The following is a 139405-nucleotide window of genomic DNA, read 5'->3' on the forward strand; positions in this document are numbered from 1 at the left end:
GGAAATACACAACTTTCGATAGCGTACGTCTTTCGAATCAAACATCATCTCAAGATCTATAAACGAATCGAAGTTTGGCACCATGGTGGTGTTTGGGAACGGTGCGTTCTCATTCATATTTAAGTGCTTACTTATCGCAGTCATTTTAACGTATCGAGCCTATAATACCTCCAACCGTAGCGCAACTGTCGCCTTTCGACAGTTTGCTTTCCATCCGGCCGCCGTATACGGAAGCGATCTGATAGGGCCTGGCTCCATCGCCAACAGCAGGAGCCTCTGGTCTCACAATTCGGCTACGAAGAACGTGGTTTGCTCTTCGAAAGAAACTTGAAAGCAACATCAGCGATGAGGTCAACGAAGGTGACAAATAAATGTTTCGAATCGAGATAATCGCGGCGTTGCAGTAGTTGTTATACTGAATGCACAGGACATTTTTCATTTGCATTAGACAACGCTACACGACGATTCGGTGCTTATTTCTGCAGTAAGTAAGTGGGCCGACTACTTTCCTCCGATCGGATACCAACGTGGACGGATGCCATCATTAAATGATTCACGAGTGGGAGCTTGGTCAGCTGCACTGCAGCAGGGCGTTACAGCGTGTACACCAGCCACAGTACGATGCGATTTCGAATCGACAAACGACTTCTTTCCGTAAGGACTAGCGAGGGACGCAGTTTCCGATGCATCAGACGAGGTGGCCGAGTGGTTAAGGCGTTGGACTGCTAATCCAATGTGCTCTGCACGCGTGGGTTCGAATCCCATCCTCGTCGAAGAATTTTACGTAAAGCACCCATTTCGGATCACGCCTTCTACATGCGAAACGCCACTCAGTAGTAGCAATGGAACGTGTAGGTGAAAGTTAACATCCGTAAGAAATACGAAACTAAACCGCCTACCAATTGGAAATACACAACATTCGATAGCGTACTTCTTTCGAATCAAACATCATCTCAAGATCTATAAACGAATCGAAGTTTGGCACCATGGTGGTGTTTGGGAACGGTGCGTTCTCATTCATATTTAAGTGCTTACTTATCGCAGTCATTTTAACGTATCGAGCCTATAATACCTCCAACCGTAGCGCAACTGTCGCCTTTCGACAGTTTGCTTTCCATCCGGCCGCCGTATACGGAAGCGATCTGATAGGGCCTGGCTCCATCGCCAACAGCAGGAGCCTCTGGTCTCACAATTCGGCTACGAAGAACGTGGTTTGCTCTTCGAAAGAAACTTGAAAGCAACATCAGCGATGAGGTCAACGAAGGTGACAAATAAATGTTTCGAATCGAGATAATCGCGGCGTTGCAGTAGTTGTTATACTGAATGCACAGGACATTTTTCATTTGCATTAGACAACGCTACACGACGATTCGGTGCTTATTTCTGCAGTAAGTAAGTGGGCCGACTACTTTCTCCGATCGGATACCAACGTGGACGGATGCCATCATTAAATGATTCACGAGTGGGAGCTTGGTCAGCTGCACTGCAGCAGGGCGTTACAGCGTGTACACCAGCCACAGTACGATGCGATTTCGAATCGACAAACGACTTCTTTCCGTAAGGACTAGCGAGGGACGCAGTTTCCGATGCATCAGACGAGGTGGCGAGTGGTTAAGGCGTTGGACTGCTAATCCAATGTGCTCTGCACGCGTGGGTTCGAATCCCATCCTCGTCGAAGAATTTTACGTAAAGCACCCATTTCGGATCACGCCTTCTACATGCGAAACGCCACTCAGTAGTAGCAATGGAACGTGTAGGTGAAAGTTAACATCCGTAAGAAATACGAAACTAAACCGCCTACCAATTGGAAATACACAACATTCGATAGCGTACTTCTTTCGAATCAAACATCATCTCAAGATCTATAAACGAATCGAAGTTTGGCACCATGGTGGTGTTTGGGAACGGTGCGTTCTCATTCATATTTAAGTGCTTACTTATCGCAGTCATTTTAACGTATCGAGCCTATAATACCTCCAACCGTAGCGCAACTGTCGCCTTTCGACAGTTTGCTTTCCATCCGGCCGCCGTATACGGAAGCGATCTGATAGGGCCTGGCTCCATCGCCAACAGCAGGAGCCTCTGGTCTCACAATTCGGCTACGAAGAACGTGGTTTGCTCTTCGAAAGAAACTTGAAAGCAACATCAGCGATGAGGTCAACGAAGGTGACAAATAAATGTTTCGAATCGAGATAATCGCGGCGTTTGCAGTAGTTGTTATACTGAATGCACAGGACATTTTTCATTTGCATTAGACAACGCTACACGACGATTCGGTGCTTATTTCTGCAGTAAGTAAGTGGGCCGACTACTTTCCTCCGATCGGATACCAACGTGGACGGATGCCATCATTAAATGATTCACGAGTGGGAGCTTGGTCAGCTGCACTGCAGCAGGGCGTTACAGCGTGTACACCAGCCACAGTACGATGCGATTTCGAATCGACAAACGACTTCTTTCCGTAAGGACTAGCGAGGGACGCAGTTTCCGATGCATCAGACGAGGTGGCCGAGTGGTTAAGGCGTTGGACTGCTAATCCAATGTGCTCTGCACGCGTGGGTTCGAATCCCATCCTCGTCGAAGAATTTTACGTAAAGCACCCATTTCGGATCACGCCTTCTACATGCGAAACGCCACTCAGTAGTAGCAATGGAACGTGTAGGTGAAAGTTAACATCCGTAAGAAATACGAAACTAAACCGCCTACCAATTGGAAATACACAACATTCGATAGCGTACTTCTTTCGAATCAAACATCATCTCAAGATCTATAAACGAATCGAAGTTTGGCACCATGGTGGTGTTTGGGAACGGTGCGTTCTCATTCATATTTAAGTGCTTACTTATCGCAGTCATTTTAACGTATCGAGCCTATAATACCTCCAACCGTAGCGCAACTGTCGCCTTTCGACAGTTTGCTTTCCATCCGGCCGCCGTATACGGAAGCGATCTGATAGGGCCTGGCTCCATCGCCAACAGCAGGAGCCTCTGGTCTCACAATTCGGCTACGAAGAACGTGGTTTGCTCTTCGAAAGAAACTTGAAAGCAACATCAGCGATGAGGTCAACGAAGGTGACAAATAAATGTTTCGAATCGAGATAATCGCGGCGTTGCAGTAGTTGTTATACTGAATGCACAGGACATTTTTCATTTGCATTAGACAACGCTACACGACGATTCGGTGCTTATTTCTGCAGTAAGTAAGTGGGCCGACTACTTTCCTCCGATCGGATACCAACGTGGACGGATGCCATCATTAAATGATTCACGAGTGGGAGCTTGGTCAGCTGCACTGCAGCAGGGCGTTACAGCGTGTACACCAGCCACAGTACGATGCGATTTCGAATCGACAAACGACTTCTTTCCGTAAGGACTAGCGAGGGACGCAGTTTCCGATGCATCAGACGAGGTGGCCGAGTGGTTAAGGCGTTGGACTGCTAATCCAATGTGCTCTGCACGCGTGGGTTCGAATCCCATCCTCGTCGAAGAATTTTACGTAAAGCACCCATTTCGGATCACGCCTTCTACATGCGAAACGCCACTCAGTAGTAGCAATGGAACGTGTAGGTGAAAGTTAACATCCGTAAGAAATACGAAACTAAACCGCCTACCAATTGGAAATACACAACATTCGATAGCGTACTTCTTTCGAATCAAACATCATCTCAAGATCTATAAACGAATCGAAGTTTGGCACCATGGTGGTGTTTGGGAACGGTGCGTTCTCATTCATATTTAAGTGCTTACTTATCGCAGTCATTTTAACGTATCGAGCCTATAATACCTCCAACCGTAGCGCAACTGTCGCCTTTCGACAGTTTGCTTTCCATCCGGCCGCCGTATACGGAAGCGATCTGATAGGGCCTGGCTCCATCGCCAACAGCAGGAGCCTCTGGTCTCACAATTCGGCTACGAAGAACGTGGTTTGCTCTTCGAAAGAAACTTGAAAGCAACATCAGCGATGAGGTCAACGAAGGTGACAAATAAATGTTTCGAATCGAGATAATCGCGGCGTTGCAGTAGTTGTTATACTGAATGCACAGGACATTTTTCATTTGCATTAGACAACGCTACACGACGATTCGGTGCTTATTTCTGCAGTAAGTAAGTGGGCCGACTACTTTCCTCCGATCGGATACCGACGTGGACGGATGCCATCATTAAATGATTCACGAGTGGGAGCTTGGTCAGCTGCACTGCAGCAGGGCGATACAGCGTGTACACCAGCCACAGTACGATGCGATTTCGAATCGACAAACGACTTCTTTCCGTAAGGACTAGCGAGGGACGCAGTTTCCGATGCATCAGACGAGGTGGCCGAGTGGTTAAGGCGTTGGACTGCTAATCCAATGTGCTCTGCACGCGTGGGTTCGAATCCCATCCTCGTCGAAGAATTTTACGTAAAGCACCCATTTCGGATCTCGCCTTCTACATGCGAAACGCCACTCAGTGGTAGCAATGGAACGTGTAGGTGAAAGTTAACATCCGTAAGAAATACGAAACTAAACCGCCTACCAATTGGAAATACACAACTTTCGATAGCGTACGTCTTTCGAATCAAACATCATCTCAAGATCTATAAACGAATCGAAGTTTGGCACCATGGTGGTGTTTGGGAACGGTGCGTTCTCATTCATATTTAAGTGCTTACTTATCGCAGTCATTTTAACGTATCGAGCCTATAATACCTCCAACCGTAGCGCAACTGTCGCCTTTCGACAGTTTGCTTTCCATCCGGCCGCCGTATACGGAAGCGATCTGATAGGGCCTGGCTCCATCGCCAACAGCAGGAGCCTCTGGTCTCACAATTCGGCTACGAAGAACGTGGTTTGCTCTTCGAAAGAAACTTGAAAGCAACATCAGCGATGAGGTCAACGAAGGTGACAAATAAATGTTTCGAATCGAGATAATCGCGGCGTTGCAGTAGTTGTTATACTGAATGCACAGGACATTTTTCATTTGCATTAGACAACGCTACACGACGATTCGGTGCTTATTTCTGCAGTAAGTAAGTGGGCCGACTACTTTCCTCCGATCGGATACCAACGTGGACGGATGCCATCATTAAATGATTCACGAGTGGGAGCTTGGTCAGCTGCACTGCAGCAGGGCGATACAGCGTGTACACCAGCCACAGTACGATGCGATTTCGAATCGACAAACGACTTCTTTCCGTAAGGACTAGCGAGGGACGCAGTTTCCGATGCATCAGACGAGGTGGCCGAGTGGTTAAGGCGTTGGACTGCTAATCCAATGTGCTCTGCACGCGTGGGTTCGAATCCCATCCTCGTCGAAGAATTTTACGTAAAGCACCCATTTCGGATCTCGCCTTCTACATGCGAAACGCCACTCAGTGGTAGCAATGGAACGTGTAGGTGAAAGTTAACATCCGTAAGAAATACGAAACTAAACCGCCTACCAATTGGAAATACACAACTTTCGATAGCGTACGTCTTTCGAATCAAACATCATCTCAAGATCTATAAACGAATCGAAGTTTGGCACCATGGTGGTGTTTGGGAACGGTGCGTTCTCATTCATATTTAAGTGCTTACTTATCGCAGTCATTTTAACGTATCGAGCCTATAATACCTCCAACCGTAGCGCAACTGTCGCCTTTCGACAGTTTGCTTTCCATCCGGCCGCCGTATACGGAAGCGATCTGATAGGGCCTGGCTCCATCGCCAACAGCAGGAGCCTCTGGTCTCACAATTCGGCTACGAAGAACGTGGTTTGCTCTTCGAAAGAAACTTGAAAGCAACATCAGCGATGAGGTCAACGAAGGTGACAAATAAATGTTTCGAATCGAGATAATCGCGGCGTTGCAGTAGTTGTTATACTGAATGCACAGGACATTTTTCATTTGCATTAGACAACGCTACACGACGATTCGGTGCTTATTTCTGCAGTAAGTAAGTGGGCCGACTACTTTCCTCCGATCGGATACCAACGTGGACGGATGCCATCATTAAATGATTCACGAGTGGGAGCTTGGTCAGCTGCACTGCAGCAGGGCGATACAGCGTGTACACCAGCCACAGTACGATGCGATTTCGAATCGACAAACGACTTCTTTCCGTAAGGACTAGCGAGGGACGCAGTTTCCGATGCATCAGACGAGGTGGCCGAGTGGTTAAGGCGTTGGACTGCTAATCCAATGTGCTCTGCACGCGTGGGTTCGAATCCCATCCTCGTCGAAGAATTTTACGTAAAGCACCCATTTCGGATCTCGCCTTCTACATGCGAAACGCCACTCAGTGGTAGCAATGGAACGTGTAGGTGAAAGTTAACATCCGTAAGAAATACGAAACTAAACCGCCTACCAATTGGAAATACACAACTTTCGATAGCGTACGTCTTTCGAATCAAACATCATCTCAAGATCTATAAACGAATCGAAGTTTGGCACCATGGTGGTGTTTGGGAACGGTGCGTTCTCATTCATATTTAAGTGCTTACTTATCGCAGTCATTTTAACGTATCGAGCCTATAATACCTCCAACCGTAGCGCAACTGTCGCCTTTCGACAGTTTGCTTTCCATCCGGCCGCCGTATACGGAAGCGATCTGATAGGGCCTGGCTCCATCGCCAACAGCAGGAGCCTCTGGTCTCACAATTCGGCTACGAAGAACGTGGTTTGCTCTTCGAAAGAAACTTGAAAGCAACATCAGCGATGAGGTCAACGAAGGTGACAAATAAATGTTTCGAATCGAGATAATCGCGGCGTTGCAGTAGTTGTTATACTGAATGCACAGGACATTTTTCATTTGCATTAGACAACGCTACACGACGATTCGGTGCTTATTTCTGCAGTAAGTAAGTGGGCCGACTACTTTCCTCCGATCGGATACCAACGTGGACGGATGCCATCATTAAATGATTCACGAGTGGGAGCTTGGTCAGCTGCACTGCAGCAGGGCGATACAGCGTGTACACCAGCCACAGTACGATGCGATTTCGAATCGACAAACGACTTCTTTCCGTAAGGACTAGCGAGGGACGCAGTTTCCGATGCATCAGACGAGGTGGCCGAGTGGTTAAGGCGTTGGACTGCTAATCCAATGTGCTCTGCACGCGTGGGTTCGAATCCCATCCTCGTCGAAGAATTTTACGTAAAGCACCCATTTCGGATCTCGCCTTCTACATGCGAAACGCCACTCAGTGGTAGCAATGGAACGTGTAGGTGAAAGTTAACATCCGTAAGAAATACGAAACTAAACCGCCTACCAATTGGAAATACACAACTTTCGATAGCGTACGTCTTTCGAATCAAACATCATCTCAAGATCTATAAACGAATCGAAGTTTGGCACCATGGTGGTGTTTGGGAACGGTGCGTTCTCATTCATATTTAAGTGCTTACTTATCGCAGTCATTTTAACGTATCGAGCCTATAATACCTCCAACCGTAGCGCAACTGTCGCCTTTCGACAGTTTGCTTTCCATCCGGCCGCCGTATACGGAAGCGATCTGATAGGGCCTGGCTCCATCGCCAACAGCAGGAGCCTCTGGTCTCACAATTCGGCTACGAAGAACGTGGTTTGCTCTTCGAAAGAAACTTGAAAGCAACATCAGCGATGAGGTCAACGAAGGTGACAAATAAATGTTTCGAATCGAGATAATCGCGGCGTTGCAGTAGTTGTTATACTGAATGCACAGGACATTTTTCATTTGCATTAGACAACGCTACACGACGATTCGGTGCTTATTTCTGCAGTAAGTAAGTGGGCCGACTACTTTCCTCCGATCGGATACCAACGTGGACGGATGCCATCATTAAATGATTCACGAGTGGGAGCTTGGTCAGCTGCACTGCAGCAGGGCGTTACAGCGTGTACACCAGCCACAGTACGATGCGATTTCGAATCGACAAACGACTTCTTTCCGTAAGGACTAGCGAGGGACGCAGTTTCCGATGCATCAGACGAGGTGGCCGAGTGGTTAAGGCGTTGGACTGCTAATCCAATGTGCTCTGCACGCGTGGGTTCGAATCCCATCCTCGTCGAAGAATTTTACGTAAAGCACCCATTTCGGATCACGCCTTCTACATGCGAAACGCCACTCAGTAGTAGCAATGGAACGTGTAGGTGAAAGTTAACATCCGTAAGAAATACGAAACTAAACCGCCTACCAATTGGAAATACACAACATTCGATAGCGTACTTCTTTCGAATCAAACATCATCTCAAGATCTATAAACGAATCGAAGTTTGGCACCATGGTGGTGTTTGGGAACGGTGCGTTCTCATTCATATTTAAGTGCTTACTTATCGCAGTCATTTTAACGTATCGAGCCTATAATACCTCCAACCGTAGCGCAACTGTCGCCTTTCGACAGTTTGCTTTCCATCCGGCCGCCGTATACGGAAGCGATCTGATAGGGCCTGGCTCCATCGCCAACAGCAGGAGCCTCTGGTCTCACAATTCGGCTACGAAGAACGTGGTTTGCTCTTCGAAAGAAACTTGAAAGCAACATCAGCGATGAGGTCAACGAAGGTGACAAATAAATGTTTCGAATCGAGATAATCGCGGCGTTGCAGTAGTTGTTATACTGAATGCACAGGACATTTTTCATTTGCATTAGACAACGCTACACGACGATTCGGTGCTTATTTCTGCAGTAAGTAAGTGGGCCGACTACTTTCCTCCGATCGGATACCAACGTGGACGGATGCCATCATTAAATGATTCACGAGTGGGAGCTTGGTCAGCTGCACTGCAGCAGGGCGTTACAGCGTGTACACCAGCCACAGTACGATGCGATTTCGAATCGACAAACGACTTCTTTCCGTAAGGACTAGCGAGGGACGCAGTTTCCGATGCATCAGACGAGGTGGCCGAGTGGTTAAGGCGTTGGACTGCTAATCCAATGTGCTCTGCACGCGTGGGTTCGAATCCCATCCTCGTCGAAGAATTTTACGTAAAGCACCCATTTCGGATCACGCCTTCTACATGCGAAACGCCACTCAGTAGTAGCAATGGAACGTGTAGGTGAAAGTTAACATCCGTAAGAAATACGAAACTAAACCGCCTACCAATTGGAAATACACAACATTCGATAGCGTACTTCTTTCGAATCAAACATCATCTCAAGATCTATAAACGAATCGAAGTTTGGCACCATGGTGGTGTTTGGGAACGGTGCGTTCTCATTCATATTTAAGTGCTTACTTATCGCAGTCATTTTAACGTATCGAGCCTATAATACCTCCAACCGTAGCGCAACTGTCGCCTTTCGACAGTTTGCTTTCCATCCGGCCGCCGTATACGGAAGCGATCTGATAGGGCCTGGCTCCATCGCCAACAGCAGGAGCCTCTGGTCTCACAATTCGGCTACGAAGAACGTGGTTTGCTCTTCGAAAGAAACTTGAAAGCAACATCAGCGATGAGGTCAACGAAGGTGACAAATAAATGTTTCGAATCGAGATAATCGCGGCGTTGCAGTAGTTGTTATACTGAATGCACAGGACATTTTTCATTTGCATTAGACAACGCTACACGACGATTCGGTGCTTATTTCTGCAGTAAGTAAGTGGGCCGACTACTTTCCTCCGATCGGATACCAACGTGGACGGATGCCATCATTAAATGATTCACGAGTGGGAGCTTGGTCAGCTGCACTGCAGCAGGGCGTTACAGCGTGTACACCAGCCACAGTACGATGCGATTTCGAATCGACAAACGACTTCTTTCCGTAAGGACTAGCGAGGGACGCAGTTTCCGATGCATCAGACGAGGTGGCCGAGTGGTTAAGGCGTTGGACTGCTAATCCAATGTGCTCTGCACGCGTGGGTTCGAATCCCATCCTCGTCGAAGAATTTTACGTAAAGCACCCATTTCGGATCACGCCTTCTACATGCGAAACGCCACTCAGTAGTAGCAATGGAACGTGTAGGTGAAAGTTAACATCCGTAAGAAATACGAAACTAAACCGCCTACCAATTGGAAATACACAACATTCGATAGCGTACTTCTTTCGAATCAAACATCATCTCAAGATCTATAAACGAATCGAAGTTTGGCACCATGGTGGTGTTTGGGAACGGTGCGTTCTCATTCATATTTAAGTGCTTACTTATCGCAGTCATTTTAACGTATCGAGCCTATAATACCTCCAACCGTAGCGCAACTGTCGCCTTTCGACAGTTTGCTTTCCATCCGGCCGCCGTATACGGAAGCGATCTGATAGGGCCTGGCTCCATCGCCAACAGCAGGAGCCTCTGGTCTCACAATTCGGCTACGAAGAACGTGGTTTGCTCTTCGAAAGAAACTTGAAAGCAACATCAGCGATGAGGTCAACGAAGGTGACAAATAAATGTTTCGAATCGAGATAATCGCGGCGTTGCAGTAGTTGTTATACTGAATGCACAGGACATTTTTCATTTGCATTAGACAACGCTACACGACGATTCGGTGCTTATTTCTGCAGTAAGTAAGTGGGCCGACTACTTTCCTCCGATCGGATACCAACGTGGACGGATGCCATCATTAAATGATTCACGAGTGGGAGCTTGGTCAGCTGCACTGCAGCAGGGCGTTACAGCGTGTACACCAGCCACAGTACGATGCGATTTCGAATCGACAAACGACTTCTTTCCGTAAGGACTAGCGAGGGACGCAGTTTCCGATGCATCAGACGAGGTGGCCGAGTGGTTAAGGCGTTGGACTGCTAATCCAATGTGCTCTGCACGCGTGGGTTCGAATCCCATCCTCGTCGAAGAATTTTACGTAAAGCACCCATTTCGGATCACGCCTTCTACATGCGAAACGCCACTCAGTAGTAGCAATGGAACGTGTAGGTGAAAGTTAACATCCGTAAGAAATACGAAACTAAACCGCCTACCAATTGGAAATACACAACATTCGATAGCGTACTTCTTTCGAATCAAACATCATCTCAAGATCTATAAACGAATCGAAGTTTGGCACCATGGTGGTGTTTGGGAACGGTGCGTTCTCATTCATATTTAAGTGCTTACTTATCGCAGTCATTTTAACGTATCGAGCCTATAATACCTCCAACCGTAGCGCAACTGTCGCCTTTCGACAGTTTGCTTTCCATCCGGCCGCCGTATACGGAAGCGATCTGATAGGGCCTGGCTCCATCGCCAACAGCAGGAGCCTCTGGTCTCACAATTCGGCTACGAAGAACGTGGTTTGCTCTTCGAAAGAAACTTGAAAGCAACATCAGCGATGAGGTCAACGAAGGTGACAAATAAATGTTTCGAATCGAGATAATCGCGGCGTTGCAGTAGTTGTTATACTGAATGCACAGGACATTTTTCATTTGCATTAGACAACGCTACACGACGATTCGGTGCTTATTTCTGCAGTAAGTAAGTGGGCCGACTACTTTCCTCCGATCGGATACCAACGTGGACGGATGCCATCATTAAATGATTCACGAGTGGGAGCTTGGTCAGCTGCACTGCAGCAGGGCGTTACAGCGTGTACACCAGCCACAGTACGATGCGATTTCGAATCGACAAACGACTTCTTTCCGTAAGGACTAGCGAGGGACGCAGTTTCCGATGCATCAGACGAGGTGGCCGAGTGGTTAAGGCGTTGGACTGCTAATCCAATGTGCTCTGCACGCGTGGGTTCGAATCCCATCCTCGTCGAAGAATTTTACGTAAAGCACCCATTTCGGATCACGCCTTCTACATGCGAAACGCCACTCAGTAGTAGCAATGGAACGTGTAGGTGAAAGTTAACATCCGTAAGAAATACGAAACTAAACCGCCTACCAATTGGAAATACACAACATTCGATAGCGTACTTCTTTCGAATCAAACATCATCTCAAGATCTATAAACGAATCGAAGTTTGGCACCATGGTGGTGTTTGGGAACGGTGCGTTCTCATTCATATTTAAGTGCTTACTTATCGCAGTCATTTTAACGTATCGAGCCTATAATACCTCCAACCGTAGCGCAACTGTCGCCTTTCGACAGTTTGCTTTCCATCCGGCCGCCGTATACGGAAGCGATCTGATAGGGCCTGGCTCCATCGCCAACAGCAGGAGCCTCTGGTCTCACAATTCGGCTACGAAGAACGTGGTTTGCTCTTCGAAAGAAACTTGAAAGCAACATCAGCGATGAGGTCAACGAAGGTGACAAATAAATGTTTCGAATCGAGATAATCGCGGCGTTGCAGTAGTTGTTATACTGAATGCACAGGACATTTTTCATTTGCATTAGACAACGCTACACGACGATTCGGTGCTTATTTCTGCAGTAAGTAAGTGGGCCGACTACTTTCCTCCGATCGGATACCAACGTGGACGGATGCCATCATTAAATGATTCACGAGTGGGAGCTTGGTCAGCTGCACTGCAGCAGGGCGTTACAGCGTGTACACCAGCCACAGTACGATGCGATTTCGAATCGACAAACGACTTCTTTCCGTAAGGACTAGCGAGGGACGCAGTTTCCGATGCATCAGACGAGGTGGCCGAGTGGTTAAGGCGTTGGACTGCTAATCCAATGTGCTCTGCACGCGTGGGTTCGAATCCCATCCTCGTCGAAGAATTTTACGTAAAGCACCCATTTCGGATCACGCCTTCTACATGCGAAACGCCACTCAGTAGTAGCAATGGAACGTGTAGGTGAAAGTTAACATCCGTAAGAAATACGAAACTAAACCGCCTACCAATTGGAAATACACAACATTCGATAGCGTACTTCTTTCGAATCAAACATCATCTCAAGATCTATAAACGAATCGAAGTTTGGCACCATGGTGGTGTTTGGGAACGGTGCGTTCTCATTCATATTTAAGTGCTTACTTATCGCAGTCATTTTAACGTATCGAGCCTATAATACCTCCAACCGTAGCGCAACTGTCGCCTTTCGACAGTTTGCTTTCCATCCGGCCGCCGTATACGGAAGCGATCTGATAGGGCCTGGCTCCATCGCCAACAGCAGGAGCCTCTGGTCTCACAATTCGGCTACGAAGAACGTGGTTTGCTCTTCGAAAGAAACTTGAAAGCAACATCAGCGATGAGGTCAACGAAGGTGACAAATAAATGTTTCGAATCGAGATAATCGCGGCGTTGCAGTAGTTGTTATACTGAATGCACAGGACATTTTTCATTTGCATTAGACAACGCTACACGACGATTCGGTGCTTATTTCTGCAGTAAGTAAGTGGGCCGACTACTTTCCTCCGATCGGATACCAACGTGGACGGATGCCATCATTAAATGATTCACGAGTGGGAGCTTGGTCAGCTGCACTGCAGCAGGGCGTTACAGCGTGTACACCAGCCACAGTACGATGCGATTTCGAATCGACAAACGACTTCTTTCCGTAAGGACTAGCGAGGGACGCAGTTTCCGATGCATCAGACGAGGTGGCCGAGTGGTTAAGGCGTTGGACTGCTAATCCAATGTGCTCTGCACGCGTGGGTTCGAATCCCATCCTCGTCGAAGAATTTTACGTAAAGCACCCATTTCGGATCACGCCTTCTACATGCGAAACGCCACTCAGTAGTAGCAATGGAACGTGTAGGTGAAAGTTAACATCCGTAAGAAATACGAAACTAAACCGCCTACCAATTGGAAATACACAACATTCGATAGCGTACTTCTTTCGAATCAAACATCATCTCAAGATCTATAAACGAATCGAAGTTTGGCACCATGGTGGTGTTTGGGAACGGTGCGTTCTCATTCATATTTAAGTGCTTACTTATCGCAGTCATTTTAACGTATCGAGCCTATAATACCTCCAACCGTAGCGCAACTGTCGCCTTTCGACAGTTTGCTTTCCATCCGGCCGCCGTATACGGAAGCGATCTGATAGGGCCTGGCTCCATCGCCAACAGCAGGAGCCTCTGGTCTCACAATTCGGCTACGAAGAACGTGGTTTGCTCTTCGAAAGAAACTTGAAAGCAACATCAGCGATGAGGTCAACGAAGGTGACAAATAAATGTTTCGAATCGAGATAATCGCGGCGTTGCAGTAGTTGTTATACTGAATGCACAGGACATTTTTCATTTGCATTAGACAACGCTACACGACGATTCGGTGCTTATTTCTGCAGTAAGTAAGTGGGCCGACTACTTTCCTCCGATCGGATACCAACGTGGACGGATGCCATCATTAAATGATTCACGAGTGGGAGCTTGGTCAGCTGCACTGCAGCAGGGCGTTACAGCGTGTACACCAGCCACAGTACGATGCGATTTCGAATCGACAAACGACTTCTTTCCGTAAGGACTAGCGAGGGACGCAGTTTCCGATGCATCAGACGAGGTGGCCGAGTGGTTAAGGCGTTGGACTGCTAATCCAATGTGCTCTGCACGCGTGGGTTCGAATCCCATCCTCGTCGAAGAATTTTACGTAAAGCACCCATTTCGGATCACGCCTTCTACATGCGAAACGCCACTCAGTAGTAGCAATGGAACGTGTAGGTGAAAGTTAACATCCGTAAGAAATACGAAACTAAACCGCCTACCAATTGGAAATACACAACATTCGATAGCGTACTTCTTTCGAATCAAACATCATCTCAAGATCTATAAACGAATCGAAGTTTGGCACCATGGTGGTGTTTGGGAACGGTGCGTTCTCATTCATATTTAAGTGCTTACTTATCGCAGTCATTTTAACGTATCGAGCCTATAATACCTCCAACCGTAGCGCAACTGTCGCCTTTCGACAGTTTGCTTTCCATCCGGCCGCCGTATACGGAAGCGATCTGATAGGGCCTGGCTCCATCGCCAACAGCAGGAGCCTCTGGTCTCACAATTCGGCTACGAAGAACGTGGTTTGCTCTTCGAAAGAAACTTGAAAGCAACATCAGCGATGAGGTCAACGAAGGTGACAAATAAATGTTTCGAATCGAGATAATCGCGGCGTTGCAGTAGTTGTTATACTGAATGCACAGGACATTTTTCATTTGCATTAGACAACGCTACACGACGATTCGGTGCTTATTTCTGCAGTAAGTAAGTGGGCCGACTACTTTCCTCCGATCGGATACCAACGTGGACGGATGCCATCATTAAATGATTCACGAGTGGGAGCTTGGTCAGCTGCACTGCAGCAGGGCGTTACAGCGTGTACACCAGCCACAGTACGATGCGATTTCGAATCGACAAACGACTTCTTTCCGTAAGGACTAGCGAGGGACGCAGTTTCCGATGCATCAGACGAGGTGGCCGAGTGGTTAAGGCGTTGGACTGCTAATCCAATGTGCTCTGCACGCGTGGGTTCGAATCCCATCCTCGTCGAAGAATTTTACGTAAAGCACCCATTTCGGATCACGCCTTCTACATGCGAAACGCCACTCAGTAGTAGCAATGGAACGTGTAGGTGAAAGTTAACATCCGTAAGAAATACGAAACTAAACCGCCTACCAATTGGAAATACACAACATTCGATAGCGTACTTCTTTCGAATCAAACATCATCTCAAGATCTATAAACGAATCGAAGTTTGGCACCATGGTGGTGTTTGGGAACGGTGCGTTCTCATTCATATTTAAGTGCTTACTTATCGCAGTCATTTTAACGTATCGAGCCTATAATACCTCCAACCGTAGCGCAACTGTCGCCTTTCGACAGTTTGCTTTCCATCCGGCCGCCGTATACGGAAGCGATCTGATAGGGCCTGGCTCCATCGCCAACAGCAGGAGCCTCTGGTCTCACAATTCGGCTACGAAGAACGTGGTTTGCTCTTCGAAAGAAACTTGAAAGCAACATCAGCGATGAGGTCAACGAAGGTGACAAATAAATGTTTCGAATCGAGATAATCGCGGCGTTGCAGTAGTTGTTATACTGAATGCACAGGACATTTTTCATTTGCATTAGACAACGCTACACGACGATTCGGTGCTTATTTCTGCAGTAAGTAAGTGGGCCGACTACTTTCCTCCGATCGGATACCAACGTGGACGGATGCCATCATTAAATGATTCACGAGTGGGAGCTTGGTCAGCTGCACTGCAGCAGGGCGTTACAGCGTGTACACCAGCCACAGTACGATGCGATTTCGAATCGACAAACGACTTCTTTCCGTAAGGACTAGCGAGGGACGCAGTTTCCGATGCATCAGACGAGGTGGCCGAGTGGTTAAGGCGTTGGACTGCTAATCCAATGTGCTCTGCACGCGTGGGTTCGAATCCCATCCTCGTCGAAGAATTTTACGTAAAGCACCCATTTCGGATCACGCCTTCTACATGCGAAACGCCACTCAGTAGTAGCAATGGAACGTGTAGGTGAAAGTTAACATCCGTAAGAAATACGAAACTAAACCGCCTACCAATTGGAAATACACAACATTCGATAGCGTACTTCTTTCGAATCAAACATCATCTCAAGATCTATAAACGAATCGAAGTTTGGCACCATGGTGGTGTTTGGGAACGGTGCGTTCTCATTCATATTTAAGTGCTTACTTATCGCAGTCATTTTAACGTATCGAGCCTATAATACCTCCAACCGTAGCGCAACTGTCGCCTTTCGACAGTTTGCTTTCCATCCGGCCGCCGTATACGGAAGCGATCTGATAGGGCCTGGCTCCATCGCCAACAGCAGGAGCCTCTGGTCTCACAATTCGGCTACGAAGAACGTGGTTTGCTCTTCGAAAGAAACTTGAAAGCAACATCAGCGATGAGGTCAACGAAGGTGACAAATAAATGTTTCGAATCGAGATAATCGCGGCGTTGCAGTAGTTGTTATACTGAATGCACAGGACATTTTTCATTTGCATTAGACAACGCTACACGACGATTCGGTGCTTATTTCTGCAGTAAGTAAGTGGGCCGACTACTTTCCTCCGATCGGATACCAACGTGGACGGATGCCATCATTAAATGATTCACGAGTGGGAGCTTGGTCAGCTGCACTGCAGCAGGGCGTTACAGCGTGTACACCAGCCACAGTACGATGCGATTTCGAATCGACAAACGACTTCTTTCCGTAAGGACTAGCGAGGGACGCAGTTTCCGATGCATCAGACGAGGTGGCCGAGTGGTTAAGGCGTTGGACTGCTAATCCAATGTGCTCTGCACGCGTGGGTTCGAATCCCATCCTCGTCGAAGAATTTTACGTAAAGCACCCATTTCGGATCACGCCTTCTACATGCGAAACGCCACTCAGTAGTAGCAATGGAACGTGTAGGTGAAAGTTAACATCCGTAAGAAATACGAAACTAAACCGCCTACCAATTGGAAATACACAACATTCGATAGCGTACTTCTTTCGAATCAAACATCATCTCAAGATCTATAAACGAATCGAAGTTTGGCACCATGGTGGTGTTTGGGAACGGTGCGTTCTCATTCATATTTAAGTGCTTACTTATCGCAGTCATTTTAACGTATCGAGCCTATAATACCTCCAACCGTAGCGCAACTGTCGCCTTTCGACAGTTTGCTTTCCATCCGGCCGCCGTATACGGAAGCGATCTGATAGGGCCTGGCTCCATCGCCAACAGCAGGAGCCTCTGGTCTCACAATTCGGCTACGAAGAACGTGGTTTGCTCTTCGAAAGAAACTTGAAAGCAACATCAGCGATGAGGTCAACGAAGGTGACAAATAAATGTTTCGAATCGAGATAATCGCGGCGTTGCAGTAGTTGTTATACTGAATGCACAGGACATTTTTCATTTGCATTAGACAACGCTACACGACGATTCGGTGCTTATTTCTGCAGTAAGTAAGTGGGCCGACTACTTTCCTCCGATCGGATACCAACGTGGACGGATGCCATCATTAAATGATTCACGAGTGGGAGCTTGGTCAGCTGCACTGCAGCAGGGCGTTACAGCGTGTACACCAGCCACAGTACGATGCGATTTCGAATCGACAAACGACTTCTTTCCGTAAGGACTAGCGAGGGACGCAGTTTCCGATGCATCAGACGAGGTGGCCGAGTGGTTAAGGCGTTGGACTGCTAATCCAATGTGCTCTGCACGCGTGGGTTCGAATCCCATCCTCGTCGAAGAATTTTACGTAAAGCACCCATTTCGGATCACGCCTTCTACATGCGAAACGCCACTCAGTAGTAGCAATGGAACGTGTAGGTGAAAGTTAACATCCGTAAGAAATACGAAACTAAACCGCCTACCAATTGGAAATACACAACATTCGATAGCGTACTTCTTTCGAATCAAACATCATCTCAAGATCTATAAACGAATCGAAGTTTGGCACCATGGTGGTGTTTGGGAACGGTGCGTTCTCATTCATATTTAAGTGCTTACTTATCGCAGTCATTTTAACGTATCGAGCCTATAATACCTCCAACCGTAGCGCAACTGTCGCCTTTCGACAGTTTGCTTTCCATCCGGCCGCCGTATACGGAAGCGATCTGATAGGGCCTGGCTCCATCGCCAACAGCAGGAGCCTCTGGTCTCACAATTCGGCTACGAAGAACGTGGTTTGCTCTTCGAAAGAAACTTGAAAGCAACATCAGCGATGAGGTCAACGAAGGTGACAAATAAATGTTTCGAATCGAGATAATCGCGGCGTTGCAGTAGTTGTTATACTGAATGCACAGGACATTTTTCATTTGCATTAGACAACGCTACACGACGATTCGGTGCTTATTTCTGCAGTAAGTAAGTGGGCCGACTACTTTCCTCCGATCGGATACCGACGTGGACGGATGCCATCATTAAATGATTCACGAGTGGGAGCTTGGTCAGCTGCACTGCAGCAGGGCGATACAGCGTGTACACCAGCCACAGTACGATGCGATTTCGAATCGACAAACGACTTCTTTCCGTAAGGACTAGCGAGGGACGCAGTTTCCGATGCATCAGACGAGGTGGCCGAGTGGTTAAGGCGTTGGACTGCTAATCCAATGTGCTCTGCACGCGTGGGTTCGAATCCCATCCTCGTCGAAGAATTTTACGTAAAGCACCCATTTCGGATCTCGCCTTCTACATGCGAAACGCCACTCAGTGGTAGCAATGGAACGTGTAGGTGAAAGTTAACATCCGTAAGAAATACGAAACTAAACCGCCTACCAATTGGAAATACACAACTTTCGATAGCGTACGTCTTTCGAATCAAACATCATCTCAAGATCTATAAACGAATCGAAGTTTGGCACCATGGTGGTGTTTGGGAACGGTGCGTTCTCATTCATATTTAAGTGCTTACTTATCGCAGTCATTTTAACGTATCGAGCCTATAATACCTCCAACCGTAGCGCAACTGTCGCCTTTCGACAGTTTGCTTTCCATCCGGCCGCCGTATACGGAAGCGATCTGATAGGGCCTGGCTCCATCGCCAACAGCAGGAGCCTCTGGTCTCACAATTCGGCTACGAAGAACGTGGTTTGCTCTTCGAAAGAAACTTGAAAGCAACATCAGCGATGAGGTCAACGAAGGTGACAAATAAATGTTTCGAATCGAGATAATCGCGGCGTTGCAGTAGTTGTTATACTGAATGCACAGGACATTTTTCATTTGCATTAGACAACGCTACACGACGATTCGGTGCTTATTTCTGCAGTAAGTAAGTGGGCCGACTACTTTCCTCCGATCGGATACCAACGTGGACGGATGCCATCATTAAATGATTCACGAGTGGGTGCTTGGTCAGCTGCACTGCAGCAGGGCGTTACAGCGTGTACACCAGCCACAGTACGATGCGATTTCGAATCGACAAACGTCTTCTTTCCGTAAGGACTAGCGAGGGACGCAGTTTCCGATGCATCAGACGAGGTGGCCGAGTGGTTAAGGCGTTGGACTGCTAATCCAATGTGCTCTGCACGCGTGGGTTCGAATCCCATCCTCGTCAAAGAATTTTACGTAAAGCACCCATTTCGGATCTCGCCTTCTACATGCGAAACGCCACTCAGTGGTAGCAATGGAACGTGTAGGTGAAAGTTAACATCCGTAAGAAATACGAAACTAAACCGCCTACCAATTGGAAATACACAACATTCGATAGCGTACGTCTTTCGAATCAAACATCATCTCAAGATCTATAAACGAATCGAAGTTTGGCACCATGGTGGTGTTTGGGAACGGTGCGTTCTCATTCATATTTAAGTGCTTACTTATCGCAGTCATTTTAACGTATCGAGCCTATAATACCTAGAACCGTAGCGCAACTGTCGCCTTTCGACAGTTTGCTTTCCATCCGGCCGCCGTATACGGAAGCGATCTGATAGGGCCTGGCTCCATCGCCAACAGCAGGAGCCTCTGGTCTCACAATTCGGCTACGAAGAACGTGGTTTGCTCTTCGAAAGAAACTTGAAAGCAACATCAGCGATGAGGTCAACGAAGGTGACAAATAAATGTTTCGAATCGAGATAATCGCGGCGTTGCAGTAGTTGTTATACTGAATGCACAGGACATTTTTCATTTGCATTAGACAACGCTACACGACGATTCGGTGCTTATTTCTGCAGTAAGTAAGTGGGCCGACTACTTTCCTCCGATCGGATACCGACGTGGACGGATGCCATCATTAAATGATTCACGAGTGGGAGCTTGGTCAGCTGCACTGCAGCAGGGCGATACAGCGTGTACACCAGCCACAGTACGATGCGATTTCGAATCGACAAACGACTTCTTTCCGTAAGGACTAGCGAGGGACGCAGTTTCCGATGCATCAGACGAGGTGGCCGAGTGGTTAAGGCGTTGGACTGCTAATCCAATGTGCTCTGCACGCGTGGGTTCGAATCCCATCCTCGTCGAAGAATTTTACGTAAAGCACCCATTTCGGATCTCGCCTTCTACATGCGAAACGCCACTCAGTGGTAGCAATGGAACGTGTAGGTGAAAGTTAACATCCGTAAGAAATACGAAACTAAACCGCCTACCAATTGGAAATACACAACTTTCGATAGCGTACGTCTTTCGAATCAAACATCATCTCAAGATCTATAAACGAATCGAAGTTTGGCACCATGGTGGTGTTTGGGAACGGTGCGTTCTCATTCATATTTAAGTGCTTACTTATCGCAGTCATTTTAACGTATCGAGCCTATAATACCTCCAACCGTAGCGCAACTGTCGCCTTTCGACAGTTTGCTTTCCATCCGGCCGCCGTATACGGAAGCGATCTGATAGGGCCTGGCTCCATCGCCAACAGCAGGAGCCTCTGGTCTCACAATTCGGCTACGAAGAACGTGGTTTGCTCTTCGAAAGAAACTTGAAAGCAACATCAGCGATGAGGTCAACGAAGGTGACAAATAAATGTTTCGAATCGAGATAATCGCGGCGTTGCAGTAGTTGTTATACTGAATGCACAGGACATTTTTCATTTGCATTAGACAACGCTACACGACGATTCGGTGCTTATTTCTGCAGTAAGTAAGTGGGCCGACTACTTTCCTCCGATCGGATACCAACGTGGACGGATGCCATCATTAAATGATTCACGAGTGGGAGCTTGGTCAGCTGCACTGCAGCAGGGCGATACAGCGTGTACACCAGCCACAGTACGATGCGATTTCGAATCGACAAACGACTTCTTTCCGTAAGGACTAGCGAGGGACGCAGTTTCCGATGCATCAGACGAGGTGGCCGAGTGGTTAAGGCGTTGGACTGCTAATCCAATGTGCTCTGCACGCGTGGGTTCGAATCCCATCCTCGTCGAAGAATTTTACGTAAAGCACCCATTTCGGATCTCGCCTTCTACATGCGAAACGCCACTCAGTGGTAGCAATGGAACGTGTAGGTGAAAGTTAACATCCGTAAGAAATACGAAACTAAACCGCCTACCAATTGGAAATACACAACTTTCGATAGCGTACGTCTTTCGAATCAAACATCATCTCAAGATCTATAAACGAATCGAAGTTTGGCACCATGGTGGTGTTTGGGAACGGTGCGTTCTCATTCATATTTAAGTGCTTACTTATCGCAGTCATTTTAACGTATCGAGCCTATAATACCTCCAACCGTAGCGCAACTGTCGCCTTTCGACAGTTTGCTTTCCATCCGGCCGCCGTATACGGAAGCGATCTGATAGGGCCTGGCTCCATCGCCAACAGCAGGAGCCTCTGGTCTCACAATTCGACTACGAGGAACGTGGTTTGCTCTTCGAAAGAAACTTGAAAGCAACAATAGCGATGAGGTCAACGAAGGTGACAAATAAATGTTTCGAATCGAGATAATCGCGTCGTTGCAGTAGTTGTTATACTGAATGCACAGAACATTTTTCATTTGCATTAGACAACGCTACACGACGATTCGGTGCTTATTTCTGCAGTAAGTAAGTGGGCCGACTACTTTCCTCCGATCGGATACCGACGTGGACGGATGCCATCATTAAATGATTCACGAGTGGGAGCTTGGTCAGCTGCACTGCAGCAGGGCGTTACAGTGTGTACACCAGCCACAGTACGATGCGATTTCGAATCGACAAACGACTTCTTTCCGTAAGGACTAGCGAGGGACGCAGTTTCCGATGCATCAGACGAGGTGGCCGAGTGGTTAAGGCGTTGGACTGCTAATCCAATGTGCTCTGCACGCGTGCGTTCGAATCCCATCCTCGTCGAAGAATTTTACGTAAAGCACCCATTTCGGATCTCGCCTTCTACATGCGAAACGCCACTCAGTGGTAGCAATGGAACGTGTAGGTGAAAGTTAACATCCGTAAGAAATACGAAACTAAACCGCCTACCAATTGGAAATACACAACTTTCGATAGCGTACGTCTTTCGAATCAAACATCATCTCAAGATCTATAAACGAATCGAAGTTTGGCACCATGGTGGTGTTTGGGAACGGTGCGTTCTCATTCATATTTAAGTGCTTACTTATCGCAGTCATTTTAACGTATCGAGCCTATAATACCTCCAACCGTAGCGCAACTGTCGCCTTTCGACAGTTTGCTTTCCATCCGGCCGCCGTATACGGAAGCGATCTGATAGGGCCTGGCTCCATCGCCAACAGCAGGAGCCTCTGGTCTCACAATTCGGCTACGAAGAACGTGGTTTGCTCTTCGAAAGAAACTTGAAAGCAACATCAGCGATGAGGTCAACGAAGGTGACAAATAAATGTTTCGAATCGAGATAATCGCGGCGTTGCAGTAGTTGTTATACTGAATGCACAGGACATTTTTCATTTGCATTAGACAACGCTACACGACGATTCGGTGCTTATTTCTGCAGTAAGTAAGTGGGCCGACTACTTTCCTCCGATCGGATACCAACGTGGACGGATGCCATCATTAAATGATTCACGAGTGGGAGCTTGGCCAGCTGCACTGCAGCAGGGCGATACAGCGTGTACACCAGCCACAGTACGATGCGATTTCGAATCGACAAACGACTTCTTTCCGTAAGGACTAGCGAGGGACGCAGTTTCCGATGCATCAGACGAGGTGGCCGAGTGGTTAAGGCGTTGGACTGCTAATCCAATGTGCTCTGCACGCGTGGGTTCGAATCCCATCCTCGTCGAAGAATTTTACGTAAAGCACCCATTTCGGATCTCGCCTTCTACATGCGAAACGCCACTCAGTGGTAGCAATGGAACGTGTAGGTGAAAGTTAACATCCGTAAGAAATACGAAACTAAACCGCCTACCAATTGGAAATACACAACTTTCGATAGCGTACGTCTTTCGAATCAAACATCATCTCAAGATCTATAAACGAATCGAAGTTTGGCACCATGGTGGTGTTTGGGAACGGTGCGTTCTCATTCATATTTAAGTGCTTACTTATCGCAGTCATTTTAACGTATCGAGCCTATAATACCTCCAACCGTAGCGCAACTGTCGCCTTTCGACAGTTTGCTTTCCATCCGGCCGCCGTATACGGAAGCGATCTGATAGGGCCTGGCTCCATCGCCAACAGCAGGAGCCTCTGGTCTCACAATTCGGCTACGAAGAACGTGGTTTGCTCTTCGAAAGAAACTTGAAAGCAACATCAGCGATGAGGTCAACGAAGGTGACAAATAAATGTTTCGAATCGAGATAATCGCGGCGTTGCAGTAGTTGTTATACTGAATGCACAGGACATTTTTCATTTGCATTAGACAACGCTACACGACGATTCGGTGCTTATTTCTGCAGTAAGTAAGTGGGCCGACTACTTTCCTCCGATCGGATACCAACGTGGACGGATGCCATCATTAAATGATTCACGAGTGGGAGCTTGGTCAGCTGCACTGCAGCAGGGCGTTACAGCGTGTACACCAGCCACAGTACGATGCGATTTCGAATCGACAAACGACTTCTTTCCGTAAGGACTAGCGAGGGACGCAGTTTCCGATGCATCAGACGAGGTGGCCGAGTGGTTAAGGCGTTGGACTGCTAATCCAATGTGCTCTGCATGCGTGGGTTCGAATCCCATCCTCGTCGAAGAATTTTACGTAAAGCACCCATTTCGGATCACGCCTTCTACATGCGAAACGCCACTCAGTAGTAGCAATGGAACGTGTAGGTGAAAGTTAACATCCGTAAGAAATACGAAACTAAACCGCCTACCAATTGGAAATACACAACATTCGATAGCGTACGTCTTTCGAATCAAACATCATCTCAAGATCTATAAACGAATCGAAGTTTGGCACCATGGTGGTGTTTGGGAACGGTGCGTTCTCATTCATATTTAAGTGCTTACTTATCGCAGTCATTTTAACGTATCGAGCCTATAATACCTCCAACCGTAGCGCAACTGTCGCCTTTCGACAGTTTGCTTTCCATCCGGCCGCCGTATACGGAAGCGATCTGATAGGGCCTGGCTCCATCGCCAACAGCAGGAGCCTCTGGTCTCACAATTCGGCTACGAAGAACGTGGTTTGCTCTTCGAAAGAAACTTGAAAGCAACATCAGCGATGAGGTCAACGAAGGTGACAAATAAATGTTTCGAATCGAGATAATCGCGGCGTTGCAGTAGTTGTTATACTGAATGCACAGGACATTTTTCATTTGCATTAGACAACGCTACACGACGATTCGGTGCTTATTTCTGCAGTAAGTAAGTGGGCCGACTACTTTCCTCCGATCGGATACCGACGTGGACGGATGCCATCATTAAATGGTTCACGAGTGGGAGCTTGGTCAGCTGCACTGCAGCAGGGCGATACAGCGTGTACACCAGCCACAGTACGATGCGATTTCGAATCGACAAACGACTTCTTTCCGTAAGGACTAGCGAGGGACGCAGTTTCCGATGCATCAGACGAGGTGGCCGAGTGGTTAAGGCGTTGGACTGCTAATCCAATGTGCTCTGCACGCGTGGGTTCGAATCCCATCCTCGTCGAAGAATTTTACGTAAAGCACCCATTTCGGATCTCGCCTTCTACATGCGAAACGCCACTCAGTGGTAGCAATGGAACGTGTAGGTGAAAGTTAACATCCGTAAGAAATACGAAACTAAACCGCCTACCAATTGGAAATACACAACTTTCGATAGCGTACGTCTTTCGAATCAAACATCATCTCAAGATCTATAAACGAATCGAAGTTTGGCACCATGGTGGTGTTTGGGAACGGTGCGTTCTCATTCATATTTAAGTGCTTACTTATCGCAGTCATTTTAACGTATCGAGCCTATAATACCTAGAACCGTTTGCTTTCCATCCGGCCGCCGTATACGGAAGCGATCTGATAGGGCCTGGCTCCATCGCCAACAGCAGGAGCCTCTGGTCTCACAATTCGGCTACGAAGAACGTGGTTTGCTCTTCGAAAGAAACTTGAAAGCAACATCAGCGATGAGGTCAACGAAGGTGACAAATAAATGTTTCGAATCGAGATAATCGCGGCGTTGCAGTAGTTGTTATACTGAATGCACAGGACATTTTTCATTTGCATTAGACAACGCTACACGACGATTCGGTGCTTATTTCTGCAGTAAGTAAGTGGGCCGACTACTTTCCTCCGATCGGATACCGACGTGGACGGATGCCATCATTAAATGATTCACGAGTGGGAGCTTGGTCAGCTGCACTGCAGCAGGGCGATACAGCGTGTACACCAGCCACAGTACGATGCGATTTCGAATCGACAAACGACTTCTTTCCGTAAGGACTAGCGAGGGACGCAGTTTCCGATGCATCAGACGAGGTGGCCGAGTGGCAGTTCCGCTTTAGACGCCGTGCAGTGTGGACGTGCCTAGTCTTCCGCTCCGCCGTAGCGTTACGTATAGTGGACTATCGTTTTTGTTTACGTGTTGTGTTGCAACTTCTGTGAGTGTTTCTCCGTCGTTGTTTCGTACCTTGTGTTAGTTTTCTGTCCTTATTTCAGTGTTTTTTGTGTTGCGGTTTCGACCGCATATTTTGAAAATGTCGTCCCAGGTTATTCCTCGTCAGGCTACAGTTAGTTTTGCTTTTGACAAGTCAACCCGCCATGTGCAACCTAGTTCTCTTGAGATTCATGATTGGTTGGTAGATACCTTTGGTGTTCATTCGGATCAGGTGCACACTGCTTATTTTGATACCGAACTGTATGTTTTCTTTGTTAAGTTTATGGACCCACTTCAGGTTGATAAAATTCTTTCTAAATATGGTCATCAAGTTCTCTTTCGGCATCGGGATGATTCTGTAAGTACCGTGCTGCTTTCCAATGCTTCCATCACATATACCAATGTTCGTGTTTACAACCTTCCACCGGAGGTGGATAATGTCCATCTTAAGGAGGGTCTACAGAAGTATGGTGATGTAAAGAGCATTCGCCTTGAACGCTGGTCAAGCCAACATCGCCTGCAATGTTACAGTGGTATTCGTTCAGTCGAAATGCACGTTAAGCAGAATATTCCATCTCACCTGCAGATCGGTGGATATCGTGTCCATGTAACATATAGTGGTCAGGTGGGCACCTGTTTTTTGTGCAATGAAAGTGGTCACGTGCGTACCGACTGTCCGCGGAGAGTTTTTGTTTTAAAAAATTCTCTCGAACAGCGTCGCAAGTTAACGGTCGCTGACCTCGTTGCAGGTGGTTCTGCTCTTGGTGTAGCACAGTCCAGTGGTAGTAGCGCCCCTCCACAGGTTTTGCGCACCCCTGATACAGAATTTCCTCCTTTGCGTGCTAAATCTGATGTTGTTCCGTCTGTCCCTCAGGTGGGTGTGCCACTTTTGAATAATAAGAGGCGTCGCCCACACGATGGAAATAGTACGGATGAGGATCTCCCTGAGATGCCCCAGTCCGAGCGACCGGCATCCTCCGAGCCACTGTGTACTGTAGCTGCTCCCTGCCCTCCTGAGGTAGCGGTTCCGGTGGCGGCTGCTGGCGCCCCTCCGGCCTCCGACGCAGCTTCTCTCGAGTCGGGTCGTCGGTCGGGCCTGTTGGCGCCGTCTTCCGAACCGACTTCGATGTCACAACAAGTGGAGCCGCGACAACTTCCTGCTTCGCTGCCCCATACCTCTGCCAGCGGAGCTGCTCCGCTTCCTTCCAACTCTGCGGCCTCGGACCTTCCTGCTCACGTTTCGCCTCCGTGCAGTCCATGTTTGCCGGAAGCTAGTGCAGGTGTTGACCATTCCGTTTTGTCGGATGTTTCCCCCGCGACCCCGGATCCCGCATGTGGACCGGCGCGGGTGGTGTCGGATACAGAACTTGACCCTCCTACGTCACCGGCGGCTGAAGTTTCCTTGCCCGTCAGCCGACGCAAGTTACGCGTTCAGCCGAACGTTAATGCTGTTCGTAAAAAACCGAAACGTAAGGGATCCGCGGAACGGGGTAGCAGTCCCCCTCCCTCGGATGCCTCTGTCACCCCTGCTATGGACTGTGACGCTGGTGCGTCGGTGTAGGTGATTTGTTTTCTCGCTTTTCTCTCTATGGTTCAAGCATACACCTTTCTTACCTTAAATGTTAACCGTATTGAGTCCGACGTTTGCATTGCCTCTTTGCGGCAGTTTATTTACGACGCCTGTGCGGACGTAGTGTTTTTGCAGGAAGTGTTGTTTTCTGATCTCTCTCTACCTGGATTTCAAACTGTTTTTAATGTCGCGCCGGAATATTCAACAGGAACTGCTCTTTTCTTTCGAGAGGGCATTCCTATTACTGACATTGAATTCCTTGACTCTGGCCGTGGGATTGGTTGTCGTCTTTTTGATCTCCGCCTCGTTGTTTTGTATGCCCCCTCTGGTTCGGGTCACACTGTGGCTCGATCGCGCTTTTATAAAGAAGAGCTTATTTATCTTTTGCGCCAGAGTCCTCGGAGTCTCCTGCTCGGAGGCGATTTTAATTGTGTTTTACGCCCTGCAGACCAGTCCCCCAATTTTAATTATTGCCGTGATTTACATGACTTAGTTCGTACGATGCATCTGCGTGATGTTTGGGAACACAAATATCCAACCCTGGTGAAATATACGTTTTTTACCGCGTCCTCATGCAGTAGACTCGACAGATTCTATTTATCTGATTTTTTATGTGATAAAATTCTTTCTGTCGATGTTATTCCTACTAGTTTTTCTGACCATTGTGCTTTTACTGCAACTGTAAATCTTAGTCGCCAACCTGCAAAACTTTATCGTTCCCAGTGGATGTTAAATGTTTCCCACCTTGCCGACAGTGCTATGGATGATGTTATAAGTGGCGTGTGGGAGCGATGTCTTCGCTCTGTCCCGCGATACCCCTCCTTGCTGGTTTGGTGGACTGCGTTTGCCAAGCCCAAGATTCGTCAGACTTTGATTTTCTACTGTGCTGCTAGGACGCGTGATTTTAAGAACACGTATGAATATTACTACTCTGTCCTGCGTGAACTATATGACGCGGCGGGTACCTCTCCACTGCGGATCCATGATGTTCGTCGTATTAAAGCCAAGCTCTTGAGCCTTAAACGACGACAGATGGATGGTCTGCGAGTTAAGTCGAAACCTCACTCTCTTGTTGAAGGTGAACTGACATCCTTGTACCACCTGCTACGGCATCAGACTCGTCGTCGTCGCTCCTTCATCTCTTCTCTTACGGTGGATGATGGGCTACAGCTTATTGCACAGGAGGAAATGGTTCGTGCTCTTCATCAGTATTACACTAGTCTATATTCTGCCGATGATTCTGGTGAGTCTCTTTCGGATGATGTCTTTGGGGATCTAACTGCGACGATCGCGCCTGACGCGAACGGCGAATTTCTCCGGGAGTTCCAGGTAGATGATGTTTTCGATTTTATTGCTCGCTCTCCATCCAGTAAATCGCCGGGTCCAGACGGCCTGCCTAAAGAATTTTATCTCCGTTTTTGGCCTCTTTTGGGTGGCATTTTTTACGCAGATTTTAAATGAGATTGTCAGGGGGATGGATGTGCCTGCCGATTTTAAAGTAGGGAAAATTGTTTTAATCCCGAAGTCCTCTGGTCGTTTATCTGCTGCCAATCTTCGTCCGCTCACATTGCTGAATTTTGACTATAAGACAGCTGCTAGAGCGCTCAATAGCCGGTTGTCTTCTCTGCTTCGGGGTGTGATTGGTGCACATCAATGTTGTTTTCATGATAGATCTATTCTGACACCAGTAGCCGAATATCGGGATGTTGTCTCGGTTGCGGCGGTTACAAACGTACATTGTGCCTAAAAAAAAAAAAAAAAAAAAAAAAAGTGGTTAAGGCGTTGGACTGCTAATCCAATGTGCTCTGCACGCGTGGGTTCGAATCCCATCCTCGTCGAAGAATTTTACGTAAAGCACCCATTTCGGATCTCGCCTTCTACATGCGAAACGCCACTCAGTGGTAGCAATGGAACGTGTAGGTGAAAGTTAACATCCGTAAGAAATACGAAACTAAACCGCCTACCAATTGGAAATACACAACATTCGATAGCGTACGTCTTTCGAATCAAACATCATCTCAAGATCTATAAACGAATCGAAGTTTGGCACCATGGTGGTGTTTGGGAACGGTGCGTTCTCATTCATATTTAAGTGCTTACTTATCGCAGTCATTTTAACGTATCGAGCCTATAATACCTCCAACCGTAGCGCAACTGTCGCCTTTCGACAGTTTGCTTTCCATCCGGCCGCCGTATACGGAAGCGATCTGATAGGGCCTGGCTCCATCGCCAACAGCAGGAGCCTCTGGTCTCACAATTCGGCTACGAAGAACGTGGTTTGCTCTTCGAAAGAAACTTGAAAGCAACATCAGCGATGAGGTCAACGAAGGTGACAAATAAATGTTTCGAATCGAGATAATCGCGGCGTTGCAGTAGTTGTTATACTGAATGCACAGGACATTTTTCATTTGCATTAGACAACGCTACACGACGATTCGGTGCTTATTTCTGCAGTAAGTAAGTGGGCCGACTACTTTCCTCCGATCGGATACCAACGTGGACGGATGCCATCATTAAATGATTCACGAGTGGGAGCTTGGTCAGCTGCACTGCAGCAGGGCGTTACAGCGTGTACACCAGCCACAGTACGATGCGATTTCGAATCGACAAACGACTTCTTTCCGTAAGGACTAGCGAGGGACGCAGTTTCCGATGCATCAGACGAGGTGGCCGAGTGGTTAATCCAATGTGCTCTGCACGCGTGGGTTCGAATCCCATCCTCGTCGAAGAATTTTACGTAAAGCACCCATTTCGGATCACGCCTTCTACATGCGAAACGCCACTCAGTAGTAGCAATGGAACGTGTAGGTGAAAGTTAACATCCGTAAGAAATACGAAACTAAACCGCCTACCAATTGGAAATACACAACATTCGATAGCGTACGTCTTTCGAATCAAACATCATCTCAAGATCTATAAACGAATCGAAGTTTGGCACCATGGTGGTGTTTGGGAACGGTGCGTTCTCATTCATATTTAAGTGCTTACTTATCGCAGTCATTTTAACGTATCGAGCCTATAATACCTCCAACCGTAGCGCAACTGTCGCCTTTCGACAGTTTGCTTTCCATCCGGCCGCCGTATACGGAAGCGATCTGATAGGGCCTGGCTCCATCGCCAACAGCAGGAGCCTCTGGTCTCACAATTCGGCTACGAAGAACGTGGTTTGCTCTTCGAAAGAAACTTGAAAGCAACATCAGCGATGAGGTCAACGAAGGTGACAAATAAATGTTTCGAATCGAGATAATCGCGGCGTTGCAGTAGTTGTTATACTGAATGCACAGGACATTTTTCATTTGCATTAGACAACGCTACACGACGATTCGGTGCTTATTTCTGCAGTAAGTAAGTGGGCCGACTACTTTCCTCCGATCGGATACCAACGTGGACGGATGCCATCATTAAATGATTCACGAGTGGGAGCTTGGTCAGCTGCACTGCAGCAGGGCGTTACAGCGTGTACACCAGCCACAGTACGATGCGATTTCGAATCGACAAACGACTTCTTTCCGTAAGGACTAGCGAGGGACGCAGTTTCCGATGCATCAGACGAGGTGGCCGAGTGGTTAAGGCGTTGGACTGCTAATCCAATGTGCTCTGCATGCGTGGGTTCGAATCCCATCCTCGTCGAAGAATTTTACGTAAAGCACCCATTTCGGATCACGCCTTCTACATGCGAAACGCCACTCAGTAGTAGCAATGGAACGTGTAGGTGAAAGTTAACATCCGTAAGAAATACGAAACTAAACCGCCTACCAATTGGAAATACACAACATTCGATAGCGTACGTCTTTCGAATCAAACATCATCTCAAGATCTATAAACGAATCGAAGTTTGGCACCATGGTGGTGTTTGGGAACGGTGCGTTCTCATTCATATTTAAGTGCTTACTTATCGCAGTCATTTTAACGTATCGAGCCTATAATACCTCCAACCGTAGCGCAACTGTCGCCTTTCGACAGTTTGCTTTCCATCCGGCCGCCGTATACGGAAGCGATCTGATAGGGCCTGGCTCCATCGCCAACAGCAGGAGCCTCTGGTCTCACAATTCGGCTACGAAGAACGTGGTTTGCTCTTCGAAAGAAACTTGAAAGCAACATCAGCGATGAGGTCAACGAAGGTGACAAATAAATGTTTCGAATCGAGATAATCGCGGCGTTGCAGTAGTTGTTATACTGAATGCACAGGACATTTTTCATTTGCATTAGACAACGCTACACGACGATTCGGTGCTTATTTCTGCAGTAAGTAAGTGGGCCGACTACTTTCCTCCGATCGGATACCGACGTGGACGGATGCCATCATTAAATGGTTCACGAGTGGGAGCTTGGTCAGCTGCACTGCAGCAGGGCGATACAGCGTGTACACCAGCCACAGTACGATGCGATTTCGAATCGACAAACGACTTCTTTCCGTAAGGACTAGCGAGGGACGCAGTTTCCGATGCATCAGACGAGGTGGCCGAGTGGTTAAGGCGTTGGACTGCTAATCCAATGTGCTCTGCACGCGTGGGTTCGAATCCCATCCTCGTCGAAGAATTTTACGTAAAGCACCCATTTCGGATCTCGCCTTCTACATGCGAAACGCCACTCAGTGGTAGCAATGGAACGTGTAGGTGAAAGTTAACATCCGTAAGAAATACGAAACTAAACCGCCTACCAATTGGAAATACACAACTTTCGATAGCGTACGTCTTTCGAATCAAACATCATCTCAAGATCTATAAACGAATCGAAGTTTGGCACCATGGTGGTGTTTGGGAACGGTGCGTTCTCATTCATATTTAAGTGCTTACTTATCGCAGTCATTTTAACGTATCGAGCCTATAATACCTCCAACCGTAGCGCAACTGTCGCCTTTCGACAGTTTGCTTTCCATCCGGCCGCCGTATACGGAAGCGATCTGATAGGGCCTGGCTCCATCGCCAACAGCAGGAGCCTCTGGTCTCACAATTCGGCTACGAAGAACGTGGTTTGCTCTTCGAAAGAAACTTGAAAGCAACATCAGCGATGAGGTCAACGAAGGTGACAAATAAATGTTTCGAATCGAGATAATCGCGGCGTTGCAGTAGTTGTTATACTGAATGCACAGGACATTTTTCATTTGCATTAGACAACGCTACACGACGATTCGGTGCTTATTTCTGCAGTAAGTAAGTGGGCCGACTACTTTCCTCCGATCGGATACCGACGTGGACGGATGCCATCATTAAATGATTCACGAGTGGGAGCTTGGTCAGCTGCACTGCAGCAGGGCGATACAGCGTGTACACCAGCCACAGTACGATGCGATTTCGAATCGACAAACGACTTCTTTCCGTAAGGACTAGCGAGGGACGCAGTTTCCGATGCATCAGACGAGGTGGCCGAGTGGTTAAGGCGTTGGACTGCTAATCCAATGTGCTCTGCACGCGTGGGTTCGAATCCCATCCTCGTCGAAGAATTTTACGTAAAGCACCCATTTCGGATCTCGCCTTCTACATGCGAAACGCCACTCAGTGGTAGCAATGGAACGTGTAGGTGAAAGTTAACATCCGTAAGAAATACGAAACTAAACCGCCTACCAATTGGAAATACACAACTTTCGATAGCGTACGTCTTTCGAATCAAACATCATCTCAAGATCTATAAACGAATCGAAGTTTGGCACCATGGTGGTGTTTGGGAACGGTGCGTTCTCATTCATATTTAAGTGCTTACTTATCGCAGTCATTTTAACGTATCGAGCCTATAATACCTCCAACCGTAGCGCAACTGTCGCCTTTCGACAGTTTGCTTTCCATCCGGCCGCCGTATACGGAAGCGATCTGATAGGGCCTGGCTCCATCGCCAACAGCAGGAGCCTCTGGTCTCACAATTCGGCTACGAAGAACGTGGTTTGCTCTTCGAAAGAAACTTGAAAGCAACATCAGCGATGAGGTCAACGAAGGTGACAAATAAATGTTTCGAATCGAGATAATCGCGGCGTTGCAGTAGTTGTTATACTGAATGCACAGGACATTTTTCATTTGCATTAGACAACGCTACACGACGATTCGGTGCTTATTTCTGCAGTAAGTAAGTGGGCCGACTACTTTCCTCCGATCGGATACCAACGTGGACGGATGCCATCATTAAATGATTCACGAGTGGGAGCTTGGTCAGCTGCACTGCAGCAGGGCGTTACAGCGTGTACACCAGCCACAGTACGATGCGATTTCGAATCGACAAACGACTTCTTTCCGTAAGGACTAGCGAGGGACGCAGTTTCCGATGCATCAGACGAGGTGGCCGAGTGGTTAAGGCGTTGGACTGCTAATCCAATGTGCTCTGCACGCGTGGGTTCGAATCCCATCCTCGTCGAAGAATTTTACGTAAAGCACCCATTTCGGATCACGCCTTCTACATGCGAAACGCCACTCAGTAGTAGCAATGGAACGTGTAGGTGAAAGTTAACATCCGTAAGAAATACGAAACTAAACCGCCTACCAATTGGAAATACACAACATTCGATAGCGTACTTCTTTCGAATCAAACATCATCTCAAGATCTATAAACGAATCGAAGTTTGGCACCATGGTGGTGTTTGGGAACGGTGCGTTCTCATTCATATTTAAGTGCTTACTTATCGCAGTCATTTTAACGTATCGAGCCTATAATACCTCCAACCGTAGCGCAACTGTCGCCTTTCGACAGTTTGCTTTCCATCCGGCCGCCGTATACGGAAGCGATCTGATAGGGCCTGGCTCCATCGCCAACAGCAGGAGCCTCTGGTCTCACAATTCGGCTACGAAGAACGTGGTTTGCTCTTCGAAAGAAACTTGAAAGCAACATCAGCGATGAGGTCAACGAAGGTGACAAATAAATGTTTCGAATCGAGATAATCGCGGCGTTGCAGTAGTTGTTATACTGAATGCACAGGACATTTTTCATTTGCATTAGACAACGCTACACGACGATTCGGTGCTTATTTCTGCAGTAAGTAAGTGGGCCGACTACTTTCCTCCGATCGGATACCAACGTGGACGGATGCCATCATTAAATGATTCACGAGTGGGAGCTTGGTCAGCTGCACTGCAGCAGGGCGTTACAGCGTGTACACCAGCCACAGTACGATGCGATTTCGAATCGACAAACGACTTCTTTCCGTAAGGACTAGCGAGGGACGCAGTTTCCGATGCATCAGACGAGGTGGCCGAGTGGTTAAGGCGTTGGACTGCTAATCCAATGTGCTCTGCATGCGTGGGTTCGAATCCCATCCTCGTCGAAGAATTTTACGTAAAGCACCCATTTCGGATCACGCCTTCTACATGCGAAACGCCACTCAGTAGTAGCAATGGAACGTGTAGGTGAAAGTTAACATCCGTAAGAAATACGAAACTAAACCGCCTACCAATTGGAAATACACAACATTCGATAGCGTACGTCTTTCGAATCAAACATCATCTCAAGATCTATAAACGAATCGAAGTTTGGCACCATGGTGGTGTTTGGGAACGGTGCGTTCTCATTCATATTTAAGTGCTTACTTATCGCAGTCATTTTAACGTATCGAGCCTATAATACCTCCAACCGTAGCGCAACTGTCGCCTTTCGACAGTTTGCTTTCCATCCGGCCGCCGTATACGGAAGCGATCTGATAGGGCCTGGCTCCATCGCCAACAGCAGGAGCCTCTGGTCTCACAATTCGGCTACGAAGAACGTGGTTTGCTCTTCGAAAGAAACTTGAAAGCAACATCAGCGATGAGGTCAACGAAGGTGACAAATAAATGTTTCGAATCGAGATAATCGCGGCGTTGCAGTAGTTGTTATACTGAATGCACAGGACATTTTTCATTTGCATTAGACAACGCTACACGACGATTCGGTGCTTATTTCTGCAGTAAGTAAGTGGGCCGACTACTTTCCTCCGATCGGATACCGACGTGGACGGATGCCATCATTAAATGGTTCACGAGTGGGAGCTTGGTCAGCTGCACTGCAGCAGGGCGATACAGCGTGTACACCAGCCACAGTACGATGCGATTTCGAATCGACAAACGACTTCTTTCCGTAAGGACTAGCGAGGGACGCAGTTTCCGATGCATCAGACGAGGTGGCCGAGTGGTTAAGGCGTTGGACTGCTAATCCAATGTGCTCTGCACGCGTGGGTTCGAATCCCATCCTCGTCGAAGAATTTTACGTAAAGCACCCATTTCGGATCTCGCCTTCTACATGCGAAACGCCACTCAGTGGTAGCAATGGAACGTGTAGGTGAAAGTTAACATCCGTAAGAAATACGAAACTAAACCGCCTACCAATTGGAAATACACAACTTTCGATAGCGTACGTCTTTCGAATCAAACATCATCTCAAGATCTATAAACGAATCGAAGTTTGGCACCATGGTGGTGTTTGGGAACGGTGCGTTCTCATTCATATTTAAGTGCTTACTTATCGCAGTCATTTTAACGTATCGAGCCTATAATACCTCCAACCGTAGCGCAACTGTCGCCTTTCGACAGTTTGCTTTCCATCCGGCCGCCGTATACGGAAGCGATCTGATAGGGCCTGGCTCCATCGCCAACAGCAGGAGCCTCTGGTCTCACAATTCGGCTACGAAGAACGTGGTTTGCTCTTCGAAAGAAACTTGAAAGCAACATCAGCGATGAGGTCAACGAAGGTGACAAATAAATGTTTCGAATCGAGATAATCGCGGCGTTGCAGTAGTTGTTATACTGAATGCACAGGACATTTTTCATTTGCATTAGACAACGCTACACGACGATTCGGTGCTTATTTCTGCAGTAAGTAAGTGGGCCGACTACTTTCCTCCGATCGGATACCGACGTGGACGGATGCCATCATTAAATGATTCACGAGTGGGAGCTTGGTCAGCTGCACTGCAGCAGGGCGATACAGCGTGTACACCAGCCACAGTACGATGCGATTTCGAATCGACAAACGACTTCTTTCCGTAAGGACTAGCGAGGGACGCAGTTTCCGATGCATCAGACGAGGTGGCCGAGTGGTTAAGGCGTTGGACTGCTAATCCAATGTGCTCTGCACGCGTGGGTTCGAATCCCATCCTCGTCGAAGAATTTTACGTAAAGCACCCATTTCGGATCTCGCCTTCTACATGCGAAACGCCACTCAGTGGTAGCAATGGAACGTGTAGGTGAAAGTTAACATCCGTAAGAAATACGAAACTAAACCGCCTACCAATTGGAAATACACAACTTTCGATAGCGTACGTCTTTCGAATCAAACATCATCTCAAGATCTATAAACGAATCGAAGTTTGGCACCATGGTGGTGTTTGGGAACGGTGCGTTCTCATTCATATTTAAGTGCTTACTTATCGCAGTCATTTTAACGTATCGAGCCTATAATACCTCCAACCGTAGCGCAACTGTCGCCTTTCGACAGTTTGCTTTCCATCCGGCCGCCGTATACGGAAGCGATCTGATAGGGCCTGGCTCCATCGCCAACAGCAGGAGCCTCTGGTCTCACAATTCGGCTACGAAGAACGTGGTTTGCTCTTCGAAAGAAACTTGAAAGCAACATCAGCGATGAGGTCAACGAAGGTGACAAATAAATGTTTCGAATCGAGATAATCGCGGCGTTGCAGTAGTTGTTATACTGAATGCACAGGACATTTTTCATTTGCATTAGACAACGCTACACGACGATTCGGTGCTTATTTCTGCAGTAAGTAAGTGGGCCGACTACTTTCCTCCGATCGGATACCAACGTGGACGGATGCCATCATTAAATGATTCACGAGTGGGAGCTTGGTCAGCTGCACTGCAGCAGGGCGTTACAGCGTGTACACCAGCCACAGTACGATGCGATTTCGAATCGACAAACGACTTCTTTCCGTAAGGACTAGCGAGGGACGCAGTTTCCGATGCATCAGACGAGGTGGCCGAGTGGTTAAGGCGTTGGACTGCTAATCCAATGTGCTCTGCACGCGTGGGTTCGAATCCCATCCTCGTCGAAGAATTTTACGTAAAGCACCCATTTCGGATCACGCCTTCTACATGCGAAACGCCACTCAGTAGTAGCAATGGAACGTGTAGGTGAAAGTTAACATCCGTAAGAAATACGAAACTAAACCGCCTACCAATTGGAAATACACAACATTCGATAGCGTACTTCTTTCGAATCAAACATCATCTCAAGATCTATAAACGAATCGAAGTTTGGCACCATGGTGGTGTTTGGGAACGGTGCGTTCTCATTCATATTTAAGTGCTTACTTATCGCAGTCATTTTAACGTATCGAGCCTATAATACCTCCAACCGTAGCGCAACTGTCGCCTTTCGACAGTTTGCTTTCCATCCGGCCGCCGTATACGGAAGCGATCTGATAGGGCCTGGCTCCATCGCCAACAGCAGGAGCCTCTGGTCTCACAATTCGGCTACGAAGAACGTGGTTTGCTCTTCGAAAGAAACTTGAAAGCAACATCAGCGATGAGGTCAACGAAGGTGACAAATAAATGTTTCGAATCGAGATAATCGCGGCGTTGCAGTAGTTGTTATACTGAATGCACAGGACATTTTTCATTTGCATTAGACAACGCTACACGACGATTCGGTGCTTATTTCTGCAGTAAGTAAGTGGGCCGACTACTTTCCTCCGATCGGATACCAACGTGGACGGATGCCATCATTAAATGATTCACGAGTGGGAGCTTGGTCAGCTGCACTGCAGCAGGGCGTTACAGCGTGTACACCAGCCACAGTACGATGCGATTTCGAATCGACAAACGACTTCTTTCCGTAAGGACTAGCGAGGGACGCAGTTTCCGATGCATCAGACGAGGTGGCCGAGTGGTTAAGGCGTTGGACTGCTAATCCAATGTGCTCTGCACGCGTGGGTTCGAATCCCATCCTCGTCGAAGAATTTTACGTAAAGCACCCATTTCGGATCACGCCTTCTACATGCGAAACGCCACTCAGTAGTAGCAATGGAACGTGTAGGTGAAAGTTAACATCCGTAAGAAATACGAAACTAAACCGCCTACCAATTGGAAATACACAACATTCGATAGCGTACTTCTTTCGAATCAAACATCATCTCAAGATCTATAAACGAATCGAAGTTTGGCACCATGGTGGTGTTTGGGAACGGTGCGTTCTCATTCATATTTAAGTGCTTACTTATCGCAGTCATTTTAACGTATCGAGCCTATAATACCTCCAACCGTAGCGCAACTGTCGCCTTTCGACAGTTTGCTTTCCATCCGGCCGCCGTATACGGAAGCGATCTGATAGGGCCTGGCTCCATCGCCAACAGCAGGAGCCTCTGGTCTCACAATTCGGCTACGAAGAACGTGGTTTGCTCTTCGAAAGAAACTTGAAAGCAACATCAGCGATGAGGTCAACGAAGGTGACAAATAAATGTTTCGAATCGAGATAATCGCGGCGTTGCAGTAGTTGTTATACTGAATGCACAGGACATTTTTCATTTGCATTAGACAACGCTACACGACGATTCGGTGCTTATTTCTGCAGTAAGTAAGTGGGCCGACTACTTTCCTCCGATCGGATACCAACGTGGACGGATGCCATCATTAAATGATTCACGAGTGGGAGCTTGGTCAGCTGCACTGCAGCAGGGCGTTACAGCGTGTACACCAGCCACAGTACGATGCGATTTCGAATCGACAAACGACTTCTTTCCGTAAGGACTAGCGAGGGACGCAGTTTCCGATGCATCAGACGAGGTGGCCGAGTGGTTAAGGCGTTGGACTGCTAATCCAATGTGCTCTGCACGCGTGGGTTCGAATCCCATCCTCGTCGAAGAATTTTACGTAAAGCACCCATTTCGGATCACGCCTTCTACATGCGAAACGCCACTCAGTAGTAGCAATGGAACGTGTAGGTGAAAGTTAACATCCGTAAGAAATACGAAACTAAACCGCCTACCAATTGGAAATACACAACATTCGATAGCGTACTTCTTTCGAATCAAACATCATCTCAAGATCTATAAACGAATCGAAGTTTGGCACCATGGTGGTGTTTGGGAACGGTGCGTTCTCATTCATATTTAAGTGCTTACTTATCGCAGTCATTTTAACGTATCGAGCCTATAATACCTCCAACCGTAGCGCAACTGTCGCCTTTCGACAGTTTGCTTTCCATCCGGCCGCCGTATACGGAAGCGATCTGATAGGGCCTGGCTCCATCGCCAACAGCAGGAGCCTCTGGTCTCACAATTCGGCTACGAAGAACGTGGTTTGCTCTTCGAAAGAAACTTGAAAGCAACATCAGCGATGAGGTCAACGAAGGTGACAAATAAATGTTTCGAATCGAGATAATCGCGGCGTTGCAGTAGTTGTTATACTGAATGCACAGGACATTTTTCATTTGCATTAGACAACGCTACACGACGATTCGGTGCTTATTTCTGCAGTAAGTAAGTGGGCCGACTACTTTCCTCCGATCGGATACCAACGTGGACGGATGCCATCATTAAATGATTCACGAGTGGGAGCTTGGTCAGCTGCACTGCAGCAGGGCGTTACAGCGTGTACACCAGCCACAGTACGATGCGATTTCGAATCGACAAACGACTTCTTTCCGTAAGGACTAGCGAGGGACGCAGTTTCCGATGCATCAGACGAGGTGGCCGAGTGGTTAAGGCGTTGGACTGCTAATCCAATGTGCTCTGCACGCGTGGGTTCGAATCCCATCCTCGTCGAAGAATTTTACGTAAAGCACCCATTTCGGATCACGCCTTCTACATGCGAAACGCCACTCAGTAGTAGCAATGGAACGTGTAGGTGAAAGTTAACATCCGTAAGAAATACGAAACTAAACCGCCTACCAATTGGAAATACACAACATTCGATAGCGTACTTCTTTCGAATCAAACATCATCTCAAGATCTATAAACGAATCGAAGTTTGGCACCATGGTGGTGTTTGGGAACGGTGCGTTCTCATTCATATTTAAGTGCTTACTTATCGCAGTCATTTTAACGTATCGAGCCTATAATACCTCCAACCGTAGCGCAACTGTCGCCTTTCGACAGTTTGCTTTCCATCCGGCCGCCGTATACGGAAGCGATCTGATAGGGCCTGGCTCCATCGCCAACAGCAGGAGCCTCTGGTCTCACAATTCGGCTACGAAGAACGTGGTTTGCTCTTCGAAAGAAACTTGAAAGCAACATCAGCGATGAGGTCAACGAAGGTGACAAATAAATGTTTCGAATCGAGATAATCGCGGCGTTGCAGTAGTTGTTATACTGAATGCACAGGACATTTTTCATTTGCATTAGACAACGCTACACGACGATTCGGTGCTTATTTCTGCAGTAAGTAAGTGGGCCGACTACTTTCCTCCGATCGGATACCGACGTGGACGGATGCCATCATTAAATGATTCACGAGTGGGAGCTTGGTCAGCTGCACTGCAGCAGGGCGATACAGCGTGTACACCAGCCACAGTACGATGCGATTTCGAATCGACAAACGACTTCTTTCCGTAAGGACTAGCGAGGGACGCAGTTTCCGATGCATCAGACGAGGTGGCCGAGTGGTTAAGGCGTTGGACTGCTAATCCAATGTGCTCTGCACGCGTGGGTTCGAATCCCATCCTCGTCGAAGAATTTTACGTAAAGCACCCATTTCGGATCTCGCCTTCTACATGCGAAACGCCACTCAGTGGTAGCAATGGAACGTGTAGGTGAAAGTTAACATCCGTAAGAAATACGAAACTAAACCGCCTACCAATTGGAAATACACAACTTTCGATAGCGTACGTCTTTCGAATCAAACATCATCTCAAGATCTATAAACGAATCGAAGTTTGGCACCATGGTGGTGTTTGGGAACGGTGCGTTCTCATTCATATTTAAGTGCTTACTTATCGCAGTCATTTTAACGTATCGAGCCTATAATACCTCCAACCGTAGCGCAACTGTCGCCTTTCGACAGTTTGCTTTCCATCCGGCCGCCGTATACGGAAGCGATCTGATAGGGCCTGGCTCCATCGCCAACAGCAGGAGCCTCTGGTCTCACAATTCGGCTACGAAGAACGTGGTTTGCTCTTCGAAAGAAACTTGAAAGCAACATCAGCGATGAGGTCAACGAAGGTGACAAATAAATGTTTCGAATCGAGATAATCGCGGCGTTGCAGTAGTTGTTATACTGAATGCACAGGACATTTTTCATTTGCATTAGACAACGCTACACGACGATTCGGTGCTTATTTCTGCAGTAAGTAAGTGGGCCGACTACTTTCCTCCGATCGGATACCAACGTGGACGGATGCCATCATTAAATGATTCACGAGTGGGAGCTTGGTCAGCTGCACTGCAGCAGGGCGTTACAGCGTGTACACCAGCCACAGTACGATGCGATTTCGAATCGACAAACGACTTCTTTCCGTAAGGACTAGCGAGGGACGCAGTTTCCGATGCATCAGACGAGGTGGCCGAGTGGTTAAGGCGTTGGACTGCTAATCCAATGTGCTCTGCACGCGTGGGTTCGAATCCCATCCTCGTCGAAGAATTTTACGTAAAGCACCCATTTCGGATCACGCCTTCTACATGCGAAACGCCACTCAGTAGTAGCAATGGAACGTGTAGGTGAAAGTTAACATCCGTAAGAAATACGAAACTAAACCGCCTACCAATTGGAAATACACAACATTCGATAGCGTACTTCTTTCGAATCAAACATCATCTCAAGATCTATAAACGAATCGAAGTTTGGCACCATGGTGGTGTTTGGGAACGGTGCGTTCTCATTCATATTTAAGTGCTTACTTATCGCAGTCATTTTAACGTATCGAGCCTATAATACCTCCAACCGTAGCGCAACTGTCGCCTTTCGACAGTTTGCTTTCCATCCGGCCGCCGTATACGGAAGCGATCTGATAGGGCCTGGCTCCATCGCCAACAGCAGGAGCCTCTGGTCTCACAATTCGGCTACGAAGAACGTGGTTTGCTCTTCGAAAGAAACTTGAAAGCAACATCAGCGATGAGGTCAACGAAGGTGACAAATAAATGTTTCGAATCGAGATAATCGCGGCGTTGCAGTAGTTGTTATACTGAATGCACAGGACATTTTTCATTTGCATTAGACAACGCTACACGACGATTCGGTGCTTATTTCTGCAGTAAGTAAGTGGGCCGACTACTTTCCTCCGATCGGATACCAACGTGGACGGATGCCATCATTAAATGATTCACGAGTGGGAGCTTGGTCAGCTGCACTGCAGCAGGGCGTTACAGCGTGTACACCAGCCACAGTACGATGCGATTTCGAATCGACAAACGACTTCTTTCCGTAAGGACTAGCGAGGGACGCAGTTTCCGATGCATCAGACGAGGTGGCCGAGTGGTTAAGGCGTTGGACTGCTAATCCAATGTGCTCTGCACGCGTGGGTTCGAATCCCATCCTCGTCGAAGAATTTTACGTAAAGCACCCATTTCGGATCACGCCTTCTACATGCGAAACGCCACTCAGTAGTAGCAATGGAACGTGTAGGTGAAAGTTAACATCCGTAAGAAATACGAAACTAAACCGCCTACCAATTGGAAATACACAACATTCGATAGCGTACTTCTTTCGAATCAAACATCATCTCAAGATCTATAAACGAATCGAAGTTTGGCACCATGGTGGTGTTTGGGAACGGTGCGTTCTCATTCATATTTAAGTGCTTACTTATCGCAGTCATTTTAACGTATCGAGCCTATAATACCTCCAACCGTAGCGCAACTGTCGCCTTTCGACAGTTTGCTTTCCATCCGGCCGCCGTATACGGAAGCGATCTGATAGGGCCTGGCTCCATCGCCAACAGCAGGAGCCTCTGGTCTCACAATTCGGCTACGAAGAACGTGGTTTGCTCTTCGAAAGAAACTTGAAAGCAACATCAGCGATGAGGTCAACGAAGGTGACAAATAAATGTTTCGAATCGAGATAATCGCGGCGTTGCAGTAGTTGTTATACTGAATGCACAGGACATTTTTCATTTGCATTAGACAACGCTACACGACGATTCGGTGCTTATTTCTGCAGTAAGTAAGTGGGCCGACTACTTTCCTCCGATCGGATACCGACGTGGACGGATGCCATCATTAAATGATTCACGAGTGGGAGCTTGGTCAGCTGCACTGCAGCAGGGCGATACAGCGTGTACACCAGCCACAGTACGATGCGATTTCGAATCGACAAACGACTTCTTTCCGTAAGGACTAGCGAGGGACGCAGTTTCCGATGCATCAGACGAGGTGGCCGAGTGGTTAAGGCGTTGGACTGCTAATCCAATGTGCTCTGCACGCGTGGGTTCGAATCCCATCCTCGTCGAAGAATTTTACGTAAAGCACCCATTTCGGATCTCGCCTTCTACATGCGAAACGCCACTCAGTGGTAGCAATGGAACGTGTAGGTGAAAGTTAACATCCGTAAGAAATACGAAACTAAACCGCCTACCAATTGGAAATACACAACTTTCGATAGCGTACGTCTTTCGAATCAAACATCATCTCAAGATCTATAAACGAATCGAAGTTTGGCACCATGGTGGTGTTTGGGAACGGTGCGTTCTCATTCATATTTAAGTGCTTACTTATCGCAGTCATTTTAACGTATCGAGCCTATAATACCTCCAACCGTAGCGCAACTGTCGCCTTTCGACAGTTTGCTTTCCATCCGGCCGCCGTATACGGAAGCGATCTGATAGGGCCTGGCTCCATCGCCAACAGCAGGAGCCTCTGGTCTCACAATTCGGCTACGAAGAACGTGGTTTGCTCTTCGAAAGAAACTTGAAAGCAACATCAGCGATGAGGTCAACGAAGGTGACAAATAAATGTTTCGAATCGAGATAATCGCGGCGTTGCAGTAGTTGTTATACTGAATGCACAGGACATTTTTCATTTGCATTAGACAACGCTACACGACGATTCGGTGCTTATTTCTGCAGTAAGTAAGTGGGCCGACTACTTTCCTCCGATCGGATACCAACGTGGACGGATGCCATCATTAAATGATTCACGAGTGGGAGCTTGGTCAGCTGCACTGCAGCAGGGCGATACAGCGTGTACACCAGCCACAGTACGATGCGATTTCGAATCGACAAACGACTTCTTTCCGTAAGGACTAGCGAGGGACGCAGTTTCCGATGCATCAGACGAGGTGGCCGAGTGGTTAAGGCGTTGGACTGCTAATCCAATGTGCTCTGCACGCGTGGGTTCGAATCCCATCCTCGTCGAAGAATTTTACGTAAAGCACCCATTTCGGATCTCGCCTTCTACATGCGAAACGCCACTCAGTGGTAGCAATGGAACGTGTAGGTGAAAGTTAACATCCGTAAGAAATACGAAACTAAACCGCCTACCAATTGGAAATACACAACTTTCGATAGCGTACGTCTTTCGAATCAAACATCATCTCAAGATCTATAAACGAATCGAAGTTTGGCACCATGGTGGTGTTTGGGAACGGTGCGTTCTCATTCATATTTAAGTGCTTACTTATCGCAGTCATTTTAACGTATCGAGCCTATAATACCTCCAACCGTAGCGCAACTGTCGCCTTTCGACAGTTTGCTTTCCATCCGGCCGCCGTATACGGAAGCGATCTGATAGGGCCTGGCTCCATCGCCAACAGCAGGAGCCTCTGGTCTCACAATTCGGCTACGAAGAACGTGGTTTGCTCTTCGAAAGAAACTTGAAAGCAACATCAGCGATGAGGTCAACGAAGGTGACAAATAAATGTTTCGAATCGAGATAATCGCGGCGTTGCAGTAGTTGTTATACTGAATGCACAGGACATTTTTCATTTGCATTAGACAACGCTACACGACGATTCGGTGCTTATTTCTGCAGTAAGTAAGTGGGCCGACTACTTTCCTCCGATCGGATACCAACGTGGACGGATGCCATCATTAAATGATTCACGAGTGGGAGCTTGGTCAGCTGCACTGCAGCAGGGCGATACAGCGTGTACACCAGCCACAGTACGATGCGATTTCGAATCGACAAACGACTTCTTTCCGTAAGGACTAGCGAGGGACGCAGTTTCCGATGCATCAGACGAGGTGGCCGAGTGGTTAAGGCGTTGGACTGCTAATCCAATGTGCTCTGCACGCGTGGGTTCGAATCCCATCCTCGTCGAAGAATTTTACGTAAAGCACCCATTTCGGATCTCGCCTTCTACATGCGAAACGCCACTCAGTGGTAGCAATGGAACGTGTAGGTGAAAGTTAACATCCGTAAGAAATACGAAACTAAACCGCCTACCAATTGGAAATACACAACTTTCGATAGCGTACGTCTTTCGAATCAAACATCATCTCAAGATCTATAAACGAATCGAAGTTTGGCACCATGGTGGTGTTTGGGAACGGTGCGTTCTCATTCATATTTAAGTGCTTACTTATCGCAGTCATTTTAACGTATCGAGCCTATAATACCTCCAACCGTAGCGCAACTGTCGCCTTTCGACAGTTTGCTTTCCATCCGGCCGCCGTATACGGAAGCGATCTGATAGGGCCTGGCTCCATCGCCAACAGCAGGAGCCTCTGGTCTCACAATTCGGCTACGAAGAACGTGGTTTGCTCTTCGAAAGAAACTTGAAAGCAACATCAGCGATGAGGTCAACGAAGGTGACAAATAAATGTTTCGAATCGAGATAATCGCGGCGTTGCAGTAGTTGTTATACTGAATGCACAGGACATTTTTCATTTGCATTAGACAACGCTACACGACGATTCGGTGCTTATTTCTGCAGTAAGTAAGTGGGCCGACTACTTTCCTCCGATCGGATACCAACGTGGACGGATGCCATCATTAAATGATTCACGAGTGGGAGCTTGGTCAGCTGCACTGCAGCAGGGCGTTACAGCGTGTACACCAGCCACAGTACGATGCGATTTCGAATCGACAAACGACTTCTTTCCGTAAGGACTAGCGAGGGACGCAGTTTCCGATGCATCAGACGAGGTGGCCGAGTGGTTAAGGCGTTGGACTGCTAATCCAATGTGCTCTGCACGCGTGGGTTCGAATCCCATCCTCGTCGAAGAATTTTACGTAAAGCACCCATTTCGGATCACGCCTTCTACATGCGAAACGCCACTCAGTAGTAGCAATGGAACGTGTAGGTGAAAGTTAACATCCGTAAGAAATACGAAACTAAACCGCCTACCAATTGGAAATACACAACATTCGATAGCGTACTTCTTTCGAATCAAACATCATCTCAAGATCTATAAACGAATCGAAGTTTGGCACCATGGTGGTGTTTGGGAACGGTGCGTTCTCATTCATATTTAAGTGCTTACTTATCGCAGTCATTTTAACGTATCGAGCCTATAATACCTCCAACCGTAGCGCAACTGTCGCCTTTCGACAGTTTGCTTTCCATCCGGCCGCCGTATACGGAAGCGATCTGATAGGGCCTGGCTCCATCGCCAACAGCAGGAGCCTCTGGTCTCACAATTCGGCTACGAAGAACGTGGTTTGCTCTTCGAAAGAAACTTGAAAGCAACATCAGCGATGAGGTCAACGAAGGTGACAAATAAATGTTTCGAATCGAGATAATCGCGGCGTTGCAGTAGTTGTTATACTGAATGCACAGGACATTTTTCATTTGCATTAGACAACGCTACACGACGATTCGGTGCTTATTTCTGCAGTAAGTAAGTGGGCCGACTACTTTCCTCCGATCGGATACCAACGTGGACGGATGCCATCATTAAATGATTCACGAGTGGGAGCTTGGTCAGCTGCACTGCAGCAGGGCGTTACAGCGTGTACACCAGCCACAGTACGATGCGATTTCGAATCGACAAACGACTTCTTTCCGTAAGGACTAGCGAGGGACGCAGTTTCCGATGCATCAGACGAGGTGGCCGAGTGGTTAAGGCGTTGGACTGCTAATCCAATGTGCTCTGCACGCGTGGGTTCGAATCCCATCCTCGTCGAAGAATTTTACGTAAAGCACCCATTTCGGATCACGCCTTCTACATGCGAAACGCCACTCAGTAGTAGCAATGGAACGTGTAGGTGAAAGTTAACATCCGTAAGAAATACGAAACTAAACCGCCTACCAATTGGAAATACACAACATTCGATAGCGTACTTCTTTCGAATCAAACATCATCTCAAGATCTATAAACGAATCGAAGTTTGGCACCATGGTGGTGTTTGGGAACGGTGCGTTCTCATTCATATTTAAGTGCTTACTTATCGCAGTCATTTTAACGTATCGAGCCTATAATACCTCCAACCGTAGCGCAACTGTCGCCTTTCGACAGTTTGCTTTCCATCCGGCCGCCGTATACGGAAGCGATCTGATAGGGCCTGGCTCCATCGCCAACAGCAGGAGCCTCTGGTCTCACAATTCGGCTACGAAGAACGTGGTTTGCTCTTCGAAAGAAACTTGAAAGCAACATCAGCGATGAGGTCAACGAAGGTGACAAATAAATGTTTCGAATCGAGATAATCGCGGCGTTGCAGTAGTTGTTATACTGAATGCACAGGACATTTTTCATTTGCATTAGACAACGCTACACGACGATTCGGTGCTTATTTCTGCAGTAAGTAAGTGGGCCGACTACTTTCCTCCGATCGGATACCAACGTGGACGGATGCCATCATTAAATGATTCACGAGTGGGAGCTTGGTCAGCTGCACTGCAGCAGGGCGTTACAGCGTGTACACCAGCCACAGTACGATGCGATTTCGAATCGACAAACGACTTCTTTCCGTAAGGACTAGCGAGGGACGCAGTTTCCGATGCATCAGACGAGGTGGCCGAGTGGTTAAGGCGTTGGACTGCTAATCCAATGTGCTCTGCACGCGTGGGTTCGAATCCCATCCTCGTCGAAGAATTTTACGTAAAGCACCCATTTCGGATCACGCCTTCTACATGCGAAACGCCACTCAGTAGTAGCAATGGAACGTGTAGGTGAAAGTTAACATCCGTAAGAAATACGAAACTAAACCGCCTACCAATTGGAAATACACAACATTCGATAGCGTACTTCTTTCGAATCAAACATCATCTCAAGATCTATAAACGAATCGAAGTTTGGCACCATGGTGGTGTTTGGGAACGGTGCGTTCTCATTCATATTTAAGTGCTTACTTATCGCAGTCATTTTAACGTATCGAGCCTATAATACCTCCAACCGTAGCGCAACTGTCGCCTTTCGACAGTTTGCTTTCCATCCGGCCGCCGTATACGGAAGCGATCTGATAGGGCCTGGCTCCATCGCCAACAGCAGGAGCCTCTGGTCTCACAATTCGGCTACGAAGAACGTGGTTTGCTCTTCGAAAGAAACTTGAAAGCAACATCAGCGATGAGGTCAACGAAGGTGACAAATAAATGTTTCGAATCGAGATAATCGCGGCGTTGCAGTAGTTGTTATACTGAATGCACAGGACATTTTTCATTTGCATTAGACAACGCTACACGACGATTCGGTGCTTATTTCTGCAGTAAGTAAGTGGGCCGACTACTTTCCTCCGATCGGATACCAACGTGGACGGATGCCATCATTAAATGATTCACGAGTGGGAGCTTGGTCAGCTGCACTGCAGCAGGGCGTTACAGCGTGTACACCAGCCACAGTACGATGCGATTTCGAATCGACAAACGACTTCTTTCCGTAAGGACTAGCGAGGGACGCAGTTTCCGATGCATCAGACGAGGTGGCCGAGTGGTTAAGGCGTTGGACTGCTAATCCAATGTGCTCTGCACGCGTGGGTTCGAATCCCATCCTCGTCGAAGAATTTTACGTAAAGCACCCATTTCGGATCACGCCTTCTACATGCGAAACGCCACTCAGTAGTAGCAATGGAACGTGTAGGTGAAAGTTAACATCCGTAAGAAATACGAAACTAAACCGCCTACCAATTGGAAATACACAACATTCGATAGCGTACTTCTTTCGAATCAAACATCATCTCAAGATCTATAAACGAATCGAAGTTTGGCACCATGGTGGTGTTTGGGAACGGTGCGTTCTCATTCATATTTAAGTGCTTACTTATCGCAGTCATTTTAACGTATCGAGCCTATAATACCTCCAACCGTAGCGCAACTGTCGCCTTTCGACAGTTTGCTTTCCATCCGGCCGCCGTATACGGAAGCGATCTGATAGGGCCTGGCTCCATCGCCAACAGCAGGAGCCTCTGGTCTCACAATTCGGCTACGAAGAACGTGGTTTGCTCTTCGAAAGAAACTTGAAAGCAACATCAGCGATGAGGTCAACGAAGGTGACAAATAAATGTTTCGAATCGAGATAATCGCGGCGTTGCAGTAGTTGTTATACTGAATGCACAGGACATTTTTCATTTGCATTAGACAACGCTACACGACGATTCGGTGCTTATTTCTGCAGTAAGTAAGTGGGCCGACTACTTTCCTCCGATCGGATACCAACGTGGACGGATGCCATCATTAAATGATTCACGAGTGGGAGCTTGGTCAGCTGCACTGCAGCAGGGCGTTACAGCGTGTACACCAGCCACAGTACGATGCGATTTCGAATCGACAAACGACTTCTTTCCGTAAGGACTAGCGAGGGACGCAGTTTCCGATGCATCAGACGAGGTGGCCGAGTGGTTAAGGCGTTGGACTGCTAATCCAATGTGCTCTGCACGCGTGGGTTCGAATCCCATCCTCGTCGAAGAATTTTACGTAAAGCACCCATTTCGGATCACGCCTTCTACATGCGAAACGCCACTCAGTAGTAGCAATGGAACGTGTAGGTGAAAGTTAACATCCGTAAGAAATACGAAACTAAACCGCCTACCAATTGGAAATACACAACATTCGATAGCGTACTTCTTTCGAATCAAACATCATCTCAAGATCTATAAACGAATCGAAGTTTGGCACCATGGTGGTGTTTGGGAACGGTGCGTTCTCATTCATATTTAAGTGCTTACTTATCGCAGTCATTTTAACGTATCGAGCCTATAATACCTCCAACCGTAGCGCAACTGTCGCCTTTCGACAGTTTGCTTTCCATCCGGCCGCCGTATACGGAAGCGATCTGATAGGGCCTGGCTCCATCGCCAACAGCAGGAGCCTCTGGTCTCACAATTCGGCTACGAAGAACGTGGTTTGCTCTTCGAAAGAAACTTGAAAGCAACATCAGCGATGAGGTCAACGAAGGTGACAAATAAATGTTTCGAATCGAGATAATCGCGGCGTTGCAGTAGTTGTTATACTGAATGCACAGGACATTTTTCATTTGCATTAGACAACGCTACACGACGATTCGGTGCTTATTTCTGCAGTAAGTAAGTGGGCCGACTACTTTCCTCCGATCGGATACCAACGTGGACGGATGCCATCATTAAATGATTCACGAGTGGGAGCTTGGTCAGCTGCACTGCAGCAGGGCGTTACAGCGTGTACACCAGCCACAGTACGATGCGATTTCGAATCGACAAACGACTTCTTTCCGTAAGGACTAGCGAGGGACGCAGTTTCCGATGCATCAGACGAGGTGGCCGAGTGGTTAAGGCGTTGGACTGCTAATCCAATGTGCTCTGCACGCGTGGGTTCGAATCCCATCCTCGTCGAAGAATTTTACGTAAAGCACCCATTTCGGATCACGCCTTCTACATGCGAAACGCCACTCAGTAGTAGCAATGGAACGTGTAGGTGAAAGTTAACATCCGTAAGAAATACGAAACTAAACCGCCTACCAATTGGAAATACACAACATTCGATAGCGTACTTCTTTCGAATCAAACATCATCTCAAGATCTATAAACGAATCGAAGTTTGGCACCATGGTGGTGTTTGGGAACGGTGCGTTCTCATTCATATTTAAGTGCTTACTTATCGCAGTCATTTTAACGTATCGAGCCTATAATACCTCCAACCGTAGCGCAACTGTCGCCTTTCGACAGTTTGCTTTCCATCCGGCCGCCGTATACGGAAGCGATCTGATAGGGCCTGGCTCCATCGCCAACAGCAGGAGCCTCTGGTCTCACAATTCGGCTACGAAGAACGTGGTTTGCTCTTCGAAAGAAACTTGAAAGCAACATCAGCGATGAGGTCAACGAAGGTGACAAATAAATGTTTCGAATCGAGATAATCGCGGCGTTGCAGTAGTTGTTATACTGAATGCACAGGACATTTTTCATTTGCATTAGACAACGCTACACGACGATTCGGTGCTTATTTCTGCAGTAAGTAAGTGGGCCGACTACTTTCCTCCGATCGGATACCAACGTGGACGGATGCCATCATTAAATGATTCACGAGTGGGAGCTTGGTCAGCTGCACTGCAGCAGGGCGTTACAGCGTGTACACCAGCCACAGTACGATGCGATTTCGAATCGACAAACGACTTCTTTCCGTAAGGACTAGCGAGGGACGCAGTTTCCGATGCATCAGACGAGGTGGCCGAGTGGTTAAGGCGTTGGACTGCTAATCCAATGTGCTCTGCACGCGTGGGTTCGAATCCCATCCTCGTCGAAGAATTTTACGTAAAGCACCCATTTCGGATCACGCCTTCTACATGCGAAACGCCACTCAGTAGTAGCAATGGAACGTGTAGGTGAAAGTTAACATCCGTAAGAAATACGAAACTAAACCGCCTACCAATTGGAAATACACAACATTCGATAGCGTACTTCTTTCGAATCAAACATCATCTCAAGATCTATAAACGAATCGAAGTTTGGCACCATGGTGGTGTTTGGGAACGGTGCGTTCTCATTCATATTTAAGTGCTTACTTATCGCAGTCATTTTAACGTATCGAGCCTATAATACCTCCAACCGTAGCGCAACTGTCGCCTTTCGACAGTTTGCTTTCCATCCGGCCGCCGTATACGGAAGCGATCTGATAGGGCCTGGCTCCATCGCCAACAGCAGGAGCCTCTGGTCTCACAATTCGGCTACGAAGAACGTGGTTTGCTCTTCGAAAGAAACTTGAAAGCAACATCAGCGATGAGGTCAACGAAGGTGACAAATAAATGTTTCGAATCGAGATAATCGCGGCGTTGCAGTAGTTGTTATACTGAATGCACAGGACATTTTTCATTTGCATTAGACAACGCTACACGACGATTCGGTGCTTATTTCTGCAGTAAGTAAGTGGGCCGACTACTTTCCTCCGATCGGATACCAACGTGGACGGATGCCATCATTAAATGATTCACGAGTGGGAGCTTGGTCAGCTGCACTGCAGCAGGGCGTTACAGCGTGTACACCAGCCACAGTACGATGCGATTTCGAATCGACAAACGACTTCTTTCCGTAAGGACTAGCGAGGGACGCAGTTTCCGATGCATCAGACGAGGTGGCCGAGTGGTTAAGGCGTTGGACTGCTAATCCAATGTGCTCTGCACGCGTGGGTTCGAATCCCATCCTCGTCGAAGAATTTTACGTAAAGCACCCATTTCGGATCACGCCTTCTACATGCGAAACGCCACTCAGTAGTAGCAATGGAACGTGTAGGTGAAAGTTAACATCCGTAAGAAATACGAAACTAAACCGCCTACCAATTGGAAATACACAACATTCGATAGCGTACTTCTTTCGAATCAAACATCATCTCAAGATCTATAAACGAATCGAAGTTTGGCACCATGGTGGTGTTTGGGAACGGTGCGTTCTCATTCATATTTAAGTGCTTACTTATCGCAGTCATTTTAACGTATCGAGCCTATAATACCTCCAACCGTAGCGCAACTGTCGCCTTTCGACAGTTTGCTTTCCATCCGGCCGCCGTATACGGAAGCGATCTGATAGGGCCTGGCTCCATCGCCAACAGCAGGAGCCTCTGGTCTCACAATTCGGCTACGAAGAACGTGGTTTGCTCTTCGAAAGAAACTTGAAAGCAACATCAGCGATGAGGTCAACGAAGGTGACAAATAAATGTTTCGAATCGAGATAATCGCGGCGTTGCAGTAGTTGTTATACTGAATGCACAGGACATTTTTCATTTGCATTAGACAACGCTACACGACGATTCGGTGCTTATTTCTGCAGTAAGTAAGTGGGCCGACTACTTTCCTCCGATCGGATACCAACGTGGACGGATGCCATCATTAAATGATTCACGAGTGGGAGCTTGGTCAGCTGCACTGCAGCAGGGCGTTACAGCGTGTACACCAGCCACAGTACGATGCGATTTCGAATCGACAAACGACTTCTTTCCGTAAGGACTAGCGAGGGACGCAGTTTCCGATGCATCAGACGAGGTGGCCGAGTGGTTAAGGCGTTGGACTGCTAATCCAATGTGCTCTGCACGCGTGGGTTCGAATCCCATCCTCGTCGAAGAATTTTACGTAAAGCACCCATTTCGGATCACGCCTTCTACATGCGAAACGCCACTCAGTAGTAGCAATGGAACGTGTAGGTGAAAGTTAACATCCGTAAGAAATACGAAACTAAACCGCCTACCAATTGGAAATACACAACATTCGATAGCGTACTTCTTTCGAATCAAACATCATCTCAAGATCTATAAACGAATCGAAGTTTGGCACCATGGTGGTGTTTGGGAACGGTGCGTTCTCATTCATATTTAAGTGCTTACTTATCGCAGTCATTTTAACGTATCGAGCCTATAATACCTCCAACCGTAGCGCAACTGTCGCCTTTCGACAGTTTGCTTTCCATCCGGCCGCCGTATACGGAAGCGATCTGATAGGGCCTGGCTCCATCGCCAACAGCAGGAGCCTCTGGTCTCACAATTCGGCTACGAAGAACGTGGTTTGCTCTTCGAAAGAAACTTGAAAGCAACATCAGCGATGAGGTCAACGAAGGTGACAAATAAATGTTTCGAATCGAGATAATCGCGGCGTTGCAGTAGTTGTTATACTGAATGCACAGGACATTTTTCATTTGCATTAGACAACGCTACACGACGATTCGGTGCTTATTTCTGCAGTAAGTAAGTGGGCCGACTACTTTCCTCCGATCGGATACCAACGTGGACGGATGCCATCATTAAATGATTCACGAGTGGGAGCTTGGTCAGCTGCACTGCAGCAGGGCGTTACAGCGTGTACACCAGCCACAGTACGATGCGATTTCGAATCGACAAACGACTTCTTTCCGTAAGGACTAGCGAGGGACGCAGTTTCCGATGCATCAGACGAGGTGGCCGAGTGGTTAAGGCGTTGGACTGCTAATCCAATGTGCTCTGCACGCGTGGGTTCGAATCCCATCCTCGTCGAAGAATTTTACGTAAAGCACCCATTTCGGATCACGCCTTCTACATGCGAAACGCCACTCAGTAGTAGCAATGGAACGTGTAGGTGAAAGTTAACATCCGTAAGAAATACGAAACTAAACCGCCTACCAATTGGAAATACACAACATTCGATAGCGTACTTCTTTCGAATCAAACATCATCTCAAGATCTATAAACGAATCGAAGTTTGGCACCATGGTGGTGTTTGGGAACGGTGCGTTCTCATTCATATTTAAGTGCTTACTTATCGCAGTCATTTTAACGTATCGAGCCTATAATACCTCCAACCGTAGCGCAACTGTCGCCTTTCGACAGTTTGCTTTCCATCCGGCCGCCGTATACGGAAGCGATCTGATAGGGCCTGGCTCCATCGCCAACAGCAGGAGCCTCTGGTCTCACAATTCGGCTACGAAGAACGTGGTTTGCTCTTCGAAAGAAACTTGAAAGCAACATCAGCGATGAGGTCAACGAAGGTGACAAATAAATGTTTCGAATCGAGATAATCGCGGCGTTGCAGTAGTTGTTATACTGAATGCACAGGACATTTTTCATTTGCATTAGACAACGCTACACGACGATTCGGTGCTTATTTCTGCAGTAAGTAAGTGGGCCGACTACTTTCCTCCGATCGGATACCGACGTGGACGGATGCCATCATTAAATGATTCACGAGTGGGAGCTTGGTCAGCTGCACTGCAGCAGGGCGATACAGCGTGTACACCAGCCACAGTACGATGCGATTTCGAATCGACAAACGACTTCTTTCCGTAAGGACTAGCGAGGGACGCAGTTTCCGATGCATCAGACGAGGTGGCCGAGTGGTTAAGGCGTTGGACTGCTAATCCAATGTGCTCTGCACGCGTGGGTTCGAATCCCATCCTCGTCGAAGAATTTTACGTAAAGCACCCATTTCGGATCTCGCCTTCTACATGCGAAACGCCACTCAGTGGTAGCAATGGAACGTGTAGGTGAAAGTTAACATCCGTAAGAAATACGAAACTAAACCGCCTACCAATTGGAAATACACAACTTTCGATAGCGTACGTCTTTCGAATCAAACATCATCTCAAGATCTATAAACGAATCGAAGTTTGGCACCATGGTGGTGTTTGGGAACGGTGCGTTCTCATTCATATTTAAGTGCTTACTTATCGCAGTCATTTTAACGTATCGAGCCTATAATACCTCCAACCGTAGCGCAACTGTCGCCTTTCGACAGTTTGCTTTCCATCCGGCCGCCGTATACGGAAGCGATCTGATAGGGCCTGGCTCCATCGCCAACAGCAGGAGCCTCTGGTCTCACAATTCGGCTACGAAGAACGTGGTTTGCTCTTCGAAAGAAACTTGAAAGCAACATCAGCGATGAGGTCAACGAAGGTGACAAATAAATGTTTCGAATCGAGATAATCGCGGCGTTGCAGTAGTTGTTATACTGAATGCACAGGACATTTTTCATTTGCATTAGACAACGCTACACGACGATTCGGTGCTTATTTCTGCAGTAAGTAAGTGGGCCGACTACTTTCCTCCGATCGGATACCAACGTGGACGGATGCCATCATTAAATGATTCACGAGTGGGAGCTTGGTCAGCTGCACTGCAGCAGGGCGTTACAGCGTGTACACCAGCCACAGTACGATGCGATTTCGAATCGACAAACGACTTCTTTCCGTAAGGACTAGCGAGGGACGCAGTTTCCGATGCATCAGACGAGGTGGCCGAGTGGTTAAGGCGTTGGACTGCTAATCCAATGTGCTCTGCACGCGTGGGTTCGAATCCCATCCTCGTCGAAGAATTTTACGTAAAGCACCCATTTCGGATCACGCCTTCTACATGCGAAACGCCACTCAGTAGTAGCAATGGAACGTGTAGGTGAAAGTTAACATCCGTAAGAAATACGAAACTAAACCGCCTACCAATTGGAAATACACAACATTCGATAGCGTACTTCTTTCGAATCAAACATCATCTCAAGATCTATAAACGAATCGAAGTTTGGCACCATGGTGGTGTTTGGGAACGGTGCGTTCTCATTCATATTTAAGTGCTTACTTATCGCAGTCATTTTAACGTATCGAGCCTATAATACCTCCAACCGTAGCGCAACTGTCGCCTTTCGACAGTTTGCTTTCCATCCGGCCGCCGTATACGGAAGCGATCTGATAGGGCCTGGCTCCATCGCCAACAGCAGGAGCCTCTGGTCTCACAATTCGGCTACGAAGAACGTGGTTTGCTCTTCGAAAGAAACTTGAAAGCAACATCAGCGATGAGGTCAACGAAGGTGACAAATAAATGTTTCGAATCGAGATAATCGCGGCGTTGCAGTAGTTGTTATACTGAATGCACAGGACATTTTTCATTTGCATTAGACAACGCTACACGACGATTCGGTGCTTATTTCTGCAGTAAGTAAGTGGGCCGACTACTTTCCTCCGATCGGATACCAACGTGGACGGATGCCATCATTAAATGATTCACGAGTGGGAGCTTGGTCAGCTGCACTGCAGCAGGGCGTTACAGCGTGTACACCAGCCACAGTACGATGCGATTTCGAATCGACAAACGACTTCTTTCCGTAAGGACTAGCGAGGGACGCAGTTTCCGATGCATCAGACGAGGTGGCCGAGTGGTTAAGGCGTTGGACTGCTAATCCAATGTGCTCTGCACGCGTGGGTTCGAATCCCATCCTCGTCGAAGAATTTTACGTAAAGCACCCATTTCGGATCACGCCTTCTACATGCGAAACGCCACTCAGTAGTAGCAATGGAACGTGTAGGTGAAAGTTAACATCCGTAAGAAATACGAAACTAAACCGCCTACCAATTGGAAATACACAACATTCGATAGCGTACTTCTTTCGAATCAAACATCATCTCAAGATCTATAAACGAATCGAAGTTTGGCACCATGGTGGTGTTTGGGAACGGTGCGTTCTCATTCATATTTAAGTGCTTACTTATCGCAGTCATTTTAACGTATCGAGCCTATAATACCTCCAACCGTAGCGCAACTGTCGCCTTTCGACAGTTTGCTTTCCATCCGGCCGCCGTATACGGAAGCGATCTGATAGGGCCTGGCTCCATCGCCAACAGCAGGAGCCTCTGGTCTCACAATTCGGCTACGAAGAACGTGGTTTGCTCTTCGAAAGAAACTTGAAAGCAACATCAGCGATGAGGTCAACGAAGGTGACAAATAAATGTTTCGAATCGAGATAATCGCGGCGTTGCAGTAGTTGTTATACTGAATGCACAGGACATTTTTCATTTGCATTAGACAACGCTACACGACGATTCGGTGCTTATTTCTGCAGTAAGTAAGTGGGCCGACTACTTTCCTCCGATCGGATACCGACGTGGACGGATGCCATCATTAAATGATTCACGAGTGGGAGCTTGGTCAGCTGCACTGCAGCAGGGCGATACAGCGTGTACACCAGCCACAGTACGATGCGATTTCGAATCGACAAACGACTTCTTTCCGTAAGGACTAGCGAGGGACGCAGTTTCCGATGCATCAGACGAGGTGGCCGAGTGGTTAAGGCGTTGGACTGCTAATCCAATGTGCTCTGCACGCGTGGGTTCGAATCCCATCCTCGTCGAAGAATTTTACGTAAAGCACCCATTTCGGATCTCGCCTTCTACATGCGAAACGCCACTCAGTGGTAGCAATGGAACGTGTAGGTGAAAGTTAACATCCGTAAGAAATACGAAACTAAACCGCCTACCAATTGGAAATACACAACTTTCGATAGCGTACGTCTTTCGAATCAAACATCATCTCAAGATCTATAAACGAATCGAAGTTTGGCACCATGGTGGTGTTTGGGAACGGTGCGTTCTCATTCATATTTAAGTGCTTACTTATCGCAGTCATTTTAACGTATCGAGCCTATAATACCTCCAACCGTAGCGCAACTGTCGCCTTTCGACAGTTTGCTTTCCATCCGGCCGCCGTATACGGAAGCGATCTGATAGGGCCTGGCTCCATCGCCAACAGCAGGAGCCTCTGGTCTCACAATTCGGCTACGAAGAACGTGGTTTGCTCTTCGAAAGAAACTTGAAAGCAACATCAGCGATGAGGTCAACGAAGGTGACAAATAAATGTTTCGAATCGAGATAATCGCGGCGTTGCAGTAGTTGTTATACTGAATGCACAGGACATTTTTCATTTGCATTAGACAACGCTACACGACGATTCGGTGCTTATTTCTGCAGTAAGTAAGTGGGCCGACTACTTTCCTCCGATCGGATACCAACGTGGACGGATGCCATCATTAAATGATTCACGAGTGGGAGCTTGGTCAGCTGCACTGCAGCAGGGCGATACAGCGTGTACACCAGCCACAGTACGATGCGATTTCGAATCGACAAACGACTTCTTTCCGTAAGGACTAGCGAGGGACGCAGTTTCCGATGCATCAGACGAGGTGGCCGAGTGGTTAAGGCGTTGGACTGCTAATCCAATGTGCTCTGCACGCGTGGGTTCGAATCCCATCCTCGTCGAAGAATTTTACGTAAAGCACCCATTTCGGATCTCGCCTTCTACATGCGAAACGCCACTCAGTGGTAGCAATGGAACGTGTAGGTGAAAGTTAACATCCGTAAGAAATACGAAACTAAACCGCCTACCAATTGGAAATACACAACTTTCGATAGCGTACGTCTTTCGAATCAAACATCATCTCAAGATCTATAAACGAATCGAAGTTTGGCACCATGGTGGTGTTTGGGAACGGTGCGTTCTCATTCATATTTAAGTGCTTACTTATCGCAGTCATTTTAACGTATCGAGCCTATAATACCTCCAACCGTAGCGCAACTGTCGCCTTTCGACAGTTTGCTTTCCATCCGGCCGCCGTATACGGAAGCGATCTGATAGGGCCTGGCTCCATCGCCAACAGCAGGAGCCTCTGGTCTCACAATTCGGCTACGAAGAACGTGGTTTGCTCTTCGAAAGAAACTTGAAAGCAACATCAGCGATGAGGTCAACGAAGGTGACAAATAAATGTTTCGAATCGAGATAATCGCGGCGTTGCAGTAGTTGTTATACTGAATGCACAGGACATTTTTCATTTGCATTAGACAACGCTACACGACGATTCGGTGCTTATTTCTGCAGTAAGTAAGTGGGCCGACTACTTTCCTCCGATCGGATACCAACGTGGACGGATGCCATCATTAAATGATTCACGAGTGGGTGCTTGGTCAGCTGCACTGCAGCAGGGCGTTACAGCGTGTACACCAGCCACAGTACGATGCGATTTCGAATCGACAAACGTCTTCTTTCCGTAAGGACTAGCGAGGGACGCAGTTTCCGATGCATCAGACGAGGTGGCCGAGTGGTTAAGGCGTTGGACTGCTAATCCAATGTGCTCTGCACGCGTGGGTTCGAATCCCATCCTCGTCAAAGAATTTTACGTAAAGCACCCATTTCGGATCTCGCCTTCTACATGCGAAACGCCACTCAGTGGTAGCAATGGAACGTGTAGGTGAAAGTTAACATCCGTAAGAAATACGAAACTAAACCGCCTACCAATTGGAAATACACAACATTCGATAGCGTACGTCTTTCGAATCAAACATCATCTCAAGATCTATAAACGAATCGAAGTTTGGCACCATGGTGGTGTTTGGGAACGGTGCGTTCTCATTCATATTTAAGTGCTTACTTATCGCAGTCATTTTAACGTATCGAGCCTATAATACCTAGAACCGTAGCGCAACTGTCGCCTTTCGACAGTTTGCTTTCCATCCGGCCGCCGTATACGGAAGCGATCTGATAGGGCCTGGCTCCATCGCCAACAGCAGGAGCCTCTGGTCTCACAATTCGGCTACGAAGAACGTGGTTTGCTCTTCGAAAGAAACTTGAAAGCAACATCAGCGATGAGGTCAACGAAGGTGACAAATAAATGTTTCGAATCGAGATAATCGCGGCGTTGCAGTAGTTGTTATACTGAATGCACAGGACATTTTTCATTTGCATTAGACAACGCTACACGACGATTCGGTGCTTATTTCTGCAGTAAGTAAGTGGGCCGACTACTTTCCTCCGATCGGATACCGACGTGGACGGATGCCATCATTAAATGATTCACGAGTGGGAGCTTGGTCAGCTGCACTGCAGCAGGGCGATACAGCGTGTACACCAGCCACAGTACGATGCGATTTCGAATCGACAAACGACTTCTTTCCGTAAGGACTAGCGAGGGACGCAGTTTCCGATGCATCAGACGAGGTGGCCGAGTGGTTAAGGCGTTGGACTGCTAATCCAATGTGCTCTGCACGCGTGGGTTCGAATCCCATCCTCGTCGAAGAATTTTACGTAAAGCACCCATTTCGGATCTCGCCTTCTACATGCGAAACGCCACTCAGTGGTAGCAATGGAACGTGTAGGTGAAAGTTAACATCCGTAAGAAATACGAAACTAAACCGCCTACCAATTGGAAATACACAACTTTCGATAGCGTACGTCTTTCGAATCAAACATCATCTCAAGATCTATAAACGAATCGAAGTTTGGCACCATGGTGGTGTTTGGGAACGGTGCGTTCTCATTCATATTTAAGTGCTTACTTATCGCAGTCATTTTAACGTATCGAGCCTATAATACCTCCAACCGTAGCGCAACTGTCGCCTTTCGACAGTTTGCTTTCCATCCGGCCGCCGTATACGGAAGCGATCTGATAGGGCCTGGCTCCATCGCCAACAGCAGGAGCCTCTGGTCTCACAATTCGGCTACGAAGAACGTGGTTTGCTCTTCGAAAGAAACTTGAAAGCAACATCAGCGATGAGGTCAACGAAGGTGACAAATAAATGTTTCGAATCGAGATAATCGCGGCGTTGCAGTAGTTGTTATACTGAATGCACAGGACATTTTTCATTTGCATTAGACAACGCTACACGACGATTCGGTGCTTATTTCTGCAGTAAGTAAGTGGGCCGACTACTTTCCTCCGATCGGATACCAACGTGGACGGATGCCATCATTAAATGATTCACGAGTGGGAGCTTGGTCAGCTGCACTGCAGCAGGGCGATACAGCGTGTACACCAGCCACAGTACGATGCGATTTCGAATCGACAAACGACTTCTTTCCGTAAGGACTAGCGAGGGACGCAGTTTCCGATGCATCAGACGAGGTGGCCGAGTGGTTAAGGCGTTGGACTGCTAATCCAATGTGCTCTGCACGCGTGGGTTCGAATCCCATCCTCGTCGAAGAATTTTACGTAAAGCACCCATTTCGGATCTCGCCTTCTACATGCGAAACGCCACTCAGTGGTAGCAATGGAACGTGTAGGTGAAAGTTAACATCCGTAAGAAATACGAAACTAAACCGCCTACCAATTGGAAATACACAACTTTCGATAGCGTACGTCTTTCGAATCAAACATCATCTCAAGATCTATAAACGAATCGAAGTTTGGCACCATGGTGGTGTTTGGGAACGGTGCGTTCTCATTCATATTTAAGTGCTTACTTATCGCAGTCATTTTAACGTATCGAGCCTATAATACCTCCAACCGTAGCGCAACTGTCGCCTTTCGACAGTTTGCTTTCCATCCGGCCGCCGTATACGGAAGCGATCTGATAGGGCCTGGCTCCATCGCCAACAGCAGGAGCCTCTGGTCTCACAATTCGACTACGAGGAACGTGGTTTGCTCTTCGAAAGAAACTTGAAAGCAACAATAGCGATGAGGTCAACGAAGGTGACAAATAAATGTTTCGAATCGAGATAATCGCGTCGTTGCAGTAGTTGTTATACTGAATGCACAGAACATTTTTCATTTGCATTAGACAACGCTACACGACGATTCGGTGCTTATTTCTGCAGTAAGTAAGTGGGCCGACTACTTTCCTCCGATCGGATACCGACGTGGACGGATGCCATCATTAAATGATTCACGAGTGGGAGCTTGGTCAGCTGCACTGCAGCAGGGCGTTACAGTGTGTACACCAGCCACAGTACGATGCGATTTCGAATCGACAAACGACTTCTTTCCGTAAGGACTAGCGAGGGACGCAGTTTCCGATGCATCAGACGAGGTGGCCGAGTGGTTAAGGCGTTGGACTGCTAATCCAATGTGCTCTGCACGCGTGCGTTCGAATCCCATCCTCGTCGAAGAATTTTACGTAAAGCACCCATTTCGGATCTCGCCTTCTACATGCGAAACGCCACTCAGTGGTAGCAATGGAACGTGTAGGTGAAAGTTAACATCCGTAAGAAATACGAAACTAAACCGCCTACCAATTGGAAATACACAACTTTCGATAGCGTACGTCTTTCGAATCAAACATCATCTCAAGATCTATAAACGAATCGAAGTTTGGCACCATGGTGGTGTTTGGGAACGGTGCGTTCTCATTCATATTTAAGTGCTTACTTATCGCAGTCATTTTAACGTATCGAGCCTATAATACCTCCAACCGTAGCGCAACTGTCGCCTTTCGACAGTTTGCTTTCCATCCGGCCGCCGTATACGGAAGCGATCTGATAGGGCCTGGCTCCATCGCCAACAGCAGGAGCCTCTGGTCTCACAATTCGGCTACGAAGAACGTGGTTTGCTCTTCGAAAGAAACTTGAAAGCAACATCAGCGATGAGGTCAACGAAGGTGACAAATAAATGTTTCGAATCGAGATAATCGCGGCGTTGCAGTAGTTGTTATACTGAATGCACAGGACATTTTTCATTTGCATTAGACAACGCTACACGACGATTCGGTGCTTATTTCTGCAGTAAGTAAGTGGGCCGACTACTTTCCTCCGATCGGATACCAACGTGGACGGATGCCATCATTAAATGATTCACGAGTGGGAGCTTGGCCAGCTGCACTGCAGCAGGGCGATACAGCGTGTACACCAGCCACAGTACGATGCGATTTCGAATCGACAAACGACTTCTTTCCGTAAGGACTAGCGAGGGACGCAGTTTCCGATGCATCAGACGAGGTGGCCGAGTGGTTAAGGCGTTGGACTGCTAATCCAATGTGCTCTGCACGCGTGGGTTCGAATCCCATCCTCGTCGAAGAATTTTACGTAAAGCACCCATTTCGGATCTCGCCTTCTACATGCGAAACGCCACTCAGTGGTAGCAATGGAACGTGTAGGTGAAAGTTAACATCCGTAAGAAATACGAAACTAAACCGCCTACCAATTGGAAATACACAACTTTCGATAGCGTACGTCTTTCGAATCAAACATCATCTCAAGATCTATAAACGAATCGAAGTTTGGCACCATGGTGGTGTTTGGGAACGGTGCGTTCTCATTCATATTTAAGTGCTTACTTATCGCAGTCATTTTAACGTATCGAGCCTATAATACCTCCAACCGTAGCGCAACTGTCGCCTTTCGACAGTTTGCTTTCCATCCGGCCGCCGTATACGGAAGCGATCTGATAGGGCCTGGCTCCATCGCCAACAGCAGGAGCCTCTGGTCTCACAATTCGGCTACGAAGAACGTGGTTTGCTCTTCGAAAGAAACTTGAAAGCAACATCAGCGATGAGGTCAACGAAGGTGACAAATAAATGTTTCGAATCGAGATAATCGCGGCGTTGCAGTAGTTGTTATACTGAATGCACAGGACATTTTTCATTTGCATTAGACAACGCTACACGACGATTCGGTGCTTATTTCTGCAGTAAGTAAGTGGGCCGACTACTTTCCTCCGATCGGATACCAACGTGGACGGATGCCATCATTAAATGATTCACGAGTGGGAGCTTGGTCAGCTGCACTGCAGCAGGGCGTTACAGCGTGTACACCAGCCACAGTACGATGCGATTTCGAATCGACAAACGACTTCTTTCCGTAAGGACTAGCGAGGGACGCAGTTTCCGATGCATCAGACGAGGTGGCCGAGTGGTTAAGGCGTTGGACTGCTAATCCAATGTGCTCTGCATGCGTGGGTTCGAATCCCATCCTCGTCGAAGAATTTTACGTAAAGCACCCATTTCGGATCACGCCTTCTACATGCGAAACGCCACTCAGTAGTAGCAATGGAACGTGTAGGTGAAAGTTAACATCCGTAAGAAATACGAAACTAAACCGCCTACCAATTGGAAATACACAACATTCGATAGCGTACGTCTTTCGAATCAAACATCATCTCAAGATCTATAAACGAATCGAAGTTTGGCACCATGGTGGTGTTTGGGAACGGTGCGTTCTCATTCATATTTAAGTGCTTACTTATCGCAGTCATTTTAACGTATCGAGCCTATAATACCTAGAACCGTTTGCTTTCCATCCGGCCGCCGTATACGGAAGCGATCTGATAGGGCCTGGCTCCATCGCCAACAGCAGGAGCCTCTGGTCTCACAATTCGGCTACGAAGAACGTGGTTTGCTCTTCGAAAGAAACTTGAAAGCAACATCAGCGATGAGGTCAACGAAGGTGACAAATAAATGTTTCGAATCGAGATAATCGCGGCGTTGCAGTAGTTGTTATACTGAATGCACAGGACATTTTTCATTTGCATTAGACAACGCTACACGACGATTCGGTGCTTATTTCTGCAGTAAGTAAGTGGGCCGACTACTTTCCTCCGATCGGATACCGACGTGGACGGATGCCATCATTAAATGATTCACGAGTGGGAGCTTGGTCAGCTGCACTGCAGCAGGGCGATACAGCGTGTACACCAGCCACAGTACGATGCGATTTCGAATCGACAAACGACTTCTTTCCGTAAGGACTAGCGAGGGACGCAGTTTCCGATGCATCAGACGAGGTGGCCGAGTGGCAGTTCCGCTTTAGACGCCGTGCAGTGTGGACGTGCCTAGTCTTCCGCTCCGCCGTAGCGTTACGTATAGTGGACTATCGTTTTTGTTTACGTGTTGTGTTGCAACTTCTGTGAGTGTTTCTCCGTCGTTGTTTCGTACCTTGTGTTAGTTTTCTGTCCTTATTTCAGTGTTTTTTGTGTTGCGGTTTCGACCGCATATTTTGAAAATGTCGTCCCAGGTTATTCCTCGTCAGGCTACAGTTAGTTTTGCTTTTGACAAGTCAACCCGCCATGTGCAACCTAGTTCTCTTGAGATTCATGATTGGTTGGTAGATACCTTTGGTGTTCATTCGGATCAGGTGCACACTGCTTATTTTGATACCGAACTGTATGTTTTCTTTGTTAAGTTTATGGACCCACTTCAGGTTGATAAAATTCTTTCTAAATATGGTCATCAAGTTCTCTTTCGGCATCGGGATGATTCTGTAAGTACCGTGCTGCTTTCCAATGCTTCCATCACATATACCAATGTTCGTGTTTACAACCTTCCACCGGAGGTGGATAATGTCCATCTTAAGGAGGGTCTACAGAAGTATGGTGATGTAAAGAGCATTCGCCTTGAACGCTGGTCAAGCCAACATCGCCTGCAATGTTACAGTGGTATTCGTTCAGTCGAAATGCACGTTAAGCAGAATATTCCATCTCACCTGCAGATCGGTGGATATCGTGTCCATGTAACATATAGTGGTCAGGTGGGCACCTGTTTTTTGTGCAATGAAAGTGGTCACGTGCGTACCGACTGTCCGCGGAGAGTTTTTGTTTTAAAAAATTCTCTCGAACAGCGTCGCAAGTTAACGGTCGCTGACCTCGTTGCAGGTGGTTCTGCTCTTGGTGTAGCACAGTCCAGTGGTAGTAGCGCCCCTCCACAGGTTTTGCGCACCCCTGATACAGAATTTCCTCCTTTGCGTGCTAAATCTGATGTTGTTCCGTCTGTCCCTCAGGTGGGTGTGCCACTTTTGAATAATAAGAGGCGTCGCCCACACGATGGAAATAGTACGGATGAGGATCTCCCTGAGATGCCCCAGTCCGAGCGACCGGCATCCTCCGAGCCACTGTGTACTGTAGCTGCTCCCTGCCCTCCTGAGGTAGCGGTTCCGGTGGCGGCTGCTGGCGCCCCTCCGGCCTCCGACGCAGCTTCTCTCGAGTCGGGTCGTCGGTCGGGCCTGTTGGCGCCGTCTTCCGAACCGACTTCGATGTCACAACAAGTGGAGCCGCGACAACTTCCTGCTTCGCTGCCCCATACCTCTGCCAGCGGAGCTGCTCCGCTTCCTTCCAACTCTGCGGCCTCGGACCTTCCTGCTCACGTTTCGCCTCCGTGCAGTCCATGTTTGCCGGAAGCTAGTGCAGGTGTTGACCATTCCGTTTTGTCGGATGTTTCCCCCGCGACCCCGGATCCCGCATGTGGACCGGCGCGGGTGGTGTCGGATACAGAACTTGACCCTCCTACGTCACCGGCGGCTGAAGTTTCCTTGCCCGTCAGCCGACGCAAGTTACGCGTTCAGCCGAACGTTAATGCTGTTCGTAAAAAACCGAAACGTAAGGGATCCGCGGAACGGGGTAGCAGTCCCCCTCCCTCGGATGCCTCTGTCACCCCTGCTATGGACTGTGACGCTGGTGCGTCGGTGTAGGTGATTTGTTTTCTCGCTTTTCTCTCTATGGTTCAAGCATACACCTTTCTTACCTTAAATGTTAACCGTATTGAGTCCGACGTTTGCATTGCCTCTTTGCGGCAGTTTATTTACGACGCCTGTGCGGACGTAGTGTTTTTGCAGGAAGTGTTGTTTTCTGATCTCTCTCTACCTGGATTTCAAACTGTTTTTAATGTCGCGCCGGAATATTCAACAGGAACTGCTCTTTTCTTTCGAGAGGGCATTCCTATTACTGACATTGAATTCCTTGACTCTGGCCGTGGGATTGGTTGTCGTCTTTTTGATCTCCGCCTCGTTGTTTTGTATGCCCCCTCTGGTTCGGGTCACACTGTGGCTCGATCGCGCTTTTATAAAGAAGAGCTTATTTATCTTTTGCGCCAGAGTCCTCGGAGTCTCCTGCTCGGAGGCGATTTTAATTGTGTTTTACGCCCTGCAGACCAGTCCCCCAATTTTAATTATTGCCGTGATTTACATGACTTAGTTCGTACGATGCATCTGCGTGATGTTTGGGAACACAAATATCCAACCCTGGTGAAATATACGTTTTTTACCGCGTCCTCATGCAGTAGACTCGACAGATTCTATTTATCTGATTTTTTATGTGATAAAATTCTTTCTGTCGATGTTATTCCTACTAGTTTTTCTGACCATTGTGCTTTTACTGCAACTGTAAATCTTAGTCGCCAACCTGCAAAACTTTATCGTTCCCAGTGGATGTTAAATGTTTCCCACCTTGCCGACAGTGCTATGGATGATGTTATAAGTGGCGTGTGGGAGCGATGTCTTCGCTCTGTCCCGCGATACCCCTCCTTGCTGGTTTGGTGGACTGCGTTTGCCAAGCCCAAGATTCGTCAGACTTTGATTTTCTACTGTGCTGCTAGGACGCGTGATTTTAAGAACACGTATGAATATTACTACTCTGTCCTGCGTGAACTATATGACGCGGCGGGTACCTCTCCACTGCGGATCCATGATGTTCGTCGTATTAAAGCCAAGCTCTTGAGCCTTAAACGACGACAGATGGATGGTCTGCGAGTTAAGTCGAAACCTCACTCTCTTGTTGAAGGTGAACTGACATCCTTGTACCACCTGCTACGGCATCAGACTCGTCGTCGTCGCTCCTTCATCTCTTCTCTTACGGTGGATGATGGGCTACAGCTTATTGCACAGGAGGAAATGGTTCGTGCTCTTCATCAGTATTACACTAGTCTATATTCTGCCGATGATTCTGGTGAGTCTCTTTCGGATGATGTCTTTGGGGATCTAACTGCGACGATCGCGCCTGACGCGAACGGCGAATTTCTCCGGGAGTTCCAGGTAGATGATGTTTTCGATTTTATTGCTCGCTCTCCATCCAGTAAATCGCCGGGTCCAGACGGCCTGCCTAAAGAATTTTATCTCCGTTTTTGGCCTCTTTTGGGTGGCATTTTTTACGCAGATTTTAAATGAGATTGTCAGGGGGATGGATGTGCCTGCCGATTTTAAAGTAGGGAAAATTGTTTTAATCCCGAAGTCCTCTGGTCGTTTATCTGCTGCCAATCTTCGTCCGCTCACATTGCTGAATTTTGACTATAAGACAGCTGCTAGAGCGCTCAATAGCCGGTTGTCTTCTCTGCTTCGGGGTGTGATTGGTGCACATCAATGTTGTTTTCATGATAGATCTATTCTGACACCAGTAGCCGAATATCGGGATGTTGTCTCGGTTGCGGCGGTTACAAACGTACATTGTGCCTAAAAAAAAAAAAAAAAAAAAAAAAAAGTGGTTAAGGCGTTGGACTGCTAATCCAATGTGCTCTGCACGCGTGGGTTCGAATCCCATCCTCGTCGAAGAATTTTACGTAAAGCACCCATTTCGGATCTCGCCTTCTACATGCGAAACGCCACTCAGTGGTAGCAATGGAACGTGTAGGTGAAAGTTAACATCCGTAAGAAATACGAAACTAAACCGCCTACCAATTGGAAATACACAACTTTCGATAGCGTACGTCTTTCGAATCAAACATCATCTCAAGATCTATAAACGAATCGAAGTTTGGCACCATGGTGGTGTTTGGGAACGGTGCGTTCTCATTCATATTTAAGTGCTTACTTATCGCAGTCATTTTAACGTATCGAGCCTATAATACCTCCAACCGTAGCGCAACTGTCGCCTTTCGACAGTTTGCTTTCCATCCGGCCGCCGTATACGGAAGCGATCTGATAGGGCCTGGCTCCATCGCCAACAGCAGGAGCCTCTGGTCTCACAATTCGGCTACGAAGAACGTGGTTTGCTCTTCGAAAGAAACTTGAAAGCAACATCAGCGATGAGGTCAACGAAGGTGACGAATAAATGTTTCGAATCGAGATAATCGCGGCGTTGCAGTAGTTGTTATACTGAATGCACAGGACATATTTCATTTGCATTAGACAACGCTACACGACGATTCGGTGCTTATTTCTGCAGTAAGTAAGTGGGCCGACTACTTTCCTCCGATCGGATACCGACGTGGACGGATGCCATCATTAAATGGTTCACGAGTGGGAGCTTGGTCAGCTGCACTGCAGCAGGGCGATACAGCGTGTACACCAGCCACAGTACGATGCGATTTCGAATCGACAAACGACTTCTTTCCGTAAGGACTAGCGAGGGACGCAGTTTCCGATGCATCAGACGAGGTGGCCGAGTGGTTAAGGCGTTGGACTGCTAATCCAATGTGCTCTGCACGCGTGGGTTCGAATCCCATCCTCGTCGAAGAATTTTACGTAAAGCACCCATTTCGGATCTCGCCTTCTACATGCGAAACGCCACTCAGTGGTAGCAATGGAACGTGTAGGTGAAAGTTAACATCCGTAAGAAATACGAAACTAAACCGCCTACCAATTGGAAATACACAACTTTCGATAGCGTACGTCTTTCGAATCAAACATCATCTCAAGATCTATAAACGAATCGAAGTTTGGCACCATGGTGGTGTTTGGGAACGGTGCGTTCTCATTCATATTTAAGTGCTTACTTATCGCAGTCATTTTAACGTATCGAGCCTATAATACCTCCAACCGTAGCGCAACTGTCGCCTTTCGACAGTTTGCTTTCCATCCGGCCGCCGTATACGGAAGCGATCTGATAGGGCCTGGCTCCATCGCCAACAGCAGGAGCCTCTGGTCTCACAATTCGGCTACGAAGAACGTGGTTTGCTCTTCGAAAGAAACTTGAAAGCAACATCAGCGATGAGGTCAACGAAGGTGACAAATAAATGTTTCGAATCGAGATAATCGCGGCGTTGCAGTAGTTGTTATACTGAATGCACAGGACATTTTTCATTTGCATTAGACAACGCTACACGACGATTCGGTGCTTATTTCTGCAGTAAGTAAGTGGGCCGACTACTTTCCTCCGATCGGATACCGACGTGGACGGATGCCATCATTAAATGATTCACGAGTGGGAGCTTGGTCAGCTGCACTGCAGCAGGGCGATACAGCGTGTACACCAGCCACAGTACGATGCGATTTCGAATCGACAAACGACTTCTTTCCGTAAGGACTAGCGAGGGACGCAGTTTCCGATGCATCAGACGAGGTGGCCGAGTCGTTAAGGCGTTGGACTGCTAATCCAATGTGCTTTGCACGCGTGGGTTCGAATCCCATCCTCGTCGAAGAATTTTACGTAAAGCACCCATTTCGGATCTCGCCTTCTACATGCGAAACGCCACTCAGTGGTAGCAATGGAACGTGTAGGTGAAAGTTAACATCCGTAAGAAATACGAAACTAAACCGCCTACCAATTGGAAATACACAACATTCGATAGCGTACGTCTTTCGAATCAAACATCATCTCAAGATCTATAAACGAATCGAAGTTTGGCACCATGGTGGTGTTTGGGAACGGTGCGTTCTCATTCATATTTAAGTGCTTACTTATCGCAGTCATTTTAACGTATCGAGCCTATAATACCTCCAACCGTAGCGCAACTGTCGCCTTTCGACAGTTTGCTTTCCATCCGGCCGCCGTATACGGAAGCGATCTGATAGGGCCTGGCTCCATCGCCAACAGCAGGAGCCTCTGGTCTCACAATTCGGCTACGAAGAACGTGGTTTGCTCTTCGAAAGAAACTTGAAAGCAACATCAGCGATGAGGTCAACGAAGGTGACAAATAAATGTTTCGAATCGAGATAATCGCGGCGTTGCAGTAGTTGTTATACTGAATGCACAGGACATTTTTCATTTGCATTAGACAACGCTACACGACGATTCGGTGCTTATTTCTGCAGTAAGTAAGTGGGCCGACTACTTTCCTCCGATCGGATACCGACGTGGACGGATGCCATCATTAAATGGTTCACGAGTGGGAGCTTGGTCAGCTGCACTGCAGCAGGGCGATACAGCGTGTACACCAGCCACAGTACGATGCGATTTCGAATCGACAAACGACTTCTTTCCGTAAGGACTAGCGAGGGACGCAGTTTCCGATGCATCAGACGAGGTGGCCGAGTGGTTAAGGCGTTGGACTGCTAATCCAATGTGCTCTGCACGCGTGGGTTCGAATCCCATCCTCGTCGAAGAATTTTACGTAAAGCACCCATTTCGGATCTCGCCTTCTACATGCGAAACGCCACTCAGTGGTAGCAATGGAACGTGTAGGTGAAAGTTAACATCCGTAAGAAATACGAAACTAAACCGCCTACCAATTGGAAATACACAACTTTCGATAGCGTACGTCTTTCGAATCAAACATCATCTCAAGATCTATAAACGAATCGAAGTTTGGCACCATGGTGGTGTTTGGGAACGGTGCGTTCTCATTCATATTTAAGTGCTTACTTATCGCAGTCATTTTAACGTATCGAGCCTATAATACCTCCAACCGTAGCGCAACTGTCGCCTTTCGACAGTTTGCTTTCCATCCGGCCGCCGTATACGGAAGCGATCTGATAGGGCCTGGCTCCATCGCCAACAGCAGGAGCCTCTGGTCTCACAATTCGGCTACGAAGAACGTGGTTTGCTCTTCGAAAGAAACTTGAAAGCAACATCAGCGATGAGGTCAACGAAGGTGACAAATAAATGTTTCGAATCGAGATAATCGCGGCGTTGCAGTAGTTGTTATACTGAATGCACAGGACATTTTTCATTTGCATTAGACAACGCTACACGACGATTCGGTGCTTATTTCTGCAGTAAGTAAGTGGGCCGACTACTTTCCTCCGATCGGATACCAACGTGGACGGATGCCATCATTAAATGATTCACGAGTGGGAGCTTGGTCAGCTGCACTGCAGCAGGGCGTTACAGCGTGTACACCAGCCACAGTACGATGCGATTTCGAATCGACAAACGACTTCTTTCCGTAAGGACTAGCGAGGGACGCAGTTTCCGATGCATCAGACGAGGTGGCCGAGTGGTTAATCCAATGTGCTCTGCACGCGTGGGTTCGAATCCCATCCTCGTCGAAGAATTTTACGTAAAGCACCCATTTCGGATCACGCCTTCTACATGCGAAACGCCACTCAGTAGTAGCAATGGAACGTGTAGGTGAAAGTTAACATCCGTAAGAAATACGAAACTAAACCGCCTACCAATTGGAAATACACAACATTCGATAGCGTACGTCTTTCGAATCAAACATCATCTCAAGATCTATAAACGAATCGAAGTTTGGCACCATGGTGGTGTTTGGGAACGGTGCGTTCTCATTCATATTTAAGTGCTTACTTATCGCAGTCATTTTAACGTATCGAGCCTATAATACCTCCAACCGTAGCGCAACTGTCGCCTTTCGACAGTTTGCTTTCCATCCGGCCGCCGTATACGGAAGCGATCTGATAGGGCCTGGCTCCATCGCCAACAGCAGGAGCCTCTGGTCTCACAATTCGGCTACGAAGAACGTGGTTTGCTCTTCGAAAGAAACTTGAAAGCAACATCAGCGATGAGGTCAACGAAGGTGACAAATAAATGTTTCGAATCGAGATAATCGCGGCGTTGCAGTAGTTGTTATACTGAATGCACAGGACATTTTTCATTTGCATTAGACAACGCTACACGACGATTCGGTGCTTATTTCTGCAGTAAGTAAGTGGGCCGACTACTTTCCTCCGATCGGATACCAACGTGGACGGATGCCATCATTAAATGATTCACGAGTGGGAGCTTGGTCAGCTGCACTGCAGCAGGGCGTTACAGCGTGTACACCAGCCACAGTACGATGCGATTTCGAATCGACAAACGACTTCTTTCCGTAAGGACTAGCGAGGGACGCAGTTTCCGATGCATCAGACGAGGTGGCCGAGTGGTTAAGGCGTTGGACTGCTAATCCAATGTGCTCTGCATGCGTGGGTTCGAATCCCATCCTCGTCGAAGAATTTTACGTAAAGCACCCATTTCGGATCACGCCTTCTACATGCGAAACGCCACTCAGTAGTAGCAATGGAACGTGTAGGTGAAAGTTAACATCCGTAAGAAATACGAAACTAAACCGCCTACCAATTGGAAATACACAACATTCGATAGCGTACGTCTTTCGAATCAAACATCATCTCAAGATCTATAAACGAATCGAAGTTTGGCACCATGGTGGTGTTTGGGAACGGTGCGTTCTCATTCATATTTAAGTGCTTACTTATCGCAGTCATTTTAACGTATCGAGCCTATAATACCTCCAACCGTAGCGCAACTGTCGCCTTTCGACAGTTTGCTTTCCATCCGGCCGCCGTATACGGAAGCGATCTGATAGGGCCTGGCTCCATCGCCAACAGCAGGAGCCTCTGGTCTCACAATTCGGCTACGAAGAACGTGGTTTGCTCTTCGAAAGAAACTTGAAAGCAACATCAGCGATGAGGTCAACGAAGGTGACAAATAAATGTTTCGAATCGAGATAATCGCGGCGTTGCAGTAGTTGTTATACTGAATGCACAGGACATTTTTCATTTGCATTAGACAACGCTACACGACGATTCGGTGCTTATTTCTGCAGTAAGTAAGTGGGCCGACTACTTTCCTCCGATCGGATACCGACGTGGACGGATGCCATCATTAAATGGTTCACGAGTGGGAGCTTGGTCAGCTGCACTGCAGCAGGGCGATACAGCGTGTACACCAGCCACAGTACGATGCGATTTCGAATCGACAAACGACTTCTTTCCGTAAGGACTAGCGAGGGACGCAGTTTCCGATGCATCAGACGAGGTGGCCGAGTGGTTAAGGCGTTGGACTGCTAATCCAATGTGCTCTGCACGCGTGGGTTCGAATCCCATCCTCGTCGAAGAATTTTACGTAAAGCACCCATTTCGGATCTCGCCTTCTACATGCGAAACGCCACTCAGTGGTAGCAATGGAACGTGTAGGTGAAAGTTAACATCCGTAAGAAATACGAAACTAAACCGCCTACCAATTGGAAATACACAACTTTCGATAGCGTACGTCTTTCGAATCAAACATCATCTCAAGATCTATAAACGAATCGAAGTTTGGCACCATGGTGGTGTTTGGGAACGGTGCGTTCTCATTCATATTTAAGTGCTTACTTATCGCAGTCATTTTAACGTATCGAGCCTATAATACCTCCAACCGTAGCGCAACTGTCGCCTTTCGACAGTTTGCTTTCCATCCGGCCGCCGTATACGGAAGCGATCTGATAGGGCCTGGCTCCATCGCCAACAGCAGGAGCCTCTGGTCTCACAATTCGGCTACGAAGAACGTGGTTTGCTCTTCGAAAGAAACTTGAAAGCAACATCAGCGATGAGGTCAACGAAGGTGACAAATAAATGTTTCGAATCGAGATAATCGCGGCGTTGCAGTAGTTGTTATACTGAATGCACAGGACATTTTTCATTTGCATTAGACAACGCTACACGACGATTCGGTGCTTATTTCTGCAGTAAGTAAGTGGGCCGACTACTTTCCTCCGATCGGATACCGACGTGGACGGATGCCATCATTAAATGATTCACGAGTGGGAGCTTGGTCAGCTGCACTGCAGCAGGGCGATACAGCGTGTACACCAGCCACAGTACGATGCGATTTCGAATCGACAAACGACTTCTTTCCGTAAGGACTAGCGAGGGACGCAGTTTCCGATGCATCAGACGAGGTGGCCGAGTGGTTAAGGCGTTGGACTGCTAATCCAATGTGCTCTGCACGCGTGGGTTCGAATCCCATCCTCGTCGAAGAATTTTACGTAAAGCACCCATTTCGGATCTCGCCTTCTACATGCGAAACGCCACTCAGTGGTAGCAATGGAACGTGTAGGTGAAAGTTAACATCCGTAAGAAATACGAAACTAAACCGCCTACCAATTGGAAATACACAACTTTCGATAGCGTACGTCTTTCGAATCAAACATCATCTCAAGATCTATAAACGAATCGAAGTTTGGCACCATGGTGGTGTTTGGGAACGGTGCGTTCTCATTCATATTTAAGTGCTTACTTATCGCAGTCATTTTAACGTATCGAGCCTATAATACCTCCAACCGTAGCGCAACTGTCGCCTTTCGACAGTTTGCTTTCCATCCGGCCGCCGTATACGGAAGCGATCTGATAGGGCCTGGCTCCATCGCCAACAGCAGGAGCCTCTGGTCTCACAATTCGGCTACGAAGAACGTGGTTTGCTCTTCGAAAGAAACTTGAAAGCAACATCAGCGATGAGGTCAACGAAGGTGACAAATAAATGTTTCGAATCGAGATAATCGCGGCGTTGCAGTAGTTGTTATACTGAATGCACAGGACATTTTTCATTTGCATTAGACAACGCTACACGACGATTCGGTGCTTATTTCTGCAGTAAGTAAGTGGGCCGACTACTTTCCTCCGATCGGATACCGACGTGGACGGATGCCATCATTAAATGGTTCACGAGTGGGAGCTTGGTCAGCTGCACTGCAGCAGGGCGATACAGCGTGTACACCAGCCACAGTACGATGCGATTTCGAATCGACAAACGACTTCTTTCCGTAAGGACTAGCGAGGGACGCAGTTTCCGATGCATCAGACGAGGTGGCCGAGTGGTTAAGGCGTTGGACTGCTAATCCAATGTGCTCTGCACGCGTGGGTTCGAATCCCATCCTCGTCGAAGAATTTTACGTAAAGCACCCATTTCGGATCTCGCCTTCTACATGCGAAACGCCACTCAGTGGTAGCAATGGAACGTGTAGGTGAAAGTTAACATCCGTAAGAAATACGAAACTAAACCGCCTACCAATTGGAAATACACAACTTTCGATAGCGTACGTCTTTCGAATCAAACATCATCTCAAGATCTATAAACGAATCGAAGTTTGGCACCATGGTGGTGTTTGGGAACGGTGCGTTCTCATTCATATTTAAGTGCTTACTTATCGCAGTCATTTTAACGTATCGAGCCTATAATACCTCCAACCGTAGCGCAACTGTCGCCTTTCGACAGTTTGCTTTCCATCCGGCCGCCGTATACGGAAGCGATCTGATAGGGCCTGGCTCCATCGCCAACAGCAGGAGCCTCTGGTCTCACAATTCGGCTACGAAGAACGTGGTTTGCTCTTCGAAAGAAACTTGAAAGCAACATCAGCGATGAGGTCAACGAAGGTGACAAATAAATGTTTCGAATCGAGATAATCGCGGCGTTGCAGTAGTTGTTATACTGAATGCACAGGACATTTTTCATTTGCATTAGACAACGCTACACGACGATTCGGTGCTTATTTCTGCAGTAAGTAAGTGGGCCGACTACTTTCCTCCGATCGGATACCAACGTGGACGGATGCCATCATTAAATGATTCACGAGTGGGAGCTTGGTCAGCTGCACTGCAGCAGGGCGTTACAGCGTGTACACCAGCCACAGTACGATGCGATTTCGAATCGACAAACGACTTCTTTCCGTAAGGACTAGCGAGGGACGCAGTTTCCGATGCATCAGACGAGGTGGCCGAGTGGTTAATCCAATGTGCTCTGCACGCGTGGGTTCGAATCCCATCCTCGTCGAAGAATTTTACGTAAAGCACCCATTTCGGATCACGCCTTCTACATGCGAAACGCCACTCAGTAGTAGCAATGGAACGTGTAGGTGAAAGTTAACATCCGTAAGAAATACGAAACTAAACCGCCTACCAATTGGAAATACACAACATTCGATAGCGTACGTCTTTCGAATCAAACATCATCTCAAGATCTATAAACGAATCGAAGTTTGGCACCATGGTGGTGTTTGGGAACGGTGCGTTCTCATTCATATTTAAGTGCTTACTTATCGCAGTCATTTTAACGTATCGAGCCTATAATACCTCCAACCGTAGCGCAACTGTCGCCTTTCGACAGTTTGCTTTCCATCCGGCCGCCGTATACGGAAGCGATCTGATAGGGCCTGGCTCCATCGCCAACAGCAGGAGCCTCTGGTCTCACAATTCGGCTACGAAGAACGTGGTTTGCTCTTCGAAAGAAACTTGAAAGCAACATCAGCGATGAGGTCAACGAAGGTGACAAATAAATGTTTCGAATCGAGATAATCGCGGCGTTGCAGTAGTTGTTATACTGAATGCACAGGACATTTTTCATTTGCATTAGACAACGCTACACGACGATTCGGTGCTTATTTCTGCAGTAAGTAAGTGGGCCGACTACTTTCCTCCGATCGGATACCGACGTGGACGGATGCCATCATTAAATGGTTCACGAGTGGGAGCTTGGTCAGCTGCACTGCAGCAGGGCGATACAGCGTGTACACCAGCCACAGTACGATGCGATTTCGAATCGACAAACGACTTCTTTCCGTAAGGACTAGCGAGGGACGCAGTTTCCGATGCATCAGACGAGGTGGCCGAGTGGTTAAGGCGTTGGACTGCTAATCCAATGTGCTCTGCACGCGTGGGTTCGAATCCCATCCTCGTCGAAGAATTTTACGTAAAGCACCCATTTCGGATCTCGCCTTCTACATGCGAAACGCCACTCAGTGGTAGCAATGGAACGTGTAGGTGAAAGTTAACATCCGTAAGAAATACGAAACTAAACCGCCTACCAATTGGAAATACACAACTTTCGATAGCGTACGTCTTTCGAATCAAACATCATCTCAAGATCTATAAACGAATCGAAGTTTGGCACCATGGTGGTGTTTGGGAACGGTGCGTTCTCATTCATATTTAAGTGCTTACTTATCGCAGTCATTTTAACGTATCGAGCCTATAATACCTCCAACCGTAGCGCAACTGTCGCCTTTCGACAGTTTGCTTTCCATCCGGCCGCCGTATACGGAAGCGATCTGATAGGGCCTGGCTCCATCGCCAACAGCAGGAGCCTCTGGTCTCACAATTCGGCTACGAAGAACGTGGTTTGCTCTTCGAAAGAAACTTGAAAGCAACATCAGCGATGAGGTCAACGAAGGTGACAAATAAATGTTTCGAATCGAGATAATCGCGGCGTTGCAGTAGTTGTTATACTGAATGCACAGGACATTTTTCATTTGCATTAGACAACGCTACACGACGATTCGGTGCTTATTTCTGCAGTAAGTAAGTGGGCCGACTACTTTCCTCCGATCGGATACCGACGTGGACGGATGCCATCATTAAATGATTCACGAGTGGGAGCTTGGTCAGCTGCACTGCAGCAGGGCGATACAGCGTGTACACCAGCCACAGTACGATGCGATTTCGAATCGACAAACGACTTCTTTCCGTAAGGACTAGCGAGGGACGCAGTTTCCGATGCATCAGACGAGGTGGCCGAGTGGTTAAGGCGTTGGACTGCTAATCCAATGTGCTCTGCACGCGTGGGTTCGAATCCCATCCTCGTCGAAGAATTTTACGTAAAGCACCCATTTCGGATCTCGCCTTCTACATGCGAAACGCCACTCAGTGGTAGCAATGGAACGTGTAGGTGAAAGTTAACATCCGTAAGAAATACGAAACTAAACCGCCTACCAATTGGAAATACACAACTTTCGATAGCGTACGTCTTTCGAATCAAACATCATCTCAAGATCTATAAACGAATCGAAGTTTGGCACCATGGTGGTGTTTGGGAACGGTGCGTTCTCATTCATATTTAAGTGCTTACTTATCGCAGTCATTTTAACGTATCGAGCCTATAATACCTCCAACCGTAGCGCAACTGTCGCCTTTCGACAGTTTGCTTTCCATCCGGCCGCCGTATACGGAAGCGATCTGATAGGGCCTGGCTCCATCGCCAACAGCAGGAGCCTCTGGTCTCACAATTCGGCTACGAAGAACGTGGTTTGCTCTTCGAAAGAAACTTGAAAGCAACATCAGCGATGAGGTCAACGAAGGTGACAAATAAATGTTTCGAATCGAGATAATCGCGGCGTTGCAGTAGTTGTTATACTGAATGCACAGGACATTTTTCATTTGCATTAGACAACGCTACACGACGATTCGGTGCTTATTTCTGCAGTAAGTAAGTGGGCCGACTACTTTCCTCCGATCGGATACCAACGTGGACGGATGCCATCATTAAATGATTCACGAGTGGGAGCTTGGTCAGCTGCACTGCAGCAGGGCGTTACAGCGTGTACACCAGCCACAGTACGATGCGATTTCGAATCGACAAACGACTTCTTTCCGTAAGGACTAGCGAGGGACGCAGTTTCCGATGCATCAGACGAGGTGGCCGAGTGGTTAATCCAATGTGCTCTGCACGCGTGGGTTCGAATCCCATCCTCGTCGAAGAATTTTACGTAAAGCACCCATTTCGGATCACGCCTTCTACATGCGAAACGCCACTCAGTAGTAGCAATGGAACGTGTAGGTGAAAGTTAACATCCGTAAGAAATACGAAACTAAACCGCCTACCAATTGGAAATACACAACATTCGATAGCGTACGTCTTTCGAATCAAACATCATCTCAAGATCTATAAACGAATCGAAGTTTGGCACCATGGTGGTGTTTGGGAACGGTGCGTTCTCATTCATATTTAAGTGCTTACTTATCGCAGTCATTTTAACGTATCGAGCCTATAATACCTCCAACCGTAGCGCAACTGTCGCCTTTCGACAGTTTGCTTTCCATCCGGCCGCCGTATACGGAAGCGATCTGATAGGGCCTGGCTCCATCGCCAACAGCAGGAGCCTCTGGTCTCACAATTCGGCTACGAAGAACGTGGTTTGCTCTTCGAAAGAAACTTGAAAGCAACATCAGCGATGAGGTCAACGAAGGTGACAAATAAATGTTTCGAATCGAGATAATCGCGGCGTTGCAGTAGTTGTTATACTGAATGCACAGGACATTTTTCATTTGCATTAGACAACGCTACACGACGATTCGGTGCTTATTTCTGCAGTAAGTAAGTGGGCCGACTACTTTCCTCCGATCGGATACCGACGTGGACGGATGCCATCATTAAATGGTTCACGAGTGGGAGCTTGGTCAGCTGCACTGCAGCAGGGCGATACAGCGTGTACACCAGCCACAGTACGATGCGATTTCGAATCGACAAACGACTTCTTTCCGTAAGGACTAGCGAGGGACGCAGTTTCCGATGCATCAGACGAGGTGGCCGAGTGGTTAAGGCGTTGGACTGCTAATCCAATGTGCTCTGCACGCGTGGGTTCGAATCCCATCCTCGTCGAAGAATTTTACGTAAAGCACCCATTTCGGATCTCGCCTTCTACATGCGAAACGCCACTCAGTGGTAGCAATGGAACGTGTAGGTGAAAGTTAACATCCGTAAGAAATACGAAACTAAACCGCCTACCAATTGGAAATACACAACTTTCGATAGCGTACGTCTTTCGAATCAAACATCATCTCAAGATCTATAAACGAATCGAAGTTTGGCACCATGGTGGTGTTTGGGAACGGTGCGTTCTCATTCATATTTAAGTGCTTACTTATCGCAGTCATTTTAACGTATCGAGCCTATAATACCTCCAACCGTAGCGCAACTGTCGCCTTTCGACAGTTTGCTTTCCATCCGGCCGCCGTATACGGAAGCGATCTGATAGGGCCTGGCTCCATCGCCAACAGCAGGAGCCTCTGGTCTCACAATTCGGCTACGAAGAACGTGGTTTGCTCTTCGAAAGAAACTTGAAAGCAACATCAGCGATGAGGTCAACGAAGGTGACAAATAAATGTTTCGAATCGAGATAATCGCGGCGTTGCAGTAGTTGTTATACTGAATGCACAGGACATTTTTCATTTGCATTAGACAACGCTACACGACGATTCGGTGCTTATTTCTGCAGTAAGTAAGTGGGCCGACTACTTTCCTCCGATCGGATACCAACGTGGACGGATGCCATCATTAAATGATTCACGAGTGGGAGCTTGGTCAGCTGCACTGCAGCAGGGCGTTACAGCGTGTACACCAGCCACAGTACGATGCGATTTCGAATCGACAAACGACTTCTTTCCGTAAGGACTAGCGAGGGACGCAGTTTCCGATGCATCAGACGAGGTGGCCGAGTGGTTAATCCAATGTGCTCTGCACGCGTGGGTTCGAATCCCATCCTCGTCGAAGAATTTTACGTAAAGCACCCATTTCGGATCACGCCTTCTACATGCGAAACGCCACTCAGTAGTAGCAATGGAACGTGTAGGTGAAAGTTAACATCCGTAAGAAATACGAAACTAAACCGCCTACCAATTGGAAATACACAACATTCGATAGCGTACGTCTTTCGAATCAAACATCATCTCAAGATCTATAAACGAATCGAAGTTTGGCACCATGGTGGTGTTTGGGAACGGTGCGTTCTCATTCATATTTAAGTGCTTACTTATCGCAGTCATTTTAACGTATCGAGCCTATAATACCTCCAACCGTAGCGCAACTGTCGCCTTTCGACAGTTTGCTTTCCATCCGGCCGCCGTATACGGAAGCGATCTGATAGGGCCTGGCTCCATCGCCAACAGCAGGAGCCTCTGGTCTCACAATTCGGCTACGAAGAACGTGGTTTGCTCTTCGAAAGAAACTTGAAAGCAACATCAGCGATGAGGTCAACGAAGGTGACAAATAAATGTTTCGAATCGAGATAATCGCGGCGTTGCAGTAGTTGTTATACTGAATGCACAGGACATTTTTCATTTGCATTAGACAACGCTACACGACGATTCGGTGCTTATTTCTGCAGTAAGTAAGTGGGCCGACTACTTTCCTCCGATCGGATACCGACGTGGACGGATGCCATCATTAAATGGTTCACGAGTGGGAGCTTGGTCAGCTGCACTGCAGCAGGGCGATACAGCGTGTACACCAGCCACAGTACGATGCGATTTCGAATCGACAAACGACTTCTTTCCGTAAGGACTAGCGAGGGACGCAGTTTCCGATGCATCAGACGAGGTGGCCGAGTGGTTAAGGCGTTGGACTGCTAATCCAATGTGCTCTGCACGCGTGGGTTCGAATCCCATCCTCGTCGAAGAATTTTACGTAAAGCACCCATTTCGGATCTCGCCTTCTACATGCGAAACGCCACTCAGTGGTAGCAATGGAACGTGTAGGTGAAAGTTAACATCCGTAAGAAATACGAAACTAAACCGCCTACCAATTGGAAATACACAACTTTCGATAGCGTACGTCTTTCGAATCAAACATCATCTCAAGATCTATAAACGAATCGAAGTTTGGCACCATGGTGGTGTTTGGGAACGGTGCGTTCTCATTCATATTTAAGTGCTTACTTATCGCAGTCATTTTAACGTATCGAGCCTATAATACCTCCAACCGTAGCGCAACTGTCGCCTTTCGACAGTTTGCTTTCCATCCGGCCGCCGTATACGGAAGCGATCTGATAGGGCCTGGCTCCATCGCCAACAGCAGGAGCCTCTGGTCTCACAATTCGGCTACGAAGAACGTGGTTTGCTCTTCGAAAGAAACTTGAAAGCAACATCAGCGATGAGGTCAACGAAGGTGACAAATAAATGTTTCGAATCGAGATAATCGCGGCGTTGCAGTAGTTGTTATACTGAATGCACAGGACATTTTTCATTTGCATTAGACAACGCTACACGACGATTCGGTGCTTATTTCTGCAGTAAGTAAGTGGGCCGACTACTTTCCTCCGATCGGATACCGACGTGGACGGATGCCATCATTAAATGATTCACGAGTGGGAGCTTGGTCAGCTGCACTGCAGCAGGGCGATACAGCGTGTACACCAGCCACAGTACGATGCGATTTCGAATCGACAAACGACTTCTTTCCGTAAGGACTAGCGAGGGACGCAGTTTCCGATGCATCAGACGAGGTGGCCGAGTGGTTAAGGCGTTGGACTGCTAATCCAATGTGCTCTGCACGCGTGGGTTCGAATCCCATCCTCGTCGAAGAATTTTACGTAAAGCACCCATTTCGGATCTCGCCTTCTACATGCGAAACGCCACTCAGTGGTAGCAATGGAACGTGTAGGTGAAAGTTAACATCCGTAAGAAATACGAAACTAAACCGCCTACCAATTGGAAATACACAACTTTCGATAGCGTACGTCTTTCGAATCAAACATCATCTCAAGATCTATAAACGAATCGAAGTTTGGCACCATGGTGGTGTTTGGGAACGGTGCGTTCTCATTCATATTTAAGTGCTTACTTATCGCAGTCATTTTAACGTATCGAGCCTATAATACCTCCAACCGTAGCGCAACTGTCGCCTTTCGACAGTTTGCTTTCCATCCGGCCGCCGTATACGGAAGCGATCTGATAGGGCCTGGCTCCATCGCCAACAGCAGGAGCCTCTGGTCTCACAATTCGGCTACGAAGAACGTGGTTTGCTCTTCGAAAGAAACTTGAAAGCAACATCAGCGATGAGGTCAACGAAGGTGACAAATAAATGTTTCGAATCGAGATAATCGCGGCGTTGCAGTAGTTGTTATACTGAATGCACAGGACATTTTTCATTTGCATTAGACAACGCTACACGACGATTCGGTGCTTATTTCTGCAGTAAGTAAGTGGGCCGACTACTTTCCTCCGATCGGATACCAACGTGGACGGATGCCATCATTAAATGATTCACGAGTGGGAGCTTGGTCAGCTGCACTGCAGCAGGGCGTTACAGCGTGTACACCAGCCACAGTACGATGCGATTTCGAATCGACAAACGACTTCTTTCCGTAAGGACTAGCGAGGGACGCAGTTTCCGATGCATCAGACGAGGTGGCCGAGTGGCAGTTCCGCTTTAGACGCCGTGCAGTGTGGACGTGCCTAGTCTTCCGCTCCGCCGTAGCGTTACGTATAGTGGACTATCGTTTTTGTTACGTGTTGTGTTGCAACTTCTGAGAGTATTTCTCCGTCGTTGTTTCGTACCTTGTGTTACTTTCTGTCCATATTTCAGTGTTTTTTGTGTAGCGGTTTCGACCGCATATTTTGAAAATGTCGTCCCAGGTTATTCCTCGTCAGGCTACAGTTAGTTTTGCTTTTGACAAGTCAACCCGCCATGTGCAACCTAGTTCTCTTGAGATTCATGATTGGTTGGTAGATACCTTTGGTGTTCATTCGGATCAGGTGCACACTGCTTATTTTGATACCGAACTGTATGTTTTCTTTGTTAAGTTTATGGACCCACTTCAGGTTGATAAAATTCTTTCTAAATATGGTCATCAGGTTCTCTTTCGGCATCGGGATGATTCTGTAAGTACCGTGCTGCTTTCCAATGCTTCCATCACGTATACCAATGTTCGTGTTTACAACCTTCCACCGGAGGTGGATAATGTCTATCTTAAGGAGGGTCTACAGAAGTATGGTGATGTAAAGAGCATTCGCCTTGAACGCTGGTCAAGCCAACATCGCCTGCAATGTTACAGTGGTATTCGTTCAGTCGAAATGCACGTTAAGCAGAATATTCCATCTCACCTGCAGATCGGTGGATATCGTGTCCATGTAACATATAGTGGTCAGGTTGGCACCTGTTTTTTGTGCAATGAAAGTGGTCACGTGCGTACCGACTGTCCGCGGAGAGTTTTTGTTTTAAAAAATTCTCTCGAACAGCGTCGCAAGTTAACGGTCGCTGACCTCGTTGCAGGTGGTTCTGCTCTTGGTGTAGCACAGTCCAGTGGTAGTAGCGCCCCGCCACAGGTTTTTCGCACCCCTGATACAGAATTTCCTCCTTTGCGTGCTAAATCTGATGTTGTTCCGTCTGTCCCTCAGGTGGGTGTGCCACTTTTGAATAATAAGAGGCGTCGCCCACACGATGGAAATAGTACGGATGAGGATCTCCCTGAGATGCCCCAGTCCGAGCGACCGGCATCCTCCGAGCCACTGTGTACTGTAGCTGCTCCCTGCCCTCCTGAGGTAGCGGTTCCGGTGGCGGCTGCTGGCGCCCCTCCGGCCCCCGACGCAGCTTCTCTCGAGTCGGGTCGTCGGTCGGGCCTGTTGGCGCCGTCTTCCGAACCGACTTCGATGTCACAACAAGTGGAGCCGCGACAACTTCCTGCTTCGCTGCCCCATACCTCTGCCAGCGGAGCTGCTCCGCTTCCTTCCAACTCTGCGGCCTCGGACCTTCCTGCTCACGTTTCGCCTCCGTGCAGTCCATGTTTGCCGGAAGCTAGTGCAGGTGTTGACCATTCCGTTTTGTCGGATGTTTCCCCCGCGACCCCGGATCCCGCATGTGGACCGGCGCGGGTGGTGTCGGATACAGAACTTGACCCTCCTACGTCACCGGCGGCTGAAGTTTCCTTGCCCGTCAGCCGACGCAAGTTACGCGTTCAGCCGAACGTTAATGCTGTTCGTAAAAAACCGAAACGTAAGGGATCCGCGGAACGGGGTAGCAGTCCCCCTCCCTCGGATGCCTCCGTCACCCCTGCTATGGACTGTGACGCTGGTGCGTCGGTGTAGGTGATTTGTTTTCTCGCTTTTCTCTCTATGGTTCAAGCATACACCTTTCTTACCTTAAATGTTAACCGTATTGAGTCCGACGTTCGTATTGCCTCTTTGCGGCAGTTTATTTACGACGCCTGTGCGGACGTAGTGTTTTTGCAGGAAGTGTTGTTTTCTGATCTCTCTCTACCTGGATTTCAAACTGTTTTTAATGTCGCGCCGGAATATTCAACAGGAACTGCTCTTTTCTTTCGAGAGGGCATTCCTATTACTGACATTGAATTCCTTGACTCTGGCCGTGGGATTGGTTGTCGTCTTTTTGATCTCCGCCTCGTTGTTTTGTATGCCCCCTCTGGTTCGGGTCACACTGTGGCTCGATCGCGCTTTTATAAAGAAGAGCTTATTTATCTTTTGCGCCAGAGTCCTCGGAGTCTCCTGCTCGGAGGCGATTTTAATTGTGTTTTACGCCCTGCAGACCAGTCCCCCAATTTTAATTATTGCCGTGATTTACATGACTTAGTTCGTACGATGCATCTGCGTGATGTTTGGGAACACAAATATCCAACCCTGGTGAAATATACGTTTTTTACCGCGTCCTCATGCAGTAGACTCGACAGATTCTATTTATCTGATTTTTTATGTGATAAAATTCTTTCTGTCGATGTTATTCCTACTAGTTTTTCTGACCATTGTGCTTTTACTGCAACTGTAAATCTAAGTCGCCAACCTGCAAAACTTTATCGTTCCCAGTGGATGTTAAATGTTTCCCACCTTGCCGACAGTGCTATGGATGATGTTATAAGTGGCGTGTGGGAGCGATGTCTTCGCTCTGTCCCGCGATACCCCTCCTTGCTGGTTTGGTGGACTGCGTTTGCCAAGCCCAAGATTCGTCAGACTTTGATTTTCTACTGTGCTGCTAGGACGCGTGATTTTAAGAACACGTATGAATATTACTACTCTGTCCTGCGTGAACTATATGACGCGGCGGGTACCTCTCCACTGCGGATCCATGATGTTCGTCGTATTAAAGCCAAGCTCTTGAGCCTTAAACGACGACAGATGGATGGTCTGCGAGTTAAGTCGAAACCTCACTCTCTTGTTGAAGGTGAACTGACATCCTTGTACCACCTGCTACGGCATCAGACTCGTCGTCGTCGCTCCTTCATCTCTTCTCTTACGGTGGATGATGGGCGACAGCTTAGTGCACAGGAGGAAATGGTTCGTGCTCTTCATCAGTATTACACTAGTCTCTATTCTGCCGATGATTCTGGTGAGTCTCTTTCGGATGATGTCTTTGGGGATCTAACTGCGACGATCGCGCCTGACGCGAACGGCGAATTTCTCCGGGAGTTCCAGGTAGATGATGTTTTCGATTTTATTGCTCGCTCTCCGTCCAGTAAATCGCCGGGTCCAGACGGCCTGCCTAAAGAATTTTATCTCCGTTTTTGGCCTCTTTTGGGTGGCATTTTTACGCAGATTTTAAATGAGATTGTCAGAGGGATGGATGTGCCTGCCGATTTTAAAGTAGGGAAAATTGTTTTAATTCCGAAGTCCTCTGGTCGTTTATCTGCTGCCAATCTTCGTCCGCTCACATTGCTGAATTTTGACTATAAGACAGCTGCTAGAGCGCTCAATAGCCGGCTGTCTTCTCTGCTTCGGGGTGTGATTGGTGCACATCAATGTTGTTTTCATGATAGATCTATTCTGACACCAGTAGCCGAATATCGGGATGTTGTCTCGGTTGCGGCGGTTACAAACGTACATTGTGCCTTTGCCTTCCTTGATTTTTATAAGGCTTTTGATCACGTCAGTCATGTGTTTTTAGATCGTGTTTTAGGTACAATAGGTTTTAACGCTTCATCACGTGGTGTTCTTGGCAATTTGTACAGGGGAATAACAGCTCGGGTGTCTGTCAATGGGCAGCTGACGCCGCCCATTGCTATCCGCCGCGGAGTGCCTCAGGGTAGTCCGCTCTCTATGTCTTTATTCGTTTTGTCCCTGGAACCGCTGCTTCGGACTATTGCTCTCAAGCTTCAGGGTATGTCCCTCTCTGGTGGGAAGCTCTCGGTTAAGGCATATGCGGATGATGTCGTTGTTCTCCTCCGTCAACGAGATGATATCCCGTTGTTGAAAGGGGCAGTTTGATGCATACTGTCGTGTCTCTGGAGCGCGTCTCAATCAGGGTAAATGTAAGTTCCTTGATATTCGAGGATTTCGCGATGCTGACGTCCCTTGGGCCACTTTTGTCGATCGCCATACGTCCTTGGGGATTATCATTGATCGGTGTCCTCTAAAAATGGCGGCTCTCAATTGGAAATCTGTCACCGAGAAGATACAGGGGGCTCTGATGGTCCATGAGCAGCGCTCTGCTACCATTTTGCAAAAAGTCCGAATTTTAGACACCTACGTCCTATGTAAAGCTTATTATGTTGCTCAGCTGTTCCCACTTCCCATGATGGTGGCGAAAAGGTTGCGCCAATTGTCTAGCAGGTTTATATGGAAGGGCCATCTATTCAAGTTACGTTACGAGGTAATGACGAAACCGCGTCTCTCCGGAGGCATGGGCCTCTCTGACATTACTCGCAAGGCGTCTGCTTTGTACGTCCGCCGAACGACTCTAATTGTTACGCAAGAAGTGACTTCAATTACATCCAGGCTTTTTACTGTTGTGCGTCCGGCGAGCCTTGCTCCACCTGTCGATGTCGGACGCCTAAATTTTAAGTTGAAACACATTCGGGAATTTTACATTGCGGTGAGTTACCTCGGTGACGTCTTCTTGCGGCGACCGGTGCCAACGACCAAGAGCTTGATTGCCCGCTGGGAGGGGCTGGCCAGTCCCAATCCAATAGAACTGGCGTCTCCATCCGTGTCCTGGAGGAACGTCTGGAAGAACGTTAGTCTGCCGATCCACTCTATGGCCGTGGCGTCCACGTGGTATAGGGTAATAAATAATTTGGTTCCCACCAATGTACGACTGCACCGTATTGGTCTTTCTGACACGGACACCTGTACTCGGTGTGGTCTCCTGGATACCCTTGAACATCGATTCACCTGTTGTGGGCACCTTGCTAATTGGCGTTGGCTCAGGAAACAACTTGCTTTTGTCACTAGGTCTGCTGAAGCCGCTTATACTATTGACATCATCGTCCGGCCCGATTCTTCCTTTTTTCCGCGGACGAAGCTCCATACCGTCATGTGGTTGATTGGCCATTTCGTACATTTTGTCAACAGTTGTCATGAAGAGGATGGACACCTAGCGTTTCGGCAGTACATGCTTACAGCTTACTGGCAGCGCTTGCGATTGCCAGGCCTCCGAGATGATTTTGCCAATATGCTTAGCCTGACATTTGAAAGAGAGGGTGTTGGCTAAGGTCACCTGTGTGAGCCATTTTCTTTTATACTGTTTCTGGATTTCCCGCCTTTATATATGTTTCTTCTCTACACCAGGACTGAAGTTTTCGTGTTTTAATCCTTATTTCAGTCAGCAGTCTACATTATATAGTCATGTTTTAGGATTTTAATTTCAGTACTGAAAAAAAAAAAAAAAAAAAAAAAAAGGTGGCTAGGATACCTGGCTCTCACCCAGGAGGCCCGGGTTCGATTCCCGGTACCGGAAAAGCGCGTTTTTGTTGTAGTAAGTTTAAAAAAAAAAAAAAAAAGTGGTTAGGACATTGCGTTGTGGCCGCAATAACCCAGGTTCGAATCCTGGTCACGGCAAATTTTAAAGTTTTGCCTTGCTGTCGCTGCAGTGACGATTGTGACTCAGTGTTTGAAATCACGGTGCCCTCTTCATAAAAAAAAAAAAAAAAAAAAAGTGGTTAAGGCGTTGGACTGCTAATCCAATGTGCTCTGCACGCGTGGGTTCGAATCCCATCCTCGTCGAAGAATTTTACGTAAAGCACCCATTTCGGATCACGCCTTCTACATGCGAAACGCCACTCAGTAGTAGCAATGGAACGTGTAGGTGAAAGTTAACATCCGTAAGAAATACGAAACTAAACCGCCTACCAACTGGAAATACACAACATTCGATAGCGTACGTCTTTCGAATCAAACATCATCTCAAGATCTATAAACGAATCGAAGTTTGGCACCATGGTGGTGTTTGGGAACGGTGCGTTCTCATTCATATTTAAGTGCTTACTTATCGCAGTCATTTTAACGTATCGAGCCTATAATACCTCCAACCGTAGCGCAACTGTCGCCTTTCGACAGTTTGCTTTCCATCCGGCCGCCGTATACGGAAGCGATCTGATAGGGCCTGGCTCCATCGCCAACAGCAGGAGCCTCTGGTCTCACAATTCGGCTACGAAGAACGTGGTTTGCTCTTCGGAAGAAACTTGAAAGCAACATCAGCGATGAGGTCAACGAAGGTGACAAATAAATGTTTCGAATCGAGATAATCGCGGCGTTGCAGTAGTTGTTATACTGAATGCACAGGACATTTTTCATTTGCATTAGACAACGCTACACGACGATTCGGTGCTTATTTCTGCAGTAAGTAAGTGGGCCGACTACTTTCCTCCGATCGGATACCAACGTGGACGGATGCCATCATTAAATGATTCACGAGTGGGAGCTTGGTCAGCTGCACTGCAGCAGGGCGTTACAGCGTGTACACCAGCCACAGTACGATGCGATTTCGATTCGACAAACGACTTCTTTCCGTAAGGACTAGCGAGGGACGCAGTTTCCGATGCATCAGACGAGGTGGCCGAGTGGTTAAGGCGTTGGACTGCTAATCCAATGTGCTCTGCACGCGTGGGTTCGAATCCCATCCTCGTCGAAGAATTTTACGTAAAGCACCCATTTCGGATCACGCCTTCTACATGCGAAACGCCACTCAGTAGTAGCAATGGAACGTGTAGGTGAAAGTTAACATCCGTAAGAAATACGAAACTAAACCGCCTACCAATTGGAAATACACAACATTCGATAGCGTACGTTTTTCGAATCAAACATCATCTCAAGATCTATAAACGAATCGAAGTTTGGCACCATGGTGGTGTTTGGGAACGGTGCGTTCTCATTCATATTTAAGTGCTTACTTATCGCAGTCATTTTAACGTATCGAGCCTATAATACCTCCAACCGTAGCGACAGTTTGCTTTCCATCCGGCCGCCGTATACGGAAGCGATCTGATAGGGCCTGGCTCCATCGCCAACAGCAGGAGCCTCTGGTCTCACAATTCGGCTACGAAGAACGTGGTTTGCTCTTCGAAAGAAACTTGAAAGCAACATCAGCGATGAGGTCAACGAAGGTGACAAATAAATGTTTCGAATCGAGATAATCGCGGCGTTGCAGTAGTTGTTATACTGAATGCACAGGACATTTTTCATTTGCATTAGACAACGCTACACGACGATTCGGTGCTTATTTCTGCAGTAAGTAAGTGGGCCGACTACTTTCCTCCGATCGGATACCAACGTGGACGGATGCCATCATTAAATGATTCACGAGTGGGAGCTTGGTCAGCTGCACTGCAGCAGGGCGTTACAGCGTGTACACCAGCCACAGTACGATGCGATTTCGAATCGACAAACGACTTCTTTCCGTAAGGACTAGCGAGGGACGCAGTTTCCGATGCATCAGACGAGGTGGCCGAGTGGTTAAGGCGTTGGACTGCTAATCCAATGTGCTCTGCACGCGTGGGTTCGAATCCCATCCTCGTCGAAGAATTTTACGTAAAGCACCCATTTCGGATCACGCCTTCTACATGCGAAACGCCACTCAGTAGTAGCAATGGAACGTGTAGGTGAAAGTTAACATCCGTAAGAAATACGAAACTAAACCGCCTACCAATTGGAAATACACAACATTCGATAGCGTACGTCTTTCGAATCAAACATCATCTCAAGATCTATAAACGAATCGAAGTTTGGCACCATGGTGGTGTTTGGGAACGGTGCGTTCTCATTCATATTTAAGTGCTTACTTATCGCAGTCATTTTAACGTATCGAGCTTATAATACCTCCAACCGCCTTTCGACAGTTTGCTTTCCATCCGGCCGCCGTATACGGAAGCGATCTGATAGGGCCTGGCTCCATCGCCAACAGCAGGAGCCTCTGGTCTCACAATTCGGCTACGAAGAACGTGGTTTGCTCTTCGAAAGAAACTTGAAAGCAACATCAGCGATGAGGTCAACGAAGCTGACAAATAAATGTTTCGAATCGAGATAATCGCGTCGTTGCAGTAGTTGTTATACTGAATGCACAGGACATTTTTCATTTGCATTAGACAACGCTACACGACGATTCGGTGCTTATTTCTGCAGTAAGTAAGTGGGCCGACTACTTTCCTCCGATCGGATACCAACGTGGACGGATGCCATCATTAAATGATTCACGAGTGGGAGCTTGGTCAGCTGCACTGCAGCAGGGCGTTACAGCGTGTACACCAGCCACAGTACGATGCGATTTCGAATCGACAAACGACTTCTTTCCGTAAGGACTAGCGAGGGACGCAGTTTCCGATGCATTAGACGAGGTGGCCGACCGTGTCTCGCCGCGTCAGCCGTGCTGTGCGGACGTGTGCTGAGTTTCGTGCGCCGCGGTCTGCTGTGCTTCGGCGTGGTAAGTCGCAGTGCGTCTTGCATCGTTGCAGAACTTATACGCATATTGAAATTTGAAATATGAATCCGTGATGGCCCACTTGAACAGACAAGATACTTTGAAATTCTCGTTTGATCGTAATTACGCCCGACCTAAACTACACGAAATCGAAGATTGGTTGGAATACGAAGTGAAAGTTGATTCAGAGGATGTCATTGGAATGCATCTTTCGATAGTGAGCAGCGTTGTATTTGTGAAATTGAGGAATGCTAACTTACGTGACAAAATAGTTGAGTCTTGCGGAGGAAGTATGAAATTTAAGCATTGTGATGGAAACGTAGGCGAAGTCACCGTAACACATGCAGGGTTTGGAATACGAACTATCAGGATATTCGAACTACCATTCGAAGTACCGGCGGAACAAATAAACGCAGTGATAGCGCCGTACGGTAAAGTTCTCAGTAATGTTGCCGAACGGTGGTCCAACGCGCGCAAATTCCAAGTTCTCAACGGAGTGAGGCAATTAAAGGTCGATTTGCACAAACATGTACCGTCATACATCAGCGTCTGTGGATACCGAGGTATCGTTATATACGACGGCCAGCCGAGGACGTGCGCGGCGTGCAACTCTCCCGGCCACGTCCGCGCGGAGTGTTTACAGCGGCGAGTGGCGCAGCTGCCGGCTGGCGAGGCGCCGCGACCGCCGGCTATGACTGCGCTGCCAGCGACTTACGCTACGGCTGCCCGCGGCCAAGTCCTGACCCCAAGCCCTGATGTGAATTCGGAGAACCATCCCACCCGAATGGAAGCCCAGATTGCCACCACTGACACAACAGAAGCTAGACCACCCGAACCTAAGGAAATCGTGACAGCTGTAACGGTTTCAACACAACAGCCACCGAAAGATATTGGGAGCCACAGCAAATTATCCGATTCCTCCGCTGTTGAGAATGACATGCAAGAACCATCCCGGAATGAGCAACCTCATAGTGAACCGATTTCTCTATTGACACCATCATCCACCAAGAGCACGGTCGACAATTTAGCTCGAAACACCACCCGCTTAGAAGATTTGAAGAATGCTGAGGAAGACAACATCAGACAGCAGCCGGTGAAACCTAAACGGCAAACACGAAAACAGAGCCCTGAAGAGATTCAAGAACTGGAGAAAAAACTCTCCCGTACCAAAAAATTCTTAAAATAGATCGAAGCGGAAAGCAAGGCGTGGTAGACATCGGAAAACCAGACATCCCCAACCCGAATGAGGACGTACAGATGAACCTCGCCCCTCCAATTGAAGAACCAATGGACACTGTTGAGCGTTGCGGAACTGATACGGGGACAGCATGGTCTGACGACACTGAATGCGCTTAGTTGGACTACCGAATGACGCAGGCGTATAAATTCGCCACGATCAATGTAAACAGAATAGTTTCGGACGTAAAGTTACAATCTGTGAAGGACTACTTATATGCCGCCGACATTGACATAGCGATGTTACAAGAGGTAGTTACAACCAAAATAGCGGATGTGTACGGATATGAGGCGATCTTAAACATAGGCAATGAATGTGGAACAGGAATACTGTTCAAACACGGCATACCATGTACAGCAAAAGCAATACTTGAATCTGGACGAGGCATAACTGCACAAATATATGATCTGCTTCTTGTTAATATATATGCTCCCTCTGGATCCAGCGGAAAACGAGCAAGGGGCAACCTGTTCCGGGACGAAATTGTCCCATTAATAACGGATCCTCGACTGCACATAATTTTGGGTGGAGATTTTAACTGCGTATTGCGTCCAGAAGATCAAATCCCGAACTTCAACTTTTGTGAGGAGCTGTTGCTGTTAATTAACGGGCTCGATATGATAGATGCTTGGTGCCACCTTCGCCCGCACACCCGAGGATACACGTACGTATCCAGTACTTCGGCAAGCAGACTAGACAGGCTGTATGTAACGAAAGGTTTTATCCATAATGTAACTGACTGTGAAATTTGGCCTCTTAACTTCTCGGATCACTGCGCATTTCATATAACCGCGAAGCATACTAAACAAAAAACATTCCTGGGAAGGGGCGTATGGCAGCTAAACGTGTCACTTTTGGAGGACGCAGTACTGAAACAGGAGGTCCATGCTACATGGCAGCGTTGTCTTCGGATGCAATCCAGATATCCTACACGCATCATGTGGTGGCTACAGTCTGCGAAACCGCAGATAAAAAAATGCATCGCACGATATGGTCGCATGAAAGCGCACTGGCGAAAACGCACCTTGGAGTATCACTTTCTTTGCCTCCGCGAACTATATGATGACCCCATGGGATTAGTAGCAAACAGCTCTAGAATAAAACGCACCAAAGCAAGAATAACGGCGTTGGTACGACAATCACTAGAGGGGAAAAAAGTTCGATCGCGTCCTCCGATTGAACTGACGCAGGAGAATACGTCCGTATATCACGTGATACGGGAAGCCAAGAGAGGTAAACAAAAGTTAATCCACACTCTCAGTGATGAACAGGGGAACGAATACGATCAACAAGTCACAGTTAAAAACTACGTGGTGCAACATTATACAGATTTTTACTCCGCATCGGCGACTGACACGACGGAAAGTGAGCCGCTTTTATCCAACATTCAATCCACGGTCCATCCGACTGACAACGCCGACCTTGTAGCCCACATAACTGAGGAAGAAGTATGTGTCATAATCAAAGACTCGCCTACAAAGAAATCTGCTGGTTTAGATGGCCTACCCATAGAATTTTATGCTTGTTTTTGGCACATCATAGGACCGGAATTCACCAAAATATGCAATGAATTATTGGGAGACGTGCAGATGCCATCTCAGTTTACCGAAGGAATGATTGTACTGATCCCCAAAAAACCACGTAGCGCTACGCTGAAGGATTTTCGACCACTAACACTCCTCAATTCCGACTATAAAATCTTCACCCGACTCATAAACTGTAGACTGAAGACGGTACTGCCGAAAGTACTTGGCCCTTATCAAATGAGTGCTGTCCCAGGGAGATCAATGTCGAATGCACTATGTGAATATAGAGACATAATATATTTGTCGTGGCTATGCAAATGCAATGTTGGTCTCATGTTTTTAGACTTCGATAAGGCTTTTGACCGCATCAACCACCACTTTCTACTAACTGTAATGCAACGGATGGGATTCAGTGCTCATTTTATTCAGATCATACGCAAATGTATAGTCGGCACTTCCTCTCGAATCAAAATTAATGGTCAGCTAAGTTCACCAGTCCCGATCAAGCAATCAGTGAGGCAAGGCTGCCCTCTTTCTATGGCACTATACGCAATCGCCGTAGAACCGTTACTGTTAAACCTGCATCACAGGTTACAAGGTCTACAGGTGTTGGGTACAAAAACCGTGTGTCACGCTTATGCTGATGACGTCAGTGTAGTAGTTAACACGCACTCAGAAATGGAAGTCGTTCAACAAATAATCCACGCTTACGCCACTTCTTCCGGAGCCAAACTCAATGAACAAAAATCGAAAATTTTACCTGTCGGACCCCATATGGAGACCATTCCAAGAACATGGCTACAAAGAACAGAGAAGACGAACCACTTAGGTATGATTCTAATGGCCAACCCAAGAGAGATGACAGTAGCCAACTGGGACCATAAACTGCATATATTCAGGGCTACTCTCCGTGAACACAAAACTAGAACGCTCAATCGGATACAGAGATCTCTATTGATTAACAGCTATGCGCTAAGCAAAATATATCACATCGCAGCAGTGTTACCAGTACCCAAGGATACAGCGCAAAAGCTGTTAGCTGCAGCGTATTGGTTCATATGGAGCGGAAACATCTTTAAGGTCGCTATGCCAACCATAGTGTTAACCCGCGCCGCTGGTGGTTTGGGCGTCAAAGACATCAAGAACCAATGCACTGCCGTATATATGGACCGAATCTGCAAAATACTGCAGTCACCCCATCCGACAATTACGAAAACGTTATTCAACAGGTTAGCCCCAACGAGCAATAAGGCCCCAGTCGATGTTGGTCGCATCAGCGCTCAGCTCGATCACGTCCGGACTTATTACCTGGAAATGAGCTATATTCAAGACACTTCACAGCTGCTTAACACCAGAAGGACCTATTACCACCTCACGAGACACCATAGGCAAAACCCAATTGAAGCGAAATATCCAGCGGTCAACTGGAGTAACGTCTGGAAAAACATTAACAATCCCATCCTCCACTCCAAAGTAGTGTCCAAGTGGTATGACATTGTGAACGAGAAGGTCCCCACAGGTGAAAAGTTGCACAATATCAAAATGAAGCAGAGTCCGTACTGCGATCATTGCCATACTGTAGATACCTTGGCACACTTTCTCATCTGCCGCGACCAATACCACATATGGAACTGGACTAGAAAAAAACTCGCAATAATTACTAGAACCACAGACTCTGCTATAACACTTAAAGATGTACTTCAACCAGACTGGCATTTCTTTCCTGCAACAAAGCACAATAGCTATGTTTGGGTTATCGGCCAGTTTGCATATTTTGCAGTTACGAATACACATGCGAGTATAGACGAGTACATACAGTATATAATGGAAGAGCACCACAACCTTCAAACGAGTCGGAAATACAAAGCTTTGTTTCAAAATTTCTTACTTCACACTTTGCCATAATGAAGCGGTATTTTTTTTTTTTTTGTGCACAACACTACAGCGAGTTGATACTACTTGTGCTTCATTATAATTAAGTTGGCATTTATTTATTTATTTTTATAGTACGGCAGGTGAAAGTGCCTCAGGAAAACTAATTTTGCCAGAAGCCGTAACATAAAACACATCAGAAGTGCTTGATTGATTTCATGTTCTTCTGTTTCACGGGTATTGGACAGATTGTCACGGCAAGAAGATGTATTCAGTTCCTTTATATATTATTTAAAAAAAATAATGAAAAAATAAATAAAAAAGTAGGTTAAGTTAGGGTGAAAGTGGCGGTGGCAACAGAATTTTTTTTTTTTTTTTTTTAGGTTAGATAGGAGTTTGAGGGTGATATGGATGATAGGGGCCAACACCTGAAGTGGAAGAGGTCCAGGAAAATAAAAATAAAAATAAAAGCGCCGTGGAAACGCGCTACCCCGAGAAAAAAAAAAAAAAAAAAAAGGGGGGGTAGCGTCTAAAAAAAAAAAAAAAGAGTGGTTAAGGCGTTGGACTGCTAATCCAATGTGCTCTGCACGCGTGGGTTCGAATCCCATCCTCGTCGAAGAATTTTACGTAAAGCACCCATTTCGGATCACGCCTTCTACACGCGAAACGCCACTCAGTAGTAGCAATGGAACGTGTAGGTGGCAGTTAACATCCGTAAGAAATACGAAACTAAACCACCTACCAATTGGAAATACACAACATTCGATAGCGTACGTCTTTCGAATCAAACATCATCTCAAGATCTATAAACGAATCGAAGTTTGGCACCATGGTGGTGTTTGGGAACGGTGCGTTCTCATTCATATTTAAGTGCTTACTTATCGCAGTCATTTTCACGTATCGAGGCTATAGTACCTCCAACCGTAGCGCAACTGTCGCCTTTCGACAGTTTGCTTTCCATCCGGCCGCCGTATACGGAAGTGATCTGATAGGGCCTGGCTCCATCGCCAACAGCAGGAGCCTCTGGTCTCACAATTCGGCTACGAAGAACGTGGTTTGCTCTTCGAAAGAAACTTGAAAGCAACATCAGCGATGAGGTCAACGAAGGTGACAAATAAATGTTTCGAATCGAGATAATCGCGTCGTTGCAGTAGTTGTTATACTGAATGCACAGGACATCTTTCATTTGCATTAGACAACGCTACACGACGATTCGGTGCTTATTTCTGCAGTAAGTAAGTGGGCCGACTACTTTCCTCCGATCGGATACCGACGTGGACGGATGCCATCATTAATTTATCGTAGATCGCTGGAAGAACGTAAAGTACCTAGCGACTGGAAGAAAGCGCAGGTCGTTCCCATTTTCAAGAAGGGTCATAAATCAGATGCGAATAATTATAGGCCTATTTCGGTTACGTCAATCTGTTGTAGAATAATGGAACATGTTTTGTGTTCTCGTATTATGACGTTCTTAGATAATACAAATCTCCTTCATCATAACCAACATGGATTCCGCAAACAGAGATCATGTGAAACTCAGCTCGCCCTATTTGCCCAAGAAATTCACAGTGCCGTAGACACTGGCGAGCAGATTGATGCCGTATTCCTGGACTTCAGGAAGGCATTTGATACGGTTCCGCACTTACGTTTAGTGAAAAAAATACGAGCTTACGGAATATCGGACCAGGTTTGTGATTGGATTCCGGATTTCCTAGAAGAAAGAACACAACATGTCATTCTTAACGATTCAAAATCTGCAGATGTAGAGGTAATTTCGGGAGTACCGCAAGGAAGCGTGATAGGACCTTTATTGTTTAAAATATACATAAATGACTTAGTTGACAGCATCGGTAGCTCCGTGAGGCTATTTGCAGATGACACGGTTGTCTACAAGAAAGTAGCAACATCAGAAGACTCGTACGTACTCCAGGAAGACCTGCAGAGGATTAATGCATGGTGCGACAGCTGGCAGCTTTCCCTAAACGTAGATAAATGTAATATAATTCGCATAGATAGGGGCAGAAATCCATTCCAGTACGATTATGCCATAGGTGGTAAATCATTGGAAGCGGTAACGACCGTAAAATACTTAGGAGTTACTATCCGGAGCGATCTGAAGTGGAATGATGACATAAAACAAATAGTGGGAAAAGCAGGCGCCAGGTTGAGATTCATAGGAAGAATTCTAAGAAAATGTGACTCATCGACGAAAGAAGTAGCTTACAAAACGCTTGTTCGTCCGATTCTTGAGTATTGCTCATCAGTATGGGACCCTTACCAGGTTGGATTAATAGAAGAGATAGACATGATCCAGCGAAAAGCAGCGCGATTCGTCATGGGGACATTTAGTCAGCGCGAGAGCGTTACGGAGATGCTGAACAAGCTCCAGTGGCGGACACTTCAAGAAAGGCGTTACGCAATACGGAGAGGTTTATTATCGAAATTACGAGAGAGCACATTCCGGGAAGAGATGGGCAACATATTACTACCGCCCACATATATCTCGCGTAATGATCACAACGAAAAGATCCGAGAAATTAGAGCAAATACGGAGACTTACAAGCAGTCGTTCTTCCCACGCACAATTCGTGAATGGAACAGGGAAGGAGGGATCAGATAGTGGTACAATAAGTACCCTCCGCCACACACCGCAAGGTGGCTCGCGGAGTATAGATGTAGATGTAGATGTAGATGTAAATGATTAACGAGTGGGAGCTTGGTCAGCTGCACTGCAGCAGGGCGTTACAGCGTGTACACCAGCCACAGTACGATGCGATTTCGAATCGACAAACGACTTCTTTCCGTAAGGACTAGCGAGGGACGCAGTTTCCGATGCATCAGACAAGGTGGCCGAGTGGTTAAGGCGTTGGACTGCTAATCCAATGTGCTCTGCACGCGTGGGTTCGAATCCCATCCTCGTCGAAGAATTTTACGTAAAACAGCCATTTCGGATCACGCCTTCTACATGCGAAACGCCACTGAGTAGTAGCAATGGAACGTGTAGGTGGCAGATAACATCTGTAAGAAATACGAAACTAAACCGCCTACCAATTGGAAGGACACAACATTCGATAGCGTACGTCTTTCGAATCAAACATCATCTCAAGATCTATAAACGAATCGAAGTTTGGCACCGTGGTGGTGTTTGGGAACGGTGCGTTCTCATTCATATTTAAGTGCTTACTTCTCGCAGTCATTTTAACGTATCGAGCCTATAATGCCTCCAACTGTAGCAGTTCGATATCCATCCGGCCGCCGTATACAAAAGCGATCTGATAAGGTCTGCCTCCATCGCCAACAGCAGGAGCCTCTGGTCTCACAACTCGGCTACGAAGAACGTGGTTTGCTCTTCGAAAGAAACCTGAAAGCAACATCAGCGATGAGGTCAACGAAGGTGACAAATAAATGTTGCGAATCGAGATAATCGCGTCGTTGCAGTAGTTGTTATACTGGATGCACAGGACATATCTCATTTGCATGAGACAACGCTACACGACGATTCGGTGCTTATTTCTGCAGTAAGTAAGTGGGCCGACTACTTTCCTCCGATCGGATACTGACGTGGACGGATGCCATCATTAAATGATTCACGAGTGGGAGCTTGGTCGGTTGCACTGCAGCTGGGTATTAGACGTTAACATCGGCCCAGTACAATGCGTTTTCGAGTCGACAAATGTCTTATTTCCGCAAGCACTCACCAAAGGCACAGTTGTAGTTCCAGCAGACGAGGTGGCCGCGGTCGTACGTGCTTGTTTCTTGCTCCGCATACGTTAGCGCTATCGCCGGTGTGTTGTGTTTACGTACAGCTGTCTGTGCATTTTCGTAGTATAATTGTGTGTGGCGGTCCTGATAAGTGTTTTTGAAGTGCTATCGTCCGTTCTCAGTTTCGTTCTTCGTCGCGATTTCGGTTTTTACCGGAATTTCGTCGGAACAGAAGGCTATGTCTGCCACCGTCAGGAAGAATACGTTAGTCTTCTCGCTCGAGAAGGAAACCCGGCCCGTCCAACCCACTGCACTGGAGATCCGTGATTGGCTCACAGAGGTAATCTGCATCAATTCTGACTCTGTTCATGCCACGCAGTTAGATGCTGAAAAATACTGTGTTGATGTTAAATTTCTGAACTCCGTGACTGTCGATAGGTTACTTGCAAAAAGGGGATAATTTGTTGAATTTGTTCATCGAGACGGTTCAAAAAGTGATGTTTCTGTACGAAAAGCTGATATCATGTACACCAATGTGAGGATTTTGAATGTTCCTATTGAAGTTGACAATCAGTTGATCAGAGACGCTCTATCTAAATATGGGGAAGTTAAATCAATCTATAACGAAAGATGGTCGAAACTGTACAAGATACAGTGCTATAATGGCATTAGGTCCGTCGAAATGGAGGTGAAAGCCAATATTCCGTCCCATATATCTGTTTCAGGTCACAAAGCACATGTTGTTTATTCTGGACAGGAGCGTACGTGTAATATTTGTAATGAGACAGGTCATTTCAGACAAGATTGTCCACGCCGTGTTTTTGTCCTCCGGAATAATCTAACACAGCGTCAAAAACTGACCCTCAGCGACGTCTTACCAAGTAGCAACTCCCTTCCTTCGGATAATGACGGTGGTGCAGGTACTTCTACAACGCCCGCCATAACTAACACAGAGTTCCCGCCTCTGAAAGTTGTAACAAGTCACCCTTCTGTTCCCGAATGCGTCTTCAGAATAAGAAACGACCGTTGGAAACGACTGATGACGGCTCTGAGGACGAGTCCTCCCGTAATTCCCCCTCCACCCGCAAACAGAAGCAGTGTGATGCGGATGTGTTAGAGGAAACAGACAGTACATGTATGGACGTCATGACAGCGGCAGAGGCAACCCAACCGCTGTCGGCGGCCGCACAGGTACCAACAAACCCTGGAGGCGAAGCAGTAACGGTTGTCGCGGCGACGGACGAGCCGCACTCCAAACCCCATGAGGTGACGGAGCAGAACCGCATTCACGAACTTACGGACCCCCAACCAACCGATTCAGTCAGCGCTCTGGAGTTAGTGACGGAAGAGCAAGGAAGTGGAGGTCGTAAACTGCACGCTGTTGATTCAGCTTCGGTCTCAACAGTGGTAAAGATAGACAATGTGAAGGACAGCGCGTTGAGCCAAGATGACCAACGACGTAGACTCAAACCGCAACCTACTCTCAAAGCTTCACGTAACCAAAGCAAACAACAACCTGGACAAGATGACACAACGGCCAAGAATGTCCTGTATGAAATTGTCACGGAAAAACCTAAGGAGGTACCTTCAAGTAACATTAGTGATGCAAAGCCCCTATGTAAAACTAAAACCCGTGAAGTTAGGAATACTATACCGAAATGAAATTTTTCAAACCAACAAAAAAAGAAAAGGAAAAAAAATCCATTGTTGAGCCGCTTTCAGTTCTAATTGTACTACTGTCTTAGTCCTTTTTTTTCTCGGAGGAACCAAAAGCAGTGGTCTAAGTATTATTCATACACATAGGTATTTATCTGTAGATTGTTCTTGTAGGAGCTTATTGAAGTGGAGTACTTTTACCCCTTCTAGAAGCGGCGCAGATCCCTTTTTTAATTACTATTTTACTAGCATTTTATTCATTTATGTACATTTTTATGTAAACTAAATGTCCCAGGCGTATACACTTGCAACTATCAATATTAACAGGATTACATCCGCAACTAAAGTTGCAGCGCTCAAAGAGTACCTATACAAGTCAGGGACGGACATTGTTTTCCTACAAGAAGTTGTACTCACTAACCTGACAGTGCCAGGATATTTGGCAATTTTAAATGTCTCGCTTGACACCAATGTAGGGACAGCAATTTTAGTCAGGGAGGGAATCCCTGTCACAGATATTGAGTGATTGGACTCCGGCAGGGCGATAGGTATCAAAGTTTTTGGTTTTACACTTGTCAATCTGTATGCCCCTTCCGGTACATCCAATAGAATGGAAAGAGCACAGTTCTTTAAAGAAGAGATCATTTATTTATTGCGGAAAAACCCAAAGGATCTTATAATCGGCGGTGATTTCAATTGTGTGATTAATAAAAAAGACCAGGTTCCAAATTTTAATAGCTGCAACGAACTGAAGCGTTTCGTCACTGTTTTACAGCTTAAGGATGCTTGGGAAATAACGTACCCCACATTTGTGGCTTTCACATATATCGGTCCTCAATCACGAAGTAGAAGTGACAGACTCTACATATCGCAAAGTCTAGTCAGTTCCTTCATTAAAGCGGAGACGACTCCTGTCTACTTTTCTGATCATAGTGCCGTACTCGTTACCGTCAGCCTTATTGCGCAACCTACTCGTCGTTTCAGAAGTCAATGGCACCTTAACATGTCACTGATGCAGGAAGACGGACTAGAGGAAAGTTTGACAGAAGCGTGGGCGATGTGCCTCCGCTCCGCAAATAGGCATGTCTCAGTTCTAGACTGGTGGTGCAACAGGGCAAAGCCTAAACTGAGAAAAGTTCTCATTCATTCTAGTGTACAACGATCTAAAGACTTGAAAAATTCCATCGAATTTTATTACACCATGCTGAGAAATCTATATGAGCAGGCAGACACTTCCAACATCCGTCTGGCAGATATCAAGCAAACCAATGCCAAATTGCTCAGCATTAAAAGACAGCAGATGGAGGGTCTGAAAATAAAATCAAAGGCTAAAACAGTCGTGGAGGATGAACATGCTTCCTTGTACCATCTACTGAGGCACGAAAGAAATAGGAGACGCACCTTCATCGATGGACTTCAGTCTGAAAATGGCGAGACACTCATGACTCAGAGAGACATTGTCAATGCAGTGCACAAGTATTACGAAGACCTATACTCAGTCAGTCCGGTATGTGAAGAGTCCTTCGATGAGTACCTTAGTTCCATAGCTCCTCAGATGTCGGACGAGGAAAACGAAAACCTTCTCGTCGAGTGTACTAACGAAGAAATCTACAGAACCATCTGCAAGTCTCCTTTGAAGAAATCACCGTGACCGGATGGTTTGCCTGCTGAATTTTATATACGATACTGGCCTTTGATTGGTGACATGTTTACCCGAATCACAAACGAGGTACTTCAGGGAAAACAGATACCTTCTGTTTTTAAAGAGAGCACAATAGTACTCATTCCAAAAAATACTGCAAAAACAAACCTTAATAACTTTCGTCCTATCTCTCTGTTAAACTCTGATTATAAAATCATCGGCAGAATTATAAACAACAGACTCTCACAGCTCGCTACAAAGATAGTAAGCTCACACCAGTCACGTGTTCCTAATAGAAGTACTTTTAAAAGCATAGCTGAATATAGAGATGTAATTGCAATCACTGCTGTGACCAACATAAAATGTGCTATCATGTTTATTGACTTCCAGAAAGCTTTTGATCGTGTGGATCATAGATTCCTTAATGCCACACTGAAGAAAATAGGTTTCAATGAGCGCGTCCTAAGTGTGATTAGAAATATCGCAACAGGAATCCGCGCTTGTATATCAGTCAACAGCCAGAGGACAAAGCAGATCCAGATCAGGCGTGGCGTGCCTCAAGGAAGCCCCCTCTCAATGCTCCTCTTCGTGCTGTCTTTAGAGCCTTTTCTCCGCAGTGTTCATGTCAGCCTGACTCGCCTCACATTATCTGGTCACCGAACTGTTATAAACAGCTATGCCGATGATGTCGGAGTCGTACTGCGTAATGCCGAAGACATTTCGCAATTGGAAGTACTAATTAAGAAGTACTGTAGCCTCTCCGGAGCAAGTCTCAACGCAAACAAAAGCAAACTCTTAAACCTACGGGGTTTCCAACACACCACATTAGCCTGGGCCACAAAAGTCACCCAGTGCAAAGCACTGGGAATAACGCTGACGCCTTGTCCATTGAAAATGGCAGCTATCAATTGGAGAAATACGTCAGGACAAATTCTTGGAACAACAAGAGAAAACCTCTCCCGTAATATGAACGAGGTTCAGAGGGTACTTTTCATTAACAACTGCCTCCTCTCCAAGGGTTACTTTACAGCGCAGATCTTCCTGTTACCCAAAATGATTGGAAAACAGATAATGTCTACCATTGCCAGTTATCTGTGGAGAGGTGAAATATTCCGAGTAGATGCAACAACAGCGTCCTTAGATCCCAGGAATGGAGGTTTAGGGTTAGTTGACATTAGAAATAAGGCGTCTGCACTTTTTATAAAAAGGACCGCCACTATCCTTAGCGACCACGCTGACAGCATTACAACTAAATTATTTGAAGTTGTCAGGCCTGCAAGTCTATAGCCACCGGTGAATGTGCAAAAAATAAATAACTGGCTCCAGCACGTTCGAGTATATTTCGTGGAACTCAGCTATCTTGGCAGTGCCATAATCAACTCACGACGGATCACGGCCCGCGATATTCTGTGTCATCGAAAGAAAATGGAGGGGAGAAACAAATTAGAAAGAAAATATACACATTTTGATTGGGACGCCAATTGGGAAAATATTCATATGCGTGGTCTTGCATCCGACGTCAAATCAACGTGGTATAAAACAGTGGATGGGACCGTCAGCACTAATGAAAGGCTACATGCAATCGGCATTAGCGAAACGAATCTATGTCTCAAACGCAAACTGATCGATACGTTAGTGCACAGATTAACGTGCGGTGGGAATCTATAAATCTGTAGTTGGATTAGAGAACAACTTGCACTTCTTACGAGGTCTTCGGTAGAAAATTTTCCCCCTGTGACATTCCTCAGGCCTCAGACTCTCTATTTTCCCGCAGCAAAAAACAACTCCGTCCACTGGTTAATGGGACACTATGTCAATTACGTAATTAATCACCTGGGAACTGACAATTCCATTGAGTTTTACGTGAACATGAAGTTTGCTTTTTATAGAGACCTGAAATAAAAAGATCACAAGAAGAACTACGGCAATATGCTAAAAATAGTATTTGAGTGACTGGGCATTGGTTGACACGCAACTGAGATAAACACAAATCATTTCTTTAACCGAATGGACGCTTGTTTCTAAAAAAAAAAAAAAAAAAACAGGAAAAAAATTACAGCTTCATACTACTATCAATTATACTCTGCTAACACAGAAGGCTATTTTGTTCATTCCACAGCAGAAGCCGAAAAAAAAACAAAAAAAAATTAAAAAATTAAGAAAAAAAACCAAAAACCAGCATCGCAGGGTACAGATAAGTTTTTTTTTACGATTTTATTAGTAACATGGAAGTCTCATTTCTTCTAATGGAAGAGGCTATGTCTTTTTATTATTATTACTATTATAACTATCAACAAGACAACAAGGCTATGGCAATAGTGCCTTACCATAATATTTATTTTTTGCATTCAATAAAGTTTCTTCTCTTACAAGAAAAAAAAGCAAAAATAAAACAAACAAATTACTAAAAAAAAAACTAGAACAAGAACAAACATACACGTTCAGGATCCATTGCTTCATGCATTACTTTTCTGTTACAAAGAGGCATGTTTTTTGTTTTCAAGAAGCAGTGGGAATAAGGAAAAAAAAAATATAAAATAAATAAATACCACACACACTACAAACTATCAGCTTCAATTGCGAATGCCTCAACATGAACTAAATTTTTTGTGTAAAATGAAGGATCAATCGGTTCAGGAGTACGATGAACACAACGCATAGCTTGCATACTCAGTCACGAATATTATATTGAAGCATCTCAGCAACGGGACTGGGGGGAGACGTCATGGCCAGGCCTTAAGTCTCAGACCACTACCCGTTTTGCCTCCACCTGCCTCATGCTGCTAAGCTTCTATTCTCCGTTAAAAAATCATATAAGAAAAATTAAATAAAAAAAGAAAAAAAGAAAAAATAAAAAGAAAAAAAAAGTGGCTAGGATACCTGGCTCTCACCCAGGAGGCCCGGGTTCGATTCCCGGTACCGGAAGATAAAATAAAAAAAAGTGGTTAAGGCGTAAAAAAAAATTAAAGTGGTTATGGCGTCTGACAAAAAAAGTCGTTAAAAAAAGAAAAAAAAGTGGTTAAGGCGTTGGACTGCTAATCCAATGTGCTCTGCACGCGTGGGTTCGAATCCCATCCTCGTTGAGGAATTTTACGTAAAGCACCCGTTTGCGGTCACTCCTTCTCCATGCGAAACGCCACTCAGCAGTAACAACGAAGCGCGTACGTGGCAGATAGCGTGTGTATGAAATACGAGACAAAACTGCCTACCAGATGAAAGTGCACAACATTCCACAGCGTATGCCCTTCGAATTAAACATCATTTCGAGATCTATAAACCAATCAAATTTCGGCTCCAGCGAAGAGTATGTTGGTATTTGCGAACGACGAGTTCTTATTTATAATTACGTGCATACCTGTCGCAGTCATTTTAACGTATCGATCCTATAATAACACATCTGCCAGTTTGTTCTGCGTCGGGCCGCCATATACAGAAGCGATTTGGCAGGGCCTACTGGAGAGACTTCACTTTGCAGACATCCGTCGCTAGTGGCCCCCCAAACACCAACCTCCATAGCAGACAGCACGACAATCTTCGGCTAGGAGGAACGTCAAAACCTTGAAAGCAATATCAGTGCAGCGCATCGAGATGTACGGTTCGTTGCAGTAAGCTGTAGAAAAGAATGCACAGCACATTTATGATTTGCATTAGACGACACTGCATGTCGATACAGTGCTTATTCCTGCAGTAAATAAGTGGGCCGGTGATTTTGTCCCGATCGGATATCGACGTTGACGGATGCTGTCATTAAAGAATTCGCGAGTGGGAGCTTGGTCGGTTGCACTGCAGCTGGGCATTAGACGTTAACACCGGCCCAGTACAATGTTTTAAATGCGTTTTCGAATCGACAAATGTCTTCTTTCCGCAAGCACTCGCCAAAGAAACAGTTGTAGTTCCAGCAGACGAGGTGGCCGAGTGGTTCGTAAGTCGGCTTTTTTCGGCCTTGGTGTGCGGACCTCCGGCGTGTGCTGTGCGCATTCTGGCTCTAGCTGCCGTCGCGTACGGACGTACTAGCCGCCGCTCCGTGAACACAGCGCTTACGCTAGTGTTTACTGTTTCGTGTGTACTGCTTTCTGTTCAGTGTTTAAACTGAGATCTGTTCTTCACCGGTTTTGTGTATTTGTTACGTCTTCGGTTATTCGTCGTTCTACGGATTTTCGATTTTGACCGTAATCCGACCGGTGCTGCACAATATGGCTGTCTCCATCAGGAAGAACACCCTGGTTTTTTCGTTTGAAAAGGAAACTCGCCGAGTTCAACCGTCTGCTCGCGAGGTGCACGAATGGCTGACAGAGGTAATTGGCATTAATCCGGATTCTGTTCGTATTACCCAGCTTGATCCCGACAACTACTGTGTGTTTGTTAAGTTCTTCAATCCGTTAATGGTTGATAAAATTCGTGATACGTTTGGCAACCAAGTCGAGTTTATCCATTGGGAAGGCACTAAGAGTATGGTTTGTCTCAAAAGGGCTGATACTACATATCGGACTGTTCGAGTTCTTAATTTACTCATTGAACTTGAAAACGAAAAAATTAAGGTTGCTCTGTCTCAATATGGGGATGTTAAAGAAATCATTAATGAACGCTGGTCGCCGCATTATAAAATACAGTGCTTTAATGGAATAAGGTCGGTTGAAATGGAAGTTAAGTCTAATATCCCGTCACATATCTCCGTTGTAAGTCACAAGGCCCACATTATTTATACTGGACAAATCCCTACATATCATGTCTGTAATGAGTCAAGTCATTTTCCGGCAGGATTGTCCCCGCCGTGTGTTTGTCTTAAAAACTAACCTCATGCAGCGACGCAAATTGACACTCAGTGAAGTTGTGGCAAACGGTACACCTGTCCAACCTGAAGATGATGTTGCTAAGGAAATTTCACCTGACATTCCTTGCAGTGTCACTGATTTTCCACCTATCGTAGCCCCGACGTATCTCGAATCTGTTCCCCCTGACAGTGATTTACAGAATAAAAAAAGGCCACTGGAGCGAAGCGATGATCATTCAGAAGATGAATTATCTCGCACCTGTCCCACAATCAGAAAACCATGACCTTCAGCTGACAAAGATTTAGTAGAAGCCGATTGTATGCACATTGATCCTGCAGTACCACCTGCCGCCAACAAATCGGATGTGGAAACGGAGGATCCTACCGACCAACAGCAACTGACAACAACTTTGAGTGTCACCGGCGTTGGTACAACAGTCGCCTCAACACGATCAACATGAGGAAGTGGCGGGTAAACATCGGCTCCACAACAAACTACGACAACAAGCCTCAGCTGGAAACAACGAGGAGAAAGCTGTTGCCAAACAACAGCTCACGAGTGTCGGTCGGACGGAAACAGCAACACAGAAGGCCGATGACTCGACAACACTATCGGCGTCTCACCCCACGGTACGACACAAACTCAAACCGCAGCCTAATCTTTCGACTTCTCGTAATCCATCGCAATCACAACAGTCGCAACCAGGGAAATCAGATTTGAAACAGAAGAATATCGGGTCCGAAATAGTGCGTGAGGAACTTGACGGCAGTCAAACCAAAAGTGTCGGCGAGATCCACCCCCACAGTAGTAACGATTAATGGATACTTGTTTACGGCTTAGTGACGTTGCGTTAGGACGGAAGGCCTCTATAGGTTGTTTTCTGTTTTGTTCCGTATGGTTTTTTCAATATTTTCTGTGATGTAGTTCGTATGACACACTGGGAGTCCTCAATGTCTAAGTTAAGCGTAATGTAGCCATGTCTCAAGCCTATACACTGTTAACCATAAATATTAACAAACTGCAATCCGACCTTAAAGTAGCAATGCTGCGGCAATTCGTTTACGAATCTGAAGCAGACATCATTCTACTACAGGAGGTGGCAGTCAAAAGTCTTGATATTCCTGGTTTCCAATCCACTGAAAACGTAGCTCACGAACTTCATACAGGCACGGCCATGCTAATCCGTAATGGTATCCCCGTCACAGAAGTCGAAAAACTTGAATCTGGTGGCGGTATTAGCTGCCAAATCTTTGATGTCACAGTTGTCAATGTGTACGCACCCTCCGGCAGCAGTTACAACTCAGCGAGAAGTGCCTATTTTAAAGATGAAGTCATTTATTTGCTTCGAAAGGACCCCGTTAACATTGTCCTAGGTGGTGATTTTAACTGCGTGGTACATCGGAAGGATCAGAGGCCACACTTTAATTACTGTCATGATCTTCAAGAACTCGTCACCAAGATTCGGCTGAAAGATACGTGGGAAATTCTGCATCCTACCCTGGTTAAATTTACTTTTTTTACCCCTACTTCAAGTAGTCGACTTGACCGAATCTATACATCGTTTCACATCAGCAACCGTGTTCTTGATACTGAAATTATTCCAGCTCCCTTCTCTGACCATTGTGCCTATGCTGTCACCTTAAATCTCGACAAGTAACCAACAAAGAGGTTCAAAGGACAGTGGATGCTTAACACTTCTCATCTTCAAGACCTGGAGCTTGAAGATGCCATTTGTGCAACATGGAATTTTTGTCTCCGCTCCATTAACAAGCACAGAACTAAACTTGAGTGGTGGACACACACAGCTAAAAGAAAACTGCGACAATATGTGATCTCTTACTGCTATCAGAAAGTGACGGATAACAAGAGGACAAAAGAATTTTATTATACCGTTTTAAGAGAATTCTATGACAAATCTCATGACGCCAACGTTTACGCTGCGCAAATCCAGAGAGTCAAAGCGAAGCTGTTAAGCATTAAGCGAAGGCAATTAGATGGCCTAAAAAGTAAAGCTAAGACCAAATCTGTTAGTGATAGAGAAATGACTTCTTTATACCATCTCATCAAACACCGTTCCAATCGTGTGCGGACCTTCATTAACGAACTAGCTACCCCAAACGGTGATCAGCTCGTGCACCAAAAGGACATTGTTCAGGGTTTTTATCACTATTATAGTGGAGACTTAATATTAGAAGAAGGGATGGGAACAATAACAGCTACTGAGGAATATAAATATTTAGGTGTGAAAATTACAAATGATGGGAAACAGGACAAAGAAATTAGATCAAGAATAAATTCTGGAAAGACGACAATCTCTTTATTGAATGGAATTCTCTGGGACAAACACATAACAACTGATAACAAAATAAGGATTTTTAAAACAATAGTTAGGAGCATTATTACATATGGTTCAGAAGTGTGGACAACAAAATGGCAACTGAAATCAAAATTATTAGCCACAGAAATGGATTTCTGGAGACGTTCAGCAAGAATATCAAGACGAGAAAGAATAAGAAATGAAGAAATCAGAAACAAGATGAAATGTAAAAATTCAATTATTGATTTCATCGAGCACAAACAACTTAAATGGTATGGACACATCAGACGAATGGAACAGGAAAGGCTACCAAAATGCATAATCGACTGGGTACCAATTGGAAGAAGAAAAAGGGGACGACCACCTGATACATGGAAACAGGGAGTTCAGTCATCAATGAGGAAGAACAACATTCCTGAAGATTTATGGACAAATAGAGAAGAGTGGAGAACAATAATTAGTGACTTACTGTAATCTAGAATAGGTGCTTGAAAAATGTACTCACATTGTAAATTCAGAATAATAATAATAATAGTGAATTATACTCAGACGAGCCACTTGATGAAAATCTGACGTCTGATTTCCTTCAGACTCTGGGCAGGAACTTAACAGCGGAAGACGACAATGAATTTCTTGCCGATTTCGCAGTTTCAGATGTCTTAGACTTAATTGTCGGTTCCCCTGCAAACAAATCCCCTGGTCCAGATGGTCTCCCCAAAGAATTCTATCACATATTTTGGCATGTCATTGGACCCACCCTTACGGACATTATTAATTAAGTCTTTCGAGGCCACAGAATACCGGACGAGTTGAAAGAAGGTAGAATAGTGCACATATCGAAACAACGAGGCCACAGGCAAATTGATAACTTCCGGCCTATCATGCTGCTAAATTTTGATTATAAGACTATTGCCAGAGTGATAAACAGTCGATTGATCTTGATAGTCCGGCATGTCATCAAAAATCATCAGTCTTGCATCCCTGGCAGAAGCGTAACGACGACAATAGCTGAAATCAGGGACGTAATTTCGATCACTGCGGCGACCAACATCAACTGTGCCCTACTGTTTGTCGACCTTTCTAAGGCTTTTGATCGTGTGAGTCACCGTTACATACTCCAGATCATGGAAAGGATTGGATTAGATAACATAGCAGTAACCTTACTCCGCAATGTCATCACAGGCATTACCACCCGATTGTGTGTTAACGGCCAGTCGACAATACCGATCACACTTAAGAGAGGGGTCCCACAGGGAAGTCCTCTCTCGATGTTGCTCTTTGCGTTTTCTCTGGAACCTGTCCTCAGAAAACTGGAGTCCACATTACCAGGTCTATCTATATCAAGAGCTCGTTTTGCAGTGCGTGCCTATGCCGATGATGTCACAGCAGTTATTCGTTGTGTAAACGACGTAAAGACGATTAAAACGGAAATCGACAACTACAGTAAGGTGTCTGGAGCTAAATTCAATGAAGGAAAATGCAAACTGGTTAACTTGAGAGGTCTTGAATATGTATCCATACCCTGGGCCCAAAAAGTGGACAATCCTAAGTCACTAGGTATCATCGTCGACAAATGTCCTCTTAAAATGGCGGCGAAAAACTGGAAAGCAGTTACGAACAGCATGCATGGTCTCATTGTTGAAAACAACTGGCGCTCTGCAAATTTGATTGAAAGGATCAAGATTGTCAATATATGTATTTTCTCCAAAGCATATTACTTGGCACAAGTATTTCCCATACCTAAAGTTCAGGCCAGAAAAACGTTGCAAATAGCTAGCAGATTCGTGTGGAAAGGGAATATTTTTAAACTCGACAGTGCCACGCAAACAAAATCACGACCCGACGGCGGGTTAGGGCTCACTGACATCCATGGAAAAGCCACCGCCCTTTTTCTGAAACAAACTTCGCGCCTAGTATACAGTCACGTCCCAAACATATCTGCAAGTCTGTTCCACGTCGTTCGCCCCGGAAACATGCACCCGCCCGTCGACATCAGCAATATAAACTTCCAGCTGAAACATGTAAGAGAATATTTCATTGAAACAAGTTATGTAGGCGAAAGCATCTTACGAAACCCGCATTTGACAACGAATGAAGTCATGCAGAAGTGGACTAAGATGCGTAAATGTAATACAATTGAGGCAAAAAATCCATCTTGTAACTGGAAGACCCTATGGAGGAACGTTAGTCTTAACATTCATACATGGGATGTTGCATCAACTTGATACCAGGTGGTGAACGATACCATTGCCACTAATGACAAATTACACAGAATAGGCTTACATCCCTCTGACAAATGTGTTAAGTGTAGTTTAATCGACACTTTGCTTCATCGTTTCACCTGCTGCGGACACTTAAACAACTGGCGATGGCTGAGGGAAAAACTCGGACTATTATCGAGAAGCTCGCCAGCGAGTATCTCGACCACTATCATCACGAACCCAGATAAGGACTACTATCCTATGGCTAAGAATACTACAATGATGTGGATATTGGCAAATTACGTGCATTATACGATCACCAGACGGGACGGCGACAACCTAGTCGAATTTTTGGCATACGTACATACTGCTTACTGGAGAATAAAACAAACGGGAAATTTGAAAAAAAATCTTTGGCAATATATTGGACATTGTTTTCGAAAAACAAGGGATCGGTTAGTCTGTTGATGATGCAGCAGCCCCTCTCATCTGTCCTTACCAAGCAGACAACTGTGACGAGTTCCAGTCTCAGCGTCAGTCATGTTCAAATTCATCTGACACCCACTGACAACGATCTTCACAGGTGAGGTGCTTTATCTCGTTACTGAGGCAAATATCAACTTAGTTCTACAAAGAGGGTATATCATTTACCTTACTTCTTGAACTTTTCATTAAATTTTTTTTTCACTCACATGAGCTTACCCCCCTTTGGTTCGGGGTTTAGAATAGGCCTGCGGTATTCCAGCCTGTCGTAAGAGGCGACTAAAAGGAGTCTCAAACGTTTAGGCCTTAATGTGATGGTTCCCATTAGGGTTTGACCTCCATTTTTCCAAATTCCACAGAAGTACGAGCCTTTTGGGGAAGGACACCTTACGTGGTGCACCATCAGTCCTCTGTGCCCTAAGGCCTTGGCACACTTGATCGTCTTGGCGTCGTAACTGCACCCTCCATCCGTCATTTTGGGCATACACACCTGATGGATTGAGTACGTAACGCCCTTAGTGCGTCACCATCTGCACCCACGATCACTATGGACTACCCATGGCACCCAAAATCCAGCAGGGTAGCCAGCCCATTGTGGTGGGGTCGTCATGTACCCTCTAGGTTGTAGCCCCCTGACAAAACAGGGATCGTACTGCCGATGCCTGAGCTGACACCTCCTCACGTAAGCCAAGGAGTCGATGCTCGTCTCACTGGGGCATCAGGTCTCCCGGCAACGGCCATCCTGCCAGGGGGCCTTTGCTGTGGCTGGGTGGCACCCATGCGGAGAGCCTCCGGTCGGAGTGGGTGGCATCAGGGCGGATGCCCCGCAATGAAGCGGGTGAAGTCTCAATCTGGTGGTCGCACGACCGCCAACGTCTCTACACGCGGTAAGACAGAATTTAATGCTGTGACATATAACCCCAAATCGTTCCCTTCCCTAGCCACGCCATGGGAGGAACATAGGGCTGCGGACAGACAGGAGCTGTATTCACCGCGATACCTTGTGTGCAGCAGAACCGATAGGGAATTCGTTTTTGGGGACTAAGCCTCTCTTCTTTGTTCACCATCTTGAAGATAAGTTTGGGGAAGTGGCATCTGTTTCCAAAATGAGGAGCGGGGATATTTTGATACAAGCAGTTTCATCTGCACAGTCACGAGCGTTACTCGCCTGTGAGAAGCTCGGTGACATCCCCGCTCATGTCACTCCCCATAAGTTCTTAAATTTGGTCCAGGAGATTATCTTTCATAGAGATCTTCTGCTACAGTCTGATGACGAGCTACGGGAGAACCTGGCACGACGAGGTGTGCACTTTGTCCGTCGTGTCTTTAGGGGGCCCAAGGATAATAGGGTCGCTACCGGTGTCTTCATCCTGGCCTTTGAGGGTGACTGCTTGCCTGAGAAGGTCAAGGTCATGATCTACCGGTGCGATGTCAAGCACTATGTCCCACCCCCTATGCGATGCTTCCAGTGCTGGAAGTTCGAACATGTGTCCTCCAGATGCACTGCCAGCCCCACGTTTCGTGATTGTGGACGACCTTCACATCCTAATGTTCCATGTGCTCCGCCTCCCACCTGCGTTAACTGTGGGGAGCGTCATTCTCCTTGCTCGCCAGACTGTGCAGTCTACCAAAGAGAGTGGAAGATACAAGAAATTAAGACCCTGGACCGTTTAACTTACCAAGAGGCAAGGAAGAACCTAGACTGGCTCAACCCCACATCTATGTTGAGGAGTTATGCTGCTGCAACTCTGCCGCCACCAGTTCCTGCAAAGACTCCCTTCTCAGTTGGCCCACAGAACAGTAAAGTTACGCCTGCCCCACCTCTCTTAGGGGGCCACACTCTCTTCCACTGCTCCAAAAACACCCGGTTTGGGGGCAGTGGACCCCAAACAATTGGGGACATACATCCCCACCTCTCAGCTGGAGAGGCACCAGCCTCCTCCGGCTGCTCAGCCGGAGAGGTAAGAGCCTCTTCCGGCTCCTCAGCTGGAGAGGCAACAGCCTCCTCCGGCTGCTCAGCCGGAGAGGCAACAGCCTCCTCCGGCCTCACTCGTTCGGAAGGGGTCCCTTGGGGGAGTCCCTTCCAAGGATTTTACCAATGTCTCGCTAGATGCTAGCCAGTGGCTGAGGAAGCCACCAGCTGCTGGTCAAAGGGCTTCACGCTCTTCCTCTGTTCCTGACAATGCATCCGGAAAACCCTCCCAGCATGCGAACCCTCCTCCCAAAGACAAGAGAGAGAAGAGGAAGCTCTCTAAGAAGCCTAAGGACCCAGTGGTTCCTGCGCCAACGCTTCCTGTCAGCTCAGGCTCTGAGGATGTGGTCGAGCTCTTTGCGTCCCCAGATGACCTCGATCTCGCCGTCTCAGAAACGATGGCAGTTGCGACGTCAGTCACTCAGTCGGTGGCAGCATGTGACTCTGTGAAGTAATTTGCTTTTTCAGTAATTTCGTGCCCTTACAGGACACGCTTTGCACGATCCTCCAGTGGAATTGTAGCGGTTATTTTAGCCATCTCCCTGAGCTACGACAGCTTGTAAGCCTGACACCTGCTTTCTGCATTGCCCTCCAGGAAACCTGGTTCCCGGCAGTGCGGACCCCTGTCCTTTGTGGATACAGGGGTTATTACTGCAACTGTAGCACTTACAATTGTGTGTCAGGTTGAAACGTCCCCTTTGAACAATTATACTAGACTGTGCTTAAACTGATACACAGTATTTTTTTTTTAGCGCAACGCAATCTGACTTTCAAAAATCCCTACAAAAGAATGGCCCTGACTAACATTAAACTATACCCTTCACAAATCACTTACCTCACAAAAATCTTCGCTGCTCAAGCTACTGCAATACAGCAAGCGCCACTACTGCCAACTAAATAAAAGATTCAAACTATGGAAGGCACTAACTACTGATAGGGATAATTAGCAAATGAAAGATATTAATAGAGAACAAACAATGTATTTACCTTGATATCATCATATATAAATATAGCAGTTCATGACAAATTTCAAAACTCCGCCATCTCTCTCCCCACATCCACCACTGCTGGCGGCTCACCTCCAACTGCGCAACGCTATGCGCTGTTCACAGCCAGCTGCCTAACATTACAATGGCGAGTATTACAACAATGCAAAGCAGCCACAGACTGCACACAGCACAGCCAGTGATTTTCATACAGAGGTGGCGTTACCAATAAAAAAACCTAAACAGCCTACTTACATAGCCCCCATGCTCCCCACAAAAATTTTACAAATTGGATTGGGCAGTGGCCAATACAGATTTGAAAAAAATTTTCATAATTACAATAACAAAGAAATCAAATGCACACACTTATTGATACAATGTTGGTCAAAAGCTAAAATTTTCTCACAGTCCATAAAGATAGTCCTCATCATTCGTCACAGTAAAATTGCAGTGTTTTTCTCAAAGTCTGAGCAGTAAAGGAAAATGCACACAGAAGTAGTGGATTTCCATGCAAGTAGTGTTGTCCTTCCAACGGAACGACAGTGCTGACTCTCGACATGCAGACAACTAATGGGTCACAACAGAGCAAACCCACAGCAGAGTCATTCGAAGTTTTGAAGAATATTGGTAGGTAGGTCATCACAGAGCAGACCCACTGTAGTCCTGGTAGAGATTACGGTACTGGTGGGCCACCAGAGGTGCAGACCCACCGCAGTCCTTGTAGAAATAATGGTATTGATGGATCATCAAAGATGTAGACCCACTGTAGTCCTTGTAGAGATGATGGTATTGGTGGGCCACCAGAGGTGCAGACCCACTGTAGTCCTTGTAGAAATGTCCAGCAGCCATCTGTTGCAATTGTGCAGGTGCACATTCACCATCGAAGAGTCTTGCGGAGAATATAGCAAGTCCATAAACCACCACTTGTGCACTCACAAAGTTTTTGGAATTGTCCTTAGAACCAGCAATGCTGTTATCCAGTCCCTTGCTGAATTAGTAACACACGTGCAAACACTAACAGTCCCAACTTCTCACATATTGTCCATATACTATGACCAACAGAAACGTGTGCAGTGAAATGTAACTCACAAGTTACTTAATTTGATGAACTGGTGTCAAGTACAATTTTATAACATGAGAATACAATTACAAAGATACAGAAAACATCATTGAAACATAATAATACAGATAACATTTGCAGTAATATGGGCTTTACAAAAGAATCGAAATAACATATACATCAGTGTTACAGGAATTATGACATGAGTACATACATAAAAGATCAGAGTAACTTTCGAAACATCAACTTCACACATGAGCATTAAACAGAACAGAATTAATAATATCTAACAACTTTACAAAGTAAATAACATATTATTAATGCCAATTATATTCGAGGATAACAGTATTCCTCATCATAGTGAATGTAGCTTAATATTAAAAGAAGAAAAAAAATTCTACAATATAAGTCTTATCAGATAAACATATAAATACAGGAACAACATAAATACCCAAGGGTACACAAACATATAGCGGAATAATACAAGGAAAGGACAGGGTTTGTTTTACTGCAGTATTTTGCAAACAAAACTTTCTTTACTTCTCGGAGATCTCCCTTCGTTCTTCATTATTTCCAAAAGTCCTATCTATACCTGCTTTCTGTACTTTTCTCGTATAGCCTCTCAGTGCATTTCTTCAAATTCATCGCAACTCATTCTCTTATAGGCTACCCCCTCTTAAGCTAACTTAAATCTACTGAGCTCAGATGCTAAACTAAGGGATGAGGCAATGCAGCAGCACATAAAACAATTAATATAAACAGCAATGAAAAAAATGGAAAATCGCAAAGCAAGCTACAGTAAACCTAAATTACCAAGCAATTCAACATTACAACTAATATGAGGCAATGCGCAGCAAACAAAAAAATAAATCTGGCTTAGCAGAGTAACACAAATTAAAGTTCAGTAGCACTATGCCTGGCAAACAGCAGCTTATATCTAAACATGACATAGCTCAAGCAGGAAAAATAGTACACTAAGGATAACAATGCAGATAAGGGAAATGTATAATCACATCTTAATGTCTAAGTAATTAAAGTGGTGCACCACAACAACTTATTGTAAAAAAAATATTACCATGTACTTGAAAAGAAAATTATGTGTCCAGTTACTGTTACTAGTCCCTTCTTATTGTTCTTTCCTTTCCAAGTGCTCCTTTTTTTAAAGAATGTGGATTACAAAATTATCATTTAATAGATCTGTTGACAGAAAGTGTTCACATTAGCAAATGCATCTAAGTTTATTTTATAAAACTAATGCTGTAACACAGCTGGAAAACAGGTATCAAATGAAATAAGCAATTACGCAAACCAAAGCATAAAAATATCATTCAATAGTCATGTGACATTTCATAAGTTAGTAGAAATTCTCTCAACTCTCATAGAAAGATGCTTGTCATAATCAGGTGTGCAGATGTAAAAATATTTCTCGTCATTTCATTAGGCATTTCAGTAAATATCGTAAATTAAGAGCTAGTGTAATCATATGTTTTCAAGTTCGACCGTGTCGTTTTTGCGATGCTTTCTACAAAGGAATGTCAGAAGCGAGGTTAATGGCGTCCCCTTTTTTTTTTTCTACCTGTGCCGATGAAAGGCTAATGGCTTTTTTTTTTTCGGGCGGCTGTCGCTCAGGTGGGTGCCCGCGACGCATTACGTGCAGGTGGTCACTTAACTCTCTTACCGACATATTTACGACAGCAGTTTCCGCTACAGTGACAGTGTCATATAGTAAATATCATAAATTACGAGCTCCACAGTATGCTTTCAACAAGGAAATGTAAATAGCCCGGACAATGGCCACCCCTTCCTTTTTTTTTTTTTTTTTTTTTTTACCTGTGCTTCTGATGAGGCACTCACTAATGACTTGTTCTCCCGGTGTTTGACACAGCTGTGTGCCCACGACGAATTACGTGCAGGTGGTCACTTAACTTTCTTACGGAAATATTTACGACACCAGTTTCCGCTACAGTGACAGTCTCACATAAAAATATTTCACAGGTGAAAAATTTGCGTTACAAATGTGTAGAAACAAAATCCTATAAATATAAGTGTCCAAAAAAATTTTCGCCGGCATTGTGATACATTCACGCATTTACACACATTTCATAACTCTTAAAGTACGATTCTTGGTTTCCAACATCCTGTTTCACAAGTCAAGAGTCCCTACCCACTATTCATTACTCCTTACCTTATTACACATATACGTATCCATCGACACTCGTCAATATTTCGTCATTATAAATATGAAGCATAATCAAATAACTCATATAGCCTCAGCCTATTAATCATAAACATACCTCAGCAGCATAATACACATCGTCATTGTAAAAATAACATCATAACACCTCAGTCAAATCTCAAAATCGTCGTAGCTTCCTCCAATAATTAAAAGAATTCTCTGCTCATGTCAAAAGTGTCATCTGCCTCAAACGTACTTTAAAAATCATGAATCCATACCAAATACATCATTCAAAGCTCTCATAGTATCACAATGGTTCCAAAAAAATATCAAGAGTTCACACAGTACAGACAAAATACAATTTCGTAAGTGTGAAGTTATCCAACGGTGTAATTACGTAAACATGTGTCACTGACGTAGTAAAAAACATATTTATCTCTCAGTTAAATGATCAGATAGCTGTGTAATTTGTGTGTTAGAGAAATATGGTAGCGATGTGTAAAGTTGTATAAGCAAATACCATATTAGCTAGGGTTCCTTGTGGTTGCCACACACATGGTACACAAAGTAAGCATGTACCCCCCTGAGGATTAATGTAATTATACCCTCAGGTGTTACAGATTAAAGCAATGGAATGAAATGTATCACGGAAAACTTTCTTTGTAATTCAAAAAATCTTTAAAAATAAATGTTTTAAGTACAAAATTAATCACTCAAATACGTGTACTGTAGCGCTAAATGTGCGTCTTGTTGCAACATAATCTGTGTGGAAGTGTCGTAGTTATCGTCCTCCGAAAGCTAAGTTCTGCAGAAGTCAATGTACTTACCTCATAATACACAAAAGTGAAATGCTTTGCATATAAATGTCTTAGTTATTACGCTTATTGCCGTGATGAAGAAAGTACTGTACTGTAACGTATTGTTGTGCTACGGAAAAGGCAGTCTCATTGTAGCTATACTACAAAAGTTACTACTAAAACCTGTTTTACTTTCCAGAATAAAACAGAAAACTGTGCAGATATAAAACAGAAACACTGCAAAAGCAACATTGTAAATTTTCACTCATTAGTAGCGTCGTGATAACATCGTGCAGCTGTCACATAAACTAACCACTGTGTCCTCTGGTATCTCACAGAAAGTACTTTAAACCCAGAATGTATTTTCAAATAAACCAAAATGTTGCATTAAAATCTCATTAGCAGTACCAGTATGTGTCCTAAGTATGTAAGCCTGATAGTCGTTACGTAATCGTGCAACTAACAAGCAAGAATGTACAACTAACAACACTGTGTCGTCTGTTCATTATAACAATGCATTCGTAATTTCTGTTTAAATAAGTTCTCTTGGTTCTTGACTGGATATTTCACTTCAAACATTGTTACATGTTAACAGATTCTAAATCTGACAAAGCATACTAGAAATGTGAAGTGAAAAGTTTTATGGCAAAGACAAAGTTAAAAAGCAGATTATCTTTCAATAAACGGTTTTACATGTGAAATGTGGTGTAAACCTTTACTCTTCCTAGTACGCAGAGTTTCAGCTTCAACGCAATTATCATGTGGTATATGTCGGTAAAGAATACTGGAATTTTTCTCAAGGTTAGCATCTTATGTTATTTTTCTTGGAGCCAGCAGGCGCACGCGGCTGCCTGCTGTGCGAGTCATTGTCTGTCTCTTTGTTGGTGTGCATTGTTATTGGGATTAGGAGACCTAACTTCTACAAATTCACGTTGTCGAAAGTGCCCTGCTCTGTTTGAATCCCGTCAGTTCTGATGCAATTCAGGTCTGTCGTTACGAATATATCGTCTGTCGTCATGTCGGTAGATTCCGTAGTTTCTTCCTTGTCCGTCACGTGGTAGAGAGTTTCTCCCTGAATCGTACTGTGCGCCGAACTGTTGCGTCTGAAGTTATTCTGCCTCCCTTGATAATAATTGTTTTGGTTCCCATATTGTCTGTTTCTCTTATTGTCTCTGTGATAGTCATTACTACGGAAATGCGATCTTTCCCTGTAGTTATTACTACTCCGCCAACAGTTGTCATACGGGTGGTGTCTGTTTTGGTCACGATTTGTGTTGTGAGAATAGACTTGTCGTGTCAAGTTATTACGTCTTTCATCGCGGAATTGCGACGGATGTGACCTGTAATTGTTGTGTTCCTGGTTTCGCGTTCCACGATTGTCAGTGTCAATTTCTAATTCTTGTAAGAGTCCATGAAATGCTTCAATGTCGTCTTTGCAACGTCCTGCCAAAATAATATGTCGTAAATGTTCAGGCAGTTTGATTAAGCAAATGCGGATGAGATCTGAGGGGCTGTATGGGTTTGAAAGATACTGATTCTTATGCAACATGTCTTCAAAATATTTCATAAGACTGGAAAATTCAGATTGTTCGAAACGTTTCATCATTATGATGCTATGTTTTACTCGGTCTTGTGTGGCTTGAGACCAATATGCTGAGAGGAAGGCATGGTAAAACTCTCCTTCACTGTGGCAATCGTGAATTACCGATCGCATTCTTACAGCTGGTTCATTCTCCAAGTAGCCACACATAAATTCTAATCTGTGTTCTAACGACCAGTTGGGAGGAAAACAATGCGAGAATTGATGGAGCCATGCTTGTGGATGAATGTCGTTGCCAGAATTCTTAAATGTTTTGAATTTACATGTAGTAATGAACAGCTTATAGTCAAAATCATCATGTCGGCGAGTCGCATATCGGTCATTGATAGGTCGTGTCGGCCGTTCCATCTCAAAATTCGGTGCACATTGCCAATTTCTTTCATAATTTCCGAAGTGTCCTGTGTTATTATTTTGTGGTTGTTCCGTATTTCTATGTCCCTTTTCCCGTATTGGAGCGCGAGTGTCCTCTGAAATACGTAATTCTTGTATTACCGGCGTCAACTGATCTTGTACTTCCCAGATTTCTCTTTTGTACTGTGTATTGATTTGATTTTGATTTTGTTTGAATTTTCTTATTTGTTGATACTCTTCTGTGTCAGTGAAGGCTACGGGTCTTGTGTCATTCAGATCACCATCTACCTTTGTACATAAGTTAGTGACCTGATCCGAAAGTTCGGCTACTTTCTCTGATAGTGTACTTATTTCCTCCATGTGTCTTTCTGAACCAATTTTCAGGGTATCTACTGTGTCCTTTAAGTTTTCCTGAGTTCTTGCAAGTTGCGTAACCGAATCGGTAGATGCAAGTGAGTCAAATTTAGCGTGCAAGGTCTCATGATTTTCATGAACAATGGTTTGCAGTTCTTTTATGGCTGCTTCGTGATTCTGTAATGCATTTTCATGCCGCGAGAAAATAGGTTGAAAATGCTCACAAATTTGTGTTTTTACGTCATTACAGACTTTCTGACATTTCGATTCAATGTTATGTAAATCAGTAGTTAAATCTTCACGTGTTTGTTCAAGTGTGGTGTCTAACTTTTGAAGATTTTGTTCCATTGTGTCTAACTGTTGCTGTGTTTGTCTCTGGTGTTGTTCCATTGTGTCTAACTTTTTAAGATTTTGTTCCACTGTGTCTAACTTTTGAAGCTTTTGCTGTGTTTGTCCCATTTGTTGTATTAATTGTAATAACAATGCATTGGTGTCTGAAACATGTCCCTCAGTGCTTTTCGGCAGTGAATTTACACCGGAAACATTCACATTTTGACAAGCTGAAAATGTGTCTTGACTTATTTGAGAAAACGGTGAAGATCCAAAACCTGAATCTACAGTATTTGCGAGATCGTGTCGTGTCATTTCGGCTTCCTGAGGCGAGCTATTGCCGACCGATCGATCGATAATGCTTCCCTCTTCACTAATTGTTTCACTGTCCACGCCATTGTTTGACACCCGCTCCATTTCCCTGTACACAGTTACCAAATTACTACTTTGAACATTAGTAAATTCATTACTCGGCGGCGCTGATAAGCTACGCTGGTCGTCACTATTATTTCTCAGTTTAGTTTGGAGCCTAGTGTTACGTTTTTCACACGCCATAATTGTCACAATATTTCACACGATAACACAGAAAAGCACAATTTGAAGTGCAAAAATAGGAGAACACATTAACATAGCACTGAAAATAATATCTAGTTAATTGCAGCTGCGAAATACTTGGTGCAAATCTACATGCAGGGCACAACTGTTTTACTGTACAACAATGAAAGGCTACAACTACAAAGGAGATTCTCTCTACAATTACGCGCTAGCAATGAACAAAAGCTACACTAAATACACAAACTACTGGAAAAAATCAGAAGATTCCAGTGAGGTAAGGGTCGCCATATGAAACGTCCCCTTTGAACAATTATACTAGACTGTGCTTAAACTGATACACAATGTTTTGTTTTTAGCGCAACGCAATCTGACTTTCAAAAATCCCTACAAAAGAATGGCCCTGACTAACATTAAACTATACCCTTCACAAATCACATACCTCACAAAAATCTTCGCTGCTCAAGCTACTGCAATACAGCGAGCGCCACTACTGCCAACTAAATAAAAGATTCAAACTATGGAAGGCACTAACTACTGATAGGGATAGTTAGCAAATCAAAGATATTAATAGAGAACAAACAATGTATTTACCTTGATATCATCATATATAAATATAGCAGTTCATGACAAATTTCAAAACTCCGCCATCTCTCTCCCCACATCCACCACTGCTGGCGGCTCACCTCCAACTGCGCAAAGCTACGCGCTGTTCATAGCCAGCTGCCTAACATTACAATGGCGAGTATTACAACAATGCAAAGCAGCCACAGACTGCACACAGCACAGCCAGTGATTTTCATACAGAGGTGGCGTTACCAATAAAAAAACCTAAACAGCCTACTTACAAGGTGGAGCCTGCGTGTATGTCCTTACCTCTGTATATAGTGCTCCTGTGCCCCTTCAAACATCATTGGAAGCTGTGGCTGTACGCGTAAGGACTACCCAGGACATAACTGTCTGCAGTGTCTATCTCCCTCCAGGTGGTACAGTCTCCCTGACCGAATTGGCTGCACTTGTCGCCCAACTCCCCACGCCCTTTCTTCTCCTGAGGGATTTTAACGCCCACAATCCCCTGTGGGGTGGAACGAAGGTTACTGGCCGAGGCAGAGAGGTCGAGAATCTCATCTCCAAACTCGGCCTCTGCCTCTTAAACACTGGCACCGTTCTCGACCATAGATCTGTCGTTGTGCAGCCCAGGGCTTGTACCATCGGTCCAGTGGAGAGTCCATGACGACTTGTGTGGTAGTGACCATTTTCCCATCTTCCTTTCACTACCCCAGCGTCGATCCCATGAACGCCTGCCTCGATGGGCATTTAGCAAGGTAAACTGGGAAACGTTCTCCTCTGCTGCCACTGTTGAATCTCTCCCCCACGGTACCATCGATGTGGCGGTTGAGACACTGACTGCAGCGGTTGTTTCCGCTGCGGAACGTACCATTCCTCGTTCGTTAGGGTGCCCCCGGCTAAAGTCAGTGTCTTGCTGGTCTCCGGAGGTCGCTGAAGCCACATAAGCGGCACCCGTCTTTGGAGAACCTAATTTTTTTCAAGTGTCTCCGTGCTCAGGCACAGCGGCTCATCAACAGGCGGAAACAGGAGTGCTGGGAGAGGTAAGTTTCCACCAGTGGTTCCCGTACTTCACCCTCCTAGGTGTGGATGAAGATTCGGCGCATCTTTGGATTGCAGCACTCTACAGGCGTCGCAGGGCTTCTCATCAACGGGGCGGTATCCACCGATACCGATGCAAACGCCGAGCATTTCGCTCAGCACTATGTTCGGGCCTCTGCGTCGGGGAATTACCCGCCCTCGTTTCGCGCGCTAAAACTCCAGGAGGAATGCAAACGGCTTTCGTTTGCTTCTCGCCACCCTGAGGCATATAACACCCCGTTTAGTTTGCGGGAACTACAAAGCGCCCTGCCACAGTGCCCCGATACAGCCTCTGGGCCAGATGACATCCACAATCAGATGCTGAAACACCTCTCCCCAGAATGTCAGCGGTGTGTTCTTGCCATCTTCAACCGCATATAGGGTGATGGTGTCTTTCCGTCGCAGTGGCGGGAGAGTACCATCATTCCGGTGCTGAAGCCTGGTAAGGACCCGCTTAATGTGGATACCTATCGGCCCATCAGCTTGACAAACACTCTGAGCAAGCTATTGGAACGCATGGTGAGTCGACGGCTATGTTGGCTGCTCGAGTCTCGGGGTCTTCTGGCTCTGTGCCAGAGCGGCTTCCGTCAGGGCCGTTCCACCGCCGATACTTTGGTCTTTCTTGAGTCTGCAATCCGCACAGCTTTTTCCAGGCGCCAACACCTCGTCTCCGTCTTTTTCGATCTCTCCAGAGCATATGACACGACGTGGCGGCACCATATTCTCGCCACGTTGCATGGGTGGGGTCTCCGGGGCTCTCTCCCCATTTTTATTCAGAATTTTTTATCTGTTCGGACATTCCGCGTTTTAATTGGCACATCCCATAGTTCACTTCATATCCAGGAGAACGGCGTTCCACAGGGCTCTGTATTGAGCGTGCCCCTTTTCCTTGTGGCTATTAATGGCCTTGCAGCAGCACTAGGGTCGTCTGTCTCACCCACGTTATATGCTGACGATTTCTGCATCTTTTTCAGCTCCTCCACCATTAGTGTTGCAGAACGTAGGTTGCAGGGAGCCATACGCAAGGCGCAGGCGTGGGCCCTAGCCCATGGGTTTCAATTTTCTCCTGCGAAAACTTGTGTTTGCACTTTTGTCGGCGTCGAACTGTCCATCCCCACCCTGAGCTTTATCTTCATGATGCCATGCTCAGGGTTGTTGACACTTACCGTTTTCTGGCATGGCTGTTCGATGCCCGGCTTACTTGGCTTCCACATATTCGTCAGCTCAAGCGTCAGTGGTGGCACCATCTGAATGCCCTCCGCTGCCTCAGCATCACAACTTGGGGTGCAGATAGTAACACGCTGCTGCAGCTCTACAAAGCCCTTGAGCTGTCCCGACTGGATTATGGGAGTGTGGCGTATGGCTCAGCGTCACCCTCTGCATTGCAACTGCTGGATCCCATTCACCACTGTGGGGTTAGACAGGCGACAGGAGCATTCCGCACCAGCCTCCTTGCTGAGGCTGGGGTTCCTCCACTTCGCATTCGGCGTCAACAACTGTTAGCCAACTATACTGCCCACGTCCGTTGTTCGCCCCGTCACCCTAACTGTCGTCTCCTTTTCACTAATGCGGCAGTCCATATCCCACACCGGCGGCCGCGATCGGGCCATACCATTTGGATCCGTGTTTGGTCGCTCCTTAATGAACTCGAGTGTTTGCCTCTTCCATCTGCTTTCCAGGTCCGCCCCCATACACCACCTTGGTGTATTCGTCGGCCGCAGCTTCGGCTGGAACTTTCCCGATGGCCACAATATTCAGTTCCTCCTGCAGTCTCGCGCCGCCAATTCCTTGCTCTCCTAGGCGCATACCATGCCTCGGAGGTTATCTATACCGATGGCTCGATGGTTAATGGCCGTGTGGGGTACGCGTATGCTCATGCGAACTATGTCGACCAGCGCTCCTTGCCGGAAGGCTGCAGTGTTTACACCGCAGAACTGACAGCCATTTTTCGTGCCCTTGAGCATGTTCGTACCCGCACTGGAGAGTCCTTTGTCATTTGCAGTGACTCGCTCAGTAGTATGCAGGCTCTTGACCAGTGCTACCCACGCCATCCCATTGATGGTGCCATCCAGGGGTCCATTCACGCTCTTGAACAGCGTGGTCGTTCGGTGGTGTTCATATGGACCCCGGGTCACGTTGGGATAGCGGGAAACGAACTCGCCGACAAGTTAGCCAAAGAGGCTACCCGCAATCTGCCGTTGGCGATCGGCCTCCCGGCAACTGATCTCCGAACGGTTTTGCACCGTCGGGTCTTTGGGTTGTGGGGAGACGAATGGCGCACTCTGTCTGCACCCAACAAGCTGCGGCAGGTAAAGGCGACCACGAATGGGGTTCCTCCATGCGGGCCTCTCACAGGGATTCTGTTGTTCTGTGTAGGCTCCGCACTGGCCACTCTTGGCTGACGCATGGTCATCTGCTGCGTCGAGAGGACCCCCCTCATTGTCGCTGTGGTGCGAATATGACTGTGGCCCATATATTGTTGGACTGTCCTCTTTTAACCGCCCTCAGGCGAACTTTTAATCTCCTGGGTGATTTATCATCTCTTTTGGGTGACGATGTCTCTATGGCAGTTCGTGTTTTAAGTTTTATTCGAGCAAGTGGCTTTTATAGGTCCCTCTAATTTTATTGCGTCACCCTCTTTTGTGCTCTATCTTTTACTTTGTTTTGTGTTGTAATTCGACTCCACCCTAATCTTTCAGGCTGGAGGTTTTAACGTGTTGCAGAGTGGCTGGCTCAACCTATTATATTCGTGATCTGCCAGCCACAGTCCTTTGCTGTGCAGTTTTAATTCCTTCTGCCTTTGTTCTCTATGTTGTTTTGTTGCTGTGCTTCGTTTTCCGTGTTGTCTTACCATTGATCATGGGGCTTTTCTTCCCCAGGAATTTTTATTTTAGTGCTTCGCGTGACTGGTGGATGGTTTCCCTGTGCTCTGTGTGTTTATGAAACAAGGGACCGATGACCTCTGCAGTTTGGTCCCTTTAATCCTCAAACCAACCAACCATCACATGAGCTTACGAGTGAACAACCAAATTCAACATGTATTACTGTGAAGTCGAAGAAGTTTTCTTGTCTAATGGATTTAGATCCGTATTTTTTTAAAATAAGATTTGATGTTACCAACGTGGGACATAATAAAAGAAGAAACAATAATTTTACAAACTTTCAAAAAAATGAAAAGAATAAAAAAAAGAAACTAACAGAAAAGCAGCTAAGGTATCACACATACAGACTTAGAGAGTATTTACAACACAGTCTCTGTTGACGAAGTAAATCAGTGAGAGGCAGGTGGGGCCATTGCGGCCAGGCCTCGTGTTCTATGACCCCTGCCCTCCTTGTCCCCACCCCCCTCGCCACCTGCTGAAAAGCTTGAGCTAGGATGGATACAAAATACTAATGAAGAAAAAGTGGCAAGGATACCTGGCTTTCACAAAAGAAGTGTTTAACACGATGGACAAAAAATAAAAAAAAAGTGGTTAAGGAGTCTGAAAAAAGATAAAAACGAAAAAATTAATTAAGGGAAAAAGTGGTTAAGGCGCAATAAAAAAGTGGTTAAGGAAAAAAAAGTGGTTAAGGCGTTGGACTGCTAATCTAATGTGCTCTGCACGCATAGGTTCGAATCCCATCCTCCTCGAAGAATTTTACGTAAATCACCCGTTTGTAGACACTCCTTCTCCATGCGAAACGCCACTCAGCAGTAACAACGAAACGTGTACGTGGCAGATAGCGTGTGTATAAAATACGAGACAAAACTGCCTACCAGATGGAAGCGCACAACATTCCATAGCGTATGCCCTTCGAATTAAACATCATTTCGAGATCTATAAACCAATCAAATTTCGGCTCCAGCGAAGAGTATGTTGGTATTTGAGAACGACGAGTTCTTATTTATAATTACGTATATACCTGTCGCAGTCATTTTAACGTATCGATCCTATAATAACACATCTGCCAGTTTGTTCTGCGTCGGGCCGCCATATACAGAAGCGATTTGGCAGGGCCTACTGGAGAGACTTCACTTTGCAGACATCCGTCGCTAGCCCCATCACAGACAGCACGACAATCTTCGGCTAGGAGGAACGTCAAAACCTTGAAAGCAATATCAGTGTAGCGTATCGAGATGTACGTTTCGTTGCAGTAAGCTGTAGAAAAGAATGCACAGCACATTTCTCATTTGCATTAGACGACACTGCACGTCGATACAATGCTTATTCCTGCAGTAAATAAGTGGGCCGGTGATTTTGTCCCGATCGGATATCGACGTTGACGGATGCTATCATTAAATGATTCCCGAGTGGGAGCTTGGTCAGTTGCACTGCAGCTGGGCATTAGACGTTAACACCGGCCCAGTACAATGTTTTGAATGCGTTTTCGAATCGACAAATGTCTTCTTTCCGCAAGCACTCGCCGAAGACACAGTTGTAGTTCCTTCAGACGAGGTGGCCGAGTGGTACGTAAGTCGTCCTTTGTCGGCCGTGGTGTGCGGACCTCCGGCGTGTGCTGTGCGCTCCGGTCTGCTGCGCTCCGCTCGGTAAGTCAAGCGCCTGTTGCAGTAGTTACTGCGTTATTTGAGACTCTTGATGGATTCATATTAGAAGGAGAGACGGATCAGCCTAATAGAAGAGACACATTTAAATTTGTTTTTGACCATAAAGGGCAGAGACCGAATTCGTTCGGAATTGAGACGTGGTTAGAAGAAGTTGTGAAAATTTCCTTTGAGGATATTATATGTATTCACCTTTCAATTGTAAGTAGCATTGTGCATGTCAAGCTTAAAAACACGGAATTGTGTGGCAAAATTGTTGAATCTAGTGGCGGATCATTTAAGTTCAAACATCACGATGGCAATGTTAGTGAAGTTCGTGTTACGGATTCTGTCCATATCTTTGAGCTACCATTTGAAATCACCGCTGAGCAGATCAATTCCGTGATAGCTCCTTATGGGAGAATAATTAGCAATTTTGCAGAAAAGTGGTCTCCTGCTCACAAGTTCCCCGTCTTGAATGGTATCAGGCAACTGCGAGTTGATTTACACAAGCACAGACCGTCGTATATAAATGTTTGTGGTTATCGGGCTATAGTCAAATATGATGGGCAGCCAAGAACCTGCGCGTCTTGCGGCGGCACAGGCGATGTCCGCTCGCAATGTATACAACGCCGAGTGGCCCAGCTACCTGCGGGCGAAGCTGTGAGACCCCCAGCCATGTCAACGTTGCCTTTAACTTATGTAGTGGCAGCCGCTGGACAACTCCATACGCGTGACGCTCCTGACGCTACTCGGGACGCTACCCAGGATGATGCAGCTCGCGACAATGAAGTGATAATGGAAGTTAGCGACTCGACGGTGACAACACAGCCAAAGAGTCAAGAAAAAGAACCAAATATCTCTGTTCAAATAGAACAAACTCCTGAACCGGTTATAGTCCTTCAGAATGAGCAGTCTCCAGAAAACCACAAGGAAACCAACCCATCACTTGCCAGCGAACAGGACCGAGCGCAAGAAACCCAAGATGTAATGGAAAACGATGAAACCTCCCCAAAGAGTCAGTCCTCCAAGGAAACATAAAAGGAGGAGACTAGCTCATAAGGGAGCTGAACAACTGGCTCCCCTTTGCGAGAAAAAGCAAAGCAGATTAGCAACAAACCACATGAAGAACAACATCGTAATCCGGTTCTGAGTATGCAGGCACCTGACCCCTTGCAATCAAATCAAATACACCATGCCCCATGTCAACGGACCATTCGTCACACGAGAGGTTGAAGCTGATAGTAAATTTCGATGCAGACAAGATTTTCCTTGATACTAGAAATGCAGAAAAAGAGACATCGAAAGCTAATCAACACAAGACCTGGGCTGATGAATCGGATGAAATGAATCAAGATGAAGAATTGAATGAAACTGGAGGAACGGAACAGATTCCTGCCCCAAGAGATCAACAGAACACGATGGACACATCATTGCCGGAACATACATGTGAAACAGGATTTTCCTCCGACAGCACTTCGTATGACGAATATTGACTTCGGTAATGAATAGGACAATATGAACGCAGCACAAGCCTACAAAATCGCTACATTGAACATTAATAAGATACGCTCCTCCCTGCATTTACAACATCTGCAAGACTTTCTATACGCAGCTGACGTTAATATACTACTGTTACAGGAAGTAACAGATATTAAATCAGAAAAGATACGTGGATACAACGCCATAATAAACCCCGGTATCGGTGCAGAGCTGGGAACCGCAATTCTCACGAAAGAAGGCATCCGTGTCACACAAATAGCAAAACTTGAAAAGAGCAGAGGGGTTGCAGTGACTGTTAACAATGCCCGCATCATCAACGTTTATGCACCGTCAGGCAACAATAACAGGCGTGCTAGAGCGGATTTTTTTAGAAGGGAAATCGTTCATCTCTTCGGTACACGTCAAGATTATATAATCCTAGCCGACGATTTTAATTCTGTACTTAGCCGGAAAGACCAGACACCTAATTTCAACAAGTCCGTAGAACTGGAAAGAATAGTCCACCAAATGCAGTTAACCGATACCTGGGAACATACCCATGGCGCACAGGCCGGTTTCAATATTTTAACAGTCATTCAGCAGGCAGGCTAGACAGAATTTACGTGTCGTCCAACCTTAAGAACCATGCATGTACTCCAGTCTGAGGTCTGGCCCACGATGTTTTCTGACCATGCCGCGTACATCACCACAGTAAATTTGGAAAAACAAGAGACGTACCGAGCGAGGGGCATATGGAAACTCAACATTACACATCTACAAGATGAGGAATGTCGCCTAGCATTTACTAATGTGTGGCAAGAATGCGAGAAACGATTCCCGCAATACAGTTCTGCCATAGCTTGGTGGTTACAATGTGCGAAACCTAAAATAAGAAGAATGCTGATGGATTACTCGCGACAGAAAAGTTTCTGGATTAAAAAAACGACTGAATTTTATTTTAGCTGCCTTAGAGACCTGTACACCTTGGAAACACGATTAATGGAGAACTTTAGCCGGATTCAGAAAGTTAAAGCAAAACTTTTAGCGCTGAAGCGGCGACAGTCGGAAGGTTTTAAAGTCAGAGCGAGACTACACAACATTGTAGAAGGGGAAGAAACGGCTATGTACCATGTAATGCGTGAGAATAAGAGAGGAAACAGAAAAATACTGACAGAAGTTAAGTTACCTGATGGGACCAGGCACACAAAACAGCATGAAATTCAAAACGCTGTTCATATATCTCAGATATGATGTCCACCAAACCTACCGTCGACGAGGCGCTGCGTGATCTTGTTAGAAACGTATCAGGACGATTTAGTACAGAGCAAGTAGAAAATCTCATGGCCGAAATAGAAGAGGACGAATTGAAAGACGCAATAGCACAGAGTCCTAAAAATAAGTCTCCAGGACCTGATGGTATCCCCGTGGAATTCTACCAAGTGTTCTGGCCACAAATGAAAAGCAAGTTGCTATGTATGTACAACGAAATCACGAGTGGCACTGTTGCCGCTCCCAAAGAATTTCCTGAAGGGATCATAGTTCTAATTCCTAAAAACTCACTTAGCAAAGCGATTGAAAACCTTCGCCCAGTAACATTACTCAACAGTGATTACAAAATTATGGCCCGCGTATTAGCAAGAAGAATAAAAATGGTTATTAACTTTGTAACTGGCACGTACCAAACACGTGTAGGTAAAGACAGAAACATCTATCAGAATATATGCGAATATAGGGATATAATATCAACCGCAAATGTATGCCGAATAAAATGTGCTTTAGTGTCATTAGACTTCGAGAAGGCTTTTGACAGAGTCGATCATAAGTATCTCCTTGGTATCATGGAAGTAATGGGATTCCCACCACGATTCGTGAGGATTATTCAACAAATTCTGAAAAACAGTGTAGCACGAATAATGATAAACGGATAACTAAGTAGAGAGATTGAATTGACTGGATCCGTACGTCAAGATTGCCCAATGTCAATGGCCCTTTTCGCAATAGCAATAGAACCTCTCCTCGCGACACTCACGCATCACCTGCAAGGATTGTGTATAAACGGCAAGAAAATAGTGTGCAACACCTACGCAGATGATGTGGGCGTCCTGGTTATAAATGAAGATGAAGTGGCGAAAGCTCTTCAGATTGTACACACATATGAACTTGCTTCTGGCGCCAAACTAAATAAAAGGAAGTCAGGCATCTTGAACCTAGGCAGAGGAATATCCATGCAAAATCGGGGACAATTGACGGAAGTATCCACATTGATATGTTTGGGTATTCAATTTAGGAGCAACATCCAACACACTATTGCCGTCAATTATAAAAAACTACTTGCAAGCATACGAGCATCTGTACAAGGAAACAGTATGAGGCAACTGGACGAGATACAGAAAATCAAACTAGTAAATGTGCATATAACATCCAAACTTAACTACGTTGTCCAAGCCAGAAGAATTTTATCCGCGATAGGAAGCTTTGTATGCCAAGGCAACATTTTCAAAGTGAAGTTCATTACAATAACACTCCCCACATCGAAAGGAGGTTTAAACCTTGTTTGTCAGTTACAGGTCACGAGCTTTATATGTGTGTCGAATGTACAAGCAATGGAAACAGATGCCCGACAGCTTAACGGCCAACTTGCTGAATGAAATTGCTCCAACAAGCATGCAGCCGCCAATAGACGTGAAGCATATACCAGCTGGTCTTTGTCACCTGAAAACTTTTCTCGTTGAGTACAGTTATATCTCCTCGAGGCTCTCAGAACACCAGTATAAGAGAATAAAGGACATCTATACATATTTGATGGAAGCTAAGGAAGGAAATATTATTGAAAGAAAATACCCCAACAACGACTGATCTGCAATTTGGAAAAATATCCACGATCGAAACTTACCCTCTAAGGTGAAAGCAGCTTGGTATAATGCAGTCAACAGGAAAATATCAACTAATTTCAAATTGCATGCTATACATCTCACAAATCCGCCCTTGTGCGCGTCATGCAACCTTCTTGACACTGAAAAACACCGATTCGTGTGTGAAAGAGTAAGAGACATATAGCATATAGTTAAGCAGAAATTAGCGACCGTAACAGAACATCTCCAACCGTTTTCACCGCCGCAGATTTTCTGACTCCAGACGCAGTGCCATACCCTGATACGAAAAGAAATGCTGTTAACTGGCTAAAAGGGCAAACTGTGCACTATATCTTGAAGGCAGAAAATAAAAGCAAAGAAGATTACTGGGTCTATCTAACGACTCAGCACCATCATCTCATGCGGACGAAAGACTACAAAAAAAATTACGCATGTTTCCTAAATAGAATCATGGAATAAAATTATACAGAGAACAATAACAGATTAAGATTGGTACGGAATTCAGAGACGTCAGCCTTGCACGATTACAGATACCTGGAACCGGTATGTCTTCGATCCTTTCACGCGACACTGCAGAAAAGAAATCAAGTCCGTGGCAAGACGCACCGGACTACATCCTCATGAAGAAATTAGACATCACGTTTTATGTATTTTATTTTTTTTAATTATCTTATGCCATACGCGCAGAAGTTTTAAGTTCTAAAAAAACGTTTTTCAAGGGGATGCAAGATTTTATGTTTTCCTTATGAAGATGAGAGACTTCACGTTTCAGTTTATTTTAATATACTTGTCTTTCCATTAGCAAGAGAAAGTTTCATCACCTTTAATTAATATTAAGAAGAAATATTTATTCTCATTTCTGTTAGCTAAGGTAATTTAGGCATCCAGCTTACAGAAAAAAATTAAGAAGCCGAAATAAAAAAAATAAAATAAAATAAAAAGATACTAAAAAAGAAAAAGTGGCCAGGCAATCGCAAAAAGTAAGAAAAATGAGGACTTGGCATCATAAACATAAAAAAGTACATAAAACAAAAAAAGTAAAAAAAAGTTGGTAGACGGATGGACTCATAATAATAATAATAAAAACGACAAAAAAACTAAAAAAAAGAAAAAAAGTGGTTAAGGCGTTGGACTGCTAATCCACTGTGCTCTGCACGCTTGGGTTCGAATCCCATACTCGTCGAAGAATTTTACGTAAAGCACCCGTTTGCGGTCACTCCTTCTCCATGCGAAACGCCACTCAGCAGTAACAACGAAGCGCGTACGTGGCAGATAGCGTGTGTATGAAATACGAGACAAAACTGCCTACCAGATGAAAGCGCACAACATTCCATAGCGTATGCCCTTCGAATTAAACATCATTTCGAGATCTATAAACCAATCAAATTTCGGCTCCAGCGAAACGACGAGTTCTTATTTATAATTAAGTGTATACCTGTCGCAGTCATTTTAACGTATCGATTCTATAATAACACATCTGCCAGTTTGTTCTGCGTCGGGCCGCCATATACAGAAGCGATTTGGCAGGGTCTACTGGAGACTTGACTTTGCAGACATCCGTCGCCAGTGGCCGCACAAACACCAAGCTCCATCGCAGACAGCAGGACAATCCTCGGCTAGGAGGAACGTCAAAACCTTGAAAGCAATATTAGTGCAGCGTATCGAGATGTACGTTTCGTTGCAATAAGCTGTGGAAAAGAATGTACAGCACATTTCTCGTTTGCATTAGACGACACTGCATGTCGATACAATGCTTATTCCTGCAGTAAATAAGTGGGCCGGTGACTTTGCCCCGATCGGATATCGACGTTGACGGATGCTCTCATTAAATGATTCGCGAGTGGGAGCTTGGTCGGTTGCACTGCAGCTGGGCATTAGACGTTAACACCAGCCCAGTACGATGCTTTGAATGCGTTTTGGCAAATGTCTTCTTTCCGCAAGCACTCGCCAAAGACAAAGTTTCAGTTCCAGCAGACGAGGTGGCCGAGTAGTCCAGTTCGCCGGAGGACGGCGTGGAGGTAGGACGTAGTGTGGTGTGCGCTGCGCCGTCTGTGCTTCCGCGTGGTAAGTCTCGCGCTTGCTGCGGCTTAAAACTCTGTTTATAGAACGCTTCGAGAAGTAATGAGTAGCATGCAGTGATGGCTCAACCAAGCCGAAAAGATACGTAGAAACTTACCTTTGATCCTCGATATGCCAGACCCAAGTCGTTTGAAGTAGAGAATTGGTTAGAAGAAGATGTGAAGCTCTCCATTAATGATGTAATTGGGATCCACCTGTCGATTGTAGCTTGTGTCGTGTTTGTTAAAATGCGTTGTTCCGAGTTGTGCGAGAAAATAGTTGAGTCTTATGGAGGTGTCATGAAATTTAAGCACTCGGATGGAACTGTTGGTGAAGTCACCGTTGCACATGCTGGTTTTGGCATTCGCACAATTCGAATCTTCGAGTTACCTTTTGAGATTTCAACAGACCAAATTAATGCTGTAATTTCACCCTTCGGGAAAGTGCTCAGCAACTTTGCCGAGAAATGGTCAAGCGCGCACAGATTCCCAGTACTAAATGGCGTACGGCAGCTTCGTGTAGAGTTACAAAAGCACATCCCGTCGTACATCAATGTCTGCGGATATAGAGGGATTGTAATTTATGACGACCAGCCGCGAACCTGTGCCGCCTGTAACAAGCCTGGGCACGTTCGCGCAGAATGTATACAGCGGCGCGTTGCACAGCTGCCGGCCGGCGAGGCCGCCAGGCCACCGGCGGCGACAACCCTGCCAGGAACCTACGCCGCCGTGGCACGCGAACGGCCGACTGTCTCCTCAGCCCCTGAATCGTGTGCAAATACAAATTCTCCAAACACTGAAATTCCGATGGACGTCAGTGCCGTCATAGATGACGACCTACAAGAGTCCCACCAATCTACGGAAACAGTTGAAGTTCCACCGACACAGGCACCTGCAACTGTAAAGGCAGCAGATCCGCCGGAAGTTGAAGACCGACACACCTTGCAGGAAAGCGACACTAACTTGGATACAGAAGAAAGTCCGTCGAGAGGCAATTCTCCGAAGAAAAATAAGAAACGCCGGCTGGCGCACAAAGGTGCAGAGGAGACAGCTCCCGCACTCCGACAAAAAGCGAAGGAAATAGGTAGTACCTTAAGCCAACAGATCTGTAGCAACACGAAAGCGACACCAGTTTCTGAGGAGGGTTCCGCATCTGCGCTGGAAAAACGAGACGTCCAAGGAAATCCATCAAAGAAAGCATCCAACCGCCCTCAAGAAACGAGTCACTCTCATGAAGCTTCACTCGTCCCACCCACGACGACAACCTCAACCAGCTGGGCAGACGAAAGTGACCATAACAATGCCGACGCAGAAATGACAGAAGTTTCAGAAACTAAGACAGACTGTAAGCTAGCCCCACAGGTGGCTGATTTCTTCCACGACGACGTCTCCGCGAACGAACATTCTAAAGAACAAGGACACACCACTGAAACATTTGCTACCGGTGAATATTATTAAGATGCGTTTTAAAGTTGACGTTTGCGTGACAAAACAGAAGAATGTTTTTTTAAAGTTAGATCAAGTAGAATGAAGAATGTCTGACATACAAGCATACAAAATCGCGACAGTAAACCTTAATAAGATTCACAGTTCCTTTAAACTACAGAACTTAAAAGATTTTATATATGCTTCTGACAGTGACATTATACTTTTACAAGAAGTGACAGACATTGAGCTTGGTAACGTACCTGGCTTCAACGCCATTACAAACCCAGGGCATGGAGCGGAAATGGGCACGGCTCTGCTCACAAAGGAGGGCATAGTAGTCCAAGATGTAGTAAAACTACCAAACAGTAAAGGCATAGCGGCCACAATAAACAAAATACGACTCATTAACGTGTATGCCCCTTCAGGATCCAGTAACAGGCACCGCAGAACGGAGTTCTTTAAAGAAGAAATTGTCCCACTATTTGGATCTCGATATGAACACCTTATCCTAGGAGGAGATTTTAACTGTGTTTTGCATGCCAAAGACCAAACTCCCGATTTCAACAAGTGTACTGAACTGGAACGTATAGTTAGTGACTTAAGACTAATAGACTCATGGGAACATATGCACGGTGCAGCCCCTGGCTTCACCCACGCCACAAGTCACTCGGCGAGCCGTCTCGACAGGATATATGTAACGCACAATTTGAAACACCTCATTTTGTAGTCTGAAGTATGGCCTACCGTTTTTTCAGATCATACTGCATACATATGCACAATCAATCTGATAAAACAAGGGACCTTCCGAGGTAGAGGCACATGGAAGCGCAATGTGTCACATCTGGAAGACCATGCTTGTCAGGAGGCATTTCACAAGGTATGGAGAGAGTGTGAAAGCAAATTTAGCTCGTACAACCCTGGCACTGACTGGTGACTGAAACATGCCAAACCTAAAATACGGAGGTTTTTCATAAACTACTCCAAAGACAAAAACGTTTGGTACAAATCGACTATAGAATTTTACTTTCAGTGTCTAAGGGATTTGTTCAAGTGCGATGCAACAGTTGTGGACAACTACGAAAGAATTAACAAAATTAAAGCAAAAATTTTAGCACTACGGCGTAAACAACTGGAAGGCTACCAAATAAGGTCGCGTGCCCAGAACATAGCCCAGCACGAGGTCACTTCCATTTATCATGTCATTCGTGAAAGCAAAAGGGCGTCTCGCAAGATATTATCTGAAATAACAACTGATGATGGAAGGAAGCTGACG

The 139405-nt window shown here is 46.4% G+C and overlaps 82 non-coding genes across 82 annotated transcripts; all 82 read left to right on the plus strand.

Moving 5' to 3' along the window:
• The first annotated feature begins 691 nt into the window (after nucleotides 1-691).
• On the plus strand, nucleotides 692-773 carry Trnas-gcu. Its single transcript has one exon. It is a non-coding gene; the product is annotated as a tRNA-Ser (tRNA).
• Nucleotides 774-1594: 821 nt separating this feature from the next.
• Trnas-gcu lies at nucleotides 1595-1675 on the plus strand. The gene has a single exon. It is a non-coding gene; the product is annotated as a tRNA-Ser (tRNA).
• An 823-nt stretch (nucleotides 1676-2498) lies between these two features.
• Nucleotides 2499-2580, plus strand: Trnas-gcu. The gene has a single exon. It is a non-coding gene; the product is annotated as a tRNA-Ser (tRNA).
• Nucleotides 2581-3402: 822 nt separating this feature from the next.
• Trnas-gcu lies at nucleotides 3403-3484 on the plus strand. The gene has a single exon. It is a non-coding gene; the product is annotated as a tRNA-Ser (tRNA).
• An 822-nt stretch (nucleotides 3485-4306) lies between these two features.
• Trnas-gcu lies at nucleotides 4307-4388 on the plus strand. The gene has a single exon. It is a non-coding gene; the product is annotated as a tRNA-Ser (tRNA).
• Nucleotides 4389-5210: 822 nt separating this feature from the next.
• On the plus strand, nucleotides 5211-5292 carry Trnas-gcu. Its single transcript has one exon. It is a non-coding gene; the product is annotated as a tRNA-Ser (tRNA).
• Nucleotides 5293-6114: 822 nt separating this feature from the next.
• On the plus strand, nucleotides 6115-6196 carry Trnas-gcu. The gene has a single exon. It is a non-coding gene; the product is annotated as a tRNA-Ser (tRNA).
• An 822-nt stretch (nucleotides 6197-7018) lies between these two features.
• Trnas-gcu lies at nucleotides 7019-7100 on the plus strand. Its single transcript has one exon. It is a non-coding gene; the product is annotated as a tRNA-Ser (tRNA).
• An 822-nt stretch (nucleotides 7101-7922) lies between these two features.
• Trnas-gcu lies at nucleotides 7923-8004 on the plus strand. The gene has a single exon. It is a non-coding gene; the product is annotated as a tRNA-Ser (tRNA).
• Nucleotides 8005-8826: 822 nt separating this feature from the next.
• Trnas-gcu lies at nucleotides 8827-8908 on the plus strand. Its single transcript has one exon. It is a non-coding gene; the product is annotated as a tRNA-Ser (tRNA).
• Nucleotides 8909-9730: 822 nt separating this feature from the next.
• On the plus strand, nucleotides 9731-9812 carry Trnas-gcu. The gene has a single exon. It is a non-coding gene; the product is annotated as a tRNA-Ser (tRNA).
• Nucleotides 9813-10634: 822 nt separating this feature from the next.
• Nucleotides 10635-10716, plus strand: Trnas-gcu. The gene has a single exon. It is a non-coding gene; the product is annotated as a tRNA-Ser (tRNA).
• Nucleotides 10717-11538: 822 nt separating this feature from the next.
• On the plus strand, nucleotides 11539-11620 carry Trnas-gcu. The gene has a single exon. It is a non-coding gene; the product is annotated as a tRNA-Ser (tRNA).
• An 822-nt stretch (nucleotides 11621-12442) lies between these two features.
• On the plus strand, nucleotides 12443-12524 carry Trnas-gcu. The gene has a single exon. It is a non-coding gene; the product is annotated as a tRNA-Ser (tRNA).
• An 822-nt stretch (nucleotides 12525-13346) lies between these two features.
• Nucleotides 13347-13428, plus strand: Trnas-gcu. Its single transcript has one exon. It is a non-coding gene; the product is annotated as a tRNA-Ser (tRNA).
• Nucleotides 13429-14250: 822 nt separating this feature from the next.
• Nucleotides 14251-14332, plus strand: Trnas-gcu. Its single transcript has one exon. It is a non-coding gene; the product is annotated as a tRNA-Ser (tRNA).
• An 822-nt stretch (nucleotides 14333-15154) lies between these two features.
• Nucleotides 15155-15236, plus strand: Trnas-gcu. Its single transcript has one exon. It is a non-coding gene; the product is annotated as a tRNA-Ser (tRNA).
• An 822-nt stretch (nucleotides 15237-16058) lies between these two features.
• Trnas-gcu lies at nucleotides 16059-16140 on the plus strand. Its single transcript has one exon. It is a non-coding gene; the product is annotated as a tRNA-Ser (tRNA).
• An 822-nt stretch (nucleotides 16141-16962) lies between these two features.
• Trnas-gcu lies at nucleotides 16963-17044 on the plus strand. Its single transcript has one exon. It is a non-coding gene; the product is annotated as a tRNA-Ser (tRNA).
• Nucleotides 17045-17866: 822 nt separating this feature from the next.
• Trnas-gcu lies at nucleotides 17867-17948 on the plus strand. Its single transcript has one exon. It is a non-coding gene; the product is annotated as a tRNA-Ser (tRNA).
• An 822-nt stretch (nucleotides 17949-18770) lies between these two features.
• Nucleotides 18771-18852, plus strand: Trnas-gcu. Its single transcript has one exon. It is a non-coding gene; the product is annotated as a tRNA-Ser (tRNA).
• An 822-nt stretch (nucleotides 18853-19674) lies between these two features.
• Nucleotides 19675-19756, plus strand: Trnas-gcu. The gene has a single exon. It is a non-coding gene; the product is annotated as a tRNA-Ser (tRNA).
• Nucleotides 19757-20578: 822 nt separating this feature from the next.
• Trnas-gcu lies at nucleotides 20579-20660 on the plus strand. Its single transcript has one exon. It is a non-coding gene; the product is annotated as a tRNA-Ser (tRNA).
• Nucleotides 20661-21482: 822 nt separating this feature from the next.
• Nucleotides 21483-21564, plus strand: Trnas-gcu. Its single transcript has one exon. It is a non-coding gene; the product is annotated as a tRNA-Ser (tRNA).
• An 822-nt stretch (nucleotides 21565-22386) lies between these two features.
• Trnas-gcu lies at nucleotides 22387-22468 on the plus strand. Its single transcript has one exon. It is a non-coding gene; the product is annotated as a tRNA-Ser (tRNA).
• Nucleotides 22469-23290: 822 nt separating this feature from the next.
• Nucleotides 23291-23372, plus strand: Trnas-gcu. Its single transcript has one exon. It is a non-coding gene; the product is annotated as a tRNA-Ser (tRNA).
• Nucleotides 23373-24194: 822 nt separating this feature from the next.
• Trnas-gcu lies at nucleotides 24195-24276 on the plus strand. The gene has a single exon. It is a non-coding gene; the product is annotated as a tRNA-Ser (tRNA).
• An 822-nt stretch (nucleotides 24277-25098) lies between these two features.
• Nucleotides 25099-25180, plus strand: Trnas-gcu. Its single transcript has one exon. It is a non-coding gene; the product is annotated as a tRNA-Ser (tRNA).
• A 6039-nt stretch (nucleotides 25181-31219) lies between these two features.
• Nucleotides 31220-31301, plus strand: Trnas-gcu. Its single transcript has one exon. It is a non-coding gene; the product is annotated as a tRNA-Ser (tRNA).
• An 822-nt stretch (nucleotides 31302-32123) lies between these two features.
• Nucleotides 32124-32205, plus strand: Trnas-gcu. Its single transcript has one exon. It is a non-coding gene; the product is annotated as a tRNA-Ser (tRNA).
• An 822-nt stretch (nucleotides 32206-33027) lies between these two features.
• On the plus strand, nucleotides 33028-33109 carry Trnas-gcu. Its single transcript has one exon. It is a non-coding gene; the product is annotated as a tRNA-Ser (tRNA).
• An 822-nt stretch (nucleotides 33110-33931) lies between these two features.
• Trnas-gcu lies at nucleotides 33932-34013 on the plus strand. Its single transcript has one exon. It is a non-coding gene; the product is annotated as a tRNA-Ser (tRNA).
• Nucleotides 34014-34835: 822 nt separating this feature from the next.
• Trnas-gcu lies at nucleotides 34836-34917 on the plus strand. Its single transcript has one exon. It is a non-coding gene; the product is annotated as a tRNA-Ser (tRNA).
• Nucleotides 34918-35739: 822 nt separating this feature from the next.
• Nucleotides 35740-35821, plus strand: Trnas-gcu. Its single transcript has one exon. It is a non-coding gene; the product is annotated as a tRNA-Ser (tRNA).
• Nucleotides 35822-36643: 822 nt separating this feature from the next.
• Nucleotides 36644-36725, plus strand: Trnas-gcu. The gene has a single exon. It is a non-coding gene; the product is annotated as a tRNA-Ser (tRNA).
• An 822-nt stretch (nucleotides 36726-37547) lies between these two features.
• On the plus strand, nucleotides 37548-37629 carry Trnas-gcu. The gene has a single exon. It is a non-coding gene; the product is annotated as a tRNA-Ser (tRNA).
• Nucleotides 37630-38451: 822 nt separating this feature from the next.
• Trnas-gcu lies at nucleotides 38452-38533 on the plus strand. Its single transcript has one exon. It is a non-coding gene; the product is annotated as a tRNA-Ser (tRNA).
• An 822-nt stretch (nucleotides 38534-39355) lies between these two features.
• On the plus strand, nucleotides 39356-39437 carry Trnas-gcu. Its single transcript has one exon. It is a non-coding gene; the product is annotated as a tRNA-Ser (tRNA).
• An 822-nt stretch (nucleotides 39438-40259) lies between these two features.
• On the plus strand, nucleotides 40260-40341 carry Trnas-gcu. Its single transcript has one exon. It is a non-coding gene; the product is annotated as a tRNA-Ser (tRNA).
• An 822-nt stretch (nucleotides 40342-41163) lies between these two features.
• Nucleotides 41164-41245, plus strand: Trnas-gcu. Its single transcript has one exon. It is a non-coding gene; the product is annotated as a tRNA-Ser (tRNA).
• An 822-nt stretch (nucleotides 41246-42067) lies between these two features.
• Nucleotides 42068-42149, plus strand: Trnas-gcu. The gene has a single exon. It is a non-coding gene; the product is annotated as a tRNA-Ser (tRNA).
• An 822-nt stretch (nucleotides 42150-42971) lies between these two features.
• Trnas-gcu lies at nucleotides 42972-43053 on the plus strand. The gene has a single exon. It is a non-coding gene; the product is annotated as a tRNA-Ser (tRNA).
• Nucleotides 43054-43875: 822 nt separating this feature from the next.
• On the plus strand, nucleotides 43876-43957 carry Trnas-gcu. The gene has a single exon. It is a non-coding gene; the product is annotated as a tRNA-Ser (tRNA).
• An 822-nt stretch (nucleotides 43958-44779) lies between these two features.
• On the plus strand, nucleotides 44780-44861 carry Trnas-gcu. The gene has a single exon. It is a non-coding gene; the product is annotated as a tRNA-Ser (tRNA).
• Nucleotides 44862-45683: 822 nt separating this feature from the next.
• On the plus strand, nucleotides 45684-45765 carry Trnas-gcu. The gene has a single exon. It is a non-coding gene; the product is annotated as a tRNA-Ser (tRNA).
• An 822-nt stretch (nucleotides 45766-46587) lies between these two features.
• Trnas-gcu lies at nucleotides 46588-46669 on the plus strand. Its single transcript has one exon. It is a non-coding gene; the product is annotated as a tRNA-Ser (tRNA).
• An 822-nt stretch (nucleotides 46670-47491) lies between these two features.
• Nucleotides 47492-47573, plus strand: Trnas-gcu. Its single transcript has one exon. It is a non-coding gene; the product is annotated as a tRNA-Ser (tRNA).
• An 822-nt stretch (nucleotides 47574-48395) lies between these two features.
• Nucleotides 48396-48477, plus strand: Trnas-gcu. The gene has a single exon. It is a non-coding gene; the product is annotated as a tRNA-Ser (tRNA).
• An 822-nt stretch (nucleotides 48478-49299) lies between these two features.
• Nucleotides 49300-49381, plus strand: Trnas-gcu. The gene has a single exon. It is a non-coding gene; the product is annotated as a tRNA-Ser (tRNA).
• An 822-nt stretch (nucleotides 49382-50203) lies between these two features.
• On the plus strand, nucleotides 50204-50285 carry Trnas-gcu. Its single transcript has one exon. It is a non-coding gene; the product is annotated as a tRNA-Ser (tRNA).
• Nucleotides 50286-51107: 822 nt separating this feature from the next.
• On the plus strand, nucleotides 51108-51189 carry Trnas-gcu. The gene has a single exon. It is a non-coding gene; the product is annotated as a tRNA-Ser (tRNA).
• Nucleotides 51190-52011: 822 nt separating this feature from the next.
• On the plus strand, nucleotides 52012-52093 carry Trnas-gcu. The gene has a single exon. It is a non-coding gene; the product is annotated as a tRNA-Ser (tRNA).
• Nucleotides 52094-52915: 822 nt separating this feature from the next.
• On the plus strand, nucleotides 52916-52997 carry Trnas-gcu. Its single transcript has one exon. It is a non-coding gene; the product is annotated as a tRNA-Ser (tRNA).
• Nucleotides 52998-53819: 822 nt separating this feature from the next.
• On the plus strand, nucleotides 53820-53901 carry Trnas-gcu. The gene has a single exon. It is a non-coding gene; the product is annotated as a tRNA-Ser (tRNA).
• Nucleotides 53902-54723: 822 nt separating this feature from the next.
• Nucleotides 54724-54805, plus strand: Trnas-gcu. Its single transcript has one exon. It is a non-coding gene; the product is annotated as a tRNA-Ser (tRNA).
• An 822-nt stretch (nucleotides 54806-55627) lies between these two features.
• Trnas-gcu lies at nucleotides 55628-55709 on the plus strand. Its single transcript has one exon. It is a non-coding gene; the product is annotated as a tRNA-Ser (tRNA).
• Nucleotides 55710-56531: 822 nt separating this feature from the next.
• Trnas-gcu lies at nucleotides 56532-56613 on the plus strand. The gene has a single exon. It is a non-coding gene; the product is annotated as a tRNA-Ser (tRNA).
• An 822-nt stretch (nucleotides 56614-57435) lies between these two features.
• Nucleotides 57436-57517, plus strand: Trnas-gcu. Its single transcript has one exon. It is a non-coding gene; the product is annotated as a tRNA-Ser (tRNA).
• An 822-nt stretch (nucleotides 57518-58339) lies between these two features.
• Nucleotides 58340-58421, plus strand: Trnas-gcu. Its single transcript has one exon. It is a non-coding gene; the product is annotated as a tRNA-Ser (tRNA).
• Nucleotides 58422-59243: 822 nt separating this feature from the next.
• On the plus strand, nucleotides 59244-59325 carry Trnas-gcu. The gene has a single exon. It is a non-coding gene; the product is annotated as a tRNA-Ser (tRNA).
• Nucleotides 59326-60147: 822 nt separating this feature from the next.
• On the plus strand, nucleotides 60148-60229 carry Trnas-gcu. The gene has a single exon. It is a non-coding gene; the product is annotated as a tRNA-Ser (tRNA).
• An 822-nt stretch (nucleotides 60230-61051) lies between these two features.
• Trnas-gcu lies at nucleotides 61052-61133 on the plus strand. The gene has a single exon. It is a non-coding gene; the product is annotated as a tRNA-Ser (tRNA).
• Nucleotides 61134-61955: 822 nt separating this feature from the next.
• Trnas-gcu lies at nucleotides 61956-62037 on the plus strand. Its single transcript has one exon. It is a non-coding gene; the product is annotated as a tRNA-Ser (tRNA).
• An 822-nt stretch (nucleotides 62038-62859) lies between these two features.
• On the plus strand, nucleotides 62860-62941 carry Trnas-gcu. The gene has a single exon. It is a non-coding gene; the product is annotated as a tRNA-Ser (tRNA).
• Nucleotides 62942-63763: 822 nt separating this feature from the next.
• On the plus strand, nucleotides 63764-63845 carry Trnas-gcu. Its single transcript has one exon. It is a non-coding gene; the product is annotated as a tRNA-Ser (tRNA).
• An 822-nt stretch (nucleotides 63846-64667) lies between these two features.
• Trnas-gcu lies at nucleotides 64668-64749 on the plus strand. Its single transcript has one exon. It is a non-coding gene; the product is annotated as a tRNA-Ser (tRNA).
• A 5152-nt stretch (nucleotides 64750-69901) lies between these two features.
• Trnas-gcu lies at nucleotides 69902-69983 on the plus strand. Its single transcript has one exon. It is a non-coding gene; the product is annotated as a tRNA-Ser (tRNA).
• Nucleotides 69984-70805: 822 nt separating this feature from the next.
• Trnas-gcu lies at nucleotides 70806-70887 on the plus strand. Its single transcript has one exon. It is a non-coding gene; the product is annotated as a tRNA-Ser (tRNA).
• An 822-nt stretch (nucleotides 70888-71709) lies between these two features.
• Nucleotides 71710-71791, plus strand: Trnas-gcu. Its single transcript has one exon. It is a non-coding gene; the product is annotated as a tRNA-Ser (tRNA).
• Nucleotides 71792-73501: 1710 nt separating this feature from the next.
• On the plus strand, nucleotides 73502-73583 carry Trnas-gcu. Its single transcript has one exon. It is a non-coding gene; the product is annotated as a tRNA-Ser (tRNA).
• An 822-nt stretch (nucleotides 73584-74405) lies between these two features.
• Nucleotides 74406-74487, plus strand: Trnas-gcu. The gene has a single exon. It is a non-coding gene; the product is annotated as a tRNA-Ser (tRNA).
• Nucleotides 74488-75309: 822 nt separating this feature from the next.
• On the plus strand, nucleotides 75310-75391 carry Trnas-gcu. The gene has a single exon. It is a non-coding gene; the product is annotated as a tRNA-Ser (tRNA).
• Nucleotides 75392-76213: 822 nt separating this feature from the next.
• Nucleotides 76214-76295, plus strand: Trnas-gcu. Its single transcript has one exon. It is a non-coding gene; the product is annotated as a tRNA-Ser (tRNA).
• Nucleotides 76296-78005: 1710 nt separating this feature from the next.
• Trnas-gcu lies at nucleotides 78006-78087 on the plus strand. The gene has a single exon. It is a non-coding gene; the product is annotated as a tRNA-Ser (tRNA).
• An 822-nt stretch (nucleotides 78088-78909) lies between these two features.
• Trnas-gcu lies at nucleotides 78910-78991 on the plus strand. The gene has a single exon. It is a non-coding gene; the product is annotated as a tRNA-Ser (tRNA).
• A 1710-nt stretch (nucleotides 78992-80701) lies between these two features.
• Nucleotides 80702-80783, plus strand: Trnas-gcu. Its single transcript has one exon. It is a non-coding gene; the product is annotated as a tRNA-Ser (tRNA).
• A 1710-nt stretch (nucleotides 80784-82493) lies between these two features.
• On the plus strand, nucleotides 82494-82575 carry Trnas-gcu. The gene has a single exon. It is a non-coding gene; the product is annotated as a tRNA-Ser (tRNA).
• An 822-nt stretch (nucleotides 82576-83397) lies between these two features.
• On the plus strand, nucleotides 83398-83479 carry Trnas-gcu. Its single transcript has one exon. It is a non-coding gene; the product is annotated as a tRNA-Ser (tRNA).
• A 7191-nt stretch (nucleotides 83480-90670) lies between these two features.
• On the plus strand, nucleotides 90671-90752 carry Trnas-gcu. Its single transcript has one exon. It is a non-coding gene; the product is annotated as a tRNA-Ser (tRNA).
• Nucleotides 90753-91558: 806 nt separating this feature from the next.
• On the plus strand, nucleotides 91559-91640 carry Trnas-gcu. Its single transcript has one exon. It is a non-coding gene; the product is annotated as a tRNA-Ser (tRNA).
• A 6048-nt stretch (nucleotides 91641-97688) lies between these two features.
• Trnas-gcu lies at nucleotides 97689-97788 on the plus strand. The gene has a single exon. It is a non-coding gene; the product is annotated as a tRNA-Ser (tRNA).
• A 2224-nt stretch (nucleotides 97789-100012) lies between these two features.
• Trnas-gcu lies at nucleotides 100013-100094 on the plus strand. Its single transcript has one exon. It is a non-coding gene; the product is annotated as a tRNA-Ser (tRNA).
• Nucleotides 100095-139405: the final 39311 nt, after the last annotated feature.

This window comes from Schistocerca piceifrons, unplaced genomic scaffold, assembly GCF_021461385.2.
Source record: "Schistocerca piceifrons isolate TAMUIC-IGC-003096 unplaced genomic scaffold, iqSchPice1.1 HiC_scaffold_2315, whole genome shotgun sequence".
In the NCBI taxonomy this organism is placed as follows: domain Eukaryota; kingdom Metazoa; phylum Arthropoda; class Insecta; order Orthoptera; family Acrididae; genus Schistocerca; species Schistocerca piceifrons.